The following is a 144,179-nucleotide window of genomic DNA, read 5'->3' on the forward strand; positions in this document are numbered from 1 at the left end:
CAATTTTATACAATTAATATAATTAATATAATATTATAAAATATTATAAAATTATATAAAATATTTATATAATTTTATACAATTAATATATTTAAGAGTAGAAAAAAAAAGTCTGTAAATTCTTTGTTGGGGAGTTTCACGATATAAAAGGCAGAGAACTTTCTCACCACTGACTCTGCACTAAGGATTCATTGATCCTTAGAACTAACTTCTGGGAATTTTCCTGAAATACCAAAAGATGTAACCAGGAGTATTGTTAAAGTTTTAGAAAATAGAGGACAAGATATCATCCATGGAGAATGGCATAAGAAAATATTTGTGTCTCTGTGTGCTTTAATAGCTATCTATCTATCTATCTATCTATCTATCTATTTATCTATCTATCTCCACCTAACAATAATATTATTCATGAAAAACACAAGTTATGGGCAAGTCCAGATCATATAGTCTCATTCAAAAATTTCTCTAAGACAACAATCTTCAAAGATCACTTACCATTGTTTTTTTGGTATTGCTATTTGAAAAACTTTTATTATTATTATTATTATTTCTGGGTAGTTTCTGAAGCTTTTGAGTTTTCTATACTAGGTACATGTATTTTGGACCTAGTATAGAAAAACTACAGAGTTGTTCCCAGAGAATCAAAACAGACAGATGACTGGCACTGGCAGTCAGCGCTCAAGGTAAAAGGCTTTGACAAACCAGGTTGCAAAAGCATTGGCTCTTACAGCCCTCATCTCTGAAAAGGCTACGTCCATTTCATACATGACAGGATAGACTCACAGGGTTCTGGCCTAAAAGCTGGAGCCTATTTAAAGAGCAAAACTACTCCCCCCCCCCTCCAGAAACTCTCATAGCTACTTTAGCAAAACACTAATAATATTCTCCTCAGCACTCAAAGGAGGGACCTCTCTGGATGGGCATCTGCTCAGTATGTGGTCTCTGGTTAGGTGTGAACAGGTCAGCCTCATCCAGGGGCCTGGAACATTCTGACCTGCTCACTAGTTTTGGCCAGTGGGCTCCTTGGCAGTTTTCCCAGCAATCATGGCTCTCCAAACATGACATCTATCATAGCTTCAGTCAGAAAGATGGCATTTACCTGATGGGTGGGCAAGCTTCTTCTCTTACCATATGCTGGGGATTGTCAGGGAATGTTCACGCCAAGAATGGCTGCTTTTAGTGCCAGGAAATAGGCCTTTCCCAAAGCCTGCCAAAAAAATTGAAAAAAGAAAAACACAGGAATAAAAATTTCAAAAGAACCAATTTTCACATCACGTTTTGTGTTAAGGAGTTGTGTAACAGGCTACACAGAGCAGAGAATTATGGGCACTTTCCTGGCATCTGCACACTGAATGCAGAAAAGAAAACTGATTCTCATCTGTGAAATAAAAGGAAGAAAGAAAAAAAACCCCAAACTAAAACAATCTCTGTCCTGCATGAATATGAGGTTTAGACCTCATTTCAGGAGGAGACTAAGTGGGCAACCCACCTATCTAGGGTGATGTAGTGAGCACTGAAATGCCACCAGGGATGAGGCTGGGGTTCTCATTCCATGAATCACTGTCTGGGGTGGTAGCTTTATTGGATGAAAGCAGCATTTGAGGATTTATTTGTATTCTGGGAGATCAAAGTGATACCAAACCATATATCCAATCATACTTGTGCATATTAGCTGATTTGACATAGCACAGGGGTAAGAACTAATAAAATCACACAGAATATAAAACACCTAGGACGCTGGATGTCAAAGAGAAAAGATACCATCTGTTCCTGAGAAGGTATTCTGAGCAATTATGGGGCAGGAAAAGGATGGAGGCCTATGAATCTGAGGAACTATGTTGGTAGAGGGACTTGGGAGTTAAGAAGTGGAAAGGCCATAGTCCAGAGAGTGGAGGTGATGCCTGCCTGGGCAGGAGAGCTCAGAACTGAAGCCAAGCAGAGAGTTTCCGCCACCGCTCTTCAGCAAGTGCTCTTGGCTTATGAAGGGCAACAGCTCCACTGTCACCCAGAACAGCCTTGTCCCCACCTGCTGGTCTGCAGCAGCCTGAGGCATCTCTTGGCTTCACTATTGCCTGGCCAGGTTTACTCTGGTCAACTCTCCTGGGAATGGGCATACAAAAGTGTAGTGTGTTGCTTTAAATCCATAGCAAACATGCTCTCAGAAACAGCTTTGAATCTTTGGTTTTTTCCTTCTTTGGTTATTCAGTCATCATCATGAAAAGGCCCAAACAGCATCTTCTGTCAAACTTAATAACTTTTAGTTTTAACCTCTTTTTTAAAAAAAATATTTTTTACAACATATTTTTATTGATTCTCTGGGATTTTACATCATGCACCCCAATCACACTCACTTCCCAGTCCTTCCCTATTGCTCCCTCACCCTTGTGATCTTCCCCCAAAATAAAAACAAGAATAAAATAAACAGAAAATAAAAAGCCCAAGTCTACCCTTGTGTTATCTGTTTCGTCACTGAAGCATGGTCAAACACTCCGTGGCCTGCCCTTTAAACGAATCTGAGTCCTTCCTTTCCATCAGTTTTGGAAAACCACACCCCGGCATCTACGTCACACTATTTTTAAAATTATTTTTATTATTTTTTTAATTTTTAATTTTTTCTTCACAATTTGTTTGTTGTATATGCCGATCGAAGACCGCCCCCTCAACTCCTCCCGGTCCCACCCTCCCTCTCTCTTCCTCCCATCACCTTCCCCTAGTCCACTGAGAGGGGGCGTTCTCCCCTGTTGCCATAGAGTTCTCTTTGGTAGCTTCCTGTAAATTTTTGGGGGACGGGATGCGGGCTGGAGCAGGAGTTGTCACAAAAACCTCGCATGTCCTTCCCTCTGAACTGTGCACCTGAAGTCAACCACATCACAGCAAAAGTGGACTCTTTGCTCTTCACAGTCAGCGAGAGCACAGATCGTGGCCTTCCATACAGTTTCTCGCAACAGCGCAAAATATGCCGCAGACCAGATGCAGTAGCACCATGGACCCCAGCCCCAGACAAGGCTTTAGAGGTAGCGTGGATCGCAAACATAAACTGGACATTGGGGGGCAGTGCAGGGCACTCAGCCTCCACAGCAGCGCAGCCCACAAACGTCAACATGACTTCAGGCGGGAGCGCGGTCCATGGACATTCGCATGGCTTCCAGTGGTAGCATGGGAGACAGACATCAACACAGACCCTGGCCACAGTCAGACCAGAGATCCAGATGTAGCCCCTGGCAGCAGCACCGATCCAGGCATCACCATGGCCTCTGTTTGCCTTCAAATCAACACGGCCTAGGTGGTAACACCGACATCGATGTGGGTTCAGACGACAGCGCAGACTGCGGACATCCTCATGGGCCTTGTTGGTAGAAAGAGGCATTTAAGCCGGCCACTGACACTGTTAATGATGCTCGGCTCTGCTCGCAGACAGGAGCCTAACATGCCTGTCATTTGGGAGTCTCCACCCACCTAATAGGGAATGGAGACAGATGCTGGGACTTGCAGCCAAGCATGGGGCACTCCGGAGGTCTTGTGGAAGTGTTGGGGGAAAGACAAAAGGACCTTGAGGGGACAGGAACCCCACAAGAAGTCCAACAAAGATGACTAAACCAGACCCATGGGAACTTAGAGAGATTGAGACATCAACTAAAGAGCATGCATGGTTTGGCCAATGGTGGCTTGATCTTCTTGTGTGTCACCTGGCAAATGAAGGGGGGTGGGGACTGTTTCTAACATGGACTCCATGGCCTGCTTTTGAATCAGTTTCCCCTGGCAGGGCTGCCTTGCTTGGTGTCAGGTGGATGAGGATATGCTCAGTTCTGATGTAACTGTGATGTGCTGGGGAGGGTTGATGTGTGGGATGGGGGAGGGCTCCCTTTTCTGGGGGGAAAGGGAGAAGAGAAAGGAGAAGGAGGGGGGGACAAGGATGAGAAGAGGGAGGAGGCACCCTTGGGATGTAAAGTAAATAAACTTAAAATAAAAATTAAAAAAAACAGTTTAATGACAAAGAAAGCAGAAAGAATTAAAATCCATGTCTTATAATTTTTATTTGCAAATGAGAAAAAATAAAAAATAGAGCTAAATGAGATGTCTCAGTAATTAAGGATCTTTTCAGGGAGGCCTAAGGACCTGATTTTGATTCCTGGGACCCACCGGCTAGGAGAGAACCCATTCCTACAAGGTGTCACCTGACTTCCACAGATGGTATTTCATGCATGTATCCCAACATAAAAACACATCAGTAGCTGCCCCCCCCCCAAATCTGCACAATGGAAGTATACTCAAGAATGTTTAAAATGTAATTAAAACATAATCACATTTTTCAAAAAATAATCACTTCCCCTCCCCCGAACATGGCAAAACATTCAAAAGTTGAGCTTGTCTGAGCTACTTGATAAAGAAGCCAGCTGTCCCTAATACTGTCAATCTGAATGCAAGTTGTTTGATTTCTTGAAGGGCCATTCTGCAGTATTTTCTGCTTTATTTCATATTCCTTCATTTACAGTATGTTCTGGATTGATCAGGAGCATTAGCACAGACTGATGTACTAGGAATAATGTTTGCATTTATTGCAGAAGGTACAGAACAACAACAACAACAAAAAAGTGGAGCGCAATATCAAGGTCCATCAATGGAGAAATGTTAATGAACTAAAATGTCATATAATCATCACCAGCCATTAAAACAAGAGCAAATGCAAGTGGCATGTTTTTCTAATTCTGATCTTTAACCATTGCATGCTTATTTGTGCTTACAAGACATGGTAAGCATGTGTGTGTGTGTGTGTGTGTGTGTGTGTGTGTGTGTGTGTGTGTATGAATCATGACTATCTGTTCACACCTGGACAGAAGAGTCAGGGCAATAAGTGCACATGTATCAAAAAACAGATTCCTAGAGACATTATTGTCCCTAAAGTTCAGGTTGTTAGTCAAAAGGCACCATAGAGAGAAAAACAAACAAAATAAAACAAACAAAACAACTTGTAGATTTTAGCATGTCGTACTGTCTGCGTTCAAAACTCAGCCTTGAGACTCACCATTCATGAGAGTCTCAAGCTAATCTAATCTAATTTCAAGACTTGATCTAATAATTAGATAGAAATTGTACTTAAAAATTATAGACTCCGTAATAGAACAACAGATGCTATCGATGCATATTTACTCTATCAAAAATGCAGAGTTAAACACTGACTTATTTGGAGGCTTTAGTTAAAATAACAAAAGCAAATAACAAAACTAATTAAAATAATTAGAGATGAGGTACCTATGATTCTTTAATAAATATCTAAAGAGCACCCCAAACTTTACCTAAAGGCAGTATTCTCAAGACTATTTCAAATGTGATTACAAGATAATTCTATTCTCTCCCTGTGCTGTGGGGGACAGAAGAAACCTTGAGTGAATACGTAAAAAGCAAATGAAAGTCGTTGTATATTATACCTGTACATGAAATCAATGTATATTGTCGAAACAGGACCAACCATGTCATAGGCCAATGTTTCAGACACATGGGGAACTGGCGACTCCTTCCTGTGGTCTGAGTGCGAATGTTAAGGGTGTGTGAAAGTACAACTGTTTACTAATGACTGGCCACTGCATGCAAAAAAGCTAGCAGCTGCAGCTTTCTCCTCCCCAGCAATATCTGCAGCCCGAGACTCCTGGCCTCCAGAGACACACTAGGAAGAGTAACTAGTCTCACCCCCCCACACACACACCTTTGCTGTCTATAATGAAGAGGATGAGGTTCTAGGCTGCTGTGTAGTTGCTGTCACAGTGCTCATGCTGGGAGGGGATTAGGGATATATCTATACCTATATACGTACATATCTAGATGTATATATCAGCAAATGTCTGACCCTAACTATTCCATACATTTGTCTGTTTGTCTGTGCTTCTATCATACGTTCCACAAACTCAGTCAGGTTAAGAATCAAGCTTACGCTGGGTAAGACACTGTGAAGGTGGTAAACAGTCAAACTTTGAGCTGAAAGAATTGCTTTCTACAATTTCTAGAATATTGTTTTCTACACAATTTCTAGAATATTGTTTTCTACACAATATTCTAGTTGCCAATTTCCTTAACCAATAGTTTGGGTAAAGAAATGAGATCTTATTTAATAGACATGGTTAGTGTGACTGAATTCTGAACTTTGCATAGTAAATGATGCTGCGATTTGTATTTAATACAAATACATGATACTATGCATGTATTTGCTGTTAGTGCAATCCTATGTTAATAAGTCAAGGTCTAAAGGGAAGTAATAAGCAAATTGATTAACGCTGACACCTTAGGAAGGGGTTCTCTTGTAACTGGAAAGGTGGTAGGGCACAGGGATCACCTAAATGCCCTCTCTAGGAAGAAAGTTCCAACGACAAGAAATGTCCACCCTTTCAGCAATTCTTCCCACTGGCCTTCTCATTCTCCCCAGCTCCACTTAGCAAGTTCATTCTCCATATCCCTATAAACTCATGCATCTGCCTGAAACTGCTCTCTGATTTATAAACAGGACAATTCCCTCCAAAAGTGTTGGGAATTATCTGCCGGTAAAATGAGCTGCGGGTCAGTTTTCAGGGTCCTTAGGTTTTTACAGGCAATCTAACCACATTTCCTTTCTCTGCTTTGCTTGCTTAACTTCCTAGAAACTTGGGCACAATTTTGCTGCTCTTGGCAGTTTTCAGGTGTGGATCTGCGTAAGCTATTTATGAGATGCCAAGGTTGTCAAATCGGAAACATGTGTTTTTTATCCCGCAACCCCTCTTTGACAGCAGAACTACACTGCAGATCATCAGATCCATTTGCTGATATTTAACATTTCTCCCCATTTTGTTTTTGTTCACTATAGGTTTCAAGCGAGGTGAATTTTAATGTTCCTTTATTCTGAAACTAAGAACAATATCGTCTCAACGTTTAAAGAGACAAAACGGGAGCTTCGTTTTTTTTGATGCGAAGAGTCCCCATTTCCTTACTTAAAAATTTCACCATCACATTCCCGCCAAAGAAATTCAGCTTTTTATTCTTTAAAACCATGAAATAAAAAGAGCACTCTTAAGAACATCCTAAACAGTAGGCAGAGCTAATAAAGATTCGGGTTAGGGTCACTATGAATTTGTCAGCCCATGGGCCTCTGCTGAAGTTATTCCAGCAGTGTTACGGGCCAATTCAGAATTCTCTCATCCCATAAAATGTTAATATTTTTTTAAAGTAAAGCAGGTACCAAAATGGCTAGTATTTTGGGTGATGATGCAGAGTCATCAAGTGTTCTGGGGGATTAGAAGAGACAACGTCTGTATTGCATGATGTCCAGTCCTTACTCCTGATCTCACCTGGTAGTTGAGTGCCTTTCCTTTCATTTTGATTCATCCGTCTCTGGGCCCCTCCAGGTTCTTTTTTTTTTTTTTTCCTTCCACAGTCAGACTTTCCTATCAGTCTGCCATGCCGGGAGCTCAGGCCTTCCCACCTTGGAAAACGATGGAAGTGTTATCAGAATTTGGGAAATCTTAGCAGAGAGGCACTTGTTGCTAAGAGGAAGGGTTCCTTGTTTTATTCATAAAATAATGTAAGGAACAGACTCAACAGGAGTCGAGGACAATTTTATTAGAGTTTAAAAGAAAACCCCTAGACAGACAAGCTGTAAATCTCAGCAGCTGCCTGGAGGTAGAAGGTAGAGAAGAGAAAGCAAAAAAGCCATGTTATTTGAGTTAAGCAAACATGAAGGTCAGCCACTTGGCAGGAAGGGGATCTTTATAGAAAGAGTGGAGGCCGAAGTGTTAGGAATGGCATGCTTTAAGAAGAGGAAGGAAAGAAAAGACAAGTACATCATCCTTCCTAACTCGTTAGATTGGTTTAGGACGGATCTGACGATTGGCTGCCAGCTAGATTGTTAGCTATCTACCCAGGCCAGAGACTTCAGTCCCTTAGCAAATGGGTCTTTATTGCTATAGAGACATTACATATGCCTGCATGCTAGGGCCCCAGGTACCTCCAAGACCCACACTTGAAGATAACTGACATCCTCCCTCCCCTGCTCACACACCCTATTTTCTTTCCTTCTCACTGTGTGACTTCAGGCTTTGGCCACTGCTCTTGTCTGTCATCTCTGTAGGTTTATGACTCTGATGCCAAAAGTCCTGCTGGTGGGTCGTGAATTAATATTTGACCGAGGGAATGAATGAGGTGGTATCACTGTACCATCTAGCCCAGGGATAGAATGAGACACAGTTTTATTGATAACTGTAGACATCCTCAGAGCTTTCCGTGTTTTGTAAGCTTAAGGAGAAAATCCCACAGACACATCTCATAATTCAGACATGGCAAAGGCTACCAAGAAGTCTCTTTCCTATTTCCAGATACCAATGTCTTCTTCATCATGTTCACTTTCTAATATGAGGAAAGCAAAAGCATGAGTGCTGGGACCCTGGATCTCTCTGTCTCTATAGTAAAGAAAACTGACCTGTGCACCTGAGATGTTCCGGGTCTGCTCATCAATTCTAGGTCAGGCAGCCCTTCCTAACTGCCACAGGCTTCCTTGCCTCAGAAGCTGAGTGTACTAAATGACTGATACCCTAAGCACGCTGCAACCAGCAACAGATAAACCAAGTTACATGTCAAAGGTGAGGGAAGACACAATACAATGGTAGGATTTGTAAAGCCAAAGTAGAAAGCGTTCTATAGAATCACATTCTCTGTCCTTAAGCTCCCAGACCCTCAGTCTCACTTATTATTGCCCTCCTCCTCCTTGTCTTCTTCCTCCTCTCTTTTGCCTCCAAACATAGTCCCACGATTCAGCAAGATACTGTTCCTTCTAGTTCATTAATGATAAAGAAGAGATGTCATAATGACCAAGAGAGAAATAGATGAGGAAGAAAACACAAAGGAATACACTTTGCATTTTGGTACATACAAATGTTAAGTATCTTAATTTTTTAATAAAATTAAATTATGTCACTATTATTAGTATTACTAGTGTGTGTGTTTGTGTATGTGTGACTCATGCGTCACAGTAAGTGTGGAGGTCAAGACAATTTGTAGGAGTGGGATGTCTCCGATTATGTGGGTTCTTGGGATCAAATTCAGGTCATCTGGCTTGGTCAGCAGTCCTCTTTACCTGCTGAACCATCCTTCTCATATACTTTATTAACTTGTCAAGATGATCTTCCAGAGGTTATTAGGCAGCTTATATAAAAGGACAAGCAGAGGAACAGAGAAGCTGGAGAACTCCACTGTTAGAAGCACATACTGCGCTTGCAGAGGGCTGAAGCTCAATCCTCAGTATCTGCCTGTAACTCAAGGAAATCCAGTACCTGCTTATGGCTTCGGTGGGAACTGTAGACATTCATCCATCCCCATGCACAATTAAAAACAAAAAGAAATCTTTAAAAAAAATAGACAGCCAGGACTCCCTTTGTATCTGCAAAGTAGTCTCCAGAAGGCTTGAATATACCAAATCTGCTGGTGCTTAAGTCCTGTGAGTAAAATGATGCACCATTTGCCCATGACCTGTATCTTTTCACCATATGCTTTAAGCCGTCTCTGTAATGTTTCCTATACTTTTATAAATTATAATGATACCATGTGGTATGGAGAATAAGAAGAAAATAAATCATTTATGTTAAGAGCAGAGATATTTTTTCTCAAGTATTTTCTTATCTGGGTTGTTTGAATCTTCAGATATAAAAGCCAGAAACTCCTGAGGGGCCGGCTTATTTATCCATGGCAGTGAAAATTGTAATGGCCAGAGCCAAGATGCCAGGGAATACACAAGGGAGTTCATTTACTGTTCAGAAAGGCTGGTATATTATCTAGCGGGTGGCTATTTGATTTTATGCCTTTTGTTTGCCAAACTATATAAGAAATGCCCAATTAACCGTAACACACTGTCATTTCTAGGATTTAACCCTTCAGTGTCCTATATATTATGTGTTTAATAAGTATTTTCTCAATTTCATTAATTTAACATAACAAGTTAACTATATTAAATAAAATAATATATACATATAAAAGGACAAAAAGAAAAATATAATTTCACCATTTATCTTATTTTTTTCAGCAAATTAGAATTGAGTCTGATTTTGTCCAGAGTGAAGGGAAAAAGTGTGACATGATAATTTACATAGTTCTCACCATTGGAATGAAAAAAAAAAAGTATTCCAGGATCCTTAGGGAAACAAAGATTTTTTTTCTGGCAAAATATTCTCAAAGAAATTTCTCACTTCAAACCTGCTATAAATAAAGAAGGGCATTTTTTTCTTTACACTGGAAATCATCCCATCATAAAATCTGGGCTTTTTAATCAAACTCTGCCGTGAAAGAAGGAAAAACGAAGATTTATGTACTTTACTGCACAGATTTGTTGTTAAATAATGATAATTGTTATAGCAACTGGTCGTTACTCCATTTAGTGTCAGTTTGAAATCTACCCAGAAAACTGACAATGAAGTCAGAGGCATCTGAAATAATTGCCCGAGGAATAACACAAAGCTGGCCTAACACAGTGTCATAGTTCCATGGGCTGCACAAAAGTAGTGCTCAATAAATGAGCCAACTGAGTCTAGCTAGCTGGGAGTAGAAACGGCATTAAAAATGATGTATCAGTCACACACACAAGCCATTCTACATGTAAAGTGGTCGTGATTGACACCAAACAATGAAAAGGTTCCTATGGAAATTGGGGTGGGACAGCCAGAAGGGTAAAGAGCTCTGGAGTAGCTTCTTTAGTGGTAGAGTGTCTAAGAATGACTACTGTAGGAACATCTTTCTTTTTTTTTTTTAATTCTGTTTCAATCCCAAGAAGCAATTCATAGTATAATCCTCTACTCTTTAATGACATCAGAGAATTTCCTGTGAAGCCAGCTGGACATAAAACTTCAGGTAGCAAACTATGAGTAGCTTCTTTTTTCCTGCCTTTTGATCTAGAGGGTTGTTGTTGTTGTTAAATTTGTTTTCTATTTCTTTAGTGTGTGTGACACCCTCGCTCCCTGGTGTCCTTGTGGAGGTCAGAGCACATTTGTTGCTTTGATCTTAATGCCTGTCAGCAGGTGCCCTAACCCAACAAGCCATCTTGCTGCTCCATTTCTTATGTTTTCAGTATGTAACAGGGCCCGTTCCTGTTTAGCCCACATTTAGAGGAAACTGTTATTTTCTTGAAATTTTAAGGTTTGTGTGGAAATCTGTAAGATGGACCCTTAGCATTTGTCCTTCCATTTTCCTTCTTAGTGTTCATTTTGCCTTTATCATTCTTTACTTTACATTAAACAAAATTTCACTAGAATTTTATTTTTCAAAAGTTTTTAAAACAGAATTCTGAGGTAATCAATCACCTCTACTGATTTTCTGTACCTTCCATCTGACTGTGACATTAGTATTTCCTTACATGTCCATCTCCCTCTTTATTCTGTTGTCATAGACTTCGAGGCAGGTGTTCAACTTTCAAGTTTTTTCCATTCATTTTTAATAATGAACATGTTTAGTGTTTAGAAATCTTCTTGCAATCATTGCTTTAAATATACATCATAATTCTGATAAGTAGTATTTTTTATTTCTTAACTTTGTAATTGCTTTATATTTACATTTTCAGTTTATAGCTTTCTTTTCCCTAAAGAACTGTGAAATAACACACTTCCCAAGTTTGCTATTTACAATTCCCAATAAAAAGCATTAGACAACAAAGATAACAGTACAAGTCTCTGAGGTTTCTAGATAAAAAATATAAAATATATTAGCAAAAGTAACAGATGTACAGATGCTCTCATCTAAACTAATACAAAATGACAAAATAATATCACAGTAAAAAATTCAATGAGAAAGTGAAGAACAAGAGCATATATACAGGCTACAGGTTCTTCAGACACCAAGGCTGTACAAGCCATTTGAATTAATTAATCCAGATAGACACTGAGCCATTTTGGTGACTTCCATATTTTTTTCTAGTTCTGCAATTTTTTTTGAATTGTAATTTGAAACACTAATTCAGTTTCATAGTTTTGTTTTTCTCCAAGATTCCTTGGTTATTTTTCTGGATTTTTTCAATGCTTCAATGATTTGAATACTTGTCCATGCAGGGGACAGCAAAAAGACCCCGCGCCACCAATGTGGAAGGCAAAAACTGATGTCTGAAGTTATCGGTCCCCTGCTCTCCATACATCCACTATAGCACACGTGTGGGAAACAATGCAAAAAGACACACACATTCATACGCAGACTCTAATCAAGCCGAGGCATTTCCAACTTTAGAGACTAAGAAAATTAATTTACTTCTCATTTGTCCAAAGTCATTCCCTTCTCTTAAAAGAAAACAAAAACAAAAATGTAGCTGCACGGCACGCATCTTTAGGAAACAATCCAGGCATCATGTACCCCTTTGTGGAAGCGTTCCTCTCAGTTTCTACGATTTCACCCACCAATGTTTCATATCCCAAGCAACACTTAAAGCAGTGCTCTCTGTGGCAAAAGGCTATTCGTTACACACTTCAAGCATGTCCATAATCAGCCTTCAACATATTGTATGTAGACTCTTTGAACAAAATGATTCTAATTTTTTGCTTAGTAGGTTGCATCTGCAGACCAACTAGTGCCAGAAACCTGTTTGCTTAGAGGACCTTTGTTAAGCCACCTTACGTGCCATACGGAGAGTAGGGAGGACGACAAAGTGGTCGATTCCTTAAACACAAGTGCAAATACTGGCTTATTTTAGCTACTCTAATTTTCCCCATAGGACCAAATTCCAGAGTAAAACTGAATGGAACAAAACCTTACTTGGAAGGACTTGCTTGCCTTTCCATTTCTACACATGATTTTGAGCACATCAAAATCCAGCTCTCTGTGTGTATGTAACAGAGTAAAAGTTGTTAGGTTCCGGCTCTATCAGTTTGTTTAGAAAGAATCAGAAGTCCCATGTCATGCATGTGAACTAGGTGTGTGTGTGTGTGTGTGTGTGTGTGTGTGTGTGTGTGTCACCACTGCCTACATTTGGAATCCTCTCCCTCAGGCTAGGCAGAGACCTGTAAGTTGTACTGTTTTCCTATCAGCCTCAGAGAGCACAGAGGCAGCCCTGAGTGTTATTAATGGATAAAATCTGAGCAGCAGCGAACCCCGAGGTGAACCCTATGCATTTAAAACATTTCATCCGATGGCTAAGTATTCCCCGCCTCCCCTCTGAGCAGCAGCTATCTCTCAAGCCACTGCTCAATATACTCCAATAGAACAGGGCAGGAGCTGGGCTCACTAATGTGCAAATTGATAGCATGAGCTCTCTACCAAAATATAAACAGCCCCATCTTTCTTAAGTGTCACTATCACAGGCTGGGTTGGTGTGAGAAAGAGCTGTGGATTGACCCTGGAATTATCTGGTGAAGGGAAGTGACTATGAAGTCTTTTCCTAATCAGCTCACTATCTTCTTTTTTTTTTCCCAGGCTGTTGGGATGCTCTACTGACTCCTACCAGCTGGAATCTAGACATTCAGTCATGGCTTATGACTTCAGGTTTTTTATAAGGTCAAGGGAGAAGTGGATGGTCTAAAAAATTAGGGGTAGGCTAAATATAATTAACATTATTTTTTCCTGTGATTCCAGCGGTATCTTGCTCCTGAAATGATTTGAGATACACAATGTTTAATTTTCATTTGTTGTCCTCTGTAATTGCACTCTCTGATCAGGTTCCAACCCAGTTCCCTAGCTATTCTCTGTGGATAAAAACAGCCTGGCTACTCATTCAATGGATTTCCAGTTGAACCTAACTAATGGGAAGTCTCAGAAGAAGACTGGAAGGCTAAAGGTGACAGTGTGACATTTTCTCGCCACAACCTTCCTGCCATGTACCACGCTCCTCACGGTAGCAGTGTCTTCCTGGGAACACAAGCAGAATCCATCGCTGTGGCTCAGGTTTGTTCTGTGAGGTGCAAATATTATTCCTTCAAGCCTCTTTAAGCCTGGGGTGTGCCAAATCTGGCTAGCTTACTTGCTCTGGAGTGTATCATTTACTCTGTATATCAGGAACTGGATGGCACAGATCCGTTTCCTTTTCTGTAGCTGTTTTCCCCTGGTTTGTCTTTGCAGACCTGTCCATAGCTCAGTGAGTGAGTACCCTCCTTATTGTGGTCTTCTGTGGTAACTGGATAGAATTCCATTTTTCTTCTATGAAGCCTTCACTCGGGTAATATTTTTATGATGCCTACAATGCTATCTAACACTTAAGAAACACTATGGATATAAAAATCAGTTGTATCACATGGCATCATAATTATAATACTGTGCTTAGGGGAAATTTTGACTGCATCCAAGCTGTCATCAGCACACTTCTAGCATTAGTGTTTCTGGAGTCCAGTGGTTACTAGGAGAAAGGTAATGCCTAATAGTGACAAAAACGACAACAAAATGTTTGCAATTACCACTTCCTTGTTTCTAAGTTTGCTCTTTTGGATCTAAAGACTGTCTTTTTCTAATAGTCCAGTGACCCTTCAACTGCAGAGCTTAACATTAGATAAAATCTAAGGGATTTTTTTTTCTTCCCAAATAGAAACAAGAGGAGTATTCACTTACCTTTTTATAAATCATTTTATTGATTCTTTGTGTATTTCATTCATATCATGCACCCCAATCCCACTCATCTCCCCATCCCTTTGTATTCATCCTCTATCCTTGCAACTTCCACCCAAAATAAAATAAAAAAAAAAAAATAAAAGCATTTTATTGTGGAATCTGCAGTGTGTCACAGTATACACTTTTGTATAGACATCTGTACTTGCAAATGTTTATTGCTCTAGTTTGAGACCTCTGTCTTCTGCTAAGCTATCTATACTGGAGCTTCACCAGGACTCTTCTTGGATATCGCGTTGTTGTCCTGTGTCAAGGAGATCCTGTAACTTTGGATCCACAGGAACTATCCCTTCATACACTCCAGCAGAGCCTGCTCTCCTGAGTGCTGTAGCCAGCGAGAGACAGGGCCAGCTCTTCACATCCTTTGGACATCAACATGATCCCAGGTGGCAGCTCTGACCAGGGATATCCTCCCAGACCCGAGATCTCTGCATGGCCATTGGTGATAATAGGACAAACAGACATCAACATAGCCCCCAGCTGCTTCATAGCCATGGACCCAGGCATGGCCCTCAGTAGTGGCCTGGACTGGGACCTCACCACGGTTGCAGGTGGCAGAGAAGGCTACTCACATCAGGCTTTTCCTCTCTGCCCTCTCATCTCCAGTTCCACCTCTCTTCTTAGTCTCAAACTGCCTGTTTCTCTTTCTCTCCTCTCTCTCCACTACATACTTTCACATAGCAGTGGGTGAGTCCTATGGCACTCGGTAGGTGGGCCATGTAGAAAGTGGGCCTCTGAGTATCTTCTACCATCATCTTAAATACAAAGAACAAAGGCTCACGGGGTATGAAAAAAACTTCTTTGGGGCCCATCTTAGCTACTTTTAGACATGAAGAAAAGGGAGAAAGGCACCTGAACTTACGGAGAAATAAGGAGTGGAGCTCCCTCCACTGTGGCTTGGGTATGCCCATTGATAAACTAGGGAATGCCATGTTGCCTTGAGTCTGTCTCTTATGATGGGAAGACTGAGGCAGAGTAATTCAAAAGTCCAGAGCATAAATCATGGAGGCTCAACAAGGGACACCCATGCTGTCATTCCCAATGATCACAGACCCTTCGTTCAATAGAGTCCAGCATGTTTCTTACTGAATTTGATAATGCTATTTATTCCTGTTATGTATATTCACAAAGATGTTGTCAGTATTTCCAAAGATTGACTTTCAACCCAAATCCAACTGCTCCACCATTACGACCATTACCACACGCTATTAAAAATAACAGATTGTGACCATTACATACCCTGCAAAGTGATTCTCCACGAGAGCCCAAACAGTAGGAACTGGCCTCACTTCAAGGTCTATTTACTTTTGTCTACTATTGTGTCTGCCCAAGTCTCTGTTTTGTCAGTCAAGAAAATTACCTGGTTTCGGGGAGAGAAAACACCTAAGAACACAGAAGGTCTACTTAAGCAGTTCAGAGGATTGCTCGAAAGTCTTGAGGAACAAACAACAATAAAGACCCCACTAGACAACATAAGACCTGACCGCCCCATGGTTCCTTCGTTACTGTTCATGGCTTACGAACTTCTTCAATCATATGATGTCTTGTCGATATACATGTTAGTTTTCATAGGTTCTGGAATTCCAGGTGAACACACAAGTGGGTGCATATGTGTAGGTAAGTCCACATAGCCACAAGCCTATCTCCACCCCATATGTATCCCAAGGCAGACCTAACATGTACTTTAAGCCAACTAAAGAGAAGAAACTAGCTCCCCTCAGACCTCTGTCATTTGAAAGCAACTTCCTATGATGGCATTCACACTAAGCCCTTTCTGGCCCAGGACAAAGAGCACGGACCACTTAGACATACAGTTTCATTCCTGGGTGGAGGAAGAATATTATAGCAAGCATTTTAAAACTTCGATATATATGTTTGTTTGTGTGTGTGTGTGTGTTTGTATAATGAGTTTACTTTCAGAGATCATTTCTATGGTTCATTACAGTAAACATATATTTGTGAAGTTTTTACAATAATAAAAAATGTATTTCTGGTATAATAGGGAACTGGTTTCCCAAAGGAAGAGCAGTTACATAAAAGTCCACTGGTTCTGTTCTAGGGATCGAGGAAGTGGAGGTCTTCAAAGGCCAAAGGGTATTACTGCTGCAGTCTCACGACCAGAACTCTCTCATGCCTCAACCTTGTGGCACTTCATAAACCCTTAGAATTCAAGCTTTAAAAATGTACACACAGGCATTCCTTGAGAGGAAGGAACACGATCACCCATGGCCCTTTGGTATAGGTGTAGAGACATGGAAGTCTCAGGAGTGCTGCTTTCTACCCCTGGGTCAAGTGATTCTCATTTGTGAGTATTGACGTAGAAAACCATCCATCACATTTTGCCAACCTTGATCTTCCTCACAGTCTGCAGCTGGGGTTGCCACATCACCAGCAAATGGTGATGCTAGCCAAAGCAATTTCTCTTATTCCTGGAGGGAGGCCACACAACTCAGAGTAGCAGGTTTTCATAGTGAACTGGTGAGGGTTCTGAGTGTATTGTGTTCCTGGCAAGAAACAGGGGTACATCTCAGCTTCCTGTTCCCGGGCCAGGCAGCCTGGCAGGAAGAGTGAGGTATAGGCTAAAGCTGGGTCTGCCCCGGAGCCCAGCTGCGCTGACTAGGAATCAGGGCTGCTGGAATGAGTGAGTGGGTTTCACAGGACAGAATAACCTTGGTTTCTGAGATTTTATAGATGGTGGTGGTGATGGATGCCTTCTGAACAAATGGACTACAACTGTGCCCTGGGCTGACTGGAGAGCAGAGGTGACCCCCTGGTTAATGGGTCAAAATGGAAGCTTTTGCCAAAGGTGCGACCCTGTAAGCTTTCTGATTCTTAGCTGGGCTCTGGGGGGTGACTGCTTTCTGCAGTTGGGACTCACTCCTTCAAGCTGTCCCAGTGACTCAACTTGCTGCCACAGCAGAGTTTCTCAACATGTGAGTCATGACCCCTTTGCCAAACCTCCATATCTAAAAGTATTTACATTAGGATTCATAGCAGTAGCAGAATGACAGTTATAAAATAGCAACAGAAATAACTTTATGGTTGGGGATCGCCACAGCATGAAGAACTGCATTAAAGGGTCTCAGCATCAGGAAGGTTGAGAACCACTGTTCTAGAGGAATGCAGCAGAGGATCTCACGGATTGCTGCCACCCTAGCCTGTACCTGTCCTTTGTCCCTTACATTAGTCTATCTTTTGATTAGGTCGTCCCAACCATGTGCATTTAAAGTAAATATCACTAGGAGAGGACTTCTTTCCATCCTAGTCTTGATTTCATACCCACCTTACAGCTCAACCTTCATCTCTTCTGTTACTGTCTTCATTTGGCCATTTGACTTCTCTTAATGGCATACAATTTTCTTGTCATTCCCTTCCATGTTTATGCTGCAGATATTTACTCTGTGGTCACTAAGGGGATTACATATAACCTAACATAGTTTTTTATAACCACTTTAATTCAACTGTAAATAAAGCTGCTGGATCATGGCATCATCCCTCCTGGATGCTGCCATGGCACAAGTTATGTCTCTACATCATGAATTTGTTACGATAGTTACAGTAATTTAATGCTTTTGCCTTTTCAATCTTCTGAAAGAAAATTACAAAAGAGGTATGAACCAAAATTTTAGTAATGTAAGTTTTCATATTTCTCAATGTATCTGGAGAACTCTGTGTTTGTATGTGACTGTTAATTACTGTCTAGTATATTTTTAACATAAAGCATTTCTTGTAGTCAAGTGATGGATAGGTCTCTTCAATTTTAGTTTATTTGTTAATCTGGTATGGTTTTTCTTTCTTCTTAAAATGAAACGGTTGATTGACATCACTTTACATAAAACATCTCAATTTCTGGTCTAAAAGGATTTTTACCAAGAAATATATTGATAAGTTTGTTGAACATTTTTATATGTGACACACTAATATTCTCCGTAAGCTTTGAAAACCCTCTCTCCATCCAATGACATTTTAATTACACTATAACTCAGTAACACCTTTCGATTCATACTATGAAGACTCTATTGAATGTCTTGAACCAAATCTTTCACTTTTATAAAACAATGAATCCCTTCATCTCAGTTCCCCCTCTTCCATTGTTTGCTTTCTTATCTCCCACCCATTAGACTAAATAATTTCAAGTAAACTTTAATCTTTAATGCTGTCAACACTTTCTTCTATATGACTGAGTCTACTGTTTAACATCTACAGTGAATTTTTCTATTCACTAACATTATTTTTCACCTGTTCTCTTTTCAATCATTCTAGCAAGCCATCCTTAACATTTGTGTGTCATTTCCTGGTTTAATTTGGGTCTTTGTATCTTTCTTTTGTTCTTTAAACATAATTAAGGCATTTTTTAAAGGTTTTGTTTCCAGTAGGTCTGAAAATTGTGTTTCTTTGGGAATAGTTTCTGGAGATTCATTTTTGTTCCTTTGAATAGATTTTTTTAAATTTCTTTGTATGCTTTCTGCCTTTTTTTGAAAATTTACCATTAAAAGTGCAATCATCTTTCTCAGTATTTATAGACTGGCTTTGTGCAAAGGGCTATATTTGGAGATATTACTGTACTCTTGGAAATTTACTGGGTATGCATTTTCCCTGGGCCTGTGTATGAGCTTCCAACCCTCTGAAACTTCTCTTTTATAAATTACTGCTTCTGCACGTCCCTGTTTCCTTAGCAGCAGCCCTTGTCCTTCTCTGTAGGTCCTTAGTTATTTTATTTCTCTGGCTTTGCTCTTGGACTCAAGGAATCTGTAGCTTACCACATTGCATGTCTTAGTTAGGGTTACTGTGGCAGTGATGGAACACCATAACCAAAAGTAACTTGGCCTGTGCATATACTTCCACATCACAGTTCATCATCAAAGGAAGTGTGGACAGGAAACCTGGAGGCAGGAGCTGATGCAGACTGTTCTATCATAGACAAATGTTGCCTCTCTTCACTGTTCTTTGCAATTGCTCCTAATGAATAAGGCTGGCATTATTCCCTTTGTTTAGTCATTTGTTTTTATTTTCCCAAGGATTGCCATCTTGAGTTCTCTGCCCGTTCCTATGTGATGTTTGTAGAATATCTTTGTACATTAATGAAATTGGTCTCCCATCTGTCGTAATATATTTCAGTCAGCTATTTGTATTTTTACTTTTTTGTGATATTTTGCCATGTGAAATTTCTAAATTTTATGTGCTTATGTTATTTATATTTCTTCTCTTCTTCCATGGGCCATGTTTCAATATAATAATGTTTCAGCTTATTATAAACTCAATAATATTTTCTTTATTGTCGGATTTCAGTTTTGAATATTTCATTAAGTGTTTTAGTGGCATAGGAAGGGAGGTACAGATGTAGTATATTATTTTTCACAAATGGCAGTTGAGTTGTCATAATGCATTTTGAAGAGAAATACATTTTTCTCCCATTCATCTGGGATGCTAATTTTATGAACTCCTAAGTTTCTATGTACATCTATATCCATTTTTTACTTTTTGTTCCATACTTTCGGTCTGCATATTTGTAGCTTCATTGCCAAGGTGCTTTAGTTCCTGTACCTGCATACAATGTTTTATTTTATGCTGTTTGGTCACACTTCATTATATTCTCTTAGAAACGTCTCTTTCTTCTCAAAGGTAATTTTATAAATGACAGAAATTGTGATGGAAGAAATCAAGATCAACAATGAAAAGATCAGAAATAAATGGTAACTTAAACCAAGCTTTATACCTCTGTGAAAAATTATGTGATGGTCAGTCCTCACTGTCAACCTGGATAGACTGAGACTCCCTCAGAAGACATATTTGGGGATATGTGTGTGAGTATTTCCAGAGAGACGGAACTGAAAGGGAAGACCCAGCTGAATGTAGGCAGCCTTGGTGTAAAGACTGGGTAAAAAATGCATTGTAAAGGGAGAGAGGAGCTGAGCACCAACATTCCTTTCTCTGCTCCCGAACTGTGGATGCAGTGGACCCGCTGCAGCAAGCACACCACTCCATTTCTTGACCCAACATGTTCGTCTATGTCCTCAAACTGTGAGACTCAAGAAACCCTTTATTTCTTTAATTGCTTTTATCAAGTAATTTTTCATAGAACGAGAAAAGTAGGCAATCACAAGGAAAGAAGTGAGTAGGTGAGAAGTCTTAACATGTGCTTGACAAGGAAGACCACGCCGTAACTTTGTAAAAAGATCCAAACATCACTAAATAATTCCAAATCAATTCCAATCAGAACGCTACCAGAAAAGATCTGATCAACCAACTATTGCTAAACTTTGTATCTTAAAAGTAAATATATTTAATGAATTGTGTAGACAACATAAATGGAACAAAACTTTATAATTAAGTTACTGATTAATTTCTTATGAACTTTTCAATGTTATATATAAGTATATATATATATATATATATATATATGTAAGTATGTGTGTCTGTGTGTGGGTATATGCACATGTGAGTTCAGGAATCTATAGAGACTAGAGGTATCTGACCTCCCTGGAGCTTGAATTATAGGCAATTTTGAGCTTGTTGATGTGAAAAATTAAAATTTTTCTCTGGGTCCTCTGCAAGTATGGTATGCACTTTTTTAAATTAAATTTTTGTTTTTTATATTAATTACAATTTATTTACCTTGTATCCCAGCTGTAGACTCCTCCCCCATTCCCTCCCAATCCCACCCTCCCTCCCTCCCTCATCTCCTCCCTGCTCCCTCTAAGTCCACAGATAAGGGAGATCTTCTTCCCCTTCCATCTGACCTTAGCTTATCAGGTCTCATCAAGACTGGCTGCAAAGTCCTCCTCTGTGACCTAGCAAGGCTGCTCCTCCCTCGGTAGGGAGGAGTCAAAGAGCCAGCTACTGAGTTCCTGTCAGACAGTCCCTGTTCCCCCTACTAGGGAACCCCCTTGAATACTGAGCTGCCATGGGCTACTTCTGAGCAGGGGTTCTAGGTTATATCCATGCATGGTCCTTGGTTGGAGAATCAGTCTCAGAAAAGACCCCTGTGCCCAGATATATTTGGTCCTTTTGGAGCTCCTGTCCTCTCCAGGTCTTACTAACTCCCCCTTCTATCACATGATTCCCTGCACTCTACCCAAGGTTTGGTTATGAGTCTCAGCATCTGCTTTGATATACTGCTAGGTAGACTCTTTCAGAGGCCCCCTATGGTAAGCTCTTCTCCTGTAAATTGTTTTAATGGCTGGGTCATCTCTTCAGCTAGATTTATTCTTGTTTTATTAATATTTAGTTTAGTGCATGAAGTTTTCCTATGGCATATTGACATTTAAGTTATTAAACTTTGTTCTCATTCTCTGAGCTCTTTTGAAACACTGGAGTTATGTGTGTCTCATCCACAGGAGCCCACTTGGGTATATGCATACTGTATACTGACCACCTGCAAAGACAATATCATCCTCTCTCCGTTCACAGTATTTGTGTCTTTTTCCCCATCTTAGATCTACAGAAACATCTTATTTTTTTAAAATTCAGATGGCACTTATGACAACACTTCCTATGTAAAATGTAAGCTTCTATAGAGCAAAAGCTTCAGCTTTGATTCAAAGCTGCACTGTCACGTGAAGGGGCTTAAGCTACACTTTTGCTAATTCTGAAATTTTCTCTTTTTCCATTTCTCTTAGTACTACTTCTTTGTTGTTGTTGTTGTCTTTACTCTGTTGCTTTTTATCAGAAGAAAAAAGATGTATGGCTATAATTGCAGGAGTGTCTCTAGTGAGGAATGAATTTCTAGAACACTGAGACTAAAGAGAATATAGGGTGTTATAAGCCAGAGCTTATAATGAACATGATGACTCAGTTCTCCTGGCACTGTAAATTGTGCTGTTTCAATGGCAGGATTCTTTGGAACCGAGAGATGTCAGGTAAGAAGCCCTGTGTTCCATTCATTGGCTGAGGCTACAATGCTTGTTCAAGGCTTCAGAAGCCTTTCAACATGTGTATCTCAGATGGGAAAATACAAATACATGTTCAGAGATCTTAGCTAAACAAACAAACAAACAAAAAAATGCACCCTTCAACCTCCACAGCCCCTCCCCCCAAAAAAAGCCAGGAAACAAATCTCAGAACACTCAGGTGGCATACCCATGCAGCATAGACGCAAGTGAGGGGGAACTGTATTTAGAGTTCAAATGTGATAGAGATTTACATGCAAGTGTTTCTATAACAAGTATGGATTACTAGAGCTACATCTTTCTATTGCTGCTCCAAAGTGGTGGCTGGTGCTCACTCTGTCTCAGGCCCAGCCCTTGCTTTATAGAGTCTGTCTCTGCCTTCTCCCTTTCTCACACACATGCACCCCCCTAGTCATATAAAGTTAATTGTTTTTCTTTTTACTAAAGTTCCTTTCAATTCCCAAAGGTTAAGGTTTTAACTATTGTGATAATCAAAGGGAAAAAATGTTCTTTTAATTGCTATAATTATCTAGTAATCACTTCTTCTCAGTTGGAAAGATCTGGTCAAAATAGATCCTGATTAAAAAGTTTTAGACAGTCATCAATTTCCTCCCAAATATCAAGGGTTTTAGAAAATAATTATTTCAGCAAACATTTGATATATGTGCCACCACAAGCCAACAATAAGCTCTCACCAGGGAGAAGAATATGTAGAGTAAGGTTGAATGGTGGCCGTGTCATTGTCAAGAACTGGCTTGTCAGCTGTAAGACCCATGTTAGCACTGAGGGGCATAGAAGTTCAGTGAAACAGCTCACAAAAATGGATTGTAAGCTCAGTTTTTAAAAATAAATTTTTAAAATAAACTCTAGCAATAGAAATGAGTGCATTTGTCTACACTAAAATTTTGAACTTCTGTCTCCCCAAGCCAAAGATTTTAGATGTCTGTCTACATTTTAAAATTAAAATGTGGGCATAACATACAACCAAAATCAAAGCAAAGAGCAGAAATAAAAAAAACAAAGCTATCCTTTTAAGTCAGGCTTTATCCCCTAAGGGTATTTGTTATTCTTGGTGTGAGTATGATGTTAACATTACAAAACAGCTCCATCACTCTCTTTTTAATCTTATGCTATATCCTCCCTTCTCTAGTTCAGTGTTTGGCATGAGCAAAACAAAAAATAAATAAATGTGGTGGAGGAAAGACAAAAATAAAAATAAATAAATAAACACATACATAAGAAAGAAACGAAAAAATATTGTTTCTCAGTGCTCACTGTTTCTGGAAAATAAGTGTAAGAAGACATATTTTTTTTCATACAAGGATCACTGTGGTAGTGTGCTCACACTGTTTTCTCTGTGAAGGACTCAGATAAAATGGGAACATTAGTTATTTAAATGAACATGAACACATCTTTTCCAGAAACTAAAAGACGCATCACCTGCTAATCAAAGTGCTTTCTTGTTTTATATATTTGTATTCTCTGAAATGCAAAGTTTTATTTCTGAATACTTCATAATTTTATCCAAGGAAACTGTTAGTCATGCTAACTCCCATTGGATCTTAGCATCCATTACACTAAATTCCAGATAATGCTTTAAATATGCACTGGCCACTCTTGCTCTTACGAAGCTATTTTTAACATCATGTGACTTTGCTGCCCTCCTGTGGCTGCTCCTTGGGGCTCCTGGACTTTGGTTTAGGTCTGTGGGTTCCAGTGACCCATTCCCTAGGCCACTCACACTCCCATCATGACTACTTTTTGCTATTCATGTACCACCTGCCTTCATCTGGTAATAACAAATGGATGGAATGAATAAACATCCTATTAAAAGTTCTAAGTGTCTCTTCTGGTTGGTCCAGTGACACAGGAACAGTGGGAGGGTAACACACCAATTTCCCAAATAAGTTAAACGTTTCCAGTTTGATATTCCTGCTCTCATCCGTGTTTAGAGTGAGCATCTTCAGCGATTCTACTACATGGCCTTGCGAATCAGGCCACTCTGCAATTAACTTCTCATCCGAGGCACTGAACGTGAAAATAGCCACAGGGAATATTTAACCAAATCAGTATCGCTGTGTTCTAATAAAGTTTTCACAAACTTTATTGACAAACTCCTGGCGACTATGGATGCTGCTTTTGCCCTGTAGACCATCATTTGTCACTTCCTGTTTCGTGTTTATTTCTCATTATATTAAATGGGAAAATAATTTTCTCAATAAACTAATTGATAATATATTAATGAATTAATGAATCCCATTTCAAAAAATCAGATATATTGTTTTGAAGCTTTCCTCCTGTGACTAAATTTGTATAAATTTTGGCATGTTCTTGTCCAAACTTTATGTTCCCAGTCATGTTCTCTAACTCGACATATGATATTTCTGTGTGACATTTTCAGCAAACAACCCATTACAATTCATTTTTTATCTATCAGTTTTCAAAGTGTCACTTCTTCTAAGGGTAGCATGGCTAAACATCTCCAGAGGGATAATGTACATTATCCTTTCTTCAATCATTGCCAGTCTGACAGAGCTGTGAACATCTTTGTCCGGCCAATCTCTTTTCTAACCGTTTCTCTAATTGGTCATAGGTTTGGATTCCTAGAGACATTTCCTTATCGAGTGTATTTTTCTGCTCTTTTCTTTAGATGTATTTTTCTGTTCTAGCTTACATTTAGGCTCCATCATGTAAACAGTTCTCCAAATAAACTTCCTGTCATGTTGAACTGACATTTTCTTGTCCTATGTCCAGTGGCTTCTTGATAATGAAGTCTAAGCCGCTTATCTCCATTGCAAGTATCACCTCTTGGTTCCACTGATTTTTGTCACCTTCTTTCCATGCCCAGCTTCTCATGGTTCCAGCTTCATCATGTAATTTTTATTAAAGCCTTTCTTAGTAGGACCTTGTAAGATGCATTCTTTCTTCCCTGGACAATTACCCCAGTGTGTATCCTTTCATTAATGTCCCCATACTTCCTTTAGTCATGTTTATTAATGTAACTGAGACTCAGTTCCACAGATAATAGCTCTACCACAAACAATGTTACTCTTGCATTCTGTGTTCACCTGGACTAAGGCCTGATCCATTATATTTTTAATTAATTAACTAATTTTAATATAATTTTTTATTTATTACAATTTATTCACTTTGTATCCCAGCTGTAGCCCTACCTTCGTTCCCTCCCAATCCCACCCTCCCTTTCTCCTCATCTTCTACCATGCCCCTTCCCCAGTCCACAGATAGGGGAGGACCTCCTCCCCTTCCATCTGACCCTAGCCTATCAGTTCTCATCAGGACTGTCTTTCATAGTCTTCCTTTGTGGCCTGATGAAGCTGCTCCCCCCTCAGGGGGAGGTGATCAAAGAGGCAGTCACTGAGTTCATGTCAGAGACAGCCCCTCTCCCCTTATTAAGGAGCCCATTTGGAAAATTAATCTTTTCACATTCTAGGTGTCCTTCATTAAACTCTAGACTCCCAAAACAAAGGAATATCTGTGCCTCAAGCTCTAGGGAGGTCTTCATCTTCCTAGTGCCATGTATTTGATCTAGAAAGTTATGAGTGAAGATTGAATTAAAACATGGACAAAAACGTGAGTAAACATACTAATTAATTTACTCACTGATGAACAAAATACTATGTCCTCCTCTTAATGTTGGCCTTGGCATAAGAAAACATTCCCCAAAAGAACATTCGGTCCTTCAGACTTTACTTATTGATCCGATTTCTATAGAATCACCATCTAAACTTCCTCTGTCAAAATAAAGCAAAATTTACCAGTCCAGTTGGATGCTTTGAACTTCAATTAAATAGCGGCTTCCTCTACTAATGGCAGTATGAGTTTGAACCTCATCATCAACCACAATCACTCACCTCTGAGTCTAGTTGGCAAGAACTCAAATAGAATGATCTAAGGTTCAGGCTGCCTGATGGATATCACAGGGCCAAGGCTGAGGTCAGGGCCAGGCCTCCGGCTACAGTAACAAACCAGTCCCATCCTCATCCAAGGACAAATGCAGCTGAGATTTTTACAGCCCTGAAGCTTATGCAGTTCCTCTTTCCAACAAGTCTTTAAAAATGCTGATCTGGAAGACTGAAGCAACCCACTTGAGACTCATTCTCAGTATGGCAGAAGTTCTGAACCTCAGACTGCAAAATCTCAGGAAGCAGCTGGGTTCCTAATTAAAACAAATTGTTAATAGATTTAGCAGTTCAAATTTATGCTTTTCAATTAAAAATGCTATTACAGTTGGTATATCTGTATAAGAGAGAATGTGTTCTGGTGTCTGCATGAATTCCTGGTGGTGTGTGCGTGTGTGTGTGCACACACACACACGCACACACATGCGCGCGTGCACAAGAAAGCAAACCTACATTGTGAGCTAGGGGTACTCTAGAGTTTGAGGCTGTTACAGATACCGGGTCAAAGCTAAGATGCAAAGGTTAATTGAATCAATTCATAGTAGTTTTGTTAACTTCCTTGATAGTCCATACACATTTCAGAAACAGTTATGTATGGGGGAAAAAAAAAGAAGTTTCCCATCATAACTCTTGAAAAGTGACTTTTAATGCTCCATTGAAATGTTAGCTACCTTTTGAGAGGGTATTGTTTTTCAGCTTAAGGGAAGAAGATGCTTTGAAGTGTTCAGTTTTTCCTTCTAGTCCATCCAGCAAATTGGTAGGAAACTCTCTAACCTTAGTGCTTAGTTATATGTACATATAAACAGGATGCTGAGTCTCTGGGTGAACAAGCCAACTTTTATCAATGAGATGGACATTCTTACCTTGACCACAGGTTATCAGAAAATGGAGGAAGCCATAATTTATGGTGTCCATAAACAGAGCAATTCACTCTCCACTCACATGGAGGAGGGCTCTATCTGTCTTCATTGTGTTCTGTCGTTGCTGCTTTACCTTGGTTACATAGCTTACAAGGCACCTGGTGCTCTGACAGAAGATAAAAATCTCAGAGCTCAGATGGTGGCACAATGGCATTTCAGTCTATATGTAGCCCCACCCTCAGGTGTGATGAATTACATTTGCACCATTACATTCTGTCCATGCTGGGTGTGTGTGAGAGAGAGCTTAGGCAATGAAATGACTGGAAAGTTATCATTTTGTCTGTAGTGAAGGAAAGACAGTTTGGAATCAGGAAGATGAGTTTTTCTTACCTTCTTATTCTGAAATGCAAATTTTCAAAAAGTTCAAAGAGGAGAACTGTCTGATAAGTCCAAACTTACCTACTGCAATTGTCTGTGGCTCAGGCTTATATTTTCAGACATGGTTCATTCCATGGTGGTACCCAGGAGCCAGTTCCAGCATTGTAGTCACTTCCTCAGCTGTTTCTGGACACAGACTTGGGACTTTATACAGAAGAGTCAGTCAGTGTGACCCAAAGCACAAGGTAAGGCAAGGGAACACTGGGTGAAGATGGTTGGCTCAATAAAAGCTATGCCTATGGCACAGAGATATTTTTTCTTTTAAGAAGAAAATGACCTGAATCTCAGCTATGTCATCTTGTTCATTTCTGTATGAAGAATTCTGACCCACCATAAGCCATCATGAGTTTGTGAGCATTGGTGATGATTCTAGCCGAAAACACAGTTGAACTCCTCAGGTATCTCATGCCATGCCATGAGAAATCTTGTTTAGCTTGGAATTAAGAGCTCTGTGCTCCTCACCTTGAGTTCGCAATTGTACTATCAGAAACTATGAACCTCAGACACGAAACACCTGGAACCAGCTTTTTCAGTTCACCGTCAATGGCCTTGGATGTTTATTGTGGTAAGTTTGTGTTCAGGTTCCATGTGACCCATCTTACTGATGTTGGTAGATGTTTATTGTGGTAAGTTTGTGTTCAGGTTCCATGTGACCCATCTTACTGAGGTCTGAGTAAGAGTCTTTAGAGACAGGCTCAGGTCAAAGTGTCACTCAGGACTTTGTTTCTGTCAGGAAAAAAAAATGGTGCTCTGTTTTATGAGATCATTCAAATTTGGAGAAAGCACTTTAGATGTATAAGAATATTTCAATGTGTTGTATGTATTTGTCTGTGACTCTATAAAAACTGAAAGATGCTGTACAAATGGTCTTTAGAGGCTGTCATATTAGGTTACTTACATAAGATTTCCGTCACTCCACACTATAGAACTTCCTTGGACAGCCCTTGAACAGTAAAATAGAGAATTAGTAAAAGATTATCTCTACCTTGGACAGTATGCTGAGCGGACTAGAGATAATGGATATGAAGTGCCTGATATTTCCCAGTGCGCACCCTCACCAAATAGGATCATACAGTATTCTTCACAGTTCATATTATGGTTAAAAAGCTGTGGAACAGCCTTGGCTACTGACCCTCCTCCACATGAGGCATATTTAACTCACTGAAGCACAGGCATATTACTCGGGATAAACAATTCAACTCTCCTCTGACACATTGGTGTAGAGAGGGTCACTCACTACACAGAACAGTATAGAAGACACATTAGAATAGCTTGCATGCTTGGGGGGGTATGGGTTAAAGAATGAACGGCAAATTCCACCAGGCTCCTCCTAACGATTTAAAGAGGTCTCTCAGAATCAGATGAAACCACCTGCAGCCGGACTCCCCTGCTGAATCTAGGGTCATGTGACCCTGGCACATAACTTTTCCTGAGTGGCCTATACCTCACTTCCTGTAAGTGCCTGTCCCTCATGCTCACTTTCAAGGACTTGGTCAATCTCCTTTTGTAAATAGAACAATGCTTTATATTTCGCTATTACTCTGGAGTGACTATATCAATAATGCAGGAAACGCATCTGTCCAGCACAATGAGATGATTTTTCTGATTTTGTTTGACAGTTATGGTAATAGTTGGGCAAACAATCTACTCCACCATCAATGGCTGCAGATTACAGCTGTTTTTTTCTTTCTTTTTTTCTTCTTTTTTTTTTTTAAATCTCAGTCACTTCTAGAAACTTGCAAGGTAGATTGCACACAGACGGGAAGACAGAAAGACATGCCATACACCTTTCTGGTAGAAAAAATCTTAACTCTTTCTGTACATAAGAGCCTGGGAGAAATCTTAGGGAAAGGGCACTGTGCAATCTGTGGGTCTATTTTACTAAGACAAATTCAGACATGACAATCCAGGGGTACCTTAGGGTAGACATTGCCAGGAGTGGCCGGGGGAGGAAGGAGCCTGAAATATTTTAGAGACATGTGAGGTTTTATTGTAATTGTTTACACGGGAGAAAACTGAGAGAGATGGATGTTATTTCCTTTGCATTTTAGGGATGTTGCCTGAAAGCACTGGCTGGTCAATATAGTGACCAAACTGGATGTCTTCAGGACTTTCTTTAATGAACAAACATACATGTTATTCTTTTTAAAGAAATGGCGAGTAAGAGTTAATTGTGTATGTGTGTGTGTGTGTGTGTGTGTGTGTGTTTTAAACCAGACATTCTGAAGTCTTAACAACGTACACTCCTACTGAAATCCATAACAGTTTTGAAGTGGGCTTGATTTCAGTATGCATTTGGGGTTTCTTCTTCACTTCTGTTTTCTAGGAGCCAGAATGCAGACCTTGATACTGGCCTGTGAGCCTGGCCTCCAGCCAGCTATTGTTTTTCAGAGAACAGGAGACAGGATGGTGGCTATTCAAGTCTCCCAAGGTGCAAGATTTCTTTCTTCTAAGTTGCAAGGTGAAGCCATTTGGAAGAACAGTTGTGATGGGGGTGGGGGGTGACGAGGCTGCACGTGAGCTTCATGTCCAGGTGAGTTCATTTTTCTTGTGAACTTTTCACCTAGGCCCCAATTAGTATCCTATTAACCTCCTTAAATATGGAATTGCTAAGATCTTAGAATACTCCAAAATGGACTATTAGCCTGCCCATTTCCTGGCTCCATCAGATGAAAATGCCAAAGTAGGTCGTACAACAGAATTACTGTGATTAATTTCAGCTCTGTTCCATGGGCCATGATGTCATTCAAGTTCACTGAGATTCATACTCAATGCATCATTCGAATGACTGATGGCACATGAGGTTTCTAGAACACATTTCCAACTCTTAAGTTTCAAAAGATTTTCCTTTTTAACATAACAAACATTTCAAACATGCTAAATTGATCAATTAGACAAATGGTGACTTACCTCGGCTATAATTTGTAATTGCTTATTCTCTAAGGTCTAATGTGTGAAAGAGGTTTATTTTTCCCAGTAACTACCATGGTAGATCAGGAGTTGTCAGCCTTATGAGCCATTCCTACCCGGAGATGTGAGCTGGCTTTTAAATACACCATGAAGATGCCACTTCTCCAGAGCCTACTCAGCATGGCATTTGCAAATATAAACGGTTTTGCTAAAATGCCCCAGCAAACCTCCCATTCTTTATCATATATTCCTAAAGGACCTCCTTTAAAGAGTACTTAAAGAGAAGCATTCTGTGTTTTAACATCTCATATATCGAGGCAATTTCTTACAACAGGCAGATTTAATTTGTTTTCCTGTGTGCAGCAGCTTTAGAGACTTATTAGCAATTTCAAATATTACACCACAATATGTCAAACAAATCTAAATTGTATCATCACAAGTAAACTTATTTAGGTGAGTTCATCCCCCCCCCCCCCTTAAAATGAATCCTACAGCTAGTGTTAAAGGCCATTTGTTTCCCATTAAATGCTTTTACTTAGAAATCACAAGACATCTGGGTGCTACAGTGATGGTATGTAGTCAGGATTGTGCCTTCTTAGCATTTACAATTAACTGGTCACATTTTGTTCTTCTATGATATGAACTGGCCAAACGTGTATTTGCTTTTCCCAGAGGAAAGTAACACTTGATGTGGAGGGCAGAGAAATGGCTTAATGGAGGAAATGCCTACAAGCAAGCATGAGTATCTAATTCAGGCCCCCACGACCTGCATGAAATGTTGGTGTTCATGGTGGCCTGCTTGTAAGTAACCTCAGAACCCCGAGACTGAGCACATCAGCGACTAGACTACCCCCTATCCCTGAGCTCCTGGCTCAGCTGAGAGATGCTTTGTTAACAAATAAGGCAGAGAAACATTAAGGAAGATCCAGTTCTTTGACCTTGGGCTCCAAACTCACGTCAAACAATCTTACAGGCACATGTGCCTGCAAACGGAGGAATAGATGTGCATTCACACCACACACCACACACACACACACACACACACACACACACGAAAGAAAAGAACTTTTGATTTTCTTTTATTGTTTTGATTATGAACCTGTTAAATCTTATCAAATAATGATTGGGGATATATCTAAGTGGAAAGAGATATATTTAGCCTCCCCAAACCTGAGTTTGCTGTCTATTAATACACATCCACCGCCCTTACACACACACTCAACACACACACACACACACACACACACACACACACACACACAGTTTGAAGCATATTACATTTTTATAATAAGGGCATCTTGCTGTAGTAACTGGCCATCTACACTGATCTTTTGCATTCCTATAAGGAATTATTTGAAAGCTTTATCAAAAATCTCTAAATTCCAAAAATTTCCCTCTGTGTCATCAAGATTTCCTGAATACTTATTTTAGCTCAGCCTACAGAGAGGCAACATCGTTAGGCTAAATGACCGCTGTTGGGACCCAGCCTGTCTTTCCTTCTTCCCTTCTGATCAGCCCACTCATCTCTAAGGAACCAGTGGTGAACTGTGACCTTTAGAAGCCACAGCAACAAATGACAAGCTCACCACTTCAAAGACTGAACTCTACAAACGATGCTTATGCAGCTGAGCCAAAAGCGCTGCTCATAAAGATGAGGGGGGTGCAGGGTCGTACTCTCGGACTTCAGTTTCTCTCTGTAATCCAAACGCTTTCCAAGAACTGGATGTTCAGGCGACCCGCTCTGTCACTGGAGAAAACATCAGCCAACTTTGGAGTATTCCCACCAAGGGAATGCCAAGGTTCCAGGCATTGTTGGCCTTAATTAGCAGATTAGGCTAAAATCTAAGACTAAGTTTCACATCAGGAAATCAATGTGACTCAATGACAACTGTTTGGAAAACACCATACTCAAAGTTGGCATTGACTTTTTCCACCTCAAGAACTTCCATGTGATTATTTGACTCACATGTATATGTTTGTGCACATAGATAAAAGCAATGGCTTTAACTATTCATACATTTCCCATGTGGTATGTCTTATGTAGTATATGAAAAAAAATGAGTGAAATTGCACTCAGAGATTTAGGGACTTTCTGTCCATTTACTTATAATGATTGTTTATGATGTTATTTATACATGTTAGTTTTAAAGCAATTTCAAATTGAAACAATGTTAAAAACTCATCCTCCACTTTAGCTAGCTACTTTCCAAGTACTCATGGTATAGGGACTTCTCTGTAGAGAAATTTCTAACTTCAGCACAAACATGGCAACCCCCTTTCTGCTCAGGAGCTCTGGGGGAGGTTTGGCACAGCTTCCTCCCAATGGTTGTCTTTGCATTTGCAAACACTCCGTGTCACTTTCTGTTGCTGTGATAAAATCCTGTGAGCAAGGCAACTTATGGAGGAAAGTTTCTTATTTTGCAAGTGACAGACACAGTGGAATTATCAAAAAGCTGAAGCAGAAAGAATGCACTGGAAGTAGGCCGGTTTAACTCCCACCCACCCCCACCCCGTGACATACTTCCTCCGCCAAGGCCAAACCTCCTAAGGCTCTGCAAATATAACCACCAACTGGAGATCAAGTGTTTAATTGCCAAAGACCAGGCAAGACATCTTTTCCTTCCTTCCTTCCTTCCTTCCTTCCTTCCTTCCTTCCTTCCTTCCTTCCTTCCTTCCATTCTTTTTTTTTCTTTTGGTTTTTTTGAGACAGGGTTTTTCTGTGTAGCCTTGCCTGTCCTGGGCTCGATTTGTAGACGAGGTTGACCTCCAACCCACAGAGCTCTGCCTGCTTCTGCCTCCCTGAGGGCTGGGATTACAGACCTGTGCCACCACACCCAGCTGAAAGACATTTCTTATTCAAACCGCTATACCCTGCTTCCTTAGTCTACACGCTAAATGCACAGACGATGGGACCACTGTGAGCACCACATCTTTCTCCTGGAATATCTTCCTATTTCTCGATTGCATTTTCATAATATATATACCTTTAAACAGTTCCATATGCTTCTATTTCCTTAATTTTATTTTTAATGGAGATGGAACCCAGAGTCCCATGTGGACCAGGCAGTCAGTCTGTCTCAGCCCTATCCTATTTTAACATACATGTGCTGTAATTTATTTACACATTCGTCTCTTGACGATTATGTTTTTCTATCTCTTAATTCTTTTCACTGTTCCATCCACTAAGATTAAAGTCAATATCCTTGTGCGGATGTCTATAAAAATGTAAACATTTTCCACAGACAAGAGTCCTACGGTGTTCTTTTTTAACTTCCAAATTAGCTCCTTTCATTCCTGCCTGTGTCCTTGGTCTGGGGTGTTTCGGAGACAGATTCAGAACCTGGTAGCATTGGGCATGTTGTGCTGGACAAGGGCCATCAGAATATCTTTCAGTGGAAAGCGTATTCATGTTATAGACCTAGTAGCTTTATTTGCAGCTATTCTAAAAGAGAGAGAGAGAGAGAGAAAGAAAGAAAGAAAGAAAGAAAGAAAGAAAGAAAGAAAGAAAGAGATGTGGTTCATCCTTCCATAGGCTATATTTGTATGGACTGATATTCAAATTATATCAATCAATATCACATGCTAGCTTAGGGGCTCCATTACTTACCTGGACACTAGTTACTTACAGCTCAGTATCTTTTTAATTACATGGAACTCCTCTTAGCCTGTGAACACAAGCCATTTGACTCTGCACAAAAATTTTTAAGTTGTCTCTTCCAAGCATTAATTTATTGTCTGTCAAAAACTGCCAAGTTGATAGAAGACACTGTAAAGGAAGTTGTCTCTAATGAGTGTACAAGTCGGAGACACTGACATTGCGGATTTTACCCTTTACCTATGGCTGTTAAACATCAACACAGGTAGCATGCACAGCCCCTCCCCATCTCCCTCGACACAGCCCAAGATAAAAGAAGCTAGGAGTAGGGTCTCACATCTTTGCTTCTCTTTGGACCTATTTCAAGTCTTTAAGACAACCTCTGCTTTTGATTTAGTCTCTCCTGAGATCTTTTTCAGGGTTACATAGTCATAATAAACAAATTCTTACTCTGTCCTCCATCAATTTCCCTTCCCAGGACCACACTGCCACCTTTGTGGATACACCTAAAATGCTGACCTGCTCTGTTTCCCTGGCCTCTTCATATGGCTCACTCATTACTCACCTCTAGGATCTGCAGTTTCTATACCTATGCACCTTGCCCAGGCTGTCCTGAATCCTACTGGCTTTATGGCAGTACACTTTTCTAGGTATTCCCTCTACCAGGATGAACATTACATCATGACAAAAAATAGATAAACTAAAATAAAAAATAATAAAAGAAATTAAAAGAAAACCTGTACCCAATCTCTCCCCTAGCCTTGGGGCTTTATACATCTCTCTCTCTTTCCCCCCACTCCAAGCTATGCTCTGTGTAGTGTCTTACAGGAGGCTAGATGAGCAATGTTTTTTGACATTTGCTCAAATTCACCCGTACTACTCAATGAACTGAAGGTTGGAATCCAGGACAACTTCCCTGATCTGCTGCAGCAATTGCTACATGGGAGAGGAGACAAGAATAGTTGCTGAACAAAGCATTTCTTACAGAAACAATGTCCCATGTTCCCTGTTGAACATGCCAGAGAGAGGCTGCTCTTAATGCCTCCAACCCAGCAGTATACTCTGAGAGTACGTTCCTGTGCCTGATCTAGGTTTTATATGTCTTCAATGAATATACCAATTAATGGGGGATGGGGGAGACCCACAGCTCCTCTGAGCCTGGTAAGAGATTGAGTTTTCTAAGTTGTTTTGTTGTTGTTGTTTTGTTTTGTTTAAGTTATTTACCTCACCAATACTACTCATGCCTCCTACTTTTTCATTTGTTTGTTTGTTACTTCTGGACTTCGCTTTGCCAAATTTCAGAACTCACACCTTGTAGGTGAGGGCTGCCTCGCCTTACTATAACAACATCAAGGGAGATGAATTTCCCAAAATGAGGCTGGCCAGTGAACTGTGATGCTGGAGTAATCCCATTACTTTCAGAGGCTTTGAGTCTGTTAGAACCACTCAACTGTAGCAAGCCCTGTGCTTTAAAAGGAACAAACTGGGTGGCTGCTGATAGAAACTTTGTTTTTAGGACAAAATCCCTCGTCTTTAAGGATATATGTCAGTAGAGGAAAAGCCTTTGGAGATCTCATTAAGGTAATGTGACAATTCCTGAATGTCAAAGAAGTTGACACTACTTGTGTCCAGTTGCATCCTGCCTAGAAGAAGGCTAAAATAAGCAAGCTTCTGCTTCTAGACAAAGGAATTCCTCAGTTTGGATCTTTTCTATATTTATACTTAAGGAATGGGCTCTAGGCCTTGGGGAGTTAGGATATGTGGGGGGACAGAAAAGAGAAAATAAGCAAATGGGGGATTTACACACTGAAAGAACCTTTTGGGGGGGAGCATTTATATAATATTCACTTGCCACTCAAAATGTATAAAACTGTATTTGTTCTACCTAGAAAGTTGCCTGCGGATGTAGCTTCGTAGATGCAGGAAATAACACACTTTTTAATTGTAATGGCTTCCTTTTTATGGAAATGTTTATCAAAGCCACATCTGAGCCGCTGGTGGGGGTGTGGTGGTTCTCTGAAATGCCCAAGCCTTTATGCCACTGTCTGGTTTCCTTCTACACTGTCTTGTGCAAATAATGCAAAATGCTGCTACTTGTTGGTGGCTACTGAATGAGCTCTGAAGAGTACTAACATGAGATATGGATGAACTAAAATTAGCATGCCAAGGGAGTTTGCTGCACTGCCTCCTCCCATACGGTGCCAGGATGTCTGGCTATTACAAAAGCCTTAAGAGTGCCACGAAGCTCCTATCATTCAGGTAGGCAAGCAGATGGTTGGAATTCCCATAGTTTCCAGGAAGCAGGCTTTGTTTTCAGGGCCTCATTAGTGTCAGATTAAGTTGTCCTTGGTTTTTAATTGCTGCTAAGTCCATATCAATATTTTAGTCTTGTTGATTGTTTAGTTCTGGGGAAATGGCTCTGCTTGGCCATTTTGATGGCTATGGCTTGGGGTGCTGTTTGCCTAAGGGCCGTAGGACGCCCTAACTAGCTTCGTAATACACGTGAACATGGGATGATAACACAGACATGAGTTAATGTTGAATTAATGCCTCCACAAGTGTATCAGAGCACATATGCACCCCTAGCCACATGTAGTACTGACATATATACAAATGCACATTTGTGTATACATAAACACACACACGAATAAATGTAAAGACTATTTTTAAAACTCTGGTCAGAGGGACTATTATAAAGGAAAGAAATAACAGCCAACACTGTATAGAATGAGTTTGAAAAGGAACCCTTATACAATGCTAGTAGCAATGTAAATTAGTATGGTCACTATGGAAATCAATGTGGAGTTTTCTCAAATATTAAAAATAGAACTACAGTATGAATAGCTATAGCCACACGCCTGGACCCGTGCCTGAAGAGATCTAGGCCAACATCCCACGGATGTACTTCTATATCCAGGCTTACTAAAGTTCTATTTATAATAATTCCATTATGGTGGCAACCTTGAGGTCCGTCAACCAATGAATGAATAAATAAATGGTGGTACATAAACCCACTCTCTTTTTCCCCCTCAGATACAAAGAAGAGTAAAATCACATTGTTTTCTGATGCACCCTGATCATCCTGTAAAGTGAAACAAACTGCTCTTATACAAAAAAAAAAATCACATTTTTCCTCATGCATGGCTCTTCTACTTTTTTCTTTCTTCCCATTTGTGTTTGGTATATCCATGTGTACATATTTAGCTGTGTATGTGCATGTATACAGCTGTGCATGCATATGTCGAGGGCAGAGGTGGATGTCAGTGTCTTTTTATTTCACAGTCCACCTTATTTTTTGAGAAAGGTTTTCTCACTGAACCTGAAGTGCAGAAGTTCAGCGGGATTAACCGGCCAGTGAACTCCAGGGATCCTCCTTTCTCTACCTTTGCAACACTTTCTTAAGCGCTTAAGATCCAACCACGGGTCCTCTTGCTTGCAGATTGCCAGATCTTTACCTACTGATCTATTTCTCTAGGCCCAAAGACCCTAGGTTTTATAGATACATGTGCCATCATACAGTGACAGAAATATATGTATGTATGTATGTATGAGACATGAAAGAGAGTGACTCTAGAGAAGGCAGACTAGAATGGAGGGGGCCGAAGGGATAAGGTATGTGTAGTTTGTCCAAAGCACATGATTAATCAAAAGAAATGTCTTTATTTATTAAAATTTATTCACTTTGTATGCCAGCTGCAACCCCCTCCCTCATCTCTTCTTAATCCCTCTCTCCCTTCTTTTTCTCCTCCCATGCCCCTCCCCAAGTCCACTGATAGGGGAGGTCCTCCTCCCCTTCCCTCTGACCCTAGCCTATCAGGTCTCATCAGAAGTGGCTGCATATCTTCCTCTGTGGCCTGGTAAGCCCCACCCCTCTCGGGGGGGGTCATCAACGAGTTCCTGTCAGAGACAGTCCCTGCTCCTTTTACTAGGAAACCCACTTGGAGACTGAGCTACCAAAGGCTCCATCTGTGCAGCTCAGTGGTAGAGCACTTGGTGCAAGGCCCTGGGTTCAGTCCTCAGCTCTGGAAAGAAAAAATAAATAAAAATAAAAATAAATTAAAAAAAAAGTAAAATAAAAAAGACAAAATAGCAAAAAGATAAATTTTGTTTTTTTAAAAGTTATCAGCTGGTATAAGATTGCACTTAACTTTTGCCATCTGGGAATCAAAACCAATAACCAGACATCACTGTGAGGTGAAACCATGATCTTAGTTATTTTACTGACCCAGCAGGAAGATTGTTTTTAGAAGGGTTTCCTGTGATGGAGGCTGCTTAGGTTCCAGTAACTCCTAGCTCTCTTGAGATTTTTTTTTCTATAATCTATTTTCTCCCCTTTCCTTCAGATCTTCATCAAACAAACACAAATATATTGGAGCAGACAGGTTAACAGCGGATGCTCTCTAGAAGTCCTGTGTTTTTAGGTTTTCACTCATGTATGTTGATGCTTTTGCTTTCTACATGTTGAAAGTAACAAGACAATGTTCTGAGAGTTAGGGACAGTTTCCTGGCATTACAATGTTTTCACATTCAAAGTTATTCTAATGGGCCTTGAGTTTGTTCTCTACCTCTAATTTTTCTTTCTTCCATTTCGGGCCCATTGCTTGACTTGTACCAACCAAGGTGGGCTCTTCACTGCAGCTGTGTCTGACTTTGACCTTGGCTTCTTTTCTTGTCAATAAATAGTAAGTGTTGTTATCCAAGTATTATGGTTGTATGACCATAAGCAGGCCTGGGGCCCAGCCCTGGGAGTTTCTGGATAGGTTGCCTAGGGAAGTGGAGCCAAGAAGAGCTGATGAGATCAGCCTTGATTATCTGCTTTTATTTCTTAATCAGTTTCTTTCTAACATATGAAAGGAAAATTTGGCATATCATATTGTGTTTGGGAAACTCCACAAGTCTAATCTCAAAAGAAGCCAAAGGAAGCTAAGAGTCAAAACAGAGCTGAGTCTTGTAGGCAACAACTGAACATAAACCTCAATTAACCACTTCCCAAGAGCATACCAGTACAAACAAGTTAAGCAAGCACTTCTGGGTCTGATATAAAGCTCATTACAATCATGACTAATAAATAGGTAAGCTAACCAACACTGTAAGAATATGAGCAAACAAATCAGTTAGTAGCTTCTGTGTAATATTAAAGAATGATACCATAAAAGACTTTTGGACTTTCTTCCTTTATCTTTCTTTCTTCCTTTTTCTTTCTTTCTTTCTTTCTTTCTTTCTTTCTTTCTTTCTCTCTCTCTTTCTTCCCCCCCCTCTCTCTCTCTCTCTCTCTCTCTCTCTCTCTCTCTTTCTTTCTTGCTCCCTTCCTCCTCCTTTCTTTTATTTTATGTTACTTGCATGGATATTTTGCCTGAATGAATAACTGTTTACCAAGTACATGTCTGGGGCTCATGCAGATCTGGAGAGGATGTCAGATCTCCAAGAACTGGAGTTACAGTACTACTGTGTAAGTGCATGAATTGAACCCAGGTTCTCTGTAAGCTTAGCAAGTGTTCATATATATATGAACATATATATGTTTTTTATTATTAATTACACTTTATTCATTTTGTATCCCCCCATAAGTCCCTCCCTCCTCCCCTCCCGATCCCACCCTTCCTCCCCTTTCTGCATGCATGCCCCTCCCCAAGTCCACTGATAGGGGAGGTCTTCCTCTCCTTCTTTCTGATCTTAGACTATCAGTTCTCATCAGAAGTGGCTGCAAGTGTTCTTAACCATAGAAGTAGTTCCTATGCCTGATTTTTTGAGTTCTGGAAGACCCAAAGAGATGCAAAGATGAAGCATGCATCTCCAAAAGGAGGTTCTTAGGGATTCAAGAAAGATTTGAAAGGTTTTTACAAGTGTGTGTGTGTGTGTGTGTGTGTGTGTGTGTGATGTGTTTGTGTGTTGGAGAATACACATACATGGGTGGTAGGGCATGTGGGGAGCACTCATAGGATAAACTCCTGGTATAAGTCCTCATTTTTTGAACTATTTGAGGCAGAATCTCTTCCTTGTCATAAAAGGCAGGCTTACTGGCCTGGGAGCTTCTGGAAGCTTCCTTTTCTTTGCCTCCTATCTCCTTGTAGAAAGGAACACACTGGGAATGCATATACTTTTTTCCCCACCGAGATAGCCTCTTTAAACCAAATTTCTCGCATTGAAACATTGAGATCCCAATTGAAAAAAGAAATCGGTGAAAAATGTAGCTTACATTTCTGTACTCCTTTGATGCGCATTTCTTTGCAAGTCTCATGTATGTGTACAAGCATGTGCATTCATGTTGTACCAAATCTGCACATACTTCAGTAAGAGAAATCCAGTATCACTTAGGAAAATCCTATTCTCCTGTGTTTTCCTTTGTTTCTTTTGTGTTTAGCAAATGCTTCTATATCTCTGCCTTGTGCCAGCTGTTGCCCTGAGTTATTTACAAATGGTCTTGATTCATTGCGATAAACTGTATTAGATGTTATTTTATTCCTACCCTAGACATGAGGAAACTGATTCTCAAAGAAGTCATGAAACTTGACCAGGGTGATAGGACCTGTCATCATTTTCAACATGTGGATTGTCTAAATTTGCCTCAGGGGAAAAGCCAACTCCTCTTTTTTTTCATTGTATCTGCAAAGATATTTCTTGTGTCTCCTTTCTCATTAGGCCCTCCTGTCACACTTGATCATCCTGTTGGGTAGTACTTTTAAATAGCTATGTTTAATAATGCTCCCCCTTATTCCTCATTGTTAATATGCTCAGACGTTTTTGAGTGTCACGAATAAGTTTGCAAATACAGATATGTAACAGAGGAAGCACAGTGTCAGAACATCAGAGAGAACTTTGTTGGGGCGGAAAGAGAGGAGGAAAACAGAGTTGTGATACCAAGAATGACCCAGATCTCCTTCTTCCTGATTTATAAATTTAACAGAATCCCTGGGGGCAAGAAACACGTTGGCTTTTAGTTCTAAAGGCCCTGCTTTCTATCATCAGGGTAAATGAACAATGGCTAGTGGTCAACTCTGGTCTCTGATTTGCTGCATGCAAGTATATATACTGGGGTTCTCTCTCTCTCCCCATCCCTTCTCTCTCTCTCTCTCTCTCTCTCTCTCTCTCTCTCTCACACACACACACACACACACACACACACACACACTCAAAAATGATATAGCATTAAGTCGACTTGGTCACTTACAGTTGGAAAAGGAATCCCAGGCCAGTCGCTATGGAATATTTACCAACAATTCAAATATTGCATGCCATAGTAACAATGACACTGACAGTACTTCCGGACAGCCCAGTATTTCCCTTGTGTGCACTCTTCTATGCTCTCTAGAGAAAACCCTGTTCAATTCTTGCCACAGTTGTGCATTAAACATTGTGACTGCATCTGCCTAAGTAGGATCTCAAAGAGCTAAATGTCACCCCCACAACGCAAAGGGAATGTCTTGGCTACAGTCAGTTCTCCTCAGTGCCAAATTCTAACATGCTATCTCAAGGGTTTGGTTTAACTCAGAGGAAGTGTCAACACATTATCTGAGGAACTCACTTTAGGAATGACTGTATGGGCATTTGTTTGCACTGTTGGTTGCCTTCCCATTTTTACCCTTGTCTCTGCAAATTATCACATACCCAAATCCAGAAATCTTGGGGGAAGAAAGGAGTCATGTTCCAAGGTTCCTCAGTTTCTACCTAATACATTATGAGGATCCACCTCATTCCATCCAAAACCCACATTTCAAAGGCTAAACAATAAGTACAGTTTATTAGACCCAGGGTAGTGTAAAGCATTTTCTCTCTGAAATATTGGGGTGCCAATGCCCACTGATGGGCCTAAAGTAAAGAAGCCTGGCAGGGTTATGAAATATCTCCTGTGCTGGTGATTTGATCCTCCTGGGGAGCTGTTATTCTTGTTGCTTTCCCAGAGTATGGTTGTACGTCTCCAATGGTGTTAGAAATAGATGGAAAGAACTCACACATGCCTCTCCAGGATGTGACCAGATTCTAATGGAGGAGGCTAATGTGTATGGCTTTGTGGCTAATAGCTCTGGAATCTGCCCATCAGTTTGCATAGGGCCTGTCACCTTGGGTGGAATAAGTGAAGCTGTGAAAATGCAACGATTTGCTCAGAGCTGGAGATGTCAACTGAGAACAGACCAGAGAACTTCCAGAGAGAGCTCATTAAAAAAAAAAAATCAGAAACTGCCTCCTGCTTTATTCACTTGCTTCTGTTTGGAATACATATCAGGAAACAATACAGAATGGGATCCATTATGCTAGTTAGTGCCAACTGGAACGAAAGAACACTGATATCCTGTTATTCACAGCACCACCCACACCAGTAACATGTACCCAGCATGACTCTTACCTGACATTGGCTGCTGTTATCACATACAAATTAGTTATTATCCTCCGTACATCTTTTTACTTGCTTGTCCAAGGCTTAACAACACAATGCCAGAACATTTCATAAGTGAATGGAGATGTATTATTTATGTTCACAGGAGAAGTCACTGCAATGTAAGTGCTATAAAAGATGCTGGCTCTTTGGTCTCCCCACCCCCAAAGGGAGGAGCAGTCCTGTTAGGCCACAGAGGAGGGCTTTGCAGCCAGTCCTGAAGATACCTGATAAAACAGGATCAGATGAATGGGGAGGAGGTCCCCCCTATCAGTGGACTTGGAAAGGGGCACGGTGGAGATGAGGGAGGGAGGGAGGGACTGGGAGGGAATGAGGGATCGGGACACGGCTGGGATACAGAGTTAATAAAATGTAACTGATAAAAAAAATAAAAAATAAAAAATAAAAAATTTAAAAAAAAAGATGCTGTTAACTCAGAAACCCTTCTTGGGGAAAACTAAGCAGATTGATTGTATCCAAGTCAACGAATGTACAGATTCAGCATCTACCCTGTGACTCATTTTAATATCCAGAAGCTAATGTTCACTCCAGCGGCCACTGCAAAAACTCATGTCTAAGAAGTATTGCTGGGATAGGGAGGGTTAAGGATGGAACTCAGTTGGGAGCGTGCTTATTGGTCATTGCATGAAGCCTTGAGTTTACATTGTGTCACACCTAAATCATGTATGTTGGCATATACCCATAATCCCAGAACATGAGATCTAGAGGCAACAGGGTCAGGGAATCTTAGTCTTTCTAAGCTAACTGGTGAGTGTGAGGCTTGCCTGGGATAGGTAAGACTGTTTCTTAAAAGGAAGGGGGAAAAACAATTATAGCATTAGGTCAAATTATATATGGGGGAAATAACAACTTGTAAATCTTGGGATATAATACTATACGTTGATTTGGCAAAGAGAAGCCAAAATTTACAAGTTGGACAGCCAATAACACCCAATTAAAACCAATGACAGGCATCATCAAGTTTAATCTGCACGGTGGTTAAGAGGCTGCACATACTGCCAGCATTTGCTTCCATTACTACAAAATGGCAGCATTGATTAATTACCAAAAGTGATGTCAACTCCAGGTATATGTGGTGTGATGGAGTTCTACATCTTGAAAACAGTGGCCATAAATTCACAGGCCATTTCCTAATAATGAAATGAATTTCTGGCTCTCCTGGCCAGCCACCATCACTGTCTGTGAAGCCACAGCCAAATGCTGGAATCACTGGCCTCTCAATTTCTTATTTAACACCATGCTACAGAGGTTGCTGTCAATTTTGGAAATAAATTAAAGAGGAAAGACTGTTTGCAAGTGCTGGCAGAATAAAAGAAAGCCAACTGTGGTTTAGGGTATGAAGGTGGGACAGAGAGGCTCAGAGAGGATGTAGGGAGAAGGGGGTCAGCATTAGTCTTTTAGGGATTTGGTACAGTGCTGTACAAGGCAAAATGAAAGTCATATATGCTTGTGGAACTTGCAGAGTCCCAAGAGAACTTTGGTCTGGATGAGGAGGACTCAATTTAATTCAGCCTGGCTTATTATGCTTTGGGATGGTGCCTAATTTTTCCTTACTTTTAAATTTTCTTTATCTCAGACACCAGAAAGATTTTTGTTTTACAGAGTACTCACAAGTCTTCAGGAAACAGCATCAACACTCTGCTTCCTGATGCCCTGCCAGCCAGCCTTGAGCTTCTGCTGGGACTCATTGGGGACTTCCACAGAAATGGCTTGGAAAAGGTCCATATCTCTATCATTCTTGCTGACTCAGGCTTTGGGCAGATGCCAAAAAGCATGGAGGCTCTACACCTTCCCAGCGGGCCTCTGTGAGGACCCAGAACCTGACTCTAATGCTCACAACAGGAACTGAATGGCAGCACTTTCTCCTAACACAGCGTCTAAGTGAGAAGAATTTCCATTGGGGACCAAACCCTCAGAATATCCGGAACCACTTCAAGCCATCACAAATTGTTCCTGTTTTCCATCGGAGAGCTTGGCAGGTCTGTGACGTGATAGCAAAAGCCTTTCTACCAGGACTCTGCCAATTTCAGCTCTAATTTCAACAGTAAACAAATTTGTCTGTATTGGGAAAATTCCATTAATCATTCATGTTCTGAGAAAAATGCTACGCAAAGGAGCTGTCAGTGTCAGGCAACAAGTTTCCATTTGTTTCATAATTAAGAACTTCAGGCCATCAAATGCTACTGAGATGCAAATTCATACTCTAGTTGGAGTTCCTGGAATAAGCCGAGAAGGATTCAGTTGCGCTTAAGCCCCCAGTGTCAGATGAGCTGATGGATCTTTCTCATGCTTGGTAGATGGAGAGCAATCAAATTGCTTCAGGCTGTAATGATACAGCTTATGTGGAGTAAGCTGGGTGCTTCCTCCAAGACAATGCCAGTTCTGCAGAGCTTTTGAGTGTTATACCTGTCCTGAAATATAGTTTGATGATACAAATACATCAATGTACATTTTCTTTGAATCAAACTGATGTTATTTTTTTAAACACCGTCTAATGGAGCCTGTGCTACCTCAGTAACAACCTTACTCAGTAACAGAGGACGACATTGAACTTTTGATCTCACTGCTCTGCCTTTCCAGTAAAGAACAGCTGAAATAACAGGCATGCACCAACACAACTGGTTTTGTGGTGCTAGGGATGACATTCAGGGCTGACTTCAAGCTAGAAAAGCACTCAATCAATGGGACCCTGGCTCCTGACTCAAACTTTTATAACACAAATAGTATGAGTTGTACTCTCCCCCAAGACATCCCATCATTGAGCATAACAGACACACACAAAATTTCAGCAATGAGAATTCCATGCAAAAATAACAGGTTTATTTTTCTTTAAATCTGGGCTGTATATTGTTGTGAATAGATCGAAATCCTAAAGGGAAACTTGATACTTAAAATTTCCTAGATTTCAGCCACAGGTTCTGAAAATAATTATCTGGTCAAGCAGAGGCTGACAGTTTCTTTCTTTTTCTTTTTTTTTTTTTTTTTTTTCAAGACAGGGCTTCTCTGTGTAGCTCTGGCTCTCCTGGATTCACTTTGTAGACTGTTGTTGAAGATTCACTTTTAGTTAAGCAGAGGTTATTCCTAAACCAGTTGTATTTCCAAATCACCACAGAGACTAGGATGTATTTAGTTAACCTAGAGCACAATGCTGGGCAATAGTTACTCCATCCTAAACCTCCAAGCCCGCATAGTTTCCTACCATTCAGATTTTACCCATTATACTTGCTTTCAGTCATATCTTAAGTCCAGTTCATCTCTCCTCATGGTTCCAAGACCTCTCCTTCCACTCTTTGCTCTCCTACTCCTTTCTCACTTTCTTCTCCTCCCATCCAGACCAGGATGTTCCACTCTATTCTCTCTATTGGCTGGACATTTGATTGAAAATACTGAGAACAAATGGTGGCATGTTTACACAAATTTGAGACAGGTGGTGCTTAGAATAAACATCACAATGCAATGTCCAGATTGATACCAGATAGTGGGGTAGAGGAATCAACATTTGAATGAACAAGGGTAAATTGTATACATTCCAAAAGAACATTATACCAACAGTAGGCCAAGCTGGCCCCAAACTCATAGTCATCTACCTTTCTCTGCCTACTGAGTGCTGGGATGACAGGCATGTGCCACCATTGCCCAGCTCCCCTTCTGGTCTCTTGTATCATTATGAAAGATTGTGCATATCTGGAACCATGTATAAGTCTAGAGATGTCCACGTATTCAGGGACTGGTATAGGTTTTCCCTTGTATCTTTCTAGCATCAGACTGTCCAAGTGAAATGATTCTTACACAAGTAGCTACCAGAAGAGAAAACAACCAAGAGCAACTCATTTACTTCTACAGTACAGAAAGTGCATATCCCGAGACCCTTTTCTGAATTTCACTCTGTGCTCTTTGCTCTTGATTGCTTACTTAGTTGAGGAAAAACCCACTGTGGCAAAATCCCAGGACTCCTTGCAAATGTTTTCCAACTTTAACCTTCTGTAGAACTGATTTCAAGTGTGCTTTTGAGCCACTCAATTAAGGAACCGTTTCCTTTAAAATAGACGTTTAGATGGAGCATTGGTGGGGAGCATCACTTTTGTGTCAGAATTGTGGAAGAAACTGATATCTATTTATTTTTATAATTATGTAACAGACTGTCTTGAATTTAATACTCTTGTTTATATGTTATCAACATTTGCAAAGTTTTCACTTAGATAATAAGAAAACATCCTAAAAGAATCATGTTAGGAACCATTCTTTTTTCTCCTTAGTGGCCTTCTCTGCAGTTAGAGACATTTGTGATATGTGATTGTTATCAACTATGCCCAAAACAAATTTAATGCAAATGCATCAAGAGACCATAATATTACACCATGATCTCCTCTGCTTTTTGCACTCAAAGTGTTTATGTGACTGTACAGTACTCAATTATACAGTTTAGAGAGTTTAAAAAGCATTTTTCTATTTTCAAAAATATACAGAATACATTGACTATACATGTTTAAATTTCTATTCATCCTTTAGAGATTTAAAAAAAAGGTCACATCAATAACAAATTGTTGCATTGGTGTGTCTCCAATACCACATTTGTGATTTCTGTTTAGAACAAATTAGAGCAGTTTTGTAATGTTTTCACTCCAGGGCCAGCTTTCCTGTGCTCAACTTGCACAAATTGATGATTTGTGTAGATAAGTTTTGGAAGTCATATGATGTAGTTGGGAATGTTAACTATATTAAGTGAAGTCATCAAGAGTACATTCTCTCCCTGGTTCTCTACGATGCCTGTGGGCAGAAGATAAGTTTCCAGAAGAGAACACAAGTTTTGTATATGGATGCCTAACTTCATGACAACGTTACTGCCCCTCCCACATGTGTTTGAGTTTTATTCCATTCTAGCTTCTTGAACCATGGCCACAAATATGTCACATTTTCACATTTCAACCTTAGATTACAACTTTCTATCATTCCAACTTCTTCTCTCATCATAGGAAACATGCATTGAAACTTCATGGAGAACTCCAGAGCGTTACTCCTGTTTTCTTTCAACCAGATAATTTCTGACCTATCTTCCTTCTGTTCTCAACCTAGAAACTATGAATAACATGCCTGTGCTCCAGTTTTGGCCTGGTTTGTCCTAGTACCGGTCTTGTGTATGCTGTTTTAGTCTCTATAATTTCATGTGATTATCAGCTCTGTTGTGTCTGGAAGATGCTGTTTTCTTAGAGTTATCCGTCACCTCTGGCTCTTAAAATATTCCTTCCTTATCTTCCACATAGAGCCTGGAGCTTTAATGGGAGGGGTTTGATGACGACATCATATTCACATCTGAGCCAACCAGAATCTCTCACTCTCATCACATTGCCCAGTTGTTACTTGTCACCTATTGTAAGAAATTTCTTTGATGACAGTTGGATGATACACTAACCTATGGGGGTAGCAATATGTCATTAGGAGTTATTTGATTTGCTATATGGCTTCAGCAGAATAATGATAGTTTTTGTTTCCTAGGTCCGTGACCTCTATAGTCTCAGCTTTCTGAATACGTTAGCAGTGTCAGGTATAGTTTTAATTTTATAGAGTAGGACATAAATCATATAGTGCTTCCTTACTCCCATAACATTTTTACCGCTAATTCACCAACATATATTGCAGGCAGGTTGCTGTAGAAGATTACGGGGTTTGTAACTAGGCAATATCAATAATTGCTCTTCTCCTGCAGTAGTGTGCAAAGTACAGTCCAGAACCATCCATGCTAGTTAGTAGAAGCGAAGATTTTAGTTAGACACAAGCTCAGTTTCTACATGTTGGGTGACATGGTATTTTCAGATTGTCGAATAACCAATAAATTGCCTGTGATGTTTGGAAGGGCTTTTATAGGCCAATGACTTAACATATTACCCGCTCCTGGCACTTGAGATTTTACTTGGTAGCATAAGACGTCGAGTTGGGATGTTGTCTCTCCCATTATATCATGACTCTATCTAAAATTTTTAAATATATATATATATATATTTTAGAAATAGTCTACAGGAATAGGTTTCCATATATAATAATAATAATAATAATAATAATAATAAAATATATATATTAATGGTATTTTATTTGTTCCTCCCCATATTCCCTTCTTTACCCTGCTCTTCCATCCTCCTTTTCCCCCATTTAATGTCCTTATTCTACTTTACCAAGGAATCCACTCTAGATTAGAAACTTAATTTCTATCAGTTTCTACCTGAGCTTTATTCACAGGTCCCAGTACAGGGCAAGTATACATTGCTCACTTGTTGGCACATTTTTTGACTTGTTCGTCAAGGGCTGTTCCACTGGTTTATTATTTTCAAATATCACTATGTGTAGAGTTATGATCGCCAGCTTGTTTTTATGAGCGTATTGTTCTTTATCTCCCTATGCCTTCTGCTTTTCTGCCTTTACCTACATATGTCTGAGAAGTCTTTCCCGAGTTCCTGTGCACCTCCTAGGATGAGGCTGGTGCTGTACATAGTCACAAACATCAGCTGGGGCTGTCAGAGGTCAGAACAGTACAGAGATGTTATTCACAGAGCGGTTTAAACACAGACCATACTGATGCATACCGATTGGCAACACACACTGTGATGGAAATCCAAAGTCTTCAGACTTCATTTTTTTTGGCCTTGTGGGAAGGTATTTCATTAATCATTTCTCCCAACTCTCACTTCTATGATATTGAAAAGTAAGCACTATTTACCTCAAAGTTGAAAGATACAGAAAAGACAAGTCGTTTTTCTGGAGCCTTTGTGTTCTTAGTATGGATCGAGGAAGGAGCTTCCAAACTCTTTAGAATAATATTCTAATGGGCTTTAAATGAGTGTTTTGGAGCCGGCATCATCCTGTGATCTCAGCACTGCTGAGACTGAGGCAGGAGAATTGACAGGCATTTGAAGCCAGTTTGGAGTTCGCTCCTTTCCCAAAAACCAATTTTTTTTCAATAGACATAACACAAAAGATATCATCTTAAATGCTTTAAGTGTGCATTTCAGTTAGGCTAAGTGTTCTTACATTGTTAACCTAGGTATGTCCAGAATATTTCTCTACCAGAAAATTGAAACTTTGTACTCATCAACAGTAGTAGCTCCCCAGTTCTCTGTCTCCAGCCATTGTCACCTACTTTCCTCCTCTTTATTGCTTACAGTGATTGTAGCCACTCAAGATGCCTTCTGTACATGGAATCATTCTCTCTCCCTCCCTCCTGCCCTCCTGCCCTCCTTCCTTTCTCCCCCTCTCTCTGGACATATACACAAATGTGCGTGAGAGAGCCTTATTCTATTGCAAGTTCTCAAGCTTCATCACTCAGCACTAGGTATCAGAATACTTCCCCTCCTAAGAAAGCAGGTAAATGGTGGGATCTGGAAAAGATCATCCTGAGTGAGCTATTGTAGAAACAGAAAGATGCACACAGTATATACTCACTCATATAGACATATAATATAGGATAAACCTACTAAAATCTGTACACCTAAAGAAACCAATCAAGAGGGAGGACTTTTGTTAAAATGCTCAATCCCCATCCAGAAAGGCAAAGAGGATGGACATCAGAAGAAGAAGAAAAGAGGGAACAAGTCAGGAGCCTGACACAGAAGACCTCTGAAAGGCTCTGCCCTGCAGTCTATCAATGCAGATGCTGAGACTTATGGGTAACCTTTGGGCAGAGTACAGGGAATCTTATGAAAGAAGTGGGAAACAGTAAGATCTGGGGAAGACAGGAACTCCACAAGGAGAGCAACAGAACCAAAACATCTGAGCACAGGGGTCTTTCCTGAGACTGATACTCCAACCAAGGACCACGCATGAAGATAACCTAAGACCCCTGCACAGATGTAGCCTATGGCAGTTCAGTATCCAAGTGGGTTCCATTGTAATAGGAACAGGGACTGTCTCTGACATGAACTGATTGGCCTGCTCTTTGATCACCTCCCCCTGAGGGGGAAGCAGCATTACCAGGCCACAGAAGAAGACACTGCAGCCACTCCTGATGAGACCTAATTGACTAGGATTAGAAGGAAAAAAATAAGAAGTCCTCCCCTATCAGTGGACTTGGGGAGGGGCATGCATGCAGAGGGTAGAGGAAGGGAGGATTGGGACAGGAGGAGGGAGGGAACCACAGGGGAGATACAAAGTGAATAAAGTGTAATTAATAAAGAATTTTTAAAAACAGAAAAAAAAGGTATACACTTTGAAGCTATTGTGAATGTGGGTACTTATAGAACTCTTCAGCACTTGGCTTTTAGTTGTTTGAACATATAAAAAGTACAGTAGAAGTTTTATTTTTACCTTTGAGTAGCAGCTGCACCAAGCTGACTGCACCAGCACCATTTTAAAGGGTCAGATGAGTTCCATTTCTAGTAAGGACTCTCTTCTTAGTTTCCTAGCAATCTCTTTCTCCATGTGGTTTCATACAGAGGGAAGAAAGAAAATAGGGAAAGGGGGAGGAGTTATGTCTTATTTTTCTGATAAGTCCACTAATGCTATACACTGCGGACCTCATGTTTATGAACTATGTTTATTTGACCAAAGCTTTCTCTTTGGAGCCATGTCTTTGGAAAGAATTACACTTGTGTCATAGCTTCCACACATGGTTATGGGAAGACAGAATTCATTTAGTTCCTGACATTTACCAGTGTCATGTAGGGATTCCAGCTTCAGATCCCTTAGAACTGGAGTCAGAGGGAGCTGTAAGCCACCATGTGGGTGTTGGGAATCTAACCCAGATTCTTTGAAACAGCAACCAGTACTTTTAACCTCTTAGCAATCTCTCAACCTCCTGATTTTAAGTTTAACTTGTTGCGAAAAGGACTCTAAGTCACCAGTTTTCTCAATGTCTGTTTTTTGTTACATTAATTAATCAATTAATTAATTAATATGTGTAGGCTTGTGTGTGTGTGTGTGTGTGTGTGTGTGTGTGTTTGTTTGTAGGGGGGCATGTGATTATCAGAAGATAACTTGTAGGAATTCATTCTCTCTTTCTACCATGTGGAGTCCTAGGGGCTGAAGTCAGTTAACCAGGCTTGCAGACAAGTGTCCTTACCCACTGAACCAACTTGATAGCCCGGAAAGTAACAGAGTTCTTTGTTAAATTCTTTGTTTCATTTTGTTTTGTTTCCATGACAAGATCTTGCTACATTGTCCAGGCTGTTCTCCAGCTCACAGCAATCTCAGGTCTTAGACTACCAATGGCTAAGACCCCAACTGCGCATCATCATCCCCCCTGGTTTAACATCTCGATCTTATACCTAAACAACTGTCTGCACACAATACCCATGACATAGGCTTTTCAAAAGACATAAGTGAGATATAATGCACCAGTTCTCTGTGGCAGGAGGGAGTGAGGCTTCCTGCCTGGTGAACTCTACAATTTCCCATTGCACTGGTAGGTTGCAGGAAGAGGGAGTGTTTCTGGTGTTGTGCCAGGAGCTCTTGTCATCTAATGGGCAGCTGACAGTGAAGACCATAAACTTAAGACAGCTATATAAAATAAAACATATGATAAGCTACACGGAAAATGCAATGCGGCATGTAAGACTTTCCTCAGATGTATAACAAAGAAAGGGTAGACATGACTTACAGCTACAGAAGGTTTTCATTTATTAACCCCAGCTGGCTGCACTCTCATCTCTTTTGTTCATTACTTTGTTCTTGTTTTTCATTCTTTCTACAAAATTAGAAAATATCTTGTCATACCTATGGGCTCTCTGGAATGTCAGTAGCTTTCAGCCACATCTGTCAGTTAGTCTTAGATACTTCAGTTTCTTATATATGCTGAGACAGGAGGACATTCCTTCTGGAAGACTTCAGCACATGATGCCCAAAATATGAAAAGGAGGTCTCTCTCTCTCTCTCTCTCTCTCTCTCTCTCTCTCTCTCTCTCTCTCGTGTGTGTGTGTGTGTGTGTGTGTGTGTGTGTGTGTGTGTTGTGCATGTCTGCAAATGCATGTGGAGGGTAGAGGTCAATATTGACCTCTATTGTTTTTCACACCCTGATTAGACAAGGAAAAGTGGCCAGCACGCCTCAAGGGTTTTCCTTTTCCTGCCTCCCCTGTGCTGGCATTGCACTCTCATACTGCTATGCTTGTCTTTTTACATGGTTTTAGGGGATCTGAACTCAGGACACTATGCTTGTGTGGCAAGCACTTTATCAACTGAGTCATCTGTTGAGACGTTGTGTTGGATTTTTAATCTTCTCTTGGCTACACTTAGCTCTATATTTCTTCTTGTGAGGTGCAGACTTTAACAGTATTCTCCTCTAATGACCCCACAAACACATCATTGGTACAATTTTCTTAAAAGTGAAGTATGACAAGTTCTCTTTAGGGACTCAGGCATATTTTTCCAAAATTAATAGTCATATTTGTATTTTATAATTAGGTTGAGCTATTCAAACCAACAAATAAAATATATCAGTTGAATGCATCACTTTTAAAATCAGTCTTTTCTTATTTTATAAATATCATGGAAGAGTAGTTTTCATATAATTTCTCAATTAATAGCCTTAGGTGAAAACCATTCATTTATATACTTGGAATATTTGTTTCCATGGGAAACAATTATTGGCTCCATTAAAACATTTTTTTTAGAATGGCAGAAAGAATAGCCTCAGAATAATTGTTTCCAGTCCCACCCATATACTTGTGAATTCCATAGTTTTGTTTTTCTTAATACCTGAATAATATTTTATTTTATAAATATTATCTCTATCCAATCATCAGTTGACAGTCTTTTTCCATTTCCTGGCTATTGTGACTAGAACAAGAGTGAACATACATGCGCATCTGTATTGTAAGATGTACAGTCTTTTGGGTCTACATTCAGGAGTGGTATAGCTGACTCATGGTGGCTTTTTGAGGATTGCCTTGGCGACCTCCAGATGGTCAAGACGCCGGAGCCGTAGAAGACGGCAGAACCAGCTCAAGAAGCAGTCAACAAAATTGAAATGAGCAACAGAGACACATAAATACAAGCATCATGCTTTCTCTTATTTCTGGATGTTATCATTATCTTCATGTATGCGTGTTCTATTTGGAATATCTGTAGAGGTCAAAAATTGGTGAGGTCCATGTAAACAAAGGATTAGAGGGAAATCACAGACTAGAAAAGGTTAAATCGAGACAGTGACAGGGAGTAAGGGAGGAAATAGAAGGATAGAGCTAATACGAAAGATCTTTCCAAAAGTCAAATAGCAAACTACCGCTACAGTACCTTCTTAGATACACACATATACATGCATACAGAGAGAGTTTTTCTTTTTCTTTTTCAATTTTTTATGTTAATTAGTTTATTCGCTTTGTATCCCAGATGTAGCCCTCATTCCCTCCCAATCCTACCCTCCTTCCCTCATCTCCTCCCATGCACCTCCCCAAGTCCACTGATAGGAGAGGTCCTCCTCCCCTTCCATCTGACCCTAGCCTATCAGGTCTCATCAGGACTGGCTGCATTGTCTTCCTCTGTGGCCTGGTAAGGCTGCTCCTCCCCTTCAGGGGGAGGTTATCAAAGAGCAGGCCAATCAGGTCATGTCAGAGACAGCCCCTGTTCCCCTTGCTAGGAAGGCCATTTGGATACTGAGCTCCCGTGGGCTACATCTGTGCAGGGGTTCTGAGTTAGCTCCATGCATGGTCCTTGGTTGGAGTATCAGTCTCAGAAATGACCCGTGTACCCAGATTTCTTGGTTTTGTTGATTTACTTGTGGAGCTCCTGTCCCCTCCAGGTTTTCTATCTCCCCCTTCTTTCATAAGATTCCCTGCACTCTGCTCAAAGTTTAGCTGTGAGTCTCAGCATCTGCTTTGATACCCTGCTGGGTAGAGTCTTTCAGAGGTGCTCTGTGGTAGGCTTCTGTCATGTTCCCTGTTTTCTCCTTCATCTGTTATCCATCCCATTTGCCTTTCCGAGTGAGGATTGGTCCTATTACCCAGGGTCCTCCTTCTTGCTTAACTTCTTTAGGTGTACAGATTTTATTATGTTTATCCTATATTATATGTCTAATATCCACTTATAAGTAAGTATATACCATGTTTGCCACAGAAGGAGACTGTGACCCACTAGCCAGACTAGAGCTTATAAGACCTCAGAGGCCACCTCCACAGTGACACACTTCCACTAACAAGGCACTCCTTGTGACCAAGTATTCAAACACATGATTCTATGAGGGTCGTTTTTATGCAAACCACCACAAATGGGTTACCTCTTTTTGAGCTGTTGGCCAATGGGGTTGCATAGCTATCTAAGCATTAAAAGCTACAGGTAATACACAAGACTGTCTCCTCAGAACTTGATTGGAAGAGCTTATTGCTGAGGATACCACATATTTTAGTCACAGATCATAAAGATATCAATCTGGTACTGACCTGGGAGTTTCACCTTTACTTTCATCTTTGAAGAAATTTCAAAGTTTAGTGGGAAAGAATGGGAGAGAGTCTCATCAGGTCTGCTTGGATCCTCTTCCTCTGTGGCCTGGCAAGGCTACATCATCAGGAGTTGTTGAAGGAGGGGGCTCCAATTGGGATATATAATGAATAAATTGTGAAAAAATGAAAATTAAAAAAAAAAACAGAATGGTAGGAAAGAGCAGAATTAGGATTAGGCAATTATATTCAAAATTCACTATATAAAAACTCTCAAAAAATTAATAAAATATTACTTATAAAATAAAGATTTACATCAAAATTCTGAGTCAAAGAACTGCACAGGACCTTGCATAGTCAATCTCCAGTGGGGCAAATGGCCCCTCTGTCATCATATTGCCCACAATCCTCCATACCTCACAGCAACGTCTCCACTGTGCAGTAGGGGTAGGGCCTGTCTCTGTCTTTTCTGATCCAATGTGACTTTTCTAATCTTACTTCACCTCTTGCTAAATGATCAATAGCTAATTAAATTTGCGCATCTCCAGGAGCACAGGTTCTCTGTGATAACCAGCTTCGCCAAGCATTTCTCTTTCAGGCACGGTATGTAAGGGGCGCTCAGACAAGCTTATTTATATCTCAGTGAGTGCTGAGTCCTCCTCCTCCCAATAGCAACAGCCACCAAGCCTATATTCTGAGACAAGAAGTGAGGCTCTCATTCAGGATTTGCAAAGAATATGTTAAATGCTGATTTGAAGCATCCATCACCCCACCAGTTACCCCAAAAGTTTGTGAGTGTAGAGTGTGACATAGTAGTTTTAGATATGTAAGTAAGCAAAATAAAAATCAAGAAGAAAAAATACAGCATAATTATTCACTGGTTCAAGGGAAGAACATGCCAATGTTGGGAACTTGATACATAAGAAGGGAAAAGGTGTGAATGTTTTATTCATGGCTTAGATGGGACCAACCAGGAGTAGACAGAGTACCATGTGAGAGGCAAGTTAACTTTTCTCAGATGAATTGACTGGGGTTAATATTGACCCAATATTTAAATAAAGAAAAGTAGTTAATGAATATTTAAATGCTTACCTGGGTGGAACTGTATCAATCTCTGCTATGCAACATAGAATCTACTGTATATGCTGATAAAGTAGGGACTTCCAGGAGAATTCCAAGTAGAATAAAGAATTGGCTTTGTTGGCTCCTCATAACCCCAAACTTTTAACTCCAAATCCCCGCTATGGTCAGAGGAAACCAGGGTCAAATCACAGTCCTGCCTCTATGGAGCAAACCATATCCCTGGGAAGCAGTTGTAAGGAAGAGAAACCCAGGTGAGGACATAATGACTATGGCAGCCTCCTGTCAGCAGTTTTCCATTAGGCCACATGATCCCTGGAATAGAAGGGAGAAGATGCTCATTCAAAGTGGCTAAACAGCCACACTGATTCTGAAGATATGGTACTTAAATATCAAAGCTGTCACAGCTGAAAACCACAAGGTGTCAAACTAGCTCTTAATTAAGGATATCAGAGATAGTGAACTCCACTAAGTCTGAGGATTGAAAGGGGTGGGAAGAGTATGGGAAATGAATAACGTTCTCATTGGCTTCACGTAGATCAGTGTGGCCACAGGGGCTGTTATGACACAGGACTTCCATTGCTGCCTCAAAAATATTGTCCTGTAACACACAACAATGTTATTATTTGATGTGAGAATCCTGTCAATTAATAGTTATTATGGTTAGGGTTGTCAAAACTGACAGGATCTAAAATGCCCTCTGTGATGGATTGAACCTGGGAAGTGTGGGCGAGAAGAAGTTGATTTTGTTAGGGTCCTGTATCACAACACGAGGAAAAGAAACTAAGATCATCATGTTGCATTTTGCTCTGAAGACTATTTTTTTTACACTTAATGGATTTTACACATGTATGCATGATAGTTAACTACTTAAGGTGGAAGGTGTTCAAGACTGACACCTCATCAGTAATTCAAGTGTGTTCTCTAACTGTATTGCACTCCTTGTCCTGTGCTCAACTGGGAGAAGAAAAGCTATAACTGCAAGAACTTTTCACAAGGGTAAAAGGGGCTCCTGTGTTTATTGTCCTCCTTGAACTTCATAGACAGTGAAGACAGCAGAGATTCATTCCTGTACATCTTCAGATAGTCTCTGACAACAGTCTAATTACACTTTTCTTCTTTGGCCACCAGGCCAAAATCCCTAGTATGCACTCATACTAGGGACCTAGGCACTGTCCATAAAGAACGATTTTCTTTTTTTTTTTTTAATTTTATTTTTTTTATCAGTTACATTTTATTAACTCTGTATCTCAGCCGTGTCCCGATCCCTCATTCCCTCCCAGTCACTCCCTCCCTCCCTCCCTCATCTCCACCGTGCCCCTTTCCAAGTCCACTGATGGGGGGGACCTCCTCCCCATTCATCTGATCCTGTTTTATCAGGTATCTTCAGGACTGGCTGCAAAGCCCTCCTCTGTGGCCTAACAGGACTGCTCCTCCCTTCAGGGGTGGGGAGACCAAAGAGCCAGTCATCGAGTTCCTGTTAGAAATAGTCCCTGTTCCCCTCACTTTGGGAAACCAATTGGTTACTGAGCTACCACAGGCTACATCTGAGTGGAGGTTCTAGGTTATATCCATACATGGTCCTTGGTTGAATGTCAGTCTCAGAAAAGACCCTGTGCCCAGATATATTTGGTCCTTGTGGAGCTCCTATTCTTTCCCCATCAGACTAACTCCCCTTCTTTCTTATGATTCCCTGTACTCTGCCAAAGGTTTGGTCATGAGTCTTTGCTTTGAAAACACTGCTAGTTAGAGTCTTTCAGATGCTCTCAGTAGACTCCTGTCATACATTCAATGCACATCCCATCTGTCTTTCTAAATGAGGATTGATCATCTTACCCCATGTCCGCTCAATTGATTATCTTTTTTAGGTGTATAGATTTCATTATGTTTATCATATCTTATAGGTCTATATAAGTGAGTATATCCCATGTTTGTCTTTCTCCTTCTGGGATATTTCACTCAGAATGATCTTTTCTAGATCCCACCATTTGCCTGCAAATTTCATGATTTCCTCCTTTTTGATTGCTGAGTAGTATTCCATTGTATAAAAATACCACAATTTCTGTACCCATTCCACCGTTGATGGACATCTGGGTTGTTTCCAGGTTCTGGCTATTACAAATAGAGCTGCTATAAACATGGTTGAGCAAGTGTCCTTTTTGTGTACTTGAACAAACTTTGGGTATATACCTAGCAGTGGTATAGCTGGGTCTGGAGGAAGCACTATTCCTATTTGTCTTAGAAAGCGCCAGATAGCTTTCCAGAGTGGTTGTACCAGTTTACATTCCCACCAGCAGTGGAGCAGGGTCCCCCTTTCTCCACAACCTCTCCAGCATGTATTATCGCTTGAGTTTTTCATCTTGGCCATTCTGATGGGTGTAAGGTGATATCTCAGGGTCGTTTTGATTTGCATTTCCCTGATGGCTAATGAGGATGAGCATTTCTTTAAGTGTTTTTCTGCCATTCGATATTCCTCTGTCGAGAATTCTCTGTTTAGCTCTGTTCCCCATTTTTTAATTGGATTACTTGGATTGCTGCTTTTCAGCTTCTTTAGTTCTTTGTATATACTGGATATTAGTCCTCTGTCAGATAAAGGGTTAGTGAAGATTCTTTCCCAATCTGTAGGCAGTCGTTTTGTTTTGATGACGGTATCCTTTGCTTTACAGAAACTTTTCAGTTTCATGAGGTCCCATTTATTGATTGTTGCTCTTAGAGCCTGTGCTGTTGGTGAAGAACGATTTTCTAACTCATGATGGTTCGCTGCCTTTTATATATCAATAACTAACCAAAGAGCTTTATTTATAAGGTGAAAATATAAGGCTATGTAGCAGTGCTAAATGAATAAAAAAAAAAAAACACTGAACATAAACAAACAACTGAGTTTGCTAGAAGTCATCTGATTAATACAGCTTCCTTAGAGACTTAATATCTTTGTGACAGTAAATATTGATAAGGTATTTTGTGACAATTAAGTTTTTATTTAAAATTATGACTATTCATTTATTTACATTCACTAGAGTTCTCAAGATCAGACACTTGGCTCTGTGCAGTCTAGATACTCACTCTGCTATTGAAATATGCCTGAGTAGCATATTGAATTTAAAGCATATTGGAACAAAATTATTTTTTTTCCTTGAAAAATGTAAGACACCATTTTCAACCTTTGATGACATCATACTCCATCATCCCATCCTCTCTAACACATTATCATCAAGATAGAATCACAGAGGCTTGGTCCAATTGAAAAGTAGTTTGAACATGTGCAACCCCAGCCTTTAGAAAGATAAGTAAGCCAAGATCAAAACCTCAAGTGACAACACATGCTGGAGAGGTTGTGGAGAAAGGGGAACCCTCCTCCACTGCTGGTGGGAATGTAAACTGGTACAACCACTCTGGAAATCAATCTGGCGCTTTCTCAGACAACAAGGAATAGTGCTTCCTCTAGATCCAGCTATACCACTCCTAGGCATATATCCAAGAGAGGCTCAAGTACACAATAAGGACATTTGCTCAAACATGTTTGTAGCAGATTTATTTGTAATAGCCAGAAGCTGGAAACAATCCAGATGCCCCCAACTGAAGAATGGATACAGAAATTTTGGTACATCTACACAATGAAATATTACTCAGCAATGAAAAACAAGGAAATCATGAAATTTGCAGGTAAATGGTGGGATCTGGAAAGGATCATCCTGAGTGAGCAATCCCAGAAGCAGAAAGACACACACAGTATATACTCACTCATATAGACATATAATATAGGATAAACCTACTAAAATCTGCACACCTAAAGGAACTAATCAAGAGGGAGAACTCTGGCTAAAATGCTCAATCCCCACTCTGAAAGGCAAAGAGGATGGACACCAGAAGAAGAAGAAAACAGGAAACAAGTTAGAAGCCTCCCACAGAGGGCCTCTGAAATGCTCTGCCTTGCAGACTATCAAAGCAGATGTTGAGACTTATGGCCAAACTTTGGGAAGAATGCAGGGAATCTTATGAAAGAAGTGGGAAATAATAGTTAGACCTGGAGAGGACAGGAACTCCACAAGGAGAGCAACAGAACCAAAAAATTTGAGCACAGGGTTCTTTCCTGAGACTCATACTCCAACCAAGTACCATGCATGGAGATAACCTAGAACCCCTGCACAGATGTAGCCCATGGCAGTTCAGTGTCCAAGTGGGTTCCATAGTAATGGGAACAGGGACTGCTTCTGACATGAACTGATTGGCCTGCTCTTTGATCACCTCCCCCTGAGTGGGGAGCAGCCTTACCAGGCCACAGAGGAAGACAATGCAGCCACTCCTGAAGAGACCTAACAGACTAGGATCAGAAGGAAGAAAAAGAAACCCTCCCCTACCAGTGGACTTGGGGAGGGGAGTGTGTGGAGAAGGGGGAAGAAGGGAAGGATTGGGAGGGGAGGAGGGTGGGAACTAGAGGGGAGATACAAAGTAAATAAAGTATAATTTAAAAAAAAAAGATAAGTAAGGCATGTCATTTAAAGACAGGTTAGTAGTATGTGGGCTTCTGCATATTTATTGAAACTGTGACCAGAACTGTAAAGAGGAAATATTAAGCATGAGGACATAATACCAAGATCGGGGAGCTAAAAGCAGACCACCAATAACTACAAGGTTTTAAAGTTAAACAAGAAAAGGACAGAAGAGGCTCAGCCAGAGCCTGTTGGGAATCTACTGGTGAGGGTAAGCTGGGTCCTGGTCCCTGTAGGCAGATGAATTCCCATGGAAGGCAATGGGCTCTCTTGACACAGTGCACATCCTTTCTTTAAGAAATTCCTGCTCTTTAATTACCTCCCCCTGAGGGGGAAGCAGCATTACCAGGCTACAGAAGAAGACAATGCAGCCACTCCTGATGAGACCTGATAGACTAGGATCAGAAGGAAGGAAAAGAAGACCTCCCCTATCAGTGGACTTGGGGAGGGGCTGGTATGCAGAGGGTGGAGGAAGGGAGGGATTGGGATGGGAGGAGGGAGGGAACCATGGGGGGGGATACAAAGTGAATAAAGTGTAATTAATAAAGAAAAAAAAGAAATTCCTGAGCATGAAATAATATTAACATTAAAACTAACATGTCTCTGATCCAGACAGAATTTTGCATACCGCGCTAATTTGTGTGTAAAGGTTGTATGGTCCCTCAGTTACATACTTCAGGCTCTACCTTTGAGAAATAAACTGCCATGTCAGCTGCTCTTCGCATCTATACTCAGCAAACTGAGTAGCAGCTTTTGTGGTCCTTGGTGGCTAGCATATGTGAACCATTGTGCTTATGCTTGTAATAGCCTATGGGTGAAAAGTGAAACTATCACAATGGAAACAAAACTACGACTCTTATATTTTATTTTAATTTTTGAGCTATTTTTGAGACAGAGTTTCTCTGTATAGCCCTGGTTGTCCTGGATTCTCTTTGTAGACCAGGCTGGCCTCAAACTCATAGAGATCTGCCTGCTTCTGCCTCCCAAATGCTGGGATTAATGGCATGCAGCACCACACGTGGATCACATTTTTTTTTATTTTTTTAAAAAAGTAAACATATATTCAGCTTTTAAAAAACATAGTGATTTCTTCTATTCCTTACCTAGTTTTTCTGCATAGTATACTACAAAAATGTAGTACATGAAACAAATAATAATATACATTATTTGTATATAATTTGTATGGTAATAAACAAATCAAAATATAAAATATTTTCATTAGCAAAAAGTCTCTTATTGTGTCTCTTTATAGACATGCTTAATTGCCTCTTGATTACTTCCCTAAGGACAACTAATTTGTATTAATTTTCTACAAATTTGTAATTTAAGAACTGCATAAAATGGAATCATATGCTCTGTAATCTTGTTTAGTCTACATAAGTATCTGCAGATCCAAACATTAGTTTATCCCTTTTTATTATGCAGTAATATTCCATTATATGGATATACCACGTTTAGTTTTGATACTCATTCTTTGAATAACAATTTGGATTGCTTCTAGTTTCAGTCTACTAAAAGAAAACTGTTACAAATATTTGGGTACAGCTTGTGTATGTGTGTGCGTGTCTGTGTGTGTGTCTGAACATAGTCTTCCTTCCTTTTTTCGGTACATGTGTTGAAGAATGCTAGATTGTATGTTGACAACATATTTAGCTTTTACATAAACTGTCAATTTGTTTTCCAAAGTGGCTGTATAATCTTATATTCACACCATCAGTGTTTGGATGATGGAGTTTCTTCCCACTGTTGTTGCCAGTGTTTTCTGTGATGTATACATGCATACATATGTACTTATATAATTTAGTCATTCTGTGGTATGTGTAGCAGCAATCTTGTGGTTATGATCTACGTTTCTCTGATGGCTGACTTTAATTTATTTTGGCATGTTTAGATGTCATCAGTACATTATTCTAGGTGAAATGCCTTCCCTATTTAGGAGTCTCCCACCAAGGTATTTCTTAAATTATATAGCATTGTTAATTACTGCTCAGATTTAAGACAAAGTAGTGAATCTAGATGTCAGTCATTTGTCAGTCAGAAACATTTTGCCCCAGTTTTAATTTTGTATTGTCATCACTTTAAAAAAATGTATTTAAAGGTGTTAATTAACTTTATTATAAAAATCTTGAAAAAAACAATAAGAATCTTTCTAGCCATATAATATAGAATAAACATAGAAATAATTTAGAAATCTACAGACCTAAAGAAACTAAACAAGGAGGACCCTAGGGAAGATGTTTAATGCTCATTCAGAAGGGAAAACAGGATAGGCACCAGAGATGGTAGAAGAGAAGGAACAAGAGAAGAGCCAACCACAGATGTCCTCTAAGACTCCACCCAGCAGGGGATGGAAGCAGACGCAGAGACTCACAACCAAACTTTGGACAGAGCACATAGAGTCTTATAGAAGATGGGGGATAAAGAAGGATCCAGAGGGGGCAGGAGCCACAAATCGAGAGAGAGAGAGAGAGAGAGAGAGAGAGAGAGAGAGAGAGACTAACAAATCCAAAAACTGCTGGGCCCAGAGGGGAATGTGAAGACTGATGTATCAACCAAGGACCATGCATGAAGAGGACCTGGAACCCTTGCTGAGATGTGGCCCATGGATAGCTCAGGTTCCAAGTGGGTCCTCTGGTAAGGGGAGAAGAAACAATCTCTTGGTTGTCTGCTCCTTGATCACTTCTCCCTGGTGGGATAATCTAGTCACCCCCCAGAGGAAGAGGATCCAGGCAGTCCTGGTGGGACCTGATAGGCTAGGGTCAAACAGTAGGAGAGGAGGATTTCCCCTATCAGTGGACTGGGGGAGAGGGATAAAGGAGGAAGAGGGAGGGAGGGTGGAGCCAAGAGGGGATGAGGGAGGGGTCTACAACTAAGATACAAAGTGAATAAATTGTAATAAATAATACTTTTTAAAAAGAACAAAAAAAAAAAAAAAAAAACAACCCAGAAATGTAATGGGAACATGTTTTTGTCTTAATCTCAGGTGTGGGATATGGGGCAGTTTCAGATTGTCCACAGCAACTGCTCATGATTTGCATCATGCTCTGTCAGAGGCATGATTTTGCCAGTTGCAGTTAGTTTCTGCAAGAATTCTGTGGCCTCTTGAGAGGGTATATAAATGCTAGAGCCCCGAAATGGGCAGTGGATGATGCTCCTCCTCTCTCTCCTTCTTCTCCTCTTCCTCCTCCACCTCTTTCTACTTCTCCTCGTCTACCTTTTCCTCCTCCTCTTCTTCATCTTCCTCCTTCTCCTCCTTTTCCTCCTTCTCCTCTTCTCCCTGCTGCTGCTGTTGCTGGTTGCTGTTGTTGCAGTTGGTAGCTGATGAGTAGAAGAAATTGAATATCCTGACAGAGAAGAGCAAACTCGCCCCAAGGAACCCGACACCCCAAATCAGCAGGAAGTAGTCTAACAATATCACCTCCCCTTCCCTTTAACACTCTTTCTCTCCTACCTAGTGTGTGGGGGTTGAAAGAGTAGACTAAGGGGTGGTGCAAGAAGGAACCCACAACATAGACAAAGTCTGGCTATCATATGCCACATGTATGCAGGCGTCTGTGGAAGGCAAGAGAAGGCATCAGGTCTCATGGACACCAGACTTGAAATTACATGTAGTTGTGAGGTGCCTGACATGGGAGTTAGGAACAGAACTCAGATCCTTTTAAAAACCAGCAAGCACTCTCAATTGCTAAGAAATAGCCAGTGCTCCCCATACCCCTATCTGGTTTCCCATCTTAATAACATATTTCAAAACTTTAATATAGGTGACATCCCATTGATCAATTTTCTTTCATGAAAGCACAGAAGATTGGTAGGCTCAGGAAACATACTTAATTTCTGTTTCATTAAACAGAGATTTTTTATTCCAATTTATTTTAATAACAGAGAAGAAGAAAATAAAAATTGGAAAAGGTGAAAACTACAATTAAATTAAAAGTACTTTAGAATTGAATAACAAAATATTTAAAATTTGAAGAATGGACTAGGCTCAAACTATAAAGAGCATAGAACACATACAAATAAAAACAAAGTAACAAAGTCAGAGAGAAGAAACCCAGAATCATTTTTTTATTTTTGTTTTGCAAAAAATAAATGAAAAGAGAGACTGAAATAATTCAAGATAAAATATAAATATGTTGAACATAGGCAAAGAAGATGGAGACATATATGCAACAAATGTTTTATGCTGCTAAAGAAATTAGTACAATATGACAATTATAAGCTTATAGATTAAGTAACAAATCCCGAAATAAAAGAAACATATTTGTAACCATATAACATAAGAATATTCATGATTGTGTTTGATGACATATGCCTGTAATCCCTGCACTCAGGGAGGCAGAGGCAGGTGGATCTTTGTCAGTTTGAGGACAGCCTGGTCTACAAAGCAAGTCCAGGACAGCCAGGGCTACACAGAGAAACTAAGTCTCAAAAATCCAAAAAGAAACTGAAAAGAATATTTCATGGAGGTAAGAATAATTATCTTGAATGATGAATACCAGGAGAGATGTTAGAAAAATTACAGAAAAAAAAATTAAATTTACAAAATCGGGGATCTTAGTTAAATTAAGGAGTCATTTATATGAGAAATAAAATTGCATCATTTTTTCTAAGCCATTCCTTACAACAGAATATAGGATGGAGTAACTTATTTGAAACACACACACACACAGAGAGAGAAGGTAAATGAGCCAAATGTTCCTTTCTCGGGGAAAAAAAAAAAATAAGAAGAGCTTTGATGTATGAAGGGTGTGGAATAACGTATTATGTGAGAAACTAGGAAGGACTATTCCCTTGAATTACCAGAAAATGAGCTCTCTCCATCCAACGTATCTATGTAGACACTGATGCAGGTCTGATGGGAGGAATTCAGTCTGCACAAGAATGTGAAGTTAGGAAGCACGCCATGCCATGACTGCCTGTTCTGGGAGGAGCACCGCTATGGGAGCCATAGGTAGAGAATGCTGTGTGTGCCAAAGGGGGCATATGCTTGCTGGCAAGTTTACTGCTATTATTCTGAGAGAATTGTTGGTAAAATACAGTTTAAAACCAGTGAGTCGGCATGAGCTATTCCAGTTCTGTCACAGTCTGTCCTCTTGAGAGCCAGAATTCTTGGTGTAGAAGGGAGACAGCAAAGATGTAGTTGAAAATAAGTCAAAAGAGGGTGTAATCATCCCTGTACTCGGGAAACAGAGGCAGGAAGATCACACTTTTGACCTTGACAGCCTCAGCTACGTACACGCAGAGAAAGGGAAGTGGACTAGGTCAAAAGGAATAGAGAAAAGCCTTGCTATGTTGAATATTGATTGAAATTATCACTGGGAACTAAGGCTACACTCTATTTAAAGTTAGACCCACACCCTGCTCCGCTCTCATCCACGCAGCTGGCCTACTTCCATCCACTGAACAGAGGTGACCATCCCCATCCTTGGGCATTTCTTTCTAAAACATGGGTAGACCTATCCCTGCTGTATTTTTCTGCTTAGGTTTCTAAAGATATATAAATGTGTTCAATCACAGCTCTAGGAACTAGAAGGGCCAGACTAAAGTGCCAGCAGAATTGGTTTCTGGGCAGGGCCTCTTCCTGCTTGCTGACAGCTACCGTGCATATGTAGTCCAAGAATATAAAAAGATCCCTTGTGTCCAACACTCTTATGTTAAGGACGCTCACCCTAATGTATTTATCATTATGCATTTTGTGTTATGTATTGTAATGCTCAGGACACCACCCTGAAGACCTTATTTGAACTGAGCTGCTTTCCAACAGCCTATTCATTAAGAGTGTCATGCTGGGGCTAAAGCTTCATTATGAACACTGAGTGGACACAGTTGAGTTTATAACACCCACTGAGAAAAGAGTTGGCTGAATCTATATTTGGAGAGAGAAATACAAAATAAAAGTCACAGAAATTCTACAATACCAAACAGCCTAGAAGCTGTGAATGATTGTTAAAATATGAAAAACAGAAATAAATACTAAAATGCTCCTGCTACTGAATGTGAAAACTTGAACCCCTGACAGTTAATGGCTCCTGACAGGGTTAGATCCCAATGTTCCTTAAAGGTGGGGACCTCGGTAAGTCCACCATGCTTCAGTGGATGGCCACAGACCCATGAGCATCAGTGAGTTACAAACTGGTCTCAATGGGATATATGATGACATGAATTTGGGAGAGGACAGGGAAGTAGGAGGTGGGCCGAGGAGGTGTTGAGATAGGAGGCTGAACATGATTAAAATGCATCATATTCATGCCTGAAATTCTCAAAAAATAATAGAAGTTTAAAAACTCTAAAAAGGAGTTAGAATGAAAGTACCCTGCATGGGTAAACAGTGCTACTTCCAGAAGACAGGGTTAAATGAAAATTGCCATGTCAAGCATGGGAGAACTCCCTATAATTTATTAGTCAGGAGGAATGAGAGCTCTACAAAACAATACAGGCTATTTCTAGGTGGTTTTTCCACCATAACAAGTTGGTAAGATTCTATTGCTGAAGACACTGCATGCTTTGGATCCAGGACATAAGGAAATCAAGCTGGAACTGAGACAAAGCTTTCTCCCTCCTGGCTGAGTTTCATAGTTCTAGAAGCTGCTCTGAAGGATGCTGTGGAGAAAACCCATTGCTATTTTGCTAAATAATCACTCTGTCAGACTAATGTTTAAATACTTATGTTTCTATCTGTAGACCTGGGATACTCACAATCTTGATCAGAGAAGCTTTTTTTTTTTTTTTTGTAGTGGACAGTAGTTAATGTAGAGACTCATAACTTGTCAAAGTGATGCAACTAAGCGGTTGTGAATGCTCAGTTCTAAAGTGGACATCTCTATCAACTCCCTCCTCCCCCAGGCTTCAGTGCACATTACAGAAGAATGTACATAAATACTGTAAGTATTAAAGTATGAAGAGGAGTGCTGAATTTATTCAGGATGCAACACAGGTATTACATTTATGAACCTACAGCATCTGTGGTTGCCTGCATAACATCAAGCCAGTAAAAATTACAGCATCGATGGTGGGGGGGGGGGGGCTCATGAAACTCCACTCCTGGTTGAGAACCTATTTAATGTCAAATGGTCCACTTATAGGTTGTGCAAGCTCCAGTGCATGATCCCACATCCATTGTTATAAGAGTATACATTCATACATACATACATAGTCACATATCTATATGTATATATCTCTGTCTATCTATCTATCTATCTATCTATCTATCTATCTATCTATCTATGTATATGCCAGGATATGAGGTTGGGAGGGATAACTTTTGTGGTATAGAGTACTAGGGAATTTATAAGGGCATAGTAAATGGCTATGATCTTTAATATATATATATATATATATATATATATATATATATATATATATTACAATTTATTCACTTTGTATCCCAGCTGTAGCCCCTTCCTTCTTCATTCCCTCCCAATCCCACCCTGCCTCCTCATCTCTCCCCACACCCCTCCCCAAGTCCAGTGATAGGGGAGGTCCTCCTCCCCTTCCTTCTGACCCTAGCCTATCAGGTCTCATCAGGACTGGCTGCATTCTCTTCCTATGTGGCCTGGTAAGGCGGCTCCATCACCACGGGATGGTGATCAAAGGGCTAGCCACTGAGTTCATGTCAGAGACAGTCCCTGCTCCTACTACTAGGGAACTCACTTGGACACTGAGCTGCCAGGGGCTACGTCTGTGCAGGGTTCTAGGTTATCTCCATGCATAGTCCTTGGTTGGATTGTCAGAATGGTTATGATCTTAATGCATTGTGTTTATATGAAATTCTTCAAGAAATGTTTTTAAAATAAAAAAGAGAGGTAGAGATAAATAATCCAAAGGCTAAACTAAATTTAAAAGAGGTCAAGTTTAAGAGAAGATAAAACCATGTAATGTATGTAGACACCCACTTGGATGATGACCCATTGAGAAATGCAAAGCTGCATTTACATCAGTCAGAGATGCGCTCATGGAATGCTGAATCAGGCTGTTGCTGGGTCTGTGTGCCAGAAGAATGTTCTGTGGTAACAAAGTTTTATTTCATAACCATGATTATGAATACTAGGCTATTGAGCTGTAAATAAATAAATTATTAAGCTAGAAATGTATGGTTGTCCATTTGTATTTTAATAACATTTTCTTTCTTTCTTTTTTTTTTACAATACAAGGACATGATAATCTCATGGGCTATTGAGAGCGGAAGCATTCAAGTGTGTAGATCGATGGTCACATAGTCATATGCACGTGGTTCTCTGGCTTTAAATCCCTCATCCCCTCATCCTTACAGTGAAGACCTTGGCAGTATGCTCATGAGGGCTAAATGAGGTAGATTGTGGCAAACACTTGTGCATGACATTGGAGATCTTCTTGATCTTCTGACCAGCAACATTTACTGCTCAGAAGTGTTGCTGAAGAAAATTTTAAAAATGAATCATAGAGTAAATTATCAGAAAGAAGAAAGGAAATTTTAAAAGTCCTGGACTGCGGTGATGGCCCAGTAGTTAGGAATTTTGTTGAACATGCATCATGACCTGAGTTCGAATGCTCAGCATCCATGTCCATGGTGAGCATGGCAGAGCATCTGTAACTCCTGCTCTACCTGCCATTGAGACAAGCAAGCACCCCACAGCTTGCTGGCCCACCAGCTTAGCCAAAGAAAGGGAAGCCCAGGTTCAATAAGAGACTCTCAAGGGGGTAAGTCGGGAGTAGTAGAAGGGACATCTGACATTCACATCTGGCCTCTGCAGGTGTGCTCAAAGGTGCACCCCTCCCCCATCACACATGCACAGAATCTCCTCAGAGAGAATGAAGTGTGAAGGAAGCTGACCATCAGAGCCTGGCATTGCTCATAGTGACACGTTGTGAGATTTTCTTTGGAGCACTCTTCAGAGTCCCGCAAAAGGCTGGATCTCAAGTGGGCCCAAGAGAGACTTTTTCTACATCACTGTGCCACTTGCAGCTGACCCTCATGCATATTCTCTGGTCCCCAAAGCTGATCAGGTGGCAATGACAAAGTAAAGACCTGAGATCCAGTGTTTTCCAACCAAGGAGGTGCTGTAATCCGCTAGAGCCTGAACGTATTAATCTCAACCCTTCTTTGGACACACACAGGGACTCTTTCCAGGGTCCTTGTTTACTCTGTGGGATTCACTATACACTTAAGAATGTAAATATGCATTTATTGGAAGGTGGGAAGATTCTCCACTTCCCTCATTCCCATACTTAATAGTCATCTAAACATAACCTGAAATTTTATTTGGAGGCATTTAAAAAAATTCCTTCTCTCAAAAATGCTAATGCTGGCCAACTTCTGAGATGATTGTGTAATATACTATGGGCACTTGCCAGAAGGCAAAGGTTTGTGTGGTTTCACCTTTCATTAAATGCCTCAGTTTATGGAGTCTTCCAGAGAGAGGGTTGAATTGTGTGCTTCAAATGCCTTCATTTCAGAATCACGGAGCTCAAGGTCAAAGGAGCCTTTGCTCTGGTTTAACACGGGTGAGTGTCACGAGGAACAGATCTGACATATTTAAATAAAACATTCTAATAGCATGTTCTGGCCTTGGAGGCCAGGCCTCAGGCAGCGTACGTATTTGTTAGACACTGGGGCTTAATTACTCTCATAAATGAATTATACCAATTTCAATTTAAAACCATAAGTGTTACAGTTGAACTGGGGTCAAATTAAACTTTCTGTCAATTACGCAGATTACTTAAGCAATTATGTAAATTGCTAATAAATTCTTAAGTAATGTGGAATTTTTCTTGAGAAAACTATCTGCTTTAAGACAATGAGGTCTAACACTTGGAGAGCAAGCTTGGGACCTCGGAGAAAGAACCACAGCTCTCAGTCTCTGTCTCAGGAGGCCTCTTGGGGCTGTGTGCTGTGGCAATTAAACCTAGGAAGAAGCATGTTTTCTTTTTGGAACTTTCTGGTTCTTTGCTGTTGGAGACACGCTTTTATTAGTATGGACAAGGAGCAAGGGCAGGCAAGGATTAAATGCCAATAGTTCAACAAGTGTGATCATTGTTGGAAAATTGAAATTTGGTCACTGCTTACCGTGTGCTTAGATGGTACAAATGGGAGCATAACAATAGAGCAAGATCAGGGGTGGAAGCTATGCCTGGCCCTCCCTCTGATATTGTATTTATTCCTGCTTTCATAAGCTTCGTCCTCTCTTCTGCCATCTTTATCAGCCTGGGTTACAATATATTATTCTATGAGGCTTCCTTTAATCACACTTCCTTCCCCAGACAAAGAAAAAGATTCTGTTTTCACTGAAGAAATACTGAAAAACAACAACAGCAACATCAACAACACAAAAGATAAAATTTCTAGCTAGAAAGTCTACTCCTTTACATGGTTTTCATTTTCCAGATTACAAAAGGAAACAACCCATATTCTGCCATATTGACAACTTCTGATGGGCATGCTCTCAGTCTAATCTTTTAAATGCTCAAAACACAACTATTTGCTTATTACTTTGGTTTTCAAGATTTTTTTAAATACAGTGTTTAAGCATCTTTTTCTAGGATACGTAGGCCTATTTTTAACATATGGATGTCTGCTCATGTTGCCAAGGGAGAACAGCCGAGGACTTTATAGATGACTAGAGTTTATACTTCATGGGAATTGGTACCAGCAGACAGTGAACTAGGTCACAGAACTTATACAATCTACTATGATGTCAGGTGCTTTTTTATATGGCAATAATAGTAGTTATGTCAGCCTTCCATGATGGCTCTGATTTTTTTCCTGTCTCTTTAGGAAGCTATATGGACATCTTCATGATGAAAAAAAGGCATAGCATCATGGTAGATTTCTAGGGGTAGAAACTCACCTCTCTTCCCCTCTCCTCAGTATTAACTATGAGTCCAGTAGTAGTAGCTGTAATTGGGGTATTAAGACTATGACCTTTCATGTAATTATTTTCTTCCCTTTCAAAGTGTTGATGGAAGAGGTTTATGAGTCCCAGAATAGAAATGCCAAAATAATCTTGAGTTTGGAAGGGGCTGTTCCACCCACATGCAATCAATCATGGTGGAGCATGTTTGAATCCAGCCAAGGCATTTCTGAAGCTCACCTGTGACTAATTGAAGCCCTAATAAAGGCACAACCCCTGACCTTGGTCCTCTGAGTCCCCCACCTTATGTAAATGAACGTTTGAACATGAGTCTTGAAATGTAGGACATATCAAAAAGGAAAGCACCTGATGTAGCAGAATCTGCATATTGATGAGACGAATGAGAGAATTCAATGAATGCTAAATTATGGGACTGCACAGGGCTGCCTTTGTGAGAATCTGCATGTCCCTATCTGTAAACTCCAGGGTATTCAGGAGAAAGCACGAGGGCAGGTGTACCTGGAAAGCCTTCCTTTTCTTTTCTATTAAAAAAAAATTCTTTGTGATACAGAGGAAAGACTTTATGAAATATTAGATGAAAAGATGGCTTTCAGATGGTTCTTGCTTTGTGGCGACTCCCTTCCTGGCTCTTCTGCATACTTAAAAGTCACCACCTTGAGCAGGTTGCTTGCTTTTAAAAAGACATCACACCCTTCACAGTTCCAACTCTGAGCTACCAGCCCTGCATTTTGAAACATCTTATTGTCATCCCCATAAGCATTTCTGTGAAGGCAAGCAAAGTCAGACAAAGCCCCCAGACTTATTTTTTTCTAATCCATCCAACAACAATACATGGTGAGCACCTTCTTTGGCCCTGGTTTCAGGGCTACATATGACTGTAGACAGAAAGCTATTTCAAGCATTGAAAACAGCCTTATTACCCTGCCATTTTTGCGCAGACTTTTTTTTTCCCTCCCTTCCCCGTGACATTAGAGAGTCCGAAGTGACATACATTTTTTATAGCTTCATAAAGTCGTCTCCTGACCGGGTCACCCTTCTCATAACTAGGGAGCAGAACGCTTGAAAAAACCCATTCATCACCGTGAAAGCAGCCTCTGTCTGCGGGTTCCAATATGCACAGCCTGGCGAGAGGCAGCTCGGCGCAAATGCTAACTTACTCCTTTGCTAATGCCAAGTGACCCGCTCGCGTCCATCAGCACCATGAGGGGGACGCAGAGGGCACAGTGGCTGTCCGGATCTGCCGATGCCCCTCTCCAGATAGCCCCACACCAAGCCTCCCTGCTAAATGTACTGAACACACTCAAAAATTAGTTTTATATTTATACTAATTAAATATTCAATTAAACAAAGATAAAATTATGGAGGAAAATTTGTTCTTGCCTAATGGACTATAGCCCATTTATTACTTTTTTTTTTCAGATACACCATTAAAGTCCAAGTAAAAAGTGCTGAAACTGTTAGCCATGGCTTTATTTCTTCAAAAGACATCCCCCCCCAGCATCCTTTGTTTTAGATATCTAGTCTTAGGGTGATCCATCGTCACATGACAGGTGGATCAAAGAGGGTAGGAAATGGCAGAGATGGGGGAAAATGGTTCCCTTTATATTTCCTGGGATAGGCAGGAACTCCATCCATTGAAACAGAAATCTGTTCAAGGGAATCGTTTCTGAATTTTATGGCCTGAGTCAGAAATGTGCAGGATTGGAGGATTGGGAAGCTCTGTGCTGGCAATGGATTTAGCTGTTAAAAATCTGTGTCTTCTGACAGGTACAACCAGCCTGCAGTCAAGCCAACCCCAAAGGATAGAGCGGCCCTTCTCCCAAGCCTTAGGTTTCAGAATCCTAGATTCAGATGGTCCTGCCACAAGCCTACTGGTCTCAGAAACAGATTCAATAGCTCTCTACCAAGACTGCCAGTTTCAGAGCACTGTACCAAATTTGAATCAATATGAAATAAATACAAATTAACAAGTATCACATGGTCCAGAAGTGTGTGTGTGTGTGTGTGTGTGTGTGTGTGTGTGTTTTCGGGTGTTGTTGTTCTCATGAAATGAAATAGGCTGCAGCTATCTATGTGTATACTGACACACTATCTCAGTTTCTTTCATATTGTTGTGAAGAGACACCATGACCAAGGCAACTTACAGGAAAAAGCATGTATGGAGGCTGCCCTTTCCAGAGGGTCAGATTCCATGACCGTCATGTTTGGGCACATGATTGCAGGTAAGCAGGTATGGCACTGGAGCTGGAGAGGAAAGCTCATATTTGATTCAAAAGCATGAGGCAGAGCCAGAGAGAAGCTACTGGGAATGGAGTGCAATCTCAAAGCCTACCTCTAGTTACACATCACCTCTGAATTCTCAAAAGCCAAACCTCCGAATCCTTCTCAAAAGGCTCCACCAGCTTTAAATCAACCTTTCAAATATATGTGCTTATTGAGACTGTTCTCATTCAAACCACCACACACAAAAATATAGTAGCTTGTAATGCAACAGTATTTAGAACAGAGGCAAGCATGATTCATAGGTAGAAATTGTGTGTGTGTGTGTGCATGAGTGTGTGTGTGTCATCAGAAGTAACCGGATATAATTCAAAGACAAAATAAAATGATTTCTATAAAATGAGATGCTGTGTGTTAAGCACAATCGCATCAATACTGAGTGTATCATCACCTTCGCGTTCAGTAGTCTTATGCAGATGTTGGACTGAAAATTATGACCCTCAAACTCTTCCTAACACATTGTGTGTTGTAGGTATGAGCTGATACTCTTCACAAGCCCCTGCCACACATGTTACTACTGATGCTTGGTAAATATCACTGCAAGCAGGATGCTTGCCTTTCTCTGGTCTCCTTCCTGATTGTGTCTGACTGTGGAATACTGAAGTCTTTTTGTGTCTGAGAATTGAGTCTACCCACATACCACAATGATGTCACGAGTAGTGGACTGAGAACATTAGCATTGTTTTAATTTCCTCAGATGAAGGCATGAGATGAGAGCCATTCCCATGCCTTTCTAGTTCCTTCTGAACTCGTGCTGGCTGCTTCAACTCAGCTGTTCTGGCCCAAACTCCTCTCAAAGCTGAGTGATTCAAACCCACCTCCCTCGGCTTCTGTCTGAATTGCTTTGCCTGCCCTCAAAATGATTTTGGCAATATTTTAAACTTCTCCTTCTATGACTCATTTTGTCTTCACTTGTATCCAGTTTATTCTCTCTGCACCCTGTCTCTGTAAAACTGTCCTGGTAAACATCTCCCAGTTAAAAAAAAAAAAAACATCTTTCCTCTCCCTCTGTTGCTCTTAAGTAGCCTCTCTTTCCTGTCCTGTTCTTATGAAAGCTGGGTACATTCTATCTCTGACTCATTCTGTCAGATCTTTGCCTGATTCATCACCTTGTCTGCCCCCCACCCAATTAGATGTCACTTCAAACATAACTGTTTTCTTCCATAAACTAACATTCCTTTCATTGTGTGGGATTTAAAGTGTGTGTTAACATCGTGTCTGTATTCCAGCCAGATTATACTGTAATCCAGAGTGTGTCTGAATTCCAGGCTGTTCACACAGACCTAGAAGTTCTTTGGATGTGATCCCTTGCCAGAGCAGTCAAATTACTGGATTAAAAATCTTCTATACATTAGAATTTAACACATGCCTTGCCAGTGATTTATTCTAGGCAGGAGATACAAAGCTCTTGGAAATTTTCCTGAGTTATTTTTATACATTCTTTCTACTAAAATGGAAAATATGATTCAACATCTTTTGAAAACAACTATGGAACCTGAGAAGGTTGACCTTTGATGGTATCTGGGTATGCCTTGTTTCTAAAAGAGCTTGTTGGGCTGTTAATGACAGACATCTCATTTGTTTTTAAGACCCAATTATAAATTCAGGTGTAAAATAAAATATTAGGATTCATAAAGATCACACCTGTAAGCATCCCAAGAGCCTTCAACTATAAATATAAAATACACTCCCCAAGGCCCTTCTCCATCTCCCCACTTTACTTCAGAGATGATTGTGTGTCCTAAAAACCCTAATTCACCAGTCAAGTTGCTTGTTGGCTGTTAACAGGCTTAACCATTTTAATTTATTTTCAAGGAAGCCAATGCTCTTTTACAAATTATACTAAGAAAATGAATGTTAGTGTCCTCAGAGAAATAGGCAACATTTGGTAGCACTCATAAACACTTCAATACACTAAAGTGCAGACGAATGAACCTCTGATAATACAATATTTTCATTATTAAAAGAATTGCACGTTACTCTCTCAAATTTCAGAATGCGAAGAGTGTTGTCCATGAGGAATTAGTTTCAAAAAGAAAAAGCCCCTGAATTCAGAAGAGCAAGTGAGGAGCAGGGGTTAAACACACTTTTGACAGTGTTGTTCACATTCATTAGACCTCAGTTGTATTTTACAATGTTCTGAAACACACCAGTTGTAGATAACAACCTTATACATAATAAAGCCCTTTAATTGACAGAATCTTTACCACAAGAAAACTCCACATTTTTTTATGACAGGGAATGACCATAGTAGCATGGGTTCATTTTCTTTCCCTTATTTTGTAATCTCGACAAAGAAATATTTAGTTTTGTTTATTATTCTGTGAGAATTACTTTAACAGAGTCGTGATGCACATGCCTGCCATCTATGTTATGACCTAGAATTAATGTTCTCTGCCTAATCCAATCCCAAACATAATCTGTGATTGTATTTGATTACTCTAAATTTCCCCTTCAGTCTTTGAGCCAGATGGTCTGTGATGCTTTCTTTACTTTGCCTGACTTTTGATCATTCAGCTTTGTCAATTACAAAATGAACTGGACTTCCAGATGTTTTAGGAAGAATAAGTTACATCGAGGTGAGGTGGGCTTAGGGGATCACTAGCTTTAAATCCTCAGCACTAATGTTGCATCTTGGCACTTAGTAGATGCTCAATAAATGTTTATTGAATAAATAAATAAAGTCTGTAAATAACATGAACATTACTTCTAGGACAACCATGATGTGACATTGGGGAATTAAAAAATGCTAGAATGAAGAGGAAGGGACAATTTTTTTTCTATGAGATTGTAAGGAAATGAGAAAATAATAAAAGTGGAAAAGGGCGATATTTCAGTAAATTACCAAAGTAGTTTTTACTGGTGACTTGTCAGCACCTGCTTTATCCATAAATTGATAAAAACTGGACTACCCAGCACCTAAGATTTGGTTATCTCTCTTATGGCTTTGAAAGCTTTCCCTTCATGCCTTACAGAACTGAAAGACACAGAAAACACTTTAGCAACACTCTGGAAAACTTAAGTAACCCGAGGATAGTGAGCCAGCACCAGCCAACTGAAGAAACCAGAGTCCATGACCTCAACCTTAGAGACGGTAATTAGGGTCTGAAGAGATGGCTCAATGGTTAAGGGTGTATACTGCCCCACAGGTTTTGTTCCCAGCACCCATACCAGGTGGATCATAACTATTTGCACTTTTAGCTCGAGGAGATCCGTTGCTCTTTTCTAGTGACTGAAGGCACTGTACTCAAGAGCACAAACTTCCCCTCATGTACCCATAAGCACATACTTTAAAAATAAAAATAACCCAAAAAGTCTGGGCACAGGGGTCTTTTCTGAGACTGATACTCCAACCAAGGACCACTCATGGAGATGGCCGTGAGGGAGGGAATTACAGGGAGGGATATAAAGTAAATAAACTGTAATTAATAAAATAAATAAATTAATTAATTTAAGAAGTTTTAAGTAATAATATCGATTTACCTGATAACGTCAAAACACAAGAAAGTTCCTAGGTTTCAAATTAACCTATTACCCTGAAATATGAGTGCATTGGAAGATAAATTACATTTATTTATTTAATCACTTTCTTTTTTTAAGAAATTATTTATTACACTTTACTCAATTTGTATCCTGGCTGTGTGTGAGCCCCTCCCTTGTCTCCTCCCAATCCTACCCTCCCTCTTCTCCTCCCATGCCCCTCCTCTAGTCCACTGATGATAGGGAAGGTCCTCCTCCCCTTCTATCTGACCCTAGCCTATCAGGTCTCATCAGGACTGGCTGCATTGCCTTCCTCTATGGCCTGGTAAGGCGGCATCCCGCCTGAGGGGGAGGTAATCAGAGATCCTGCCACTGAGTTCATGCCAGAGACAGCTGCTCACCTTACTAGGGAACCCACTTGGAGACTGAGTCTGTGGGCTACATCTGAGCAGGGGTTCACTTTATTTTTTTAAGATCTAATTATTTATTATGTATACATTTGTTCTTTCTGCACGTGTACCTGCACTCCAGAAGAGGGCACCAGATCTCATTATAGATGGTTGCGAGCCACCATGTGGTTGCTGAGAATTGAACTCAGCACCTTCGAAGAGCAGCCAGTGATAGCCATCTCTCCAGCCCCATATTTAATCACTTTACGACCTAATCCCTGTCTCTACCTCCTCTCTTCCCAGCCCCACCTTCATGTCCCCTCCCCAGTTTCCCCTCTCTCCTCAGAATAGGGGAGGCTCCCAAAAAGTACCAAACCACCCTTGCACCTCAAGTCACAGCAGGACTAAGTGCATCCTCTCCCATTGGGACCTGACAAGACAGTACAGTTGCCTCGGTAGGCAACAGAGTCAGAGACAGCCCCGACTCCATTGCTAGGGGACCCGGGTGATGACAAAGCAGCACATCTGCTACACGTGTGTGAGCGTGTGGTACATTTTTAAAATAGTTCTATTTTCTGAACAAGAAAGATGAGATTTAGAAAAGACTTAGAGGGTAGTTAGCCTATTTCCAGAACAGCAACAACAAATCTAACTCCTTTAAGAACTCTGTCTCTCTGTCTCTGTCTGTCTCTCTCTCCCTCTTTGTGTCTTTTCTTCCACTATGATGTAAAGCACCAAGTGAACATACATTATTCCCATGGAAGCAGTAAGCCAAAATAAGTATTTCTTCCCTTTCGTTGCTTGCTTAGGCATATCGTAAAGCTGACACACTTTCTATTTCCTTTCCCTTGCACCTCTCTTAATTACTAAATCAAGAGAAATTCAACACTTAAGAGCGAATGCATTCTCTCTTCTGCTTCCCGTTCAATTGTTCTGTCATGATCTATGCCCTCAACACATCTCCCTTGTCTTGGTAGGACACTAAACTTCTGTTCATGCCATGCATTTTAATGGTTTATCTAACCATTCATCCATCAGAGAGACTGGCAAAGTCTGTTTTTATATCACACAGTGGATAGGTTCTTACAGTTCAGAGTATTCAGTAAAAGCAGAATGTCTAATATGCACTTGGAACTCACCAAGTGTTTTTTCAGCTGCTAAATAAATAAGTATAGCACAGTCCAGTCTATAGAAACATCATGATCACTTACTAAATGTTAAGTAATGTAATTTTCTATCATAGCTGCTTTAATATTTTAACTAGACAAAAATATTTTAAAAGTTCCTGCTGTGCAATTCCAAATATCTTTTGAGAGTAGCTTCACTGTAGAATTGTACAGCAAAAATAGTGTAAAATAATCAAAAGAGATGACTTTGGTCAAATAAATCATGAAGAAATGCTCAGAATTTCTGCTAATAGATATACTAAATGAATTATCAATTAATAGACATATATAAAATCGAAATATTATACTGCATCTTATAAATTCATATTCATAACAGTACAAAAATAACTACTTAAAAATAGAGGTGAATGTAAGTGGAAAAGCAAAGGACCCCTTACATTTTCTGCACACTTAAAAGCTTTTATCTCCTTCTGAAGTACAGAGTATGTTCGGGCAGACCTGATGCTTGACTTACCAGACCTCTATAAGGTTCTATTTCAGCAATGTCCAATCTACCTACCGTAAAGAGGGCACTGAAAAATATACCTTCTTGATTAGACAAAATCTTGTACTGCCACCTGAAATGCTTCTTTTTGGTTGAAGAAGTTACTACCCACAATCATGAAAGAACCAATTTTATCTCAACACTATTTAGTCACAAAAAGGGTTGGTGTGGTTACAGTTTGTTTTCTCACACTTAGCGAGCTGGGGCTGAGTTTCAAAAGAAGGCTGTGAGATTAGAAGGTCCTGAAATAAAACTGAGAGGGATGTCCAAAGCAACAGATAAGCAAATAGTGATGTAGAAATAGAAGAAACACGAAAAAAGTTGAAAACATGGCTTTTTTGTTAAATTTGTTTTTTATTAATTACAGTTTATTTACTTTGTATCCCAGCTGTAGTCCCCTCTGTCATCCCCTCCCAAAACCACCTTCTCTCCCTCTTTTTCTCCTATGACTTTTCCCAGTCCACTTTTAGGGGAAGTCTTCCTCCCCTTTCAAATGACCTGAGTCTATCAGGTCTCATCAGGACTGGATGCATTGTCTTCCTCTGCAGCCTGGTAAGGCTGCTCCCCTCTCAGGGGGAGGTGATCAAAGAGCTAGCCACTGAGTTCATGTCAGAGACAGTCCCTGTTCCCATTACTTGGGAACCCTCTTGGGTACTGAGCTGCCATGGGTTACATCTGTGCAGGGGTTCTAAGTTATCTTCATGAATGGTACATGGTTGCAATATCAGTCTCAGAAAAGACCCCTGTGCCCAGATATTTTTTGGTTCTGATGTTCTCTTTGTGGAGCTCCTGTCCCCTCCAGGTCTATCTCCCCCTTCTTTCATAAGTTTTCCTGCACTCTGCCCAAAGTTTTGCTATGAGTCTCAGCATCTGCTTTGATATGCTCCTGGAGAGAGTCTTTCAGAGTCCCTCTGTGGTAGGCTTTTGTCCTGTTCCCTGTTTTTTCCCTCTTCCGATGTCTCACCGATTTGCCTTTCTGAATGTTTTTTGTTTTTGTTTTTTACAAAGAACACAAAATCAAATAATGGAAAAAAGATAGCATCTTCAACAAGTGATGCTAGTCTAACTGGATATCTACATGTAGAAAACTGCAAATAGATCCATACTCATCACCCTGCACAAAACTAAAGTCCAAGTGGATCAAAGACCTCAACATAAAAAGAGACACACTAAATTGATTAGAAGAAAAAGTGGGGAAGAGCCTAGAACTCATTGGCACAGGAGACAACTTCCTGAAGAGAACAACAACAGCACAGGTTCTGTGATCAACAATCAATAAATGGGATTTCATGAAACTGAAAAGCATCTGTAAAACAAAGGACACTGTCTTCAAAACAAAACAACAGCCTACAGATTGGGAAAGGTTCTTCACCAACCCTATATCTGACAGAGGGATAATATCCAGTATATATAAACAACTCAAGAAGTTAAACAGCAACAAATCAAGTAATCCAATTAAAAAGTGGGTTACGAAGCTAAACAGGTAATTCTCAATAAAGGAATATAGGATGGCAGAAAAACACTTTAAGAAATGCTCAACATCCTTAGCTACCAGGGAATTGCAAATCAAAATGACCCTGAGATTTCACCTTACACCCATCAGAATGGCTAAGACAAAAAACTCAAGTGAGAGGATGTGGAGAAAGGAGAACCCTCCTCCATTGCTGTTGGGAATGTAAACTGGTACAACCACCTTGGAAATCAATCTGGTGCTTTCTCAGACAATTAGGAATAGTGCTCCCTCAAGATCCAGCTATACCACTCCTAGGCTTATATCCAAAAGATGCTCTAGTACACAACAAGGACATTTACTCAACCATGTTCATAAGCAGCTTTATTTGTAAGAGCCAGGAGCTAGAAACAACCCAGATGTCCTTCACTGAGGAATGGATACAGAAATTGTGGCACTTTTACTACTCAGCAATTAAAAACAAGGAAATCATGCAGTTTGCAGGCAAATGGTGGGAACTAGAAAAGATCATCCTGAGTGAGATAACTCAGAGCAGAAAGATACTAATGGTACATACTCACTTATAAGAGGATGTTAGAAATACAATATAGGATACTCATACTAAAATCTGCTCATGTAAAGAAGCTAAGCAAGAAGGAGTGCCCTGGGTAAGATGCCCAATCCTCATTCAGAAAACACAACTTTTTCCAAAATACCTTTTTGTTTCCTAGTAGTATGCCAACTTGACACATGTTAGAGTCATGTTGCTGTCTTCTGGCCATCACATGGTCCTTGGACTCATAAATTCACTATATAAAGACAAGACAAGAATTCTAACCAATATTATAGTAGGCAGAAGTAATTGGACACAGGGTGGAGAAGAAGAGGAGGAGGAGAAGGAGGAGGAAGAATAGGAGGAGATGAAAGTGGGAGAAGATTGTGTTGGGTAGTATCTAGAGAGAGTAAGCCATGGATGGTAGATATGATCAATGCATATACTGATAAAATTGTTAAAGGGTGAAAACAAGAACGAATTTCCTCTAAACTAAATCAATATGATACTAATAATTTAAACAACCTGTAACAGTTAAAGAGATAGAAACAATAATAAAAGATTCAACATAGGAAACCCAGGCTGGGAAAAATTCACAACCAAATGAGAAGTATGAGCTAACAGTGATGCTTCAGAAACTGTTAAACAATGCCAAAATTACCTTGACACCAACCTAGATAAAGCCACAACTGGAAAAGAAGTGTAGGACGATTTTAATTGTGAATATAGGCTGAAAATGTCTTAATAAAATTTGTACTAACCAAACACATTAAGAAAATCACATGCTATGATGAGGTTGGTTTCCTTCCAGTGATACATATTTGGTTCAATACTGATAAACAAATGAATAAATATCATGTACCACAAAATAGGCTTAACATAAATTATATAATCACTTCAATTGTTGTAGAAAAGGATTTGTAACGTAGTCCAACATTCTGAATTGATTAAAAGAACAAAACCCTAAAGAAATCAGGAATAGAAGGGATTTACTTCCACATAACAAAGTCTGTACGCAAGAAACCTGTTGCCAACATTTTACTAAATGGAGACAATAGTGAAAATACTCCTAGAATTCTGGGACAAGGGGATCTCTTTCTCCACATTTATCCAGTGTAGTGCTCAACATCTTAGGTAAGACAATAAGACAAGGGAAAAAAATAAAAAGGGTACAAAGATCACAGGAAGAAGTTAAATTAATAAATTATTAAAGTATTAAATTATTGCTGTTTGTAGGCAACATGATCTTATATTTCAAAGAGCTTAAAACACCATCGACAATTTTTACTCCAGCAAAACACTCACTTTACTTTGGAGCCCTCTTTTACCTTCCAACATGTCTCCTAATACATCACCAAACCTTGCAGAGCCTGGTTTCAAGACTTATCCCTTATCCTGCCCTCATTTTCTTCCTCCATTACTGCACCCTGGCTCAAACTATCTTCATTTCATGTATGGATTTTTTGCAAAAGTAATATACAATTGTAACTCTGCTCTTGAAATGTTTCTCATTTATTCATGGAAAAAAATATAAATCCACTGGTTTGTGTAAGATCCAAGCATATCCTAATCTCGGTCAAAGAGGGGTCTCACTTGCTACTTTCCCTTACCACTTCTCTCTCCTTTACCACCCTGACCCCCCTGCATTTCAGTTCATCTCAATGTTAGACTCACATGACACTTGGCATGTCTTAAAGAGAAAATACTTCATTCCAAGTGTGTATGTAGCTGTGCTGATGTTTGTGAATAAATGCTGTCTTCTCAGAAGGGTCGTTGTTGACTGTTATGTAGAAAACACTCAGTGTGATCACAGACCAACTCGTCATCATCACCTTCATGAGTCCCCAAGTCTACTTGTCTGCCTTATACTATTAAATGCTACTTGAAGACAATGTTTGCCTCCTTGGTAACTTGAGAATTCAAGCTTCCTGAAATTATCTGTACTTTATACCCCTGTGTTTTAGACCCTACAGGGGGACATGCGCAGTGTAGGTGTGAGTGAACCAGAAGTTTCAAAAATGAATATTTGAACAAGACCTGAGCTTCCATAATCATTTGGATTAGGTAGGGTGGTGAATGTATTTCCACTACATAAATGCCAAAATGGTAGGCAGATAATTTTTATGCAGCTCTGGAAGGAAGTATTTTGGGATGTAAACTGAAAGCACAGATGTTGGAAAATCATGTCCTAGATGATGATGTTGTGACAAAGGAACAATAAAACAGTTTGGCTTTTAATTGCTGATCAAAAACGTAAAGGCTAGATGTTCATGATGGGCAGTTTTCTATCAACTTGACATAAGCTAGGGTCATCTGGGAAGATGGAATCTCAACTGAGAAACTGTATCTGTCAAACTGGCCTCTAGATATGTCTGTGAGTCATTGCATCACTGGACTGGTAGTCTTAAGCTGTATAAAGAAATCAAGCTGAGAACATCATGGAGAGCAAGATAGGAAACATTGAGTTTTTTTGTTGGTTTGTTTGTTTTTTTATGTTTCTGCTTCATCTTCAATCTCTAAGTTCCTGTCCTGACTTGTTTTCATGAAGGAATATATGATGTAAGATGAAATAAACTTTTCCTGCCTCAACTTTCTCTGGTCAGTGTTCACAGCATTAAAAAAGAAACTGGGGCAGTGCTCATGAAGAGAACTTTTTAAAGTCAGAGACATGTATACAGAAGGAGAGTAAATAGGATCAAACTACATTAAAAGTGGGGAGCAGCCTCACCAAGCCTCAGAAGAAGACAATGCAGCCAGTCCTGATGAGATCTGATAGAGTAGGGTCAGAAGGAAGGAGAGGAGGACCTCCCCTATCAGTGGACTTGGGAAGGGGCATGGGGGGAGAAGGGGGTGAGAGGGTGAGATTGGGTGAGGAGGAGAGAGGGAGCTATAGGAGGGATACAAAGTGAATAAACTGTAATTAATAAAAAGAAAAAGAAAAGTGAGGCAGAGATTTGTATTTTTAATCTATTTTTCACATTTGAAGAATAAGATGGTTTTCTCAGAGAATGCCTGTAGGCATAAGGTTATTGTGTAATTAAAATGCTGATCTCTCTATCTCCTCATATTTGGTTGCAATCCTTATTCTTCGACTCTCCTGTCTCAATGTGTGTAAACACTGCTCCCCAATTGTCCCCCAATATGCCAGTAAAGCAGCTTACAACCAATCACTGAGCATGGAAGAAAGGAGAGCTGGATTTTCTGCCAACCAGGGGAGGAGGAGTTAGAGAAGAGAAAAGAGGGGATTCAGCAAGGGCAGATGTCTAGGAGACATCAGAGAGAGAAGTTGGAAAAAGAAAGGCACAAAATGCAAGTATTTCTGGGATATATGCTGGGAGGCAGCCAATTAGCAATGTTTTTGTTTATTTTTAGAAATAAATCTCATGATAATAGATTTCATAATAATGATTCCCTTTTTAACGTAGGGTGGAAAGGGAATCTTTCCTGGCTTTTCACATAGAAAACTCTGGAGCTATTCTTGGAACAAGATTTCATGAAAGTCTAAGGTCCGTGTCCTGCCCAAAGGTTGCACCCAAAGTGTTTCTCATTTGCCACACACAAAGCCTCCATCAGCTCATCAAAACCACCATCCAAGCTTTTATGCCTACTTGTGCCTATGGTGATGGTTGTGGCAGGCAAACAGGATTTATCTGGATCTTTTTTGTTTCTACCCATTACTCTATGTTTCACAGTGATGTGTCACCCTATAACATGGGTTCTCCAAGACCTCTGTCTAAGAAAAGTCATCTATTTTACTTTAGGCCAACATTTTCTTTTCACATATATGCAAAAGCAATGATTTGCAAGCCCTTATTTACAAGCGCAATATTGGATTGAAAATGTGAAGAATTAAAAGCAATTTTAATTTTTAAAATTATATTTATGGTAGTTTTGTCTCTATGTATGTCTGTGTATCAGATGCATGCCTGTTGCTTGTATATGCCATAAATGGACATAAGAGCCCATGGAATTAGCGTTATAGATAGTATGATCCACTATGTAGGTACTGAAAATCAAATGGCCTGAACCATTTCCCCCTCCCAGAAAGCATTTTTCAGTAGATATTCATTAGAAGACAAGGATGAGAATGAAGAAGTCCTGTCAGCCCAGATATTACTCAGTAGTAATATCTTCTAACAGAATGTTGAAATAAATATTTTTATGAAGAAATTGAATATTTTTCTTGTCCATTTATCATGCTTCAGTGAATTTAAAGGCTGTTCTGAATGCAGGAGTAAAGAGACTGCAAAAGAAAAAAAAATGACATAAAGAGACAAAGCTCTCTGAAAGCCCCAGGGAGTGCAGATGCTCCTTAACTTAGCACAGGCTAAGGTTTACAGCAGGTAAATTCACCATAAGTGGGACGGGCCTGACACATCCACAGAATACAGAAGGTTAGTCTTGTAACTTTGTGGTAACTTTGTGGCCAAGTGCAAGTTCAACCGATGATAATGCCTGACATTAGGGGAGGGTGTCTCAATAGGTATTTTTGTCCAGAAAGATCAGGCTTTAAAACATTTCATACTGAATACTCTTAAATCATAAAAGTTGAAAAAACTGTAAGTCAGACAATTGTAAATCAGGCTGTTGTGGTGGTGGTGGCGGGGGGAAGATGAGGTAGATACTTCCCTGTTCATTTCTAAAATGTTTCTAAAAGGTAATGTTCTGTTTAATTTTAAAAGGGGTAGCAATATATTCTTATTTTCTTAAACAATAAAGCAATCACTAAGAGATTTGTAAAATTGAATAAAGACAAAGGGAACAGCAACAGAATATCCAATTCCAGAGTGAGCTGCAGAAGACAGAAACAAAGAACACACAGGGAAACTCTTAAAGCATCTCTCAAGAACGAAGCAAACCATATCAGCCTTTCTCCTGAAGGTAAAGAGCCTAAACAGCCCCACTGAAAAGCACAACCTTTTATCTTGATACAGGACCAAAGTGATCACCTTAGTCATAAAAAAACTAGGTAGGTTAAAAAGCTATGTTGAAAAGATGCGTCATGCAAACAGTAATAAAAAGAAAACTGAGGTAGCTATATTAATACCAGATGATAGAAGATGAGGGGTTAGAGAGCAAAGTTGAAGTGCTATCATTCTGTTCACAAAAATTATGTGAAATATTTGGTATGATGATAGGTTAGTTTGATTTGATCCTTCCGCATCGAATGTAAAAGCCTTGGGTCACTTCAGACGACATAAATGTATGTGAATATAATTTATCCTTAAAAAAACTGAAAAAAAAAAGATTGTAAATGATAAATTGGTCAGTCTGTATAATACACATCATGATTATAATTTTTATGTATCTGATTAAACACATCAAAATATCTGAAGCACGTGTGGGTGGGACAAAAAAAGAAAAATTGAAAAAACTGATGATTATGATTTGAGACATAGTCAGGTTTGCCTCAATAATCGACAGAGCAGTAGGTGGAAAGTCACAATATAAAGACATTGAAAAACACTATTCCAAACATGACCTACTTACCATTTATTCTCCAATCCCATTCATTCTACAAAGACATAATAAAGGTTATTTCAAGAGCATGTGCACTATACAGAAAAACAGAGAGGTCATATTCTAGCCAGAGAGCAAACTGCACCATCTACGAACGGATTAAAATCCAAGTGTATTCTGTGAGTTCAGTGGGATGAGATGAGAAACTAAAATCATAAAAGGATCCAGATGGGCTCCAGAAAGTTGGCAATTAAGAAATTGGTCAGTGAATCAAGAATTACAGATAAAATTATAATAATTTAAGAAAATGTTATTTGTCAAAGAAAAACACAGTATATCAAATTTGTGAGTGGTATCTAAGGCAGGAAAATTTATGCCATTAAATGCTGATAATAGAAAAAGAGACATGACTCTCAAGTAGAAATATATTATTATTCCTTAAGAAAACTATAGAAACAATAACAAAATTTTTTAAAGTAAAAATTGGTTGAATTAAAGTAAATAACAAATTTCTAGCTAGAGTTCATAAAACAAGCAGAAAGGTTGAAAAATATCAAAATCTGGGATAATATTGAATATATTACAGATATATAGCTACTTAAATTTTCATAAGGCAATATTTTTTAAATAGTTAATTACGACATATTGTTCTATAAGAAGTATATGAATTCCATTTGAGCTTTAAGATAGCCTGAGCTGTATAGTGAAACACTATCTCAAAAACAAAAGTAAAAACAAAAACAGAACGAAACGGCCAATTCCAGAAAAGACACAAACTCTCAGATATGACAAAAGTAAAAGAAATGTCCTTGATAAGATATTGAATTAATAAATTTCAACAAGAAATGAATATGCAGGTAAATGGTCTCTATTGATAAGTGTTACTATTGCAAATCACCAGGCCTTGGGTATTTTCTTTTATGGAATGTGGTATCCTCAGACTTTCAGAGTGTACAATTCAGCCCAATCAAGAACAGACTAGGGCCAGCCCTGACAAGAGTCAGTCAAGGAAGTGGTAAGGGCTCATGGGCTCTAACCTTAACCTCTGAACTATAGCTGTTGGCCCTGGATAACATTAGTGGTCCACAAGACAAAACAGAAACACACACACACACACACACACACACACACACACACACACTGGTGAGCGGGGGACAGGGGCAGGGACAGAGGGAGGGAAGAAGAGACACAGGGAGAGAGAGTTGTGAGAAGTAGGGCAAGGATGAAGGATGAAGGGGGGTGATGAGGTGAGGGTGAGAATGGTCAATGTGCAGTTCATATATGTTCAATATTGTTGAAGAACACATTTAATTAAAACACTTAAGGCAGACATAACCAATTCTACACAAATATTCTCGCAAATTGAGGAGGAGGAATGTTCTTTCCATTAATGTAAGACCAGAACCGTTTTAAACCCAAACCATGTAGATGTTATCAGAAACTTAAACCATTCTGATTTACTGATATAAATTGAAAATAATCTTAAATCCTCTAGGTCAAATATTTCAACCTATGAAATGATAAGGCATTGAGGTAATTCCAGAAATACCAAAGTATTCAATATTTGGAAAAATGTTCATTGTAAGTGACAAAATAAATGAGATAAAATTAATGCAGTCATTTATGTTAAAAATTTGAGAAAAGGTTATAAATATTCCAATAGAAAAATGGCCAGTATCCAGGATGAAGTTTCCTCAGCTTCATAATAGCCATATGAAGTTATTATAACAAATTATAAAGTGCTGTTATTAAGCTAACTTGCAGCAGACTGAACATGAATTTCTAAAGTCAAGGAGTTTCCTGTTGTTACTTCAATTCAGCGTTATATTGGAGGTCATAGCCAGTGAAATACAATAAGAAAGGGAAATAGAAGACTTCAGATTAGAAAGAAAGAGGCAAATCTTTTGATGTTTCTGTATATTATCAGTAATACAGAAAATTCTTAAAAAAGCTATAGAAAAACCAATAAAGATAATCTTTGAGATTTTTCAAGGCTATAGGAATAGTAGTACGTAAAAGTAGTTATATTTTTATATGCTAGCAATTGATCATTATATTTAAATGATATTAAATAGTACCAAAATTATGAAATAGGTAATATTTATTTGATAATAACTACAAATTACAGGTGCGCAAAATCATATAAATATAATGTGAATGAGAGATAAGCCATGTCCATGGATAGAAACCACCAATCATTTTAGTGTATAATTTTATCATTTTCAGATCATAGAGAAATTTTTCTGTACTTGGTGAAATATGATTTCTCAGGAAACTACTAATGACTACATTTATGAGAAAAAATCAGAGCGAGATGAGGGAGAAGAAAAAGGAGAGGGAGAGAAGTGGGTTAGAACTGAGATTTTAGCAAAGAGAGGGCAAATTAACACACAGAGACTCTCAAAGTCATTAAGCATTAATCAAATACAATTTAAAGTAACAATATGGCATCTCCATAAATAAGTAATAGAAAGGTTTTAAACAGCTCTGAAAATAATTAGCAATATCAAGATGTAAAAAGCATGGAACTCCATCATCATATGGGTATGACGGGGCACATGGACTTTGGATAGCAAACTTAAAGCTTTGTGTAAGTTACATATGTGCCCATGAAAGTAGTAACATTAATGTTTCATAGTATTTCTTCAAGAACAATATGATATTGCTCTACATAGAGATGTATGTATGAATGTTTGCCATTATTCACAATAGCTCCAAAGCGGAAATGTATAAAGTATATCTAAAGTTGGAAATGTAGAGACCAATTGAGGCACAGCCATACAGTGGCCTGAACAACAAAGCAAAGCAAAGGATGTATGAAAGTCTCTCAGAATTACCCTGCTATCCTGACTGTAGTGCACATCCTCCTGTATGCCTTCTAAGCAGGAGTGGAAAGGATATCCGAGCTTGGGGGAGGCAGGGGTGAAGGGGAGGGCTTGACTAAAGTGGGTGTAAGGAGGGTTTCAGCATGATGGAGAGTTTAGGTTTTCAGTGTTCCTAAGAATCCACAATGGTCCACGATTTTCATCCTTCAGAGCCCAGGATGCTTTACAACAACACATTTTATTACATGTAGATTGCACTCCATTAAATCCAACTTTACAAAATATTAAAAGTGACCCAAAACAAAACTGTTACAAAGTCCTTCAATATAATCCCATCGTTCCAGAGAGCCAACTGAAAATAAACAGCATGCTTACTGTCTGTGTCTTTTAGGGAGAGGGCTCCTGTGTGATCAGGAGAGCAGCAGAGATATGAGAAACAGCAGATTAACCAATTCTGGGGAGGCCAGCTAACAGACACTTTAGAGACCTGGTTGGCCTCAGAGTTCGTCCAAGATTGTATGAAAGACAGGTATGGTAGATTACCAAATTCATGGAATAGCCCCAAATTTAATATCCCTGAGAATGAATGTCCTGTGCTAACTGTATGTAAGATGCCCTTGACATCTTAGATGGATTGATAAGGTTTTTGGAGGCCATTCACTTCAGGGTAGTGTATTGCTTTGAGCAATGCATATAAATTGTGAAAAACTGTATGTCAACCAACAAATTCTCATAAAAATAGCTCTCAGCAGTAGATAAATAGTAAATGTGTGTACTACAGAACCTGCTTTGATCCACCCCATGCCAAAGTTGATAGGGTTAACCATCTATGGACTCAAACCCCTGAAACCATCAGAAAAGTAAATATTCCTTCCTTTGAAAAAATCCTTTAAAATATTTGGAAAATTTAAAGATTTAAAAATATCTGGATCTGGGAGGCAGAGGCAGGTGGATCTCTGTGAGTTCAAAGACAGCCTGGTTTATAAACTGAGTCCAGGATAGTCAAGGCTACACAGAGAAACCGTGTCTCAAATATATATATATATATATATATATATATATATATATATATATATAATATATATATATCATATATATCATATATATACATACACTTATACATGTATGTTATATATGTATGTTCTATACATGTATATGTATTTATATATATTGTTTTTATATATATGTGAAAAGGTTATACATTAATTAATGCATGGACATTTTGTGTATTTGTGAATAAAAGGCTTATTTTTCAATTTTAATTTAATTTTAATTTTTATTAATTACAGTTTACTCACTTTATATCCTCCCTGTAGCTCCCTCCCTCCTCCTCTCCCAATCCTATTCCCCCTCACCTACCTGCCCCTTTCTAAGTCCACTGATAGGGGAGGTCCTCCTCTCCTTCCTTCTTACCCTAGTCTATCAGGTTTCATCAGGAGTGGCTGCATTGTCTTCCTCTGTGGCCTGGTAAGAAAGATGAATTAGTCTGTTAAAATCTAAGCTTCAATCTTAATTCAACCTGCACAGGGATCTGAATAAGTGTTCTCCAGCTCTAATTTGACATCACATTTGTTTACCCTGAATTCAGATACATTGGAATATCAGAACACAGCAGGAACACTATTTTAATATGTTTTCCAGAATGAGGAAAGATGGGAAATCTACACTATTTTCCATACCTAACTTGACACTGATTTTCTAATATTTTAAACTTTGGAGGGAAAATGAGACCTATAAACTACTGTAGTTCACCTCCCCCTTTACAGTTTCTATTTCCTACTATTTCATCTACTTCACCAATGCTGACCCTGGACTGTGTTCCTACTAATTAAATAGATGCCTACATGACTGGGTATTTAATCAAAGTCTTCTTAATTCAGCATACATCGACTCCAAGAAATCTGATGGAATCTTAAGGAGCTGTGGAAAGCCCTCACAGCAAACTCTCTTGGTCAAAGAATTCATGCTTTCCTGCAAGCTAAAGATCTTCCTTCATTTCTTTCTGGGTTTCTTAGAACTTTCTTGTGGGTGCTGAAGAACCAGAAATTCTATGAAAATTAATCTGCCAAACTCAAGAAATAAAGCAACACTCACAGAGAAAGATATGTGGCTTGTCCACTCTTTAGATGTGGGGCTAAATTCTGAAAACATTTCCCCTTGGTTTTTATTTTTTAGGTTAATTAATTTTATGTACATAAGTGCTCTCTTTTCAGGCACACAAGAAGACTGAACTATATTCCATTGCAGGTGGTTGTGAACTACCATGTTGATACTGTGAATTGAACTCAGGACCTCTGGAAGAGCAGCCAGTGCTCTTAAACACTGATCTATATCCCCAGCCTACACCCTTTTGTTTTTATTTTATTTTATTTTTATTAATTACAGTTTTTTTACTTTGTATCCCAGCTGTAGCCCCCTCCACCATCTCCTCGCAATCCCACCCTCCCTCTTCTTTTCTTCTGACCTCCCCAGTTCAATGATAGAAGAGGTCCTCATCCCCTTTCATCTAACCCTAGTTTAATCAGGTCTCATCAGGACTGGCAGTATTGTCTTCCTCTGTGGCCTGGTAAGGCTGGTCCTCCCTCAGGAGGAGGTGACAAAGAGCCAGGCCCTGAGATCACGTCAGAGACAATTCCTGTTCCTATTCCTGGAGAACCCTCTTGGACAATGAGCTGCCATGGGCTATATCTGTGCAGGTTTTCTAGGTTATCTCCATGCATGGTCCTTGGTTGGAGTATCAGTCTCAGAAAAGAACCCTGGGCCGAGATTTTTTGTTTCTGTTGCTTTCCTTGTGGAGCTCCCGTCCCCTCCATGTCTTTCTATCTCCCCCTTCTTTCATAAGATTCCCTGTACTCTGCCCAATGTTTGGCTATGATTCTCAGCATATGTTTTGATACCCTGCTGGGTAGAGTCTTTCAGAGGTCTGCTGTGGTAGGCTCCTGTCCTGTTCCCTGTCTACCCCACTTCTGATATCGGTCCTGTTTGCCTTTTTGAATGAAAATTGAGAATCCACTTTTTCTTCTAACAGGTTTAGTGTGTCTGGTTTTATATTGAGGTCTTTGATCCACTTGGACTTTAGTTTTTGTGAAGAGTGCTAAGTATGGATCTATTTGCATTTTTTCTACTTGTAGACCAGCACCACAGCCCTCCTTCTTGATCTTCTCTAATCCCACCATTTGCCTGCAAATTTCATGATTTCCTTGTTTTTAATTACTGAGTAGCATTCCATTTTGCAAATGCACCATAATTTCTGTATCCATTCCTCAACTAAAGGGCATCTGGGTTGTTTCCAGCTTCTGGCTCTTACAAATAAAGCTGCTATGAACATAGTTGAGCAAGCATCCTTGTATATTGAGCATCTTTTGGATATAAGTCTAGGAGTGATAAAGCTGGATCTTGAGATAGAACTATTCCTAATTGTCTGAGAAAGCACGAGATTGATTTCCAAAGTGGTTGTACAAGTTTACATTCCCACCAGCAATGGAGTAGGGTTCCCCTTTCTTCACAACCTCTCCAGCATATGTTGAAACTTAGGTTTTTAATCTTAGCCATTCTGATGGGTGTAAGGTGAAATCTCAGGGTAGCTCTGATTTGCATTTCCTTGATGACTAAGTACATGGAACATTTCTTTAAGTGTTTCTCTGCCATTTGATGTTCCTATATTGAGAATTCTCTGTTTAGCTCTGTACCTCATTTTTTAAAATGGATTACTTGATTTGTTGCTGTTTAAGTTCTTAAGTTCTTTATGTATTTTGGATATTAGCCCTTTGTCAGATACAGGGTTGGTGATGATCTTTTCCCAGTCTGCAGGCTGTTGTTTTGTTATGACGACAGTGTGCTTTGCTTTACAGAAGCTTTTCAGTTTCATGAGGTCCCATTTATTGATTGTTGCTCTTAGAGCCTGTGCTGTTGGTATTCTGTTCAGGAAGTTGTCTCTTGTGCCAATGAGTTCCAGGCTCTTCTCCACTTTTTCTTCTAACAGGTTTAGTGTGTCTGGTTTTATATTGAGGTCTTTGATCCACTTGGACTTTAGTTTTTGTGAAGAGTGCTAAGTATGGATCTATTTGCATTTTTCTACTTGTAGACCAGCACCATTTGTTGAAGATGCTATCTTTTTTCCATGGTATGATTTTGGCATCTTTGTCAAGAATCATGTGTCCATAAATTGTGGGTTTATTTGATTCTATTGATCCGCCATTCTGTTTCTATGCCAGTATCATGCAATTTTTACTACTATTGCTCTGTAGTACAGCTTGAGATCAGGGATGGAGATACCTACAAAAAAATCTTTTATTGTAAAGGATTGTTTTAGCAATTCTGGGTTTCTTATTATTCCATATGAAGTTGGGAATTTTTTCTTTCCAGGTCTGTAAAGAATTGTTTTGGAAATTTGATAGGAATTTTATTGAATCTGTAGATTGCTTTTGGTAAGATGGCTATTTTTACTATATTAACCCTTTGGTTTTTATTTTTTTATTTTTTATTTTTTTCCCTTTGGTTTTTAAAAGCAACCAAAATATCAGAAAATCTTGAGGAATTCTTAGGTCATTCAGTTCATGTAATAATAAGGAGATATACAAAATATATATAATTATGAAATATGTTTAGTCATTCAACTTTCTGTGACCAATAAAATCAACAAAACATTGAAGTTACTTTAATTTTTATGTAATAATCTTAGTGGGCATCACTTAGAGAATATTTGGCAATGCTGGCACTGGGTATTGCAAATGGTAATAAATTCATTCTTTAAAAGACACAGTAGTTTACAAGTAGTTCTAGTATTTTAATGGCTACCTAGATTAACATGTAACTCAGTTTTCTTAGCCTGCTCAGACTAGACTCCAAGACATTAAGCTACTTTAAATAAATGCATATCATATGGATGACCAATCAGTCAAATTGTCAATTTGTTAGTTTCTGAAAGACTCATAAATACTGCACTCAATTAAAATCTTCTATGCAAATAAGAATATTTACACAGGGAGCTTGTAGTCAGGAGAATATTTGTCGAGACAAGAGTAGTTAAGTGGTCACAAGGGGTGGTGTCTTTTGATATGATATTCTAAAGTCACTGCTGACATCGGCATTAAAGAACCTGGGCAACTTGACTCCATGTTGCTTTGAGGACACATTTCTCTATTATTTCATCAGCTTGTGTTTTGTCATGGATTAAGGCTATCATCAACCTCAAGGGCAGATTTTCTTCAGGTGAATTAATTACTTTTCCCCATTTATTTACTTATTTAATCACTTTACAGCCAGATATCAGCCTCCTCCTTCCTCTCCTTACAGTTTGACCCTCACACTCCTTCCCTTCCCTTCCTCCATCCCTTCTTCTCAGAGAAGACGAGGGTCCACATGGGTACCAGGCCACCCCGGCACATCATGTCTCAGCAGGACCAAGCTCATTTTCTTCCAGGAAGGCCTGACAAGGCAGCCAAGCTAAGGGGAAAAGATCCAAAGGCAGGCAACAGAGTCATGGTCAGCCCGTTCTCTATTGTTAGGGGACCCACATGAAAAACATGTGCAGGGAGCATATGTCTAGCTCACGCATTCTCTTTGGTTGGTGGCTTAGTCTCTATGAGCCACAATGGGCCCAGGTTAATTCACTCTGTAGGTCTCCTTGTGGTGTTCTTAATCTCTCCAGCTCCCTCTATAAACTCCCAGAGCCTAACCTATTGTTTGGTTGTGGGTCTCTGCATCTGTTTCTATCAGCTGCTGGATGAAGCCTCTCAGAAGACAATTATGCAAGGCTCCTGTCTACAAGCACAGCAGAGTATAATGAATAGTTTCAGGGGTTGGCTCTGCCATGGGGGAGCGGAAGGAGTATCAAGTTGGGCCAGTCATTGATTTTCTATTCCCTCAATCTCTGCTCTGTCTGTATTCCTACACTTCTTGTGGGCAAAACAAATTGTGGGTCAAAGGTTTTATGGTTGGGTTGGTATCACCCTCCCTCCACTGGAAGTCCCACATGGATACAGGAGGTGGCCGCTTCAGGCTTCATATCCCCCCAGCTCGGAGTACCAGCTTTGGTTGACACCCACTTCACAGACTCCCTGAAACCTCCCCTGTCCCAGAGATGTCTCTCCTACCAATTTCCATTCTCTCTCCTGGTGCCCGCTCTCCACTGTCCCCATACCAGATCCCCACCCCGTCTCCCAGTTCTCTCCTTCCTTCTACTTCAGATGTGTATTTTCTTTTCTTTTCTAAGTGAGATTCAAGCATCCTCCCTTGGGGACACTCCTCCATTGCTGGTGAGAGTGCAGACTTGTACAACCACTTTGGAAATCAGTCTGGTAATACCTCGGAAAACTGGGACTAGTTCTACCTAAACACAGAACTATACTACTCTTGGGCGTATACCCAGATGATGCTCCACCATACCACAAGGGCACTTGCTCAGCTGTGCTCATTGCAGCTTTATTTGTAATAGCCAGAAACTGGAAACAACATAGATGTCTCTTAGCTGAAGAATGGATACAGAAAATGTGGGACATTTACACAATAGAATAATACTCAGCTATTAAAAACAAAGACATCATGCAATTTTCAGGCAAGTGGATGGAACTAGAAAATATTCTGAGTAAGATAGCCCAGACACAGAAAAACACTCATGGAATGTACTCACTCATAAGTGGATATTAGTCACAAAGTACAGGTCAACCAAATCCACAGACCCAAAGAAGCGAGGTAAGAGCTGAGTTAATTCTAAGCGTTCAGCTTTCATGGACTCTTGACTGGAAGATGTTCCGAATCTTCAGTTAGAATTTACGTATCCCTGCCTACCCTTACCAAGTACCTTACAAAACGTCACAGAACTCCTAGTAACTGGCAAGGAAGCATTCATTTCCTCAGACATTTTCTGACCATATCCAAGAAGAGTCTAGAAAGTTCATGTCTGCTGCTTTAGTTCACTTTTATGTCTTTTGCATTTTTAATTATACGAGAAAATGAGAGCGTCATCGAGAATTTAGATGAAAATGAGGAATTATGTGCATGATATACAAGCATCTTACAATCAGTTTATTTATTTTATGTTTTTTTTATTCTTTTCTTGTATATTACATCCCGACATCACAGCCACAGTTACTCTCTGATGAAGGTTAAGTGAGTGACCTGTTGTTCCAATATGTGTCAATATGACATATGCAGGCAACACATTCTCATCGTCTATACACACAATACATAATGAGCAGGAATAGTTTCTCAGGTTAATTTAAAAAGATAGCGTTTTCTGTTTAATAGAAGACTTGCCCTCTGTAGTCCTATTTGTGTGAGACATTATCGTGAAGATAAAACTGTGTTATCTAAGGATCCTGGAAGAGGTGCCAATCAGGAGACTTCTGTTATCTCTCAAATACATAAATAGATAAAACTTCAAGAATGGTGATGAGTGTTCTCAGTTATAATGACCACCATGCCTGTCTGATGATTTATGAGTATAATTCTAATATACTCATAAATGTAAACACGTGGGATAGTGTGATACTGAGTCTTAGTGCACTAAATTTCCCACCTGCAGTATGTTCTTTACAGTTGTTATTTCATTACTGCCTTCTATTGCTTTTGCAAAGTCTAATGTTGTATGTGGATTTCAGATTGTATGGAAAGTGGATGTCTCTAATGGCAGAGTTTTTAAGTGTCAAAAGATTTCCCTAAAAGTCATTTTCTTTGTTTCTATAAAACACAACATTGAAATCTTGAAAATTTAATTGAAGCTATGACTAATGGTGTGACCCTGCAGCCCTCGCTATTCAGGATCCCAAGCTTGAGGCTGACCTTGGCTACAGAGTGAGTTCCAGGCAATTTAGACAACTTCATAATACCCTGTCTCAAAATAAAAAGTGAAGAGAGAGATGAACCTCACACTTGATGATAGTGTTTGACCCACAATTTAAAAAAAAAATTATCATCTATCTGTTTAATTATTTACTTACTTTGTCTGTGTGTATACATGTGTGTACCCACATGCAAGCATGTGAATGTCAGAGAAAACTTGTAGAAGCAAATTTTCTCTTTCTACCACGTGGGTCCTAAGAATTGAACTCAGATCCTAAAGCTTGGTGGCAGGTGCCTATAGTGTTGAGCCATCCCTCTGGCCTCATATGGAGGTCCTGACCTAGAACTCTGAGATTTGTGGAATGTCCCTTGTAGCAGGCCATCTTTCGGACAGGAAATGGACTCTTTTAGCTTTTATTGGATGGTTTACCATACGAATGCCACAGTCATTTTATGCAAACTGCTGGCTCTTGAGTTATTCAAGTTTGACTTGCACAGGTCTGTGGGTCTTGATTTGAAAACCATACCAATTTAAGACATTTATAAATAAAACTCATAATGTTGGATATGTGAAGAATACATAAAATTATGTAGTTGATAGTTGCTATTCAACTTTAAAATGATTATAATATATAAAAACTACTACAGAAGTTCTAGTTTGTTAGAACTTATCTATTTATGTATTTGAGAGATAACAGAAGTCTCCTGATTGGCACCTCTTCTCTCCTCTCCTCTCCTCTCCTCTCCTCTCCTCTCCTCTCCTCTCCTCTCCTCTCCTCTCCTCTCCTCTCCTCTCCTCTCCTCTCCTCTCCTCTCCTCTCCTCTCCTCTCCTCTCCTCTCCTGTCACTTGACAGGAGCCTACCACAGAGGCCTCTGAAAGACTCTACCTAGCAGTGTATCAAAGCAGATACTGAGACTCATAACCAATCCTTTAGCAGAGTGCAGGGAATCATGAAAGAAGGAGGAGTTGGTATGACTTGGAGAGGACAGGAGCTCCACAAAGACCAAATATATCTGGGCACAGGTGTCTTTTCTGAGACAGTTTCTCCAACGAAGGACTATGTATGGTTATAATCTAGGACCCCTGCTCAGATATAGCCCATGGTAGCTCAGTATCCAATTGGGTACTCTAGTAAGGGGAATAGGGACTATTTCTGACATGAACTCAATGGCTGGCACTTTGACCTTCCTACCCTCCTGAGGGAGGAGCAGCCTTGCTAGGCCACAGAGGAGGAATTTGCAGCCAATCCTGAAGATACCTGATAAGCTAGGGTCAGATAGAAGGGGAGGAGGACCTCCCCTATCAGTGGACTTAGAAAGGGGCAGGTAGGTGAGGGGGGAAGGGTGGGATTGGGAGGGAATGAGGGAGGAGGCTACAGCCGGGATACAAAGTTAATAAACTGTAACTAATATTAAAAAATAAAAATGTAATAAAAAAAACTCCTTGAAACAATGGAGGACATCTCATTCAAAGCACTTCTTGGACTGTAATGCAACTCACAGTTCTAGCCCTGTGTTCAAATCATGGAAACTTCAGATATAAGTATGTTATTACCATTAGCACAAAGCACAAATGCCATTCCCAGTGTGAAACTTGGTATTTCACACAGTGGGTATGCTAGTCATATATGTTAAAAGTATCTAGACTCGGTAGCAGTGCCTCCTCTCAAAGCCTGATGTGTGTACACAATAGCCGCTGAGAGGTTTTTGACAGCCTCACACGTCTACAGCCTGCTACGCCATTCATATTTTCAGCGTGTCTTCCCAGGGTGATTTTAGCCCCCGAGTGTTAACTGGTCTTCTCACCTGACCACACACCTGGGCAAGTCCTGCAGAATGATAGAAACCAGAAGCCAAGGTGAGGCCCCCTCACACAGCACCCAGCGTTTTTCTGAAGTCCTGCCTCCTGTCTCTCCCTGTCTGTCCTCTCTTACCACCTCTCAGTACAGTTGAACTTTAAGAGGTTTAGGAGAGAGAAGAAATAAGACTTTAAATAATTTATTTGGAGAAACATCCAGTGAAGAGGAACAAATCATGTTTCGCTAAAAGAACCGGGACCTTTGACACTCCCCTTTTCGCTCTGCTACCTGGTGCCGGAGCTGGATTGCATTAGTGAAATTTCCTTTGATGGCGTTTTAATATTCTGCCTTGATGACTTTTTAGCAACATTTACTTTCAGAGGTCTCAAGTGTTCCCTCAGAGGAAATGAAACATGTCAAAGCCCATTACAAAAATCAAAATTTAAATACCTCCACCACACTCGCACTTACACACAATCCCATCAGTGCTTAAGCTGGAACTCAGGACTGTTCATTCTTGCTCAGTCAGTAATGAGTACATTTGATGAAGCATCCTGGGGTCAGGGAACACATGTCAGTGATCTAACTTAACCCATTGATTGCTTGGCCACCGAGGACCCCCACAGGGTTTGATTAAATTGCAACATGCAAATCATTTTCAACTGCACTGAAGGAATTACATGTGGGTGGGGAAACTCTTTTATTCTTAAATAACTACAATCCCTATAAATAATGGAGGAAAATGGAAATACGATGTAGAGTAGTAGGTTCAGGGTTCTCAGGGAATTACTATTATTCACTCTATGAATCGATCTATTCAGTTTTCTTCCAACTCTGACTGCTGTTTCTCCGTTGTGGAGTGTTGCTGAGAGGGTTGCATTTGTTTAAGTAATAGTTTATCTTTCTCATATCACCCAGACGCCCTTGAGAAATTTCCACACACTTCTGGAAAAGTGTAATTTATTTGGCACCATAAGGCTGGTCCTCAGTGTCTACTGTACCTAGCAAAATCAGTTCAAGTCACACTGCTATTCTCCATCACATGTAAAATCTCCAGAAGTTCAGGCCCTAGAAAGAGGGCTCAGTGGCTAAGAGTGCTAGCTGCCCTGAATTCCTAGCACCCATGTGACAGCTTACAAACAACTGTAACTCCAGTTCCATGGGATCTGCCGTCCTTCTCTGACCTCCACAGGCACATGCAGTAATGAACAGCCATGCATGCAGACAAAAACACAGATATTAAAGACAAAACATAGATATTAAAGACTTTAAAAATCTTTAGGAATTCAATAACTCAATGAAATGCACAGATAATTTCATCATTTGTTATGGAAGAGATTCCTGCCTCTCTTGCTCCCTTTTATTCCTCCTCCTCCCCCTTCACCTGGTTCCCTTTCCCTGATCCCAAACATGGTGCTAAGATCTGTGGGAAAGCTTGCTGATGCACTTTCTCATCAGCCAAATGATGAGATTTTGTTTTTCGGGATTTGAGTATGACCTGACCAGGGAACAGAGGACACCTTGCCTTCTGCCTTCAAGAGAAAGAAGAGAGAGAAAACAGGAAACAGGACAGGAGCATACCACAGAGGGCCTCTGAAATACTATACCTAGCAAGGAATCAAAGCAAATGCTGAGGCCCATAACCAAACTTTTGGCAGAGCACAGGGAATGTTATAAAAAAAAACGGGGAGATTGTAAGACTTGGAGGGGACAGGAGCTCCACAAGGAGAAAACAAAACCCAAAAAATCTGGGCACAGGGTTCTTTTCTGAGACTGATACTCCAACCAAGGACTATTCATGGAGATAACCTAGAACCCCTGCTCAGATGTAGCGCATGGCAGCTCAGTGCCCAAGTGGATTTCCTGTAAGGGGAACAGGAACTGTCTCTGACATGAACTCAGTATCTGGCTCTTTGATAACCTACCACTGAGGGGGGAGCAGCCTTGCCAGGCCACAGAGGAAGACAATGCAGCCACTCCTGATGAGACCTGATAGACTAGGGTCAGATGGAAGGGGAGGAGGACCTTCCCTATCAGTGGACTTAAGAGAGGGGCATGGGAGGATAAGAGGGAGGGAGGGTGGGTTTGGGAAGAAATGAGGGAGGGGGTTACAGTTGGGATACAAAGTAAATAAACTGTAATTAATATAAAAAACAAAATTTAAAAAAAGAAATTCTGGATTGAGAGTGACTGGGGATATACCAGTCAGTGGGTAGAGTACTTGACTTCCATGCATGAAGCTTTGAAATTGATCCTCAATACCGCATAAACCAGATATAGTGGCACATGCTTGTGGTCTCAGCACATAGGGGAAGCAAGGGAACCAGGAGTTCTGTGTCACATGAGGCTTCATAGTGAACTTGAGGTCAGCCTGTGTTACTTGAGAGCCTGTCTTACAACAAACAGGGAATTAAAAAAAAAAAAGACAAAAGCAAACACAGGGTTCCCCACAGAACACTGGGAATGTTGTAAGAAAGAAGGAATAACCTATGAGGAGAAAGATGGGTGACTCCTCAACGCATCTTCCCAGAAAGAAGTTATTAAGGGGCAGCCTCTCACTGGCATTTTTCCTGTCTACCCAGGAGAATGGTGCAGCACAGCGTGAGATAGTCGATGTTTCTGAGCCCTGCCGCAAACAGCCCCACCCACTATGAGCATGAGAAATTCCCTTTTAAAACTGAGAGTGTTTGGTTGTGGTTGTTGGGGAGAGGGAACACTACAGAGCTTCTTGGAAACTTAGACATTGACCCAGGTGTCATTCTCTTTTATCTGCGTTCGTCTCACAACTGGGGGAACACTATACGTATAGTCAAGATGATGAAAAAGTGGCAACGCTGCTAAATTAGTTCCATTTGAAATGTTTATGAAGACAGGCATGGACAATCACAACAGGCTCCATGTGGCTCCCTCCATGTTTTCTAACTTTAGTTTCTGGCTTGGAGTCACAAATGCAGATACTTACACATTGCAATCTTTACTCTGAAACAGTTTTTATTAGATTGCTTTTAATAGTTCTCTTTTGTTTACCATTTTCTATGTGGTTTCCAATAGCAGGGTGACACCATCCTATTTAAACTCAGATTGTCAGATGACAACTGTCACTTCTATAATGCTTCTGCTGGAAATCAAAGGAAAAACTCAAGCTGCATCTTTCACCTTCTTCAAGTCTCCGCTAGAGAGTGAACGTCAACCTTCACCTTCATGAAAACCCCAGCCTTTTCTTACACAGATGCCCTTTCATCAGCAGCTTATCTTTACAGACACCTTATCTTTTGTCTATGCTGGGTTATCCTTCTCTGCTTGTTTGCTTGCAGCTGGAGAGGTGAAGATTTAACTGTGGTCTAGAATTGTGATTTGGACTTCCTTATCCATGATTAGGAATGAGCGGAGATGAGATAATTTTATAATTTTATTCATATTAGGCACAAGTATTTCTTAAACTGCTTTTTTTTTTTACTTTTGAGATCAGTAAACATTAGGGCTGTGGTGATGACAGAATGTTCCTGGTTGTTGATAGCACACAGCTGAATGCCTGGCTTGTAAATGTCTGTTTCTTGAGATGTGTTCCCAATGCCATCACTGGAAATGTTGGCATCTGTGTTACCATTTATTTGTTTCTACTAATATCCTTAAAGCTACCCAGGGTGCTCTTTGTTTGCCCCATTCTTTTCCACCTTGCTTGGCCAATTCTCCGTGATGTCCTCTCACAGCTTGCCTTGTCCTCAGTGACCTTTACCTCATAGAATTTCTCCTCATAGCACTATTTTTCATTGATTGTTTTTTTCTCTTTGACAGTTTTACACATGTATATAATATCCTCTGCTTACCATTTGCAGATCCCTGTCTTACTCTCTCACTGCTGTACTTCCTCTTCCCCATTCTTCCTTGCAAATCCTTTGACAGGTTCCTGTGTCTTGTTTTTGTTGTTAACCTATGAATTAGGTGAGGATGAGTACTTTCAGTTGTCAGCAGAAGAGGCAAGAGTCCTGCTGTTTTCTATCAGAGAGAGTTAGGCCTGGGATGTGACATAGTGTCTGGCCAGAACCAGGGAAATATTAAACATCTTTTAAGAAAATGTTTTAAGGTCTAAAAAGACGCATTTAAGTTGATAAATACAAGATATGACAGAATGATTGAAGTACAAAACTTTAGGTTCACCTAGGTAGGATAAATAGTATTTTCTTTAAGGTTGCCAACTAAAAATGAGCTAAACATTTTGAATGTAACTTTTACATGTGGCTTTCCTGATTATTTCATAACTGTTTTTATGGTATGCAGTTCATTATAAATAAAAAGTCCATATTCAAAAAACAAAAAAGAGATGAGAGTGGTCCTTCTTAGTACATTTTGGGAAGCAGTAGACATGTGGATGACTGAAATAACGATAGAATAAAAGCAAGAGTGAGAATGAGAGAAGACATAAGAGAAGATTGAGTGAACATAATGCTGTTTTTTTTTACTCTGGATAAGTTTAAGTTTTGAGGAGAAAAAAAAACCATGCTATTGTTGTTATCTGGGTCTAAAACCATTTCAGCTGAAACCTCACTTATTAGAAGATTTTCATTTTAAGAAACTGGGAGAAAGAGAAAAGAAATAGAGCTAACTAGGCGAAGAGACAATCAATGTCAGTCTTATACAAGGATAAGTGCCCCTTTCTCTTTCTGAAGTTATTTTTTTCATAACCTATTAAAACCTCTGTAAATGGAAAAAGATGAATTATGGCATAAAACCTAGAAAAATCAAAATGCCGGATGAATAGACCCTCCTACATATAATTTAGGAACATCTCTTAAGCGAGCTGTGATTGAAACTTACAGATTGTGTAAGTTACAGACTGTATCATCTTCTTTGGAAGGCGGAGGTCTAGAAGAATTTATTTATAATATGCAATGATTGGAATCTGTTTTCTTCATAGTTGCATATTACATTTATATCAGAATGTGTCATGAAGAATAATTTAGGTTTTAATGGTACCTTTACAGTAACACAGGCAAGAAAATTTCTCCACAAACTTAACAAACGGTATAAATTTCCACTTTGAATTCATCATTAGCAAGATGACTATCAGCATTCACAGAAGAAACTTCCAGTGTGATGTTCCTCAAGCAGATGGAAACTACAGAGGATTTGAGTGCTACTGGCCCCTTCACTTGACAGGTCCACATAATAAACTCTCAGGTGATGGCACAACGCAAAAAATAATGTGCTCATCATTTGCAGTAGTTTTATCAACCTTATCCGAGACCTGTCTATGGGTTCTCTGACCCACTATCTTCTTTCATTGATCTCAATCCTGGCCTTCACATATATTACAAATCTGTGGAGCGGCACATCGCTCTGCTCTTCTGTAACGTGAATTTATGCTAATGGCTGTCTGCATATGCTTATATCACATATCTATATTAAGCTTAATAGTCTGTTACATTGCTTCTTAACCCTGTGTCCACACATGATTAACTTCTCTGATTTCTTTCAAAACCGTTATTAACACAGTGCAGCGTTTCACTCAACATGTCAAAGTTTCTGGCAGAGTCAGGTTCATTATAAACCTCTCTCTCCTCTTGCAAGTAAAAATACATAAAAATTAAAGGTGTGTGAAGACAGACTCCCTTCTATGTATTTTTTCAACCCGGACCTGGCAAAAGCTTAAAGTCTAAACCAATCTCAGAAAACAATTCACCCAATTTATCGTCTATGAGTAAACACAACATTGGGACTTGGTCAAAATGGGCTAGGATGGGACAGTCTGGTGCACCTTGAGCTAAACCATTTTTAAAGTTTCATTCACATCACCTCCTTGAGGAGTTTCAGAATGGCATTAATATATGTGAATATTCAGTTAAATCTGTTAGTTGATTTTAAATGAGTAAATCTAAAGGTTTGAGAATAATTTTCCTCATACTATAGATTTTAAGATAATTCAAGGAAGGCAACCTTGAAAGAATCCACCTTGAAAGAATCCTGAAGAAAAAAAAATCTTCAAAGTACATGTCAGGAACTAACATCAGTGTATTTAAAAACATTCAATAGGCATGCAGTTGCTCTTTGAGGAAAAGTCAACAGTTCTGGAAGGAACATAGTTTAAAGCCAATTAACTAGCCCCAAGACACAGCATTCACTTAAAAATTAGATTTTTATGAGTATAAGAACAATAGGAATCTGCTATAAATTAAGGGTCCAATGGGTTCTTATTTAAGTTAAATACATGTGGACAATAAAGTTTGCCGATAATAGTTAATAAACTTTGATCTTTAAAATGGTGTGATTAAGCTGGGCATGGTGGCACACACCTGTAATCCTAGCACTCGGGAATGCAGAGGCAGGCAGATGTCAGTGAGTTAGAGACAGCCTGGTCTACAAAGCAAGTCCAGGACAGCCAAGGCTACACAGAGAAACTCTGTTTTGAACACAAACAAACAAAAACAAAGAAAACATAAATTGGAGCATTTATTATTCTTGTAGAGGACCCAAGTTCCTTTCCCAGCAGCCACATGGTGGTTCACAGTCATTCAGAACTCCAGTTCCAAAGGATCTGACTCTGTCTTCTGGCTTTCTTGGCACCAAGCACATATGTGGTACATATACACACATCCAGGCAAAATTCACATATATAAAATAAATAACTATAAAATAAAGTTGATACCTGTATGCATGACAAAAGGATAAAACTTTACTGTTTTTCCACAGGATGTTTGTTACTAGTTTGTGCCTTATAAGTAATAAATGGATATATCTCTGTTTCAAAATGTATCTTATTATTATTCAAACACACATGGCTGTTTCTATTACATGGTACCTACACAAGCTTTCCCAAAGATACTTTTGGATATTCAAACAAAATGATATGATTGAGAAGAAGCTCTCCATACAAGAAGCTCTCTTGGAAGTCCACCACCTAGCTCCACCACCTCATGAATTTGCATCTAGATTACAAAGTGATCGTTGTACCCCAGGCCTTATAAATGAAATGTGAAGCACCTCAAGAACATGCTGAGGTGGATTTGCATAAATCCAGCCTTTACAACTTGCTGGTTGAAGGACCTTGGCCCTTTGGGTCTCATTTTCCTAGCATTAAAAAAAAATAGAAATATAATTTTGCTGGATAATGCATGCAGACTATTGCTATATATTATGTGGGTAATGATACTCAATAGCTACTCTTTCTAATCCTTTAGCAGAGAGCCCTTCTGAAATCACTGTCAAGGTCTGATTATCCTTATTGATTTTGAGTCTCTTTTGCTCCTACTCCATGCATGGACTGGAACTAGGCTCCAACACATATGTAGCTGATGGGCAACTTATTCTTCATGTAGGATCTCTAGTAAAGGAGCAAGGGCTGTCTCTGACAGTGAGTCTGTTGCCTGCTTACTGATCAGAACACCCTGCTGGGGCTGCCTTGCCTAGCCTCAGTGGAAGAGGATGTACTCAATCCTGATTCTAATTAATGTGCTGGGGTGCATTGGTATGGGGTGAAGTTCTCCTTTTCTGGGATGTGGGTGAGTGGGTCCAAGGGGAAGAGGGAGGGAGGCTGGGAGTAGGAAGACAAAAGATAGCGGATACAATTGGGATATAAAGTGAAGTTTTTAAAAAAATGGTAATTTTTTTGCCAGAAAACTTGAAATCCTTCTGATGTGAAATATTCTAATTTTTGAAAATGATATTATATAGACAAAATCATAGTTAAGCAGTTTGGAGGCCTGTCTGAAGGTTTTGGTTTGATCCTCTTCATATGCATCATCAAATGAAGTCCCAAGATCCGTGTTTGTTCCCATTTACAGCAGACATCATGGGCCCCTCAGGTCTGCAGCATGCTCAATTTGAGGTTAAATCCCATGGCAAGCTGGTGTCCAAATACAAAGAAAAGTGAGTCTTTGGGCTTCTTCAAATATTTGAGGGAAATTTGCTCTGCTGAAGAGCCCAGGGAGCCTATATTAGAATGAAAAGCTGTTGCTGAGTCTTATTTTGTCAACATGCAGCGTAACACTCTTTATTTTCTTCATAAGCTGCATCACTCATCTGCATGATGCTTCTGCCTCATGTTGGGTTACATTAACAAATGGTGTGCACTGTCGGGTTTTATTCTCATCGATCTCTGTAGCTTTAACCCTGAGACTGCTAAATATCAAGGCACATATCTATTGACTCACTATATTATATTACCTGTAATAAGGGAATTTCATCAAAATCTACTTTTCAGAATGAAATGTGAAAGTTCAAAGGTCCTACGAATTCTCTATTTAAGGAAAAAAATCCTTTATAGCTTTGGGAGTGTAGCTCAGTAGAGAACCTTACTGCATGCTCCTGGTAACCTCCCCTGCACTACAAAAGGGAGGGGGGTATGTAATTTCTTTAATTGACATTGTCATGGGACAAGAGGTACACAAGGCATATCTTTGCAGGCATCTCACACAAAAGTAATAATACAATATGCTTCTCATTTGTTTATTATGTATGCATCTAGTGCACAACACTGTGCAGATTAAATGTGTCTGGTTGGACAGTATTTATTTTTCTATGCCTCAATATTTATGTCAAAAACATATGTGATGCATATGCTAAATAAATAAGAGAAAACATGTTTGCTATCAGATCAAAAATATATCTGGTAATGGAACACGTTTTCATTTTCATAAGGATGTTTTATTAGAGCTCAGAGCTAAATAAATGATTCATAATCCTTGAACCCTGAGACATCTTTCTGTGAACATGCCAGCTTCATTTCCCTTCTTCTGTTTCTGAAAAGCCCATGTGTGCACTGCATGCTTTTATTTGAAACAAAATGCTTGGGAGAGTCCTTTCACACCACATTACATTAATGGGACCATAAGATTTTTTTTTAAACCAACTTTTCAAATGACTGCCTGTTAATTCCAAATTGCCTTTCACATTGCCCGTGTTTCTCATTTGTGACTCTGTTACAGATTCATAACATAAGAATGGTAGAAACACAAAGAATTTTAATAAGCCAGGAGTAAGTTCTAGCTAATTCAAGTATGTTGTACTCAGTCCTGGAGAATCTGACAACTGTTCTCCAGCAACTGGTAAATTACTTTGTAAGTCAATAAGAATCTTTGATTTCTTTTTCAAGAACACTTTGCTCTTTTTTCTTAATTGTGAACCACTGTTTGGTTGGCCATGAGCATAAATTAATATGCATGATATTAATCCCTATATTTTTATTTAATTTTTCCTGTTAGACTTTCCCCCTTCAATCCCTTTATACTATGGAGATCCACCTCTATCACTGCATTTATTAACCTTATCATTTAGATAAAAAAAAGGGGGGAGCTTAAGGCAGAGGAGGGGATATGGAGAGGGAAAAATTATACTAACAAGCATTTCAAAAGAGTCATATGGAAACTTACTGAAGAAGCTTCCTAAAATACACACACACACACACACATCCATGAACTCACTGAGGTTGTAACAGCATGCACAAGGCCTGTAACCAGCTCAAGCCGGACAGAATGGATGGATATGAGCATGAAATCCCACCCTGAGCTGAAGTCTATGCAAAGTTGTAGCTGTGGAGTCAGGGAGCATCAGCTTTCTCTAAGGGTATGGCTCGTTGACTATGCTCTAGTAGACAGCCCTGGACTTAAGAGTATATGGGTAATGGAATTTGTGGCTTAAAAACTTAAAAAGAAAGAGGAGAAAAAGTTGGGTAAGGAGAAAAGAGGTTAGATATAGGATGAATTGGGAGAAGAGTTAATATTATCAAAATGGATCATATACATTTCTCAAAGAATTGATTTAAAAATAAAAATTAGCTGAAGAGATGGCTCAGCTCTCAAGAACATGGTTTGCCAAAAAAAAAAAAAAATCTGGGCACAGGGGTCTTTTCTGAGACTGATACTCCATCCAAGGACCATGCATGAAGATAACCTAGAACCCCTGCATAGATGTAGCCCATGGCAGCTCAGTGTCCAAGTGGGTTCCATAGTAATGGGAACAGGGTCTGTCTCTTACATGAACGCAGTGGCTGGCTCTTTGATCACTTTCCACTGAAGGGGGAACATCCTTACCAGGCCACAGAGGAAGACAATACAGACAGACCTGATGTGATCTGATAGGCTAGGGTCAGATGGAAGGGGAGGAGGAGCTCCCCTATCAGTGGGAATGGGAAAATAAGAGGGAGGGCAGGTGAGATTAAAAGGGGATGAGGGAAGGGCTACAGCTGGGATACAAAGTGAATAAATTGTAATAAAAATAAATAAATAAATAAATAAATAAATAATTTTTTTTAAAGGACTTGGTTTGCTCTTTCAGAGGACCTGTGTTTAGTTGCCAGAATTTCCATGGCAGTTCACAATTGTCTGTAACTCTAGTTCCAGGAAATCCAGTATCTTCATACAGACATACATACAGGCAACATACATGCAGGCAAAATACTACTGCACATAAAATTAAAATAAATTAATTAAAAATATTTTATTCCTCTGCTGAGAATTCTGTTTAGCTCTGTATCCCATTTTTAATTGGATTATTTGGTTTGTTGGTGTCTACTTTCTTGAGTTCTTTATATTTTCTGGATATTAGCCTTCAGTCTGTTGTAAGGTTGGTGAAGATCTTTTTTCCAGTCAGTAGGCTACTGTTTTGTTCTGTTGAGAGTGTCCTTTGCTTTACTGAAGCTTTTCAGTTTCATGAAATCCCATTTATTAATTGTTGATCTTAGAGCCTGAGCTGTTGGTGCTCTGTTCAGGAAGTTTTTTCCTTTGCCAATGAGTTCAATGAGTTTCCCACTTTTTCTTCCAAAATATTTAGTGTGTCTGGTTAGATGCCCCTCAGTGGTAGAATGGATACATAAATGGTGGCACATTTACACAATGGAATACTGCTCAGCTATTAAAAACAAGAAAACCATGAAATGTGCAGGCAAATATATGGAAAAAGAAAATATCATCCTGAGTGAGGTAACCCTGAAACAGAAAGACACTCATGCTATATAGTCACTTATAAGCAGATATTAGCCCTATAACATCAGATAACCATACTGAAATCTACAGACCTAAAGAAGCAAAACAACGAAGAGGACCCTAGGGAGGATGCTCAAATCTCATTCAGAATGGCAAACAGGACAGACACCAGAAGTGGTGAAAAAGAGGCAACAGAGGGAAGAGTCAACAGGGGGAAGCCCTCCATAGAGGGTCCTCTGACCCAAAGCAGGGGACCAAAGCAGACGCAGAGACTCATAGCCAAACTTTAGGCAGAGCACAGGGAGTCTTATGGAGAAAGTTGTGGATAGAAGGACCCGGAGGGCATAGGAGCTCCACAAGGAGACCAACAAAGCCAAAAAAATCTGAGCTCAAGGGGCCCTGGAACACTGATGCTCCAACCAAAGACCATGTATGGAGAGGACCTAGACCCCTTGCTCAGATGTAGCTGATAAGCAGTTCAGTCTCCATGTAGGTGCCCAAATTAAGGTTTGTCTCTGTCATGAACTTGATTGCCTGCTCTTTGATCACTTCCCCCTGGCTATTTGGCCTTACCAGGCAACAGAGGCCCCTTTCAGTGGACTAGGGAAGGGATAGGGGGAAAGAAGGAGGGAGGGTGGGATCGGGAGGAGATAAGGGAGGGTGCTACAATCGGGATATAAAATGAAGAAACTACACAGGGCTGTCTCTGACATAAACTCAGTGGCCCTCTGTTCCATCACCTCTCCTTGGGGGGTGCAGCCTTGCCAGGCCACAGAGGAAAATGAAGCAGGCAGCCTTAATGAGAAATGATAAGCTAGGGTCAGATAAAAGGGGAGAAGGTCCTACCCTATCAGGGGACTAGGGAAATGGCATAAGGGAAGAAAAGGGAGGGTGGGTGGGACAGGTAGGAGATGAGGCAGGGGGCTGCAGCAGGGAAACAAGTGAATAAATTGTAATAAATAAATATATAAGTAAATTTAATTAAAAAATAAATTTAAACCTGGCATGGTGGCACATGCCTGCAATCTTAGCACTTGGTACATGCTATTTCGTGTTCATTTTTCCTCCTTGGGATAGCCAGCTCCTATGCATTACCTACAGTTATATTCACATAATCACAGCTACTCTCCTCTTCCTTTAATAAAAACATGGTTCAAACCAACTCAGGTGTGGAGGGTTTACTTCATCTTCACAGTCCATCCCTGAGGGAAGTCAAAGGAGACCCATACTAGGCAGGAACCTAAAGCAGAAGCCATGGAGAAATGCTCCTGCTTATTGGCTTGCTTATATGACTCACTCAGCTTGCTTTTTTACACACCCAGGACACCACCTGTCCAGTGGGCTAGGCCCTCCCATGTAATCATTTACTAAGAAAATGCCCCCATAGACTTGCCACAGGACAGTTCGGTAGAAACATTTTCCCAGTTGAGGTTTCTCCTCTCAAGTAACTCATGATTGTCTCAATTTGAAGGAAACAGACAAAAAAAAAAAAAAAAAAAAAAAAAAAAAAAAAAAAAAAAAAAAAAAAAAACCTACCCAGCATGCATACTAATACTCTCTCAACATAAATTGTTTTAAAACTCATGAGCCAAACACACACCCGAATGAAAACCTTTGTGGTTGATATTTGAACTTCTGTCTATCTTCCTGCTGCCGCTGATCCAGGTGTAGAACGCTTGGCAACTTCTACAGCACCTTCGACCTTGTCTGCCTGTCTGCCACCATACTTCCTGCCATGACAATAGAACTGTAAACCAGCCCCAATTAAATGCTTTCCTTTATAAGAGTTGCCATGGTCATGGTGTTACTTCACAACAGTAAAATCATATGATAATTACTTGCACGCTATGTCAAAGGCAGGCAAGGCTGGGAATTGTGTCTGCTGAACTCCACAGAGCTTGATAGCAGAAAGGAGATACCAGATTTGTTGTACAGCAAATTGTGTTGCCGTTTTTTCATTTGTTTGTTTGTTTGTTTTGTTTTGTTTTTTGTACTGTGCAAATAGCAATTGAACAATCAGGAAAACTTTCCATTACTCAAATACTCAAATGTGAAACACGTAGTTACCCCAGTGGGATTGGTCCTTTTACTGGCCATTCTCTGAGACAAAGGGAATATGGTTGATGAAACCAGATAAAATCCTGCAAAGTTCACTGCAGCAGCATGGTAGAGTGCTATGGGGATCGAGTGAATTGCATGGAACAATAAAAAATGGAAAGGGAAATTAGACTTTTCACTAGTGAAAAAAAATGACTGGGTGACTCCAGGATGTGTTAGAACAAGCTACTGAATAAAATAAATAGAAAGTATTTTTCAGGCTGTGGGGACTGAATGAATGCAATCAATCTTCCTTGTGTGGGAACTGCATCACTCCTACCTGCAGGCTCCCCCTAGTGAATTAAAAACCTCAAAGCAACTCAATCTATAAGCAATAGTTGGACTTGAGCAACAACCACTTATCCAGGACAATGGCTGAAACCTAACCAGTCACATCCATAACAACCCTGCATTTTTTAATGAGTGTTTGCTGCAGGAAAGTGCATTTCAGCCATAGTTTCTTTCTTCCTTACTTTAATTATTAAACCTTTCACATACTCTCTCTATCTCTCTATCTCTCTCTCACATACACACACACACACACAGAGACTCAGTGAGAGGACTACCATATTATTTTCAGTCCAAAAAAAAAAAAAAACCTTTAAATGACATTGATTCTGAGTGGGCATCTGGCTCAGGTCAAACTGTGAGCAAGAGAACTTTAGCTTCAATCCCCAACACCTCAAATGAGCATGACACATGAAGAACAACCTGCACATCTGCTACATTTGTGTGGTGGGCCTAGGTCCAGCCCATGCATGCCCAATGGTTGGTGATTCAGTCTCTGTGAGCCCCCATGGGCCCAGGTTAGTTTACTCTGTGATGTCCTTTTTCCCTCTGATTACCCTCAATACTTTCCCCAACTCTTCTATAAGACTCCCCAGAACAGGGCTAGGGATCAGGAGTTGGGAACAGGAAAGCTGAGAGGGAGAACAGAATTAGCGGGGGTGGGCATCTCTGAGACAGAGGAGGCTTCCAGGAGTTAAAGGGTGACCATAGGTGAGGCTTCTACTGCTGGAGATATGGAGCTTGAAGAGGCTACCTCCAAAAGCCAGGCAGGACTTCAAGCAGAGAAAGAAGACATCAATCCACCCACAAAACCTTTGACCAAAAATCTGTTCTGCTTACAAGTAGTGCTGGAATAAAGATGGAGCAGAGTTTGATGGAAGGGTCAATCAATGACTGGTCCAACTTGAGTTCCACCCCATGGAAGAGAGGCAATCCCTGACACTACTAATGATACTCTGTTGTTCTTGCAGACAGGAGCTAGCATAGCTGTCTTCTGAGAGGCTCCACCCAGCAGCAGATGGAAACAGATTCAGAGACATATCTGCATTTTTAATATTTTACGTAGCAGGTATTCCTTAACTGTTTGTTGAGGTCTTCACTATTTAGTTCCATGCAGGAAATGATCGTATATGGTCTGTATGCTCATATATGAAGAAGGTTTAGCGCACATAAAAGTGGAGGAAGGAAATTATTTGACTTTAAATTGGGCTGAAGCGAGGGAGAAAATTTCATTCTGTCTCTGATTTCTCCACAACACGATTATAATATCTAGAAAAGATCGGACAAAGGCCAGAAATATGATAAATATTGCTGTGGGCTCCAGTGACAAGAATTGGGACTTTATTTTCTTCACCAGACACAGGGCTTTTCAGGGCCAGATATTGTCAGTCTGCTGCATTTCTTATAGGAATCCTAGGAATCAAGGACCTTGCCACAGGGCACTTAGTCTGATGGGTACTAGTATGTCAGTAGCCAGTTGGAGGATCTTGTCAAGTTATCACAGTCTACCCACAAGATACAACTTCATGTCACCTCTGCATCCATTATTTGAGAAAAGAGACTCCAAGAGTAAGCTGAGAATATCATCTGGAAGGAGGTCTGAAAAATTTGCTGTGTTGGGAATGAGCAATAATTTTTCCTATTCTAGATGCTCAAATTTCTTTTGGATCAGTGTATTTCAAGAAGTGCTCTAGGAAATAAGCTCTCTGGAAAAAAAAATATCTATTTAAATATATATATATATTTAAAAAATAAATTAAACAGTTGTTTTGTGATATTTCCTGCCTTTGTGCTGTGAATTGTTTCCACCATGATTAATGTCAAGAAGCCTTTGTTGAACAACCAGCTTATAGAATTTCTCAATTTTATCTACACCATGTATCAAGTCAGCTATGCCTTGTTCCAATGATAGAGTTCCAGAGCTCTGAGTTGTGGAAAAGAGATCTGGTTGAGCATATCCAAGGCATAACTCAAACTGGAAGTCAGATTTTAAATGGAGGAAAAAAAAACTCTGGCTCCTTCAAGAAACAGAGGACTCTTGACATAAAAAAAAAAAAAAAAAAAAAAAAAAAAAAAAAAAAAAAAAAAAAAAAAAAAAAAAAAACACTGTGCACAAAAATATAGCCTTGGTCTCATCTTTTCTAGACTTTGTAACAGTAATGTGGATAAAGTAGGGACAGATTGTGTTATGCCCAGTTTATGAGATCCCCAAAGACCACCAGCAACAGACTCTGCTGCAGAATGCATGAGGGTTTATTGGATACAAGCTGGAGCCCAGGTCACAAGCTCCCTGTGGAAACAGAGAGGTACAGGGCAGGGCGGTCTAGGGGAACAAGGTTTTTAAAGGGCAAAACCACAAGCAGGGAAGGGGAGGGAGGGTCCAAGCCTTGGTGTTACATGATTGAGTAAGGGAAATTGATTTTTGAAATAATTGGTTTACTTTATGCACCATGTCTGGCCTGGCCATCTGGGTGGGTTGCCTGGAGATGGTATCTCTTATTTGTTTCGGCCAGGCCATCTGGGCCAGTTTCCTAGCAACTGTATTTCTAGTGGGCAGGAAAAAAATGCAGTAAGGCTGGTTCCTCCCTGCAGGTGGCTGGACATGTCTCCACTTGGCTGGCCTTCATTCAGGCTTATGCTTTAGACTTTAAACCAATACCCCAAAAAACTAATTTTTTATTTCTTTGGTCTCTCAATTGAAATTTTCTCCCTAGCTTTATTTAAACTGAAATTTAGAAAACATACCAAGAATAAGAAGACATCAATCGTTTTGGGTTTTGTTTGTTTATTTGTTTCTATACCTGCTCTCTGTCTGTGTCTGTCTGTCTGTATGTCTCTCTCTGTGTGTGTATAGGTCAGAGGTTAATATCAGCTGTCTTCATCTATCAGTATCTATTGGCATAATGTTATTGTGTACTGTGTAAAATATATTTTACCCTTGTTCATTGAAATGCTGATTTATCTAGCCCACTATCTGGTTTCAATCTGGACATGGCATTGTAATGCTTATTCTAAGTATCTACTGTGTAAACATGCTCACCATTTGGTCTTTGTTTTGGCAATTTACAGCCAATGCTGACGATAGAAAGAATAGGATGGAACATCTGTGTCTGAGAGGGGAGGAGAAAGAGAGAAGAAGTAGGGATTGAGACAAAAGGAGAGGACCAGGAGCATCAGGAGAAGAAAACCAGAGCCAGGTAAGGTTTAAAATTTCAAGTATGATGGAGATTTTGGCTGAGAGGAAGCTAGACTAGCTTGGAGGTTTAGGATGGACTAACTGTTGCTTAGTATTGTGCTCAAGGCTAATTAAATAAATCATAGTCTCCATGTGTGGTTATTTGTTTAAATAGCTGGCTAAAGATAAACTGCAGCCTTACTGGTTTTTTGAACCAATACTCATTTTAATAATAATCCAATAGCTATCTACCTTCTTTTTCAGATAAGTTCTCTTACTGAACCTATTGTTCACTACTGCATGGATAGTCTGCCTGTCCCCACTTCCCCTCACTGAAGTTACAGATCATGTGTGGTGTCATTATGACTACTGTTTCACATGATTTCTTCATGCTGTGAATAAAATACTTCACTGACTGAGCCATTCCTCCAGACCCTGATACTGTTTTATACCACTGGTTCTAGATTCTTAAACACTACATTCTGTTGTCTTCAATTTATCCATTAGTAAAAAACCGAAATAATCTTTACATCACTTATGAATACACTGCCTGATCATAGAATTTTCATAACTGTTTCTTGTATCACAAGATATATTATGAAAAAAATTTATAAAGCCACACTGTAAATGATTTAGACTGCTTCTAACAGGGATTTGATTAGACATTTTTATTGCCTTTGCAAATAAGTGCAAAGGGGTTAGAATGTAAGAATGGTTGCTGAAGGGACGGAAGGTAGAGCTTGCCAGAGTGAAGAATGCAGGTTAGCCATGAAACAGCTCAACGTTAGTGCAGGTCTAGAGACCTCCAGGTTGGTAATCAGTGATCTTTGTGAAAGACATTTAGACTCAGCCTTCCTCACTCATCTTACAGCGTTGACTGTGAAATGTCAGAAAACGCCCAGAGAGGAGAGAAGGCAGCCCAGGGTGAACAGTGCAGTTGGCCACCTGTACAAACACCAACTAGATCCTCCCAAGGAAAGAAAATATAAAAATAATGCAGCCTGTACTATGAGAGCATCATTGTATCAGAAGACAAGAAAAAAAAATAAAAAGGATTCTTCTGAAGAAAATTCTAAGTTCATCAAAGTACAGTGACCCCAACACATCAATAAGTAGAGAATTCATTTCTATTGAATTTTTTAAAATAAATGCCAAATGAGGTGGTATTCCTAGCTGTAATCCTAGCACTTGGGAGGTGGAGGCAGGAGGCTTAGGAGTTCAAGACCAGCCTATATTACATGAGAACTCATTGGAAAAGTGGCTCCCAAAATTCACTATTTTAAAAATGAAAAGCAAATCAAGGAATGTTTTCTACTTTAGAATGCAGTATTTTTTTTTTAGTGAGTCACCTGTGCAGCATGTATAAAAAACTGTGAATGGATAGATATATGGATTACGTATAAAGAGATAGACAGGACAAAGATTCATTTACATGCCGAATTAGATAAATTACAAATCTCTCCTCTATTTACTATGTGTTTATGTGCTCATTTATTTTAATTCATGACAATATTCATTACCCCATTCCATGGAAATTTGTGCTTATGCCTTCAATGATTCTCTATATGTGGAATAAATTTTATTACTCATTTGTTTAAAATATCCCAATGTCAAGGCATGATTTTGCCTACTTTTAATACTAAAGATTCATTACATGAGAAAACCCTCCAGGTAGTGAGCATAGCAAGGCCTTTGGGTGTGTGCAGAGAAGATGTTTACACGACCAGGAAAGTATGTCTGGAGGCCATCTCCATGAGTCCAACTCTAGAACTGTTAGTTTATATGGGGCAGGTTCATATAAGTTCACACCCTTGTAATTATGAAGCAGGCTCTAGCCCTGGGTATTATCAATAAGCTGAGTCATCCGGTGGATTATTTAGAGGTTGGGGCAGCAGAAGGGAACAAAAGAGAAGTGGGGAAATCTCACAGTTTCAGCCAGAGGCAACACCAGGCAAATAAAACTTAAACTTTTTCTGTTCATTTTGGCAGTCAGAAATGTCATTACCAATATCTATTGTATAAAAGGCCCATTTCACAATATAGACATCTTATGAAAAGCAGAAAATGACAATTTCTGAACTGGTCTCACCTGAATATAAACAGTGGGAACTAGACTAGAGTCTACATTCATTCAAAAAGCTTGTATCATGCAAGTGCTTAATGCTGTGCTCAAAGGGAACGAGTTGTTCCTAGGACCAAGGAAGGGGATAAAAGTCCAGAAAACACCCTCCTTAAAGATGTATATAAGAAAAATGCTGCAGGAGATCAAAGGAAAGTAAAATTAACCCTGAAGACATGGTTTTCTAGAATTCTTGGGATGGTGGTAGAGAAAGGGCTCATTGTGTATACTGACTACTCTGGCAGATGACCCTGGGTTAGGGTTAGGGTTAGGGTTAGGGTTAGGGTTAGGGTTAGGGTTAGGATCCCACATAGCAGTTCACAAATGTCTGTAACTCGAATTCTAGGGAATCCAATGTATAAGATTTGCAGGCCAATACCCACACACATAAAAGCAAATCCTTGGGACACAGGAAAGGTTACATCAGGAGAGCCCAGGATTCCACACTTTCATATGAGCAAATGTTTAAATGGTGTTTGCAGTTCAAGTACAAACATGATTATCTATGTGAAACAAAGAAAACAATATTCATAAAATTAAAAAAAAACAAATTTTCAGATCTTCATATTTAGAATTTCTAAAATATAATGGAAAATTATATGTTATCTTTCTTAACGAAGGAAATGATCTGAAATGGAATTTCAGGTTCCTGGAATATTAGTAATAGAGGAGAAGGGGTTTGTGCCATAACATATAGCTCTTCTCACTTCAGTAGATGTATATGTAGCACTATATATAAATGAGAAACAGAAACAGACATGACTTCAGAGAAAAGAACTAATACCAAAATATAAAGGCAAAGACAGTATACATACCCCCTACAAAAGACATACTTCAAATAAAAAATACAAGTTTAGAAAAAGCAAATTGACAGACAGGAATAGGAATGACATAACACAATTACTAACATCAGATACAAATGCTTTGAAAGCAAAACAAAAAAATATATATAAAGGAGGAAAGAGGAGGAAAGAATAAAAGAAAAAGAACCTAGAGCGTATCTTACATAATGATAAAATGTTAATCATATGCTCAACAATTATAAGCATAATTAAAACACATAACAATATGAGTGTATGAGGCAATTGTGTATATGTGTATTTTCATGTGTATGGTATATTTGTACATGTGCATGCATGTCTGATATGTATGTAAAAGTGTTCAGTACACTTCTGTGTATAATTCAGGAAGGTGATAAGTCATGTGGAGGTTGGAGAACAACTTTGAGGACCATGTTTCACCTTCCATCCTAGCTGGCACAGAGACTTGCTTATTTTCTGAAATAGCAGGCTGGCTAACACAAGAGTCTCCAGTTATCTGCCTGTCTCATCCTTCCATCTTGAGCTCTGAGTCCAGATCTCATCCAGGTTCTGGAGATTCTAATCATGATTCTCACACCTGTATAAAAAACGACTTAGTCTCTGGGCTATCCCACACCCCATTATTGAGTGTTTTTATTGGGGTTAGCCACATGAATTTTGTTGAATGTGATTATGGCTGGACCTTTAGCCCCCAGCACTTAAAAAGAGAGAGTGGAGGCTGTGTGTCTCGAAGCTACACTATAAATTTTGTTGTTTAATGACTGTATCTCAAGGCAGGCAAGTAAATATCAGCATTGTTATCAGACATATTCCCCATCTGAGAGGTCAAAGGCACGCCCTGTATTCTACACCCGTGCAAAAGACTTCAGGGACTGAAACATCCATTGACAAATTCTAAGACATGATTGCAGAATGAATAATACTAATCTGAAAAAAAAATCCAGATAAAAGAGACTGCATACTTCGCATGCTATTCTATTAGAACTTAAAGCTGTAATATTGAAATAAAACTAACAAGGTGGATTCGCATATGGATGCAAAATCCTTAACAATACATTAGCAAGTGCAATATTGTGATACATAGAAACTAGAATGGACCACAACTAAGCAAGGCTTATTCACAGAATTCAACGCTTCCTCAACATTAAAAAAAAAAAAAAAAAATCAATAGGACACTTCAAATTAACAAAATAGTCTAGAAGGCCAAACAAACATTGATTCAAGAAAACTTGCACAATAAAATAACAAAGTTAAAAAAAAAAGGTTCTAACCAAAAGGCATGAGAGTAAACTAAAGAAGAATCCTAATTAACCACAGATGCATCTAGTCTTTCCTCCTAGGATAAAGACGTGGGAAGGCCAGGATGTTAGTGCCAGTTAATGTTCAATCTTGTTTGCATTCTTCGACTAGGGCGATATGTGACAACATGATATGCAATTTGGAAATTAAAATTAAAACTTTATTTGTAGATGATCAAATGCTTCAAAGAGAAAAGTCTTAAGGAATCTAGAAAACCTACTAAAAACAAATGTAACTCTATTAAGATTAGTAAATATGAGGTCTATCATGAAAAGAAAGAAAAAAGCAAAAATCAATGTCTATGTCTAAATGTTGTCAGTAAGTAAATAAAATGAAACTTAAAATTATATCCACTTATAAAGCAAAGGAAAATGAAAATAACATTAACTTCACCAAACATAGGTAAGTGTTGTACACAGAAAACACAATGAAAAAAGGCTTTGTGAACTGGAAAGTTTGAATATAACAATTTATTAGAACCTCCCAGATTGAAAATAATAACAGTGACAGTAATAGCGATTTCATAAATACAAATAGTCCCTCCTGAGAATTTAAGACAAGTAAGTAAGAGAAAAATATGGAAAGAACTTACATGTCAATGAGTTGTTATTTGAAGAACTTGTAAGAAATCTTAAAGAGTAAAGTAAGCAATCAGATTTAAATAAACAACGTATTTGTTCAAGGAGTTTAGAAAGGCTGATATGTCAATAGTAATTAGGTGGAAACATCTTCTATCTCACCAGTCACCATGGTACCACGAACAAAACTGCAGTGGAATGCAATCATACCATGGGCATGGCTGAAGCTGTCATGGCAAAGTAGTAGCAATTGCCTGAAATGTTCCATTTGCATACGTTGCTGGTGGGAACACAAAAATATTGGTAACCACATTGTAAAAATTGTGTGTATATCTTATGAAGTTAAACTGCCCCTTACTGTATGACTCAGGAGAGTGATTCTTTTGTTAACCCAACACTGTTTACATAGTCTTCCATGATGTATGTTCATGGGGTCTCATTAATCACAAATAGAACCCAAGAATATTATCATAAATCATAAACATCATATTAAATGACCAAAGTAGTGTGCAGTTCCTAGTAAAGGCAGAACTATAATGGCAGGGAGATTAGTGGATAGTTTTTGTCAGAATGTCAGGTAGAGAATCAACTACACAGACTAAAGAGAAACTCCAGGTTGGGAGAAATACGGTGTATATTGACGATAGCAGGGTCTGAAGCATGCATGAAAAACCACAGAAATAAAAAAAATCACCCAATACTTACTTATCATTAACAGTAAATGATATATGTATCTGTCCCTGAATAGTGAAATCTACTGGCAACTACATTAAGAAAAAGTGTTACAGTACTTAGTGTTTGCCTACGGAGGTTTGAAGTTTAGATGTCTAGTTAGTAGCCAGCTGTGAAACATTACTGTCAGGAGGAGAAATTTGCTGAAACATGCTTTCTTCTACTGTGGTACTGATATTGAATGCCAAGCCACCCGTCTTCTGAATTTGAATCTCAAAAATTAATTTTATCCATGTAAATCTTCAGATCTGTTACAGCTCCTGGAGTAGGCGGTAGGCTTTGGTTACGGGATCTTTTTGTTGTTTTGTTATGTTGTTTTGAGGTAGTGTCTTTTGCAGTCCAGGGTGGCCAATGTAATGGTTTAAATGAGATGTCCCTCATCATCCAGGTTGGTGGCTGCCTGGGGAGGGTTAGGAGGAGTCACCTTGTTGGAGGAACTATGTCACTGCAAGCCCATGCTGAAGTTTCAAAAGCCTGCACCCCTGCCCCTGCTTTGTTTGAAGTTTGAGATGTGACCTCCCAGGTTCCAGCTCCAACTACCATGTCTTCCTGCTGTCACATTTCCCCAATGTGATGTAAGCCCCACATAAGCCTTCTTTCCTCCATATAAGCCTGGCTCATGCTGTTTTATCATATCAAGAGAAAAACACCGAATACAGCCTCCAACATACTATGTTGGTAAGACTTAATATTTCACCTTCCTCCTCTACTTCCAGAGTCCCAGAAAGAAGCAGGGGACGTCATACCCAGACACAGACTGTTTTCCACTCACATCAGATACTCTATGGATGCAGATCATTTCTAGGTCTCCTTTCCCTTCTTCAGCAGCATCAAGGCTGAGAGAGAAGGGCTGCTCAGGAGCAGAGCACTTCCTGCAGGTAAGCAAAATTCAGCCACGTGCTCCTCGTCCGCACACATTTCCACCTGTGGCATCCCCATGCAGTCCTTTCCACACTCTTAGTTAATACCACTGAAATTGGAATCGCAGAAGCAATTCTGACTGAAAGAGCAACGTTTCAATTAAACAAATAATCAAATTCAAAATGTTATTTGAATAATTTGAGTTCTTAAATTAAGCACAGAGGGTTTTTTTTTTAGCCATGCAAGTAGACTATAAATTACATTTTCCGCTACATTGGCAGTAAACGGGTAATTAATATTTCAACTTTTCCTTCTCAATGTTGATTTAAAAAATAAAATTAAATAAGCACAGAACATAAATCAGCACAGCTATCACCGAATAGATGTGATTGCCCGTCTCCTGTTTATGCTATTTTCTCTGGAATAAGTACTTCAGTTCTGAAGTGCAGCTTGGACCAAACAGAGCATATTTTATGTAAGATGAAAGGTACCATCATTATAGAGATGACCCTTGAAACCCCAGTAATATAATAAAATAACAAGTAAATATTTTTGCACTAAGTATCTACATGATTTTTTTTGTATTGAGGTAATATCTTGTTTCATTAAAACTATCTTAAACACTGGAAGAAAGTGATTTATTAAAAAACTAAAACAAAACCATTAATGCTATGCTTTATAAATGATGCGTTATTTGGAATAAATGAATGAAGAAATGACATTGCAATGTAGTCATGAGAGAAATTATCAAGTGTCAGTCACTATTCAGAGTGACTTAGATAGTCTCTAACTATAGAAGAGCTGGTCTTCACTACTTGAAGCTAACAGACATTAAGTATGAAAGTGCAGTTGTGTTCATCCTCCAAAACCAAGGACAGCAGAGCTGAGCCGCAGCAAGGACCACCCCCATACTACAAAAGCATGTTACTTCTCTTACATCAACACTCTTTCTGGCTTGCAGAAAGTGGCCAACGTCCTTGCTGCCACACACCAGAGATTGAATATAACCTCTGAACCCAGCGGGGGTTTCTCAAGAATACTGTTCTCTGGTTTACCATTATCCCTCCTACCTGGCAAAGCTTTCTCACTGTGACCTCTTCTGTTTCCCATGCTATGTGATTTACAGATTACTCTGATTACTCTGGACATACTCAATATTAAAAATATTCCCCTTGAGAGTCAACATCCAATCACAGCCAGAGGTGCCCAGTGGAATGAGGATAGTATTTTTTGGTTTTTTTTTTTTTTTTTTTTTTTTTTTTGGTTGGTTGGTTGGGTTTTTGTTGTTTTGTTTTGTTTTGTGTTTGTTTTTAATTTTTACAATTTATTATTTTTATATCCCAATTGTAACCCCTCCCCCACCTCCTCCTGGTGCCAACCTCCCTCCCACTTTCCCCCATACCTCTCCCCTAGTCCATTGAAAGGGGGAAATCCTCCTCTTTGCCACATGACCCTCACCTATGAAGTCTTATTAGGACTTCATAGGATCCTCTTCCTCTGTGGCCTGGCAAAGCCAAACCACGAAGGGGAAGTGATCAAAGAGCAGACAACTGAGTTCATGTCAGAGACAGTCCCTGCTCCCCTTACTCAGGGAAGCCTGAGAAGACATGAAGACTGAGCTGCTTATCAACTACATCTGAGCAAGTGGTCTAGGTCCTCTCCAAGCACGGTCCTTGGATGGTGCATCAGTCTCTGCAGGCTCCCTGGCCCATATTTTTCGGTTTTGTTGGTCTCCTTGTGTAGCTCCTGTACACTCCAAGTCTTTCTATCCCTGTGACTTCTTCCATAAGATACCCTATGCTCTGCCCAAAATTTGGCTGAGAGTCTCTGCATCTGCCTTGATCCCTTGATGGATGTAGCCTTTCAAAGGACATCTATGGTAGGCACTATCCTGTTCCCTCTCTTCCACTGCTTCAGGTATCTATCCTATTTGCTATTCTTTTTTAAATTAATTTTATTTTCTTAATTGCACTTTATTCACTTTGTATCCCCCCATAAATCCCTCCACCCTTCCCTCCCCCTTCTTCACGCATGCCCCTCCCCAATTCCACTGATAAGGAAGGTCCTCCTCTCCTTCCTTCTGATCTTAGTCTATCAGATCACATCAGGAATGGATGCGTTGTCATTACTATGGAACCCTCTTGGACACTAAACTGCCATGGGGTACATCTGTGCAGGGGTTCTAGGTTATTTCCATGCTTGGTACTTGGTTGGAGTATGAGTCTCTGGGAAGACCCCTGTGTTCAAATTTTCTGGTTCTGTTGCTCTCCTTGTGGGATTCCTGTCCTCTCCAGATCTTACTATTTCCCACTTCTTACATAAGATTCCATGCACTCTGCCCAAACGTTGGCCATAAGTCTCAGCGTCTGCTTTGATAGTCTGCAGGGCAGAGCCTTTCAGAGGCCCTTTCTGGCAGGTTTCTAGGCTGTTTCCTGTTTTCCTCTTCTTCTCTTTGACTTTTGGGATGGGGATTGAGCATTTTAGTTAGGGTCCTCTCTCTTGATTAGTTTCTTTAGATGTACAGATTTTAGTAGGTTTATCCTATGTTATATGTCTTTATCAGTGAACATATACCGTGTGTGTCTTTCTGCTTCTGGGACAGCTCACTCAGAATGATCCTTTCCAGGTCCCACCATTTACCTGCAAATTTCATGATTTCCTTATTTTTCATTGCAGAGTAATACTCCATTGTGTAGATGTACCACAATTTCTGTATCCATTCCTCTGTTGAGGGACATCTGGGTTGTTTCCAGGTTCTGGCTATTACAAATAAAGCTGCTACAAACATGGTTGAACAAATGTCCTTATTGTGTACTTGAGCCTCTTTTGGATATATGCCTAGGAGTGATATGGCTGGATTTTGAGGGAGCGCTATTCCTATTTGTCTGAGAAAGTGCCCGGTTGATTTCCAGAGTGGTTGTACAAGTTTACATTCCCACCATCAGTGGAGGAGAGTTCCCCTTTCTCCACAACCTCTCCAGCATGTGTTGTCACTTGAGTTTTTCATCTTGGCCATTCTGATAGGTGTAAGGTGGAATCTCAGGGTCGTTTTGATTTGCATTTCCCTAATGGCTAATTACGTTGAACATTTCTTTAAGTGTTTCTCTGCCATTCCTCTACAGAGAGTTCTCTGTTTAGCTCTGTTCCCCATTTTTTAATTGGATTACTTGGTTTGATGCTTTTCAGCTTCTTTAGTTCTTTATATATACTGGATATTAGCCATCTGTCAGATAAAGGGTTGGTGAAGATTCTTTCCCAATCTGTAGGCAGTCGTTTTGTTTTGATGATGGTGTCCTTTGCTTTACAGAAGCTTTTCAGTTTCATGAGGTCCCATTTATTGATTGTTGCTCTTAGAGTCTGTGCTGTTGTTGTTCTGTTCAGGAAGTAGTCTCCTGTACCTATGAGTTCTAGGGTTTCCCCCACTTTTTCTTCTAACCTATTTAATGTGTCTGGTTTTATGTTGAGATCTTTGATCCACTTGGACTTTAGTTTTATGCAGGGTGATAAGTGGATCTATTTGCATTTTTCTACATGTAGTTAGACCAGCATCATTTGTTGAAGATGCTATCTTTTTTCCATTGTATGGTTTTGGCATCTTTGTCAAAGATCAGGTGTCCATAAGTGTGTGGGTTTATTTCTGGGTCCTCTGTTCGGTTCCATTGATCCACCATTCTGTTTCTATGCCAGTACCATGCAGTTTTTATAACTGTTGCTCTATAGTACAGTTTAAGATCAGGGAAGGAGATACCTCCAGGAGATCTTTTATTGTAGAGGATTGTTTTAGCAATTCTGGGTTTCTTGTTATTCCATATGCTATTCTTAAGGAGAATTAAGTATCCTCCTGAGGGTCCTCCCTGTTGTTTAGCTTCTTTAGGTCTGTAGATTGTAGTGTGGATATCCTATATCATATGGCTAATATTCATTTATAAATGAGTATATACCATGCATGTCGTCTTTCTGGTTGTGGGTTCCTCATTGGCTCAGAAGTTAACTTCCTGAACAGAACACCAAAAGCACAGGCTCTAACATCAACAATCAATAAATGGGACCTCATGAAACTGAAAAGCTTCTGTAAAGCAAAGGACACCGAATAAAATGACAGCCTATAGACTGGGAAAGATCTTCATCAACCGTATATCCAACAGAGGGCTAATATCCAAAATATATGAAGAACTCAAGAAATTAAACACCAACATACCAAATAATTCAGTTAAAAACTGGGGTACAGAGCTCAACAGAATTCTCAACAGAAGAATATTGAATGCAGAGAAAAACTTAAAGGAAATGTTTGTTTGGTTGGTTGGTTGGTTTTGTTTTGTTTTGTTTGCAGTTTCTGAGGAAGGTCCTTGAGGTCTTGGGAACGGCAGACAAGAGCCCTCTATCATGGAACTTCTGATCAGTCAGTTGTTTGAGGCTCAGGAATTGTTGGGAGCAAGGGAAACCTCACCATTAATGATTCAAGTGATCGTGGGCAAAACCATGACCTCCATCTTTCTACAATGAAGCATTTTATCTTGGGGAGATAAAATTAGTTCTAGTATATTCAAAATACCTACCTGAATCCAGAGCTCGTAGGGACATATTTGAGACTGTCATCGCAGAATCAACATAATTAGTGAGAATGAAATTTGACACCCTGAGACTACTACTGTCACCTGTATCACCTACCTTTCTTTAATCACTGCATACCATTGGTTTATTTGTAATCCATTAATTTACTGAAGCGTGTTGTTATTTGCTTTGGTTTTTTTTTGTTTGTTTGTTTCCATAAACAAACAGAAAATCTCCACCATGCTGTTAATTCTTTGAACTTCATGAAAGAATTTTCCATGTGCCAAACTAAAATTTCAGCATTCTCCTTTCTGCTACTCACAAAACAAAAGAAAAAGAAAATAACAACAACAAAAATCTGCAAAATTTAGTTTTGCTTTTATTGTAACAACCATTTAATGGTGCGAAATGTCTCAGACTTACTAAGAAAATAGTGTCATGAGTGTTATTCATAATTTAGGTATTATAATCAACTTTCTCACTAATCAAACTTTAGATACTACACAAAATGAGACCACTAAATTGATGTGACTACACTTACAGCTGTGCTCATTTTTGTGTGATTCTGAGGACTTTGCACCTTCATTTGCGGAGCAGCGAATTCTGAGGTCCTTCTTAAAGCAGACAGCACTTAATGACTCACAAATTCAGAAGGTTTGCATACAGTCCTTCCTCAGCTCCCTGCAGAAGAAAATACTAGTTTTGAATTTCACATGCTGGTCAAGTAGGTTATCATAATTGCCCTTTTTTCCCACAGTTTCTAGTTCAAACATTAAACAAATAGCAATGAAGAAGGAAAAAAAAATAGGAAAAGAAATGTTAGAAAAAGAAAAGTGAAATTTAAAAAAATCCTACTATCTCATTCTGTGTTTAATATTCAAGTTGTTCCTTTTATTAACGTTTGGGAACTTAATTCCATTTTCAACTCAAAAAAAACAAAATAGCCTTTCAGTTATGTAGTAGACACTAAGCGAATGTATTTGTTCTTTGGAAGCAAGTTCTTCTGCAACACCCCCCGCTCCCGCCTTCCTCATTAAGCCAAAAGGCATAAATAAGGACACCTATTACAAGGTAAGGAAGAGAAGGTAAGCAATAGACAGAATTTCCTAATTAATTCATGAATCCTCTGTTCTTCCTGGCATGCATAACAAAATCATTTACTCATTTGTACAGAAATGAAAAGTGTGTCCAGTGATCTAAAGATAAAAATTTCAAAAAGTCTCAGATCTTAGAACCAATGATTCAGCTTTGTTCCAAGAAACAATATAATATTTTCTTTGTATATCCAATATTTATTACTCAATGTGCCGAACTATGAAGTGCAAAGTGAAAGTTCCCAGTATCAGTTCTCTTTGTCTGAAAATATCATATTTCACTTCTCAATGAGGATTACACTCTCTGAATTTCAGATCTATGTGCTAATAACATAACTGTAACATTATCTACATTCATAACAGAACAACTGGTAAAGAAGGAAAAGCAGATAGTCCATAATTCATGCACAAACTTAATTCAGCTTTTCATGAAGGGAAACTTTAATTTCTTCTGATACATACCTATAACCATGAATGAAATTTCAAAAACATGTAAGTACACTGTTTATAATTCTGGCAAATATTTCTATAATGTAATGGATGTCTTCTAACCAGACTGTATATCCTATCCAGGATATAACAGGATATACAAGCTATAACAGGATTCCATTATGTTTAAGAATGTGACCTTAGCAAAACAAAGCACATGAGATTGCTAGGTGTTTGGGATTTCTGGTAAATGATGGATAGGAAAACAGAGGAGAAAGTTTAGGTGACTTATTGTGGCTTATCATATTAATCAACTCTTATCTCAACATCTGTAATAGCTGAAGAACTCTAGGTCTTCAACCAGAGGTATTGCTGATATTTTGACTTGTGCAATTATTTATTGTATAAATCAGTCATGTGCACAATAATTTTTTTCAGTGACAGAATATTATCTTCAATGGTCCATATCCACTGTGCCTGTAATACTCTCCCACCCCCATGGGCGCTGCAGGTCATAACAGTTGAAATGATCCTTAAACATGATCAAATAAACATCTGGCCAAGAGGTACTAGTCTTGGGTTTAATTCACAGTTTTTAAATGCCTCTAAATGTAACGCCACCAATATATAAGAATGAAGACAGACACTCATAGGAAGGTCACTGTATTAAAGTATAAAGACCAAGTATAACATTAAGCAAAAAAGAAACTAATGAAAATCTCTGCAGATAGTGCAACAGTGAAAAGCAAAACAGATGTGGACAGCTTACCCTTACCATCAGAAACTGTAGCTGACCTCTTGAGAGAAAAATATTCTTATTTCTAGGTATAATAAAGAAAAAAAGCCAACCAAACACAAATATGAATGATACAAAGATATTGGGAACATAAGAAAATTTATTTAATTCTATGACAAAACCCACAAAATTATCTGTGAAACAAGACTATTTACTCATATTAAAAAAAACATGTAAAGCTGGTCTAAAACATTTTAAGACAAAATAATTGCTTTCTAATTACTAAAAATCCTGGGGAATAAATATTAATTATTCATAGTGAATTTTCTTAAAACTTTTTTTTAAAAGTTAGTGTACTACAAAAAATAGCGAATCAAAATGTGAATATTAGTTTTCACAGTTCTAGTTTGATTTAGTAAACCCCCCTAGCTTCTTAATAAGAAAAGGAATTAATAGTTGTATTCCTGGCAATAACCATCAACACAAATTAAAGTTCTCTATTAGAGCAAGTTTGAATGTCACCACTATTATTCATTGTTATTTTTGCCAATGCAGTAAGAAATGCGGTATGCAACAGAGGCAAGATTACTAAAAATGTTGAGAAAATACACAATATGTTTTGTCTCTTGAATAAAACAATAGATTTACTTTTATCTTTAATAAGGCCAAAAATCTACTTAAGTTCAGAACTACTTGAGAATATTGCCTCCAAAGTGGGGGAACATTCAATATTATTATTATTTCTCTTCAACAAAATTTTTGAGACACTAACATGATAAATAAATTGTAGAAAATTAGGTCTTTGTTGAACATAAATAAAAAGACAGAATGATCTCAGGAAGAAATAGCTTATTGAGCCAGTATAGATCTGAGTGATGGCAAGTAAATGTTCTTCACTGAACTGGAATAAGTGAAGAGACTGTAACAGCAGGATTGTTCTAACATAAAGTTTTCTTTGTTTGTTTGTTTTGTTTTGTTACTTCTTGACTATCCAGTCAAGAAGAGTGAGAAGAGTGAAGGTTTTTGCAGGCAGAAGTCAGAGTTTAAGGCAAAGTGTTCACCCAGTGACTTTGGGCTACACACACGCATGTGCGTTTGTATTCTCACACACACACACACACACACAAACACAAACCACACAAAGAGAGAATGAGAGAGAGAATTAGAGAGAAAGAGAGAGATTCGTGCACTCATACACATTCTTACACAGACGTTCCTCTCACCCACAGTCATTTTAGAGACAAGCAGACATCTTTTGGGCATGTATTCTCTTGAAAAGCTGGTTCTGTGATGGTTGATGCTGACTGTCAATCTGACAAGATGTAAAATCACTGAAGAGGCAAGCCTCTGGTGATGCATGTGATAGCTTTCTAGAATGGATAGCTTGAGGTGGGAAGAGCCTTTTTTAAAGGTGAGCAGCACTGTTTTTTGGGTTGTATTTGTATTCACAGAAAGGAGAAAGGAGTGGGGTACCATCTCTCACCATCTTCTGATTCTCAATGAATGTGTCCAGCTTTCTCCCTTTTTTCCTGCCTTGCTTTCCCTGCCATGACAAACTATATCCCCTGTAATATAGAAACTATATAGAATATATCCCCTATATAGACTATAGGCCCTAACAACCCCTTCTTCTTTAATTTGTTTTTGTGAGATATTTTGTTGAAGCAATAAGACAAGTAATTAATATGGTGTCCTCGATCAGATTTTGAGATCCTTCCTGAAAATCAACTTTAGAATACCTTATTGATTAGTATCCATGTGTGGAGCCTTAGCTGGTATCACTAGCTATAAAGAGCACATCCTGGAGGAATACCCAAACCCTCCCAGTGTTCAGCGTTGCTAGGTATCTGTAGGGAAAATTTCAGCAATGCTAAACACTGGGATGGTTTGGGTACTTAAAGGACAGAGACTTTAGAACAAAAATCTGAGAAAGACATGAGATAGGTAACGTTTCAGGGCTCCAGGAAAGCCCAGGGAAAGGAAAGTGGTCTACAAATAGAAGCAACTGTTGGCTATCCCTGGATGGGCCAGAGATGCAGAAAGAATGGGATGACATTCAGGAAGCTAAAATGGGATTAAGGTTTGAACGCAGACTCAATAATGTAAAATGGTCATGTGCTTGATACTAATTAGCCTCCCCAAATCTCTCCTCTCTTCCATCCTCTTGCCCTTTCAAGTTAGATTTGCATCTTCTTAATAATTTCATCTTATCTACACTGATAGAAGAAATCAGGCCTAAGACAGGGTACTTTGCAGTTCATATGATAGTCTGTATTGTTATTTTAAACTATCACCAAATTATGAAGAACCAGATAAAATGTCTGTATTTCAATACCCAGTTGAGTGTTGACTGGAATAATCAGGAAGTATTAAAAAAAAACAAACAAACACTATTTATGGCTGCAACCCAAATGATAAACTACTATCATAAATCAAACCAATGTGTGAAGAAGGTGTATTTGAAATTTTTTGTTTATATTTTATTAGTGGTTATTAAAGCTATAAATATAGGAATGATACATATTCATGAAAATAAAGAAACCTTGCAGAGATCAAATCTCCTTCAAAAGCTAATTGCACAAGGTTTTCAATAGTCTATATAAGAAAAGTAAACAAAGAATTGTTCGCTGTGACATACTTCTGATGAGGAAAGGATGAAAATCCCTCCTGGAAAAGATAAGAAGACATAGGCTAGAGTTCTAGTAATTTATACACTATGGTCTTAGTAGAAAGGCAAGTGGGCCATCAAAATAAAACAGAAAATAATATTCTGTAGACATTATTTACATAACAAATATATGTGAGGATACTGAAAAAAAAGAAGCTGAAATAAGGGGAAAGAATAAAGAAAAGCAACTCTTAGAATAAGACCTCATTGGAATAAGACCTCAACTCCTCATTGAAGATAAAATGTCAAGAGTCAAAAAAAAAAGTTCGAAAATGAGGTCAGGAAGTGCATGCCTTTTACTAGAAAATCCTTATAATGGAAGTCCCCAGGAAGATGATCATCAACCAAATAGCGAATGAGCAATCAAGTGTAATAACATGTGGTTGGCTTTTTCTACCTACGCAGACACATACTCTGATTCTACCTTTGGGCTTAAGGGTACTAAACGACCTTCCCTAAGTGGTAGTCAATCTGTGTATACAAAAGAGAACACAGAAAACCCACTATGTTCGTCACAGTGATTTCCCTGCAAAGGACCTAGAAATCCTCAGCAAGTTGGTCACTCCAAAAGGATCGCTCTCTATACCACCATGGTGCTACCTTAATTTTCAGTAAATGGAAGTCAAAGTCAAGTGCAGTTGAAGATCAAGGTTCTCATATAGTCTTCTGTCTTTCCACATCCAGAGTATTTTTGTTGTGTGTTCACCTGGTTAAGGATTTAGTTGGCCTTTTGTTTCATCCTCTGCTCCTTCTCTTACAGAAGTGAGCTAACCTAAGTTCCCTCACTCAGGACTGAGTTGTTTTCCCAGTTCACTGACTACAGAGTCATATTCATCCACTACACATCATCGTCCACTATAAAACTGAAAATCCAGACAATATCGAGACATCTCCTTAAAATGATTCATTCCTTAAAAGTTTGAGGGTTTTGGTAAAGAGTTGAAAAAGGTCAGGGCTTTACAAGAGCTGTCTCCCTTTGATATTGCTAGTGTAAATTGCCAGAACCCATTTGGTATCATCTATCTATCTATCTATCTATCTATCTATCTATCTATCTATCTACCTATCATCTATCTATGTATCATGTAATATATCATTCTGCATCATCTTGTAAATTAAAATTTTTAATACCTTGAAACATCTCTTCAATGTACACAAATGTACAATGGAAACTTTATACCTACTTCTCAGAAGACGTGCAGCAAAATTCACATGCTAGTCACTTGAAAATGGTACAAGCATTCTTACAACCAGAGGAAAAGAGAATTGAGTTACAGTCAAAGAATTGAAGTGAGGAAAAAATGAAAAGAAAAGAAAAATGAAACACAGTCACACTTATCACGATGAATGATTATCAATATAATTCAGATGAAAAATGAAGGCTTAGAAGACTACATGCAGAAAGATAAACCCTATATAAAGTTCAGAACAAGGACAGTGCTAGGAACATTATTCACTGAGACGGTTTTGTGTCTCTCTGTGTGCAGTGGATGCCTTCTTTGGGGAAGGGTTGCATGTAAGTGAAGTATAGATTTCTGTTCTGATCATCAGAGTGACATTGTTATCAGTAACCACCCCTAAGCAGCCAAGCAGCCAGACAGTGGAGATAAGGAACATGGACCAATTCACTACTGTGGACTTCTGCTGGGCCATGCTAATACAAGGTGTCTGCAGCAGACGGGAAAAGTTAAGCAGGATTCTCTTCATTCCCACCTGTCGTCTGTGTTCTCCTTCCTAGCATCTCTGCTCCCACTCTGACCAGAGACAGGATCTTCTCTTCGTAGAATTGATTTCATTCAGCTTCTTTGTGTGTGGCTTTTGGGGATTATGGTAGCTGGGGTGAGATCAGTAGCTAGCCCGTTAAATTTCAACAGACTGAGCATGAATCAGCGTCTGCCGTAAAGCAGTCAAAGCAATCAACTCCCTTCAAATGTGCCATTTTCACTCCTCTAGATGTATCGCTCACTTTAATTATACCCTGGGCTATTAACATATGCACCTTGAACATCTCACAACCTAAGTTTTGTATTTTGTTTGCCGAGATCCTCTTCGGTTCTGGATTCCTTACAAAAATAATTTCTGCTCGTGTTTTCTAATAGGACTCAAATGTACTTATTTTTAGCACAAAATCTTTAGTCCATCTGGAGTTTATTTTGGTGTTGGAAATAAAGTAAAATATAATTTTGTTTTATTTTCCAGATGGCTACTAAGTTGTCCCAGCTCTATTTATGGACAAAGGATATGAACAGAGTTTATGCATAAAAGACATTTTTTTAAATATATGAAATGATGTTCAACTGAAGTCAGACTTTTTTAAAACTTCAAATAGTAACTATAGTGAAACATTATTTTTAAAGGATCAAATTAAATATATATCTATCAAATTTTTTGTGTAGGATATTGACATTTCTATGTCTTTATATGTTCATCAATGCATAGATAAATGAACGTTCATTTCTAACTGGTCTCTACAAAAAGCAGAAAAAGTAAATACAAATATGTGTCTTTTCAGATGACTAGATTCCCAGGTAGTTTCGTAAGGTACTGTGAGTCTTCTTTCAAAGGTTGACAATAAGTGTAATAACATTTACCAAAAAAAGAGTTCATAAATTTGAAAGTGAGCAAGAATGACTTCATTGGAAAGGGTGGGGTTTTCTTGGGGGGGGTAGGATTAGGTAATTGTAATCTCAAAAATAAAAGGAAAAAATCACGAGTAATAGAGTAGATGGTAGACCACATGCTTAGCATGTACAAGGTCCTAGATTCAATTCACAGCACAAGAAACATAACTTTCTACATTTCTCATACCCGTAAAGTTATAGGAGACTTAGTATATTGGAAAAGCAAATATGATGTGGGTGTACTGTACTCAGCCACCTCCCTGGAACGGGAAAGCATGGGCACACATCTACATACCAACAGTAATTCATGTCCACATTTCTGAGCATGGTACTTTTCAGGCTCCTCACGCACCTGGTAACAACAGTGGCTTCAGAGGAGAAAAATCTACAGAAGAGAACAACACTGTTAGGAGGGAGCATTTCCAAACAAAGTGGATACATTTTCTAGACATAATTTCAAGGAACTATTTAAGTCAAGGCAGAGGACCGCAAGTTCCTGTCAAAATGTTGTGTTGGTGGATGACTGTGACTGTCACAAATTCTACTAGTTACTTTCCAAACAACATGCAAACACAGAAAGGCAGGTGTGAAGAGCAGCCTGGCACTGAAATGCCCTCAGTTTGATAGAGTTCGTTAGCTGGATAGGAATAGAAATGTAGTTTTCAAGGCTTCTGTCTACCATAACCCCGCCTAGTGGTGTGTGACTGTCCCCTAAGCCAGTGATTACTAGACTGAGCTTGCAGGAGAAGCCGAAGAGATGACCTACCTTCTTCCCTCTGATGGAAAAGAGCCATCACACCCACTAGTTCTTTGCTTTCTTAAGTGTGAGAGAGCAAATACTCTTCAGAATTTTTGTTTAAAGAAATGAATGAACACAAAGGCACTCAAGCCATCCAACAATGCACTCTTTTCGTTCCCAGTTGTGTGATTCTAAGCATCATGGTGCAACCGAGAATAAACTGGCTTCATGAGCTTATGCAAACCTGGAACTTCAGAACCAGGAAATGGCCTTAAAATAATTGCAGCTCTGTAGTCTCATTTGACATGAGGACAATGACGTCACAGCGGGAGCAGAACATGTCAGAGGCACATTGGAGTCATTGGTGGTGGGTCTGTGATTCAGGAGGCAGCCTCCAATCGTCCCGAGGCTGTTGCTGTTACACCTTGGTTAATGATTATCTAGTCCCTCGATACTGACATTGAGAAAGGATTTAGAACAGCATTTCAAAGCTGTGGCATAACTCACTCACTCAGGTATCAATCTCAGATACTTACTGCTTCCTTTTCAGTTCAATACTTTTAGGTTTTCAACCAATCACATTTAACCCTAGGGGGAAAAATGTTCTGTCCCATTGACTTGATAGCTACGTACACAAATAAATCCTACTAAAGACAAAGAAACTCATTCAAAAGGGAAAAGACTTCTTTCGGTTGTTGGAGGTAAAAGCCCTGTGATCGCTGTATCTATCCATGAGCTTGCATTATCATTTCATAAGGCAAAACAGAAGGTGGCGGGAGCCTACTGCCGTCCCTTAGTTTCTGATGGAACATATTCATCAAAAAAGCATTCGGTCCCCCGAGCTTCAGCCATATGCTCCAGGAAAATGTCACCAGTTAAAGATGTATTCATTTGCTGTTTTGAAAACTCTGTTTGATATTCATGCATTCCAAGTGTTTTGACCTAGATTTCTGTAGAGGCAGTAGATCCAGTCTTCTGCAGGCAGTGAGACAGCTGTTGCTTGTGTAGTCAAAGGAAGAATCGAAAGTTAAAAAGAGAGGGGGAGAATGAAAAAATGAAAACATTTATTAGTGGGTGCCAACATTTTGCACAGCCAATATGTTTAATACTAGATTAACTAATATAAGCATATGGGGATGCATTTGTAGCAAAGCTTTAAAGAAAAGAACAAAGAAAAAAGTTGGAAGTAGCTAAAGTTCAAGGGAAATGGAATTTGCACTTTCTCCTGCAAATGAAAGCTTGGCGAAATGGCAACATACTCTAATTATAAGCAAGTGGCTAATGTCACAGCATTTAAGACTTTTTTCAGAGGCCACGTATGATGTCTGATGCTCCTCACAGATCTTAGATAAATCTAAAGTCTATGTATGACAGCAGATCCTTGAAATGTTTTTAGATACCCATCTTTTTCCTAGTCAGGGTTGTCTGTTTCTTGGCACTTAGAAGATCTAGTTAATCCGCTATAAATTGATGCTGAGTTTTTATAATAATGATATAGTAAATATGTACCCTCCACCATCTCAGGTTCATCTCTTTCCACCACTGTCAGAGAAGCCACAGTACCCATGTACCTGTCCTCAGTAAACACCTACAATGTATATGATACTATGGATCAGCTTCTCCTCTCTGCCCTGCAGAAGGATAGATGTCAATTAAGTTAGAGTCAGGGAATCTTTAGTACTCCCAGACTTTTGAGCTGGATTCTTGCACCTGTATATATGAAAAGCAACCAAAAATGTTAATCCATCTATCCACTTAACTACAAATGGCCATTGAACACCCACTAAGGCCAGATCCTGGAAGGCAGAGATAAAAGACAAGCATGCACCTTTCATCTTATGGGATACAGAATTCTTAATGATTAATCTCCAGGGTTACAACATGATTTGTACCATTTTGTGCCACTGGAATAGAGGGGTTCACCTCAAGAAATGGAGTTTACTGAGGTTATGAAGGGGAACTTATGGCTGGTGTGGAAGACAGTGATGTCCCATCATGTACCTGTGCTGTGAAGAGATCCCAGTACATGAACCACAGACTTAGTTTTGATTGCTCTTGATTTTCCCTGTCCTCAATTTCTCGAACAAGAAATTGATTAAAATTCTCCCTTCTGAGAACAAATTCACTTTATTTGGCAAGCATAATATCCAAAAGTAAGAGACAGCCTGGGAGGAGATGACAATGTTGTCAGGTACTGTCTATTCTACTTGACAATAAAAAAATAGCAAAAAAACGGTGAGTCTATTAACCCCTTATCCTCCTATGACATATAGCCACTAACTCTCTTTGTGTCAGGAAATGATCAGCCACTGGCTAGAAAATGAAATGTGACTGACATCTGAACAGATTTTTTAAAGCTATAATTGTTTATTAAATCCTAACTTTTTGCAGTAAATTTTAAATGTGTAATCAATTACCAATAGATTTGGGAATTTTTCTTCTCTCAGTACTCATACCAATTATATGAAAATTTATTGATTACAGCTAAATAAAGTTATAAAGTATGTATTATAGAAGACCTGTTGCATGTGGAACATTTTCAATTCATCAAGCCTATTTTGATAGTTTCAATCCGCATATCTGTATTTAACAATAGTTCTGCTTTACATGCATGTGTATGCATACATGTATATATAAATATATATAAACATGTATAAACACATTAAGAATTTTACAAAGCAGAATAAGATTCCATACTCAACAAACATTGGGGTAATTTTTAGTGAGAATATCCCTTGTTGTTCTTTTTTTTTTTTTTTTTTTTTTGTCTTTCAGCTCATCTTTATACAGAAGATGTGTAGTGGGGTCCTCATTTTTTTTTTTTTTGTGATTGGCATTCTCAGTGAATTTGGCATTTGTGAGCAATATTTTTTGAATTCATGCCACCACGTGGTTCAATAAACACTAATGCCAGACATAATTTCATGCTTATCTCTATATCCACTGGGATATCCTCAGATTAGATCAGCTTCTATTCTGACCAGAACTAATAGATCCCGCTATATAACCTACCCTAGCGTCGGAGGTATAAATCCTGCACATGCTGAGTCTATGTGGAATCACAGAACAGGAAGGATGAGTTGTCGATGCTCCGAATCCTGACCATTTCATGTGGACACATGGGAGGCAACTTGGAGCAATTAGGATTGCAGATCTGACAGCTTCTCTGGGAGCTGCCACATTAGGTTATGAACTGAGCATTACAGAAGACCAAATGTTTCTATTTCGGTGCCAGAGGACTGATTTACTATTCCTCCATTTTAAAAAACAGCAGTGGAGGACACCTAAATCTGAAAACAGAAAGGAAACACTTGAAGTTAATGCATCTTAGTAAGTCAGAGTAAAGGTAAAGGCCAGCACGTTTTCTGTTAAAAAGTTTTGACAACTGGAAGTGGATGAGTGTTTGATTTCTAGCCCAAAATTTAATCTGCCACTAATCCCGAAGTGCTGTATCACAGAGGAAATTGGAGAATTTGAATAATTTCTTTCATTAATTACATCCTAAATTCTATCCATAAAGCCTATATGTCCTAATGTTCACCAATGTAAAAAGGCGTGGAGTTAGCTGTATTCCAGCCAGTTTGAACAGATGGGTTTACAAGACTCAAATAGATTTCCTTTCAGAATGTGGCTATATAAGTAACGTTTGTTACCATCACAGGGAGCGTTGAATTACTGTAGCTTCCAGATGCTTATTCTCTTGCATAGCTCTGCACAAGGGCTTTCTTGTTCACTTATAAGGAGAAGTACCAAAAAGGTGAACCTACTGTTGGAATTAAAACACACTCTACAGCTCTCCCTTTCCCTCCCTTTCTGGAATAAGATGGGTATATATAGGACTACAGGACATTGACATGGCCTCACAGATATATCAGCAAAACCAACAGAGGCAATTGGGAATATAAAGGCAGGAAGGTGCAGAGTCCCAGAAAGGCTTACAACCAAATGGGAAGCGCAGGGTTCGTGGGAAGGGGCTGCTGAAGTGATCTTTAGATGGCTGAATGGAAAGATAATCAAAATGAGTTTACTACTCTGGAAAAATTGTGAATGTAGATAAGCAGGATGAAGAAAGGAAAGGGAACTGTATATTAGAACTGTGATCTAATGCCGGAAAACATTTATGAATGAGTTAAAATCAGAAATAGTCAGTCGGGAAAACAGAAAGTCAAAAGGGCTTCCATTCATTCAAAGAAGGCAGAGGCAAAATGAGTGCTCTTTAAGAGATTGCTAAATGCCTCACTGTGTAACAGTGGCGTTTCTGTACCTCAAATCATCTGCTGTGATTCTTTGCATCTCACAAAAGCATCAAAGTCCACAACCTACAGAGAGATTGAAAAACGGCTATTATAAACACCATAGCAGAAAAAGACCTCCAAAACTTATACAGAGAAATCTTCATGCATGCTGAGCTAGAGAACACTAGAATAAAGAAATGAAAGGAAATTCTACATATAAGTATTAGCATGTTCAAATAATTCTCCTTACAAAACAATAAGCTGATATCCTTAGACAGTAGGTGATGAAAAAGCTTTATTGTGGTGTCTGAGCTGGCCTGTAGTGTTGTTACTTTCATTTAGTATAAAACTTTTAGGACTTGAGGACACAAGAAGTTATGCTTTGGTATAAGAGTAAAATAAGGTAATAAAGTTGGATCTTGCATGAGAGCAAGTACCTAAATTCTACAGAAAACCTATGATATTTCTTATAGTTCTAATACAAAGCAACCCACATATCTTGGGGCTAGATTGAGATACTGGTTAATATTATTTCAGCTGTATCTCTGAAAGGTACATATTACTGTGCCTATTTTACAGGTGAAACCATTAAGACACAGAAATGTTAAATCATTCCCAAATTCATAAAATGATGAAAAGCATAGCCATCATTTAAACAAAAATATCTCTGCATCCCTTTACTTTCATTTTACTTGTGAGTATGCTTCAAAGTCAATAGTTTTTTTTAAATAGTATTTTTTAAATACTCATAATGACTTAGAACTAGGCTGTAAATGTAAATACCTCTGAACATGTCTGCCATGCGCACACGGGTTGAGCCAGGCTGGCCTATGGTCATCCACACACCCTCTTCTGAATTCTTTCCAGTATTTTGGAATGAAAATCAGCAGGATTAACATAGTAAAAATGGCCATCTTACCAAAAGCAATCTACAGATTCAATGAAATTCCCATCAAATTACCAACACAATTCTTTACAGACCTGGAAAAAAAAATTCTCAACTTCATATGAATAACAAGAAACCCAGAATTGCTAAAACAATCCTCTACAATAAAAGATCTTCTGGAGGTATCTCCCTCCCTGATCTCAAGCTGTACTATAGAGCAACAATACTAAAAACTGCATGGTGCTGTCATAGAAACTGACTGGTGGATCAATGGAACGAATAGAAGACCCAGAAATAAATCTACACACTTATGGACACCTGGTTTTTGACAAAGATGCCAAAATCATTCAATCAAAAAAAGAGAGTGTCTTCAACAACTGGTCCTGGTCTAACTGGATGTCCACCTGTAGAAAAATGCAAATACATCCATACTTATCACCCTGAACAAAACTAAAGAAAGTCCAAGAGGATCAAAGACTTCAATGTAGAAAAAGACACATTAAACCTGTTAGAAGAAAAAGTGGGGAAGAGCCTGGAACTCATCGGCACAGGAGACAACTTCCTGAACAGAACATCAACAGCACAGGCTCTAAGAGCAACAGTCAATAAATGGGACCTCATGAAACTGAAAACCTTCTGTAAAGCAAAGGACCCTGTCCTCAGAACAAAACGACTGCCTACAGATTGGGAAAGGATCTTCACCAACCCTATATCTTACAGAGGGCTAATATCCAGTATATATGAAGAACTCAAGAAGTTAAACAGCAACAAATCAAGTAATCCAATTTAAAAATGGGGTACAGAGCTAAACAGAATTCTCAATAGAGGAATATTGAATGGCAGAGAAACAACACTTAAAGAAATGCTCCACGTCCTTAGTTATCAGGGAAATGCAAATCAAAGCAACCCTGAGATTTCCACTTTAAACCCATCAGAATGGCTAATATGAAAAATTCAAGTGACAACACATGCTGGAGAGGATGTGGAGAAAGGGGAACCTTACTGCATTGCTAGTGGGAATGTAAACTTGTACAACCACTCTGGAAATCAATCTGGTGCTTTCTCTGACAATTAACAATAGCACTTCCTCAAGATCCAGCTATACCACTCCTAGGCATATGTCCAAAAGATGCTCAAGTACGCAACAAGCACATTTGCTCAACCATGTTTGTAGCAGCTTTATTTATAATAGCCAGAAGCTAGAAGCAACCCAGATGCCCCTCAGTTGAGGAATGAATACAGATATTATGGTATATCTACACAATGGAATACTATTAAGCAATAAAAAAACTAGGAAATCATGAAATTTGCAGGCAAATGGTGGGAACTGGAAAAGATCATCCTGAGTGAGGTAACCCAGAGGCAGAAAGACACAAAGGGTTTATACTCACTCATAAGTGGATATTAGACATATAATATAGGATAATCATACTAAAATCTGTACACCCAAATCAAGAAGGAGGACTCTAGCTAAGTTGCTCAACCCCCATTCAGAACGGCAAAGAGGATGGACATCAGAAGAGGGAGAACACAGGGAACAGGACAGGAGCCTGCCACAGAGGGCCTCTGAAAGGCTCTATCCTGCAGGGTACCAGAGCAGATGCTGAGACCTATAGCCAAACTTTGGGCACTATGCAGGGAATCTTATAAAAGAAGGGGGAGATGGTAAGACCTGGAGAGGACAGGAGCTCCACAAAGAGAGTAACAGAACCAAAAAAATCTGGGCACAGGGGTCTTTTCTGAGACTGATACACCAACCAAGGTCCATTCATGGAGATAACCTAGAACCCCTGCAAAGAAGTAGCCCATGGTAGTTCAGTGTCCAAGTGAGTTCCATAGTAATGGGAACAGGGACTGTCTCTGACATGAACTGATTGGCCTGCTCTTTAATCACCTCCCCCTGAGGGAGGAGCAGCCTCACCAGGCCACAGAGGAAGACAATGCAGCCAGTCCTGATGAGATCTGATAGACTAGGATCAGAAGGAAGGAGAGGAAGACCTCCCCCATCAATGGACTGGGGGAGGGACATGGGTGGAGAAGGGGGAGGGAGGGTAAGATTGGGAGGGGAGGAGGGAAAGAGCTACAGGGGGATACAAAGTGAATAAACTGTAATTAATTAAAATAAAAATTTAAAAAAGGAAATCAGCATGGAAATTAAGCTTTGCCAGGGCCCTAAATGATACAACAGCCTGACCATCTCACTATTGTTTTCAGATAATAATGATTACAAATGAAATGAAGCAAGATTACTTTCAAAGGATACTACATATCATATCTCCTAATTTCAGCTGACTAATTAGCAATACAAGAAAAAAAAATGACCTGGTGTTTTTTTGTTTTGTTTTGTTGTTTTGAGTTTCGTACCATTCCGCCCACCTGCTTCTAGATAAACTCTACAACAAAAGCATAAAAATGAGAAAAGGTCAGTAATGGAGTACAGAAGAGGCTTTCTTCCACGAAATACAAACAAATCAGTAAACATGGAGTATTTAATTCAAATATAGGTTGATGAGTTTCAGTACTCTAAGTACTGTTTTTTATTGAGGCCACCTTTATAATTTTCTTTACTTTCTCTTTGGTTGTTTACTATTTCTTTGCTTTCTTTTAAGGAGTTTTTTGGAGGGTCCTCTTACAGGACAGTGGGCAACTCTTTCTTGTATTTTCCAAGGCACATGTGTCTATATTGGATCCACTGAGCACATTTCATTCATACAGAGAAACAACAGGACTTACATGGTCTGGAGTCCCAGGACTAACTTTGCTAACTTTGCCAAGGTGAGAGTAGATTTATCAACTGAACCGCCATTATGGACCTCATATCACTTTTGATACATAGCCAGAGAAAGTCTTTTGGGGAAGGAAGGCAGACTAAGAATTTCAGGATGCCTATGCCCTGCAGTTTCGTATGTCCCATGGAGCAGCAGAGGTCTGAAAAGATCAAGCAATTTGCTCAAGGTGGGTATGGAGTGAAAAGGGTGAAATTCAAGCCCAAGTTTGTCTGACTGTAAGGCTAATAAACCTGTCATAACATCTTTTTTTTAATGTGAGCATGAAGTGATCCCCATAGGAGGAGGCATATGGAAAAGATGCTCACACACACATGCAACTTAAGACTCCTGGAAAGATAATAGGTTAGATTTCCTTTTACTGTTTACTGCATTGGACTGTACTTAGTGCAGGGAAATCTGTCTTACAGCAGCCAAGTATAAGAGGGACCTTTCAGAGAGACCTAAGTCATCAGCAGCCAAGAGACACCCAGAGATTTCATTGTTCCTTGGCAAACTGGCTCTGGTTCTCCTAATATACACCAAAACAGAGAGCTAAAAAAGGGAAGAATTGAGACAAATATTTATACATATGGTGGGTGAGGACACCTGGCAGAGCAGGTGAATTAGCTTCAGAATAAAATGTTCCCAGAAGATTCAACTATGGGGGAAAATGACACATTTTGTAGTTAGACTCAATGCAAACCTGTTCTCCTGCTCAGCCCCAGAGCTCAATAGCAGCAATGGATTCCTTTGTTTTCTTTTTGTGTGCACAAGATTTTTTAAATTAGGCACTCAAATGAGTTGCCTTTACCCTTTCAACATACTGCCCTATGAGGACAGAATTTCAAATTTCTCCAATCTCACACAGACTTGGGATGTCACCTATAATCTCCCAGAATAAAATCCAGTCCTGACAAGTAGGAGCGCCCCCGCCATTAGTGTAATGCACAAATGCAGGCAACTGTAATGATTATTTAATTGAATATAGATGTTGGCTGAATACCAGTGCAAAACACCATGCATTTTAAATCAGTCCCGGTGCATATTAATGCAGCGCTCATAATAGGCTATTTCCTATAGCAAATGTAAAAGACACACTCTCAGCCTTGTGGGAGTTTATAACCTGCATTAACTTGCTCTCTACCTTTACATTTCTCATATTTCACAGTGACAAAAGGGGGCAATTTGACAAAAGTTTTAATTTTGCTTCGGTGAGCAATTTATTTTTGCATAATGAGCATAGCTCTGAAAAAGCAACTTAATTATTTACAATATTATTAATAGCATTAAAGACTGTTTTAACAGAAATATTTACTAAGACACTTACAATACTCCATACAATAATTTAGGTACTGGATAAAGATCAATGAGCAAGGGAACAGGGGCATTACCTTAAGAAATTTAAATTTTAGTTTAAAAAAAAAGCCTACAAAATAAAAATATAAAATAAGATATTTACTGCAGAAAATGTCAGTCTTTGTAAACAATTGTCTTGATAATGTGAAGGGTGAATGGTAGTTGGGCA

The sequence above is a fragment of the Meriones unguiculatus genome, chromosome 14, assembly GCF_030254825.1.
Source record: "Meriones unguiculatus strain TT.TT164.6M chromosome 14, Bangor_MerUng_6.1, whole genome shotgun sequence".
Lineage (NCBI taxonomy): Eukaryota > Metazoa > Chordata > Mammalia > Rodentia > Muridae > Meriones > Meriones unguiculatus.